The sequence below is a fragment of the Oncorhynchus nerka genome, linkage group LG4, assembly GCF_034236695.1.
Source record: "Oncorhynchus nerka isolate Pitt River linkage group LG4, Oner_Uvic_2.0, whole genome shotgun sequence".
NCBI lineage: Eukaryota > Metazoa > Chordata > Actinopteri > Salmoniformes > Salmonidae > Oncorhynchus > Oncorhynchus nerka.
The window spans coordinates 81,477,792-81,599,687 of record NC_088399.1 but is presented as its reverse complement, the minus strand read 5'-3'; the positions used below and the strand labels follow the sequence as shown (position 1 = coordinate 81,599,687).

Here is a 121,896-nt window from a genome sequence, read left to right as displayed (position 1 = left end):
AATTGGCAATTACAACCAATAAACTGGTTCTACAATGTAAAAGGCCATTTCCACATCCATTGGTACATCAGTCTTTATCAGACTTAATGATTATTAATGGTATTTCAATACCAGGCATAGATGGAACAATCGTTTCCTCTTATTCAACGTTATGACTCCAAAGTGTGAAGTGCAGGCCACACAGCCTATTTCTATGCACACTCTACCCTATTAAGCACAACCAGAATGACAGACATAGGACACAGACGCACGGAACTCCGACATAACCCAGAAAATGTGAACAAAGGAAACCATACATTTAATTAAATTAACAGAACTTCTACCGCATGAGTCTTGTGAACGTTCATGTGTGCAATAAACATCGCGCCCACTCAGCATGTGAGAAATGGTTGGCTAAATGAAACTGTATCGTAGGCCTATGAAACAGAAATGTCTGCAATTGCACACTTCCCATCATGGATTTACAAATGGTGAAAACAATCCATGATGGGATTGTGCAAGTGCAGATGTCAGGAAAATGGAGAATAGGGATGTAACCAAAAGTATCGCTGTCCGTGTCTCTTTATATTTCTCACCCCTTCTTTCACTTGATTCCTTCCTGTCCCGATCCTGGACTCCCCAGTGGAGGTTGCAGATAAAGCAGTCAGAATCATCACCATGCTCCCCTCCAGTCCCAACGTCATAGAGGTCTATACTGGACCCAACTGCATCCTCAAGTAAGCAGCTCCCCCTCTCTGGTCCTCCTCCCAGAACTATATATGTAAAGAAACTGGTGTAGAAACAGACCTGATCCCCTATAACACACCTGATCCCCCTATAATAGACCTGATCCCCTATAACACACCTGATCCCCCTATAATAGACCTGATCCCCTATAACACACCTGATCCCCCTATAATAGACCTGATCCCCTATAACACACCTGATCCCCGAAAACAGACCTGATCCCCCTATAACACACCTGATCCCCTATAACAGACCTGATCCCCCTATAATAGACCTGATCCCCCTATAATAGACCTGATCCCCTATAACAGACCTGATCCCCCTATAATAGACCTGATCCCCCATAATAGACCTGATCCCCCTATAATAGACCTGATCCCCTATAACAGACCTGATCCCCTATAACAGACCTGATCCCCTATAACACACCTGATCCCCTATAATATATCTGATCGCCTATAATAGACCTGATCCCCCTATAATATACCTGATCCCCCTATAATAGACCTGATCCCCTATAACAGACCTGATCCCCTATAACAGACCTGATCCCCCTATAATAGACCTGATCCCCCTATAATAGACCTGATCCCCTATAACAGACCTGATCCCCTATAATAGACCTGATCCCCTATAATAGACCTGATCCCCCTATAATAGACCTGATCCCCCTATAATAGACCTGATCCCCTATAACAGACCTGATCCCCTATAACACACCTGATCCCCTATAATAGATCTGATCGCCTATAATAGACCTGATCCCCTATAATAGACCTGATCCCCTATAACAGACCTGATCCCCTATAATAGACCTGATCCCCTATAATAGACCTGATCCCCTATAACAGACCTGATCCCGTATAATAGACCTGATCCCCTATAATATATCTGATCGCCTATAATAGACCTGATCCCCTATAATAGACCTGATCCCCTATAACAGACCTGATCCTCTATAACAGACCTGATCCCCTATAATAGACCTGATCCCCTATAATAGACCTGATCCCCTATAACTGGCCTGTCCCTTATAAGTGGCCTGTCCACTATAACTGGCCTATCCACTATAACAGGCCTGTCCACTATAACTGGCCTATCCACTATAACTGGCCTATCCCCTATAACTGGCCTATCCCCTATAACTGGCCTATCCACTATAACTGGACTGTCCACTATAAAGGCCTGTCCCATATAACTGGCCTATCCACTATAACTGGCCTGTCCACTATAACTGGCCTATCCATTATAACTGGCCTGTCCACTATAAAGGCCTGTCCCATATAACTGGCCTGTCCACTATAACTGGCCTATCCACTATAACTGGCCTATCCAATATAACTGGCCTATCCACTATAACTGGCCTGTCCACTATATATGGCCTATCCACTATAACTGGCCTATCCACTATAACTGGCCTTTCCACTATAACTGGCCTATCCATTATAACTGGCCTATCCACTATATATGGCATATCCACTATAACTGGCCTTTCCACTATAACTGGCCTATCCACTATAACTGGCCTATCCACTATAACTGGCCTGTCCCCTATAACTGGCCTATCCATTATAACTGGCCTATCCACTATAACTGGCCTATCCACTATAACTGGCCCATCCATTATAACTGGCCTGTCCCCTATAACTGGCCTATCCACTATAACTGGCCTGTCCCCTATAACTGGCCTATCCATTATAACTGGCCTATCCATTATAACTGGCCTGTCCCCTATAACTGGCCTATCCATTATAACTGGCCTGCCCCTATAACTGGCCTATCCATTATAACTGGCCTGTCCTCTATAACTGGCCTATCCATTATAACTGGCCTGTCCCCTATAACTGGCCTATCCATTATAACTGGCCTATCCACTATAACTGGCCTATCCATTATAACTGGCCTGTCCCCTATAACTGGCCTATCCATTATAACTGGCCTGTCCCCTATAACTGGCCTATCCATTATAACTGGCCTATCCACTATAACTGGCCTATCCACTATAACTGGCCTATCCATTATAACTGGCCTGTCCCCTATAACTGGCCTATCCACTATAACTGGCCTGTCCCCTATAACTGGCCTATCCACTATAACTGGCCTATCCATTATAACTGGCCTGTCCCCTATAACTGGCCTATCCATTATAACTGGCCTGTCCCCTATAACTGGCCTATCCATTATAACTGGCCTGTCCCCTATAACTGGCCTGTCCCCTATAACTGGCCTATCCATTATAACTGGCCTATCCATTATAACTGGCCTGTCCCCTATAACTGGCCTATCCATTATAACTGGCCTATCCACTATAACTGGTGTTTGCAAATCTGAAGGAATCAGATTGGTGTAAGCCTCATTGGAAGGCTAGGTAGAGGTCATGGTCTCTGGACTTAGTTAACCCCCAAAAGTCAATGTCTGCGCCCCTGTTGAAATCTAATTAGCATAATAAAAAATATCCCCATTAAAAATCCATCAATTTAAATAAGAGATATCAGATTTTTGCATTGGATGCGTCTCAATCCACTGCATCCTCCTATGTCGCACTTCCTCATCTGAGGTGAAAGGTGACAGAACTAGAGCGGTGTTTTTCAGACCATGAGACATCCTGAAAATCTGTCTTTTCACAAAACCGTCTGTAGCGTCTGAACAGTTTGACCTACGAACTACCAGGTCCCCTCTATGGAAAGATGACTCTCCTGAACATGTGTTTTTTTAGGACGCCCACAGGCCTCACAAGACTTGTTTGAAGGTCCCCGGTACCGTCTGAAGGTCCCCGGTACCAGTTGAAAATAAATGAATCGAAGTATATATGGAGACTCTTTAGTCCCAAAAAGAAGTGGTTAAATCAGGTGGGTCAGATCAGGATCCTATTCTCTTGGAAGGAAACCGAAGAAAACGAGCCGAAACTGGGGAAGAACTACATGAACTTGTCCAATAATAAGAAACGCTACGTTTTGCTACAGTGTGCCCTAATGAATATGACCCTGATATGAAAAGGTCCAGTAAAGGTAGCTAGTTCAAGTCAGTTGTTTCTGATGCGGTAGTTCCTCCGTCCCTTCTAGCATGGCCAGACAGTGACCACTCTTTTTAGTCAGCGTAGAGCAGGATAGCCAGCCCATTAAGTAGGTTTTATTGTTGTTTTGACCGGATCTTAAAGGCAAGGCAAGGTTAACATTTTAAGTCGTCATTATGTTAGTCTTGTCTGATGTCTCCTTGACAGTGCACAGGACAGCGTTCTCCTTAATGGCTTGAGCCTCAATGGAGAATCCCGTGTCAGTGTTTTTCATGTTGATGGAGCCATAATGGCGGGTATCCCATGTCGGTGCCTTTCATTTAGATAAAGAGCCATAAAGAGGAGAGAAACTGGCCCCACAGGGAGTGAGAGGGGAAGAGGGGAGTTAAGATGGGAGGGAGACACGTAGCTGTAAAACTCTCCCTCTCACCTCGGCCAGACCAACTGGACACACACACACACACACACACACACACGCAGACAGACACTGGTTCACGTTTCTGCAGATACACTTTTTGACGATCCTCAACAGCTCACAGCGTGGTCGTATGCTTGCCAGCACTCATTTTCTCACACACATTCCTTACATACAACACACACCCTCTGTCTGTTTACAGGCCGGCGTCTGTGCAGTGTAGACAGCCTGTATTTAGTGTGTGTCGTCCTGTGTGAAGAACCCTATTCTAAGGACTCTTTACTGAGCCTGCACACACACAAACACAGGTACAGTATTTCCACACGTCCTTTCTGGGCTCTTAGCTAAGCCTGGTTTACTGCTCTGGAATGGCATATGATTTATCTCCCCCCCAACCCACACACACATACACACATGTTCGGACACAAACATACACACACTTTTCCGCCCACTATCTAAAGCTCATACATGCACACATACTAACATAACTGGCCTGGCCTCTAACCCCTTGCTAAGGATGAAAGTGGCCCATCGCTGATAAGCTGAACTTGGGGAGGAGAAGACTAGGAGAGAGGCCAGGAGGAGGAGGCGGAGTAGAAGATAGAAAGAGAGATGTCAGGAGGAGGAGGGAGAAGGGAAGAGAGAGAGATAGGAGGGGGAGGAGAAGAGAGAGAGATAGGGCTCAGGAGGAGGAGGATGAGGATGAGAAGAGAGAGAGAGATAGGGGTCAGGAGGAGGGAGAGGAGAAGAGAGAGAGTTGGGGGTCAGGAGGAGGGGGAGGAGAAGAGTGAGAGATATGGGTCAGGAGGAGGAGGAGGAGGGGATGAGAAGAGAGAGATAGGGGTCAGGAGGAGGAGGAAGAGAATAGAGAAATAGGGGTCAGGAGGAAGGGGAGGAGAAGCGAGAGATAGGGGTCATGAGGAGGGGAGGAGAAGAGAGACAGATAGGGGTCAGGAGGAAGGGGAGGAGAAGAGAGAGATGGGGGTCATGAGGAGGGGGAGGAGAAGAGAGAGATAGGGGTCATGAGGAGGGGAGGAGAAGAGAGAGAGATAGGGGTCAGGAGGAGGGGGAGGAGAAGAGAGAGAGATAGGGATCAGGAGGAGGAGGAGAATAGAGAAATAGGGGTCAGGAGGAGGGGGAGAGAAGAGAGAGAGATAGGGGTCAGGAGGAGGGGGAGGAGAAGAGAGAGAGATAGGGGTCAGGAGGAGGAGAAGAGAGAAATAGGGGTCGGGAGGAGAAGAGAGAAATAGGGGTCAGGAGGAGCGGGGAGAGAAGAGAGAGATAGGGATCAGGAGGGGGAAGAGAAGAGAAAGAGATGGGGGTCAGGAAGAGAGAGGGAGGGGGAGGAGAAGAGAGGTCAGGAGGGAGGAGGTGGAGGAGAAGAGAGATATCAGGAGGAGGAGGTGAAGGTTAAGAGAGAGATGTCAGGAGATGGAGATAGAAGAGAAGAGAGAGGTCAGGAGATGGAGGTAGAAGAGAATATAGAGAGGTCAGGAGATGGAGGTAGAAGAGAAGATAGAGAGGTCAGGAGATGGAGGTAGAAGAGAAGATAGAGAGGTCAGGAGATGGAGGGAGAAGAGAAAATAGAGAGGTCAGGAGATGGAAGGAGAAGAGAATATAGAGAGGTCAGGAGATGGAGGTAGAAGAAAAATATAGAGAGGTCAGGAGATGGAGAGAGAAGAGAAGAGAGGTGTCAGGAGATGGAGAGAGACGAGAGAGAAGTCAGGAGATGGAGAGAGAAGAGAATATAGAGAGGTCAGGAGATGGAGGGAGAAGAGAATATAGAGAAGTCAGGAGATGGAAGGAGAAGAGAGGTAGAAGAGAATATAGAGAGGTCAGGAGATGGAGGGAGAAGAGAATATAGAGAAGTCAGGAGATGGAGAGAGAAGAGAATATAGAGAGGTCAGGAGATGGAAGGAGAAGAGAATATAGAGAGGTCAGGAGATGGAAGGAGAAGAGAGGTAGAAGAGAATATAGAGAGGTCGGGAGATGGAGAGAGAAGAGAATATAGAGAGGTCAGGAGATGGAGGTAGAAGAGAATATAGAGAGGTCAGGAGATGGAGGTAGAAGAGAAGATAGAGAGGTCAGGAGATGGAGGTAGAAGATAATATAGAGAGGTCAGGAGATGGAGGTAGAAGAGAAGACCGAGAGGTCAGGAGATGGAGGTAGAAGATAATATAGAGAGGTCAGGAGATGGAGGTAGAAGAGAAGATAGAGAGGTCAGGAGATGGAGGTAGAAGATAATATAGAGAGGTCAGGACATGGAGAGAGAAGAGAAGAGAGGTGTCAGGAGATGGAGAGAGAAGAGAATATAGAGAGGTCAGGACATGGAGAGAGAAGAGAAGAGAGGTGTCAGGAGATGGAGAGAGAAGAGAGAGAAGTCAGGAGATGGAGAGAGAAGAGAATATAGAGAGGTCAGGAGATGGAGGTAGAAGAGAATATAGAGAGGTCAGGAGATGGAGGTAGAAGAGAAGATAGAGAGGTCAGGAGATGGAGGTAGAAGATAATATAGAGAGGTCAGGAGATGGAGGTAGAAGAGAAGATCGAGAGGTCAGGAGATGGAGGAAGACGAGAATATAGAGAGGTCAGGAGATGGAGGAAGACGAGAATATAGAGAGGTCAGGAGATGGAGGGAGAAGAGAAGATAGAGATGTCAGGAGATGGAGGAAGAAGAGAAGATAGAGAGGTCAGGAGATGGAGGAAGAAGAGAAGAGAGAGATGTCAGGAGATGGAGGGAGAAGAGAAGAGAGAGATGTCAGGAGATGGAGAGAGAATAGAAAAGAGAAGTCAGGAGAGGGAGGGTAAACTACAGGTCACCTCCCAGACGTTCCAGTGTGTGTTGTGTCTCTCTCTGGTAGAGTGGGGGAGGGGATTCCACATGCTGCGTTTGTCCAGGAGGTGGCACTGTACCCCAATAGGGAGCCATAGAGAGCCATGTGTATGATTGTAGTGTGGCTGTGTGTCATAGAGAGAGACAGTCACTTCTTGTGATCTCAAGATATCAGATCCAGATATTAAAACAGTCACACATACACACACATACTTAAGGTGTTTTTGACTGGTGGTCCCACCATAATCTATATTGTGAAGTCGCCACTGCACACAGGCACACACAGGCACACACACAGACATACACACAGGTACACACACAGACACAGTGATATGCATTGACCCCTGACACACTCCTGTTTGTGTTAATGCTTATGATATCTGAGATGGTAGCTATGCTATGTAAAGCACTTTCTCACACACACACACACACACATTTTCAGTCACTTCATACACTCATGCACCCTCACAGACAGCATAACGTTTCCTTTGTTTTTTCATTTAGATTTTATTTAGATTCAAAATGAACCCTATCTGGTCTGAGTGCTGAGTGAGGTAGTGTGTTTTTTAAAGTTGTGTGTGTGTGGTTCCCACCTCGAGTGCGTCACCAGGGGTTTGGCAGTCACCCGAAGGGTGTAAGACCATGAATAATAACCTTGTTAAAAACAACAATAATGTCCTTTCTTTCTCTCTTTCTCTCTTTGTCGGTCGTGCTCTTACTGACCAGTTGTCTGGCCTAGCCCTGCCCGGCTGTGTCCTGGCACACACACACACACACACACACACACGGACACTGAAATACACACACGCACTTTCGCTCTCACAAACACACACACTTCCACCACTGTCTGGTGTTGTTAAAAGTGTCCACATGCAAACTAGACCCACAACAAAACAGGCTCTGACGTTACAGGCTCGGTCTATTGGCATGGCGATGGCAGAAATGGGAGCAGTGGCTAACGAGCGGCGAGGTCATTAGCGGTAATTACCCAGCATGCCTGTGTCTCTCGCCTGCTCGCGGTGGGCTGCCACATCGCTAACGGACGGCGACTTTAAAAGGCTTTAAAAACGTTTCATTGTTTTCCCAACGCTGGGAACTGCACACACTATCAGTGGTCAGGGGGGAGAGAGAGTGTGTTTGTGTGTTGCTTACGCGACTGCACTGCACTAACATTGGTGCAACCGTGGGAGCTTAATGTGTTTGTGTACTGTGTGTCTCAGACAGTGCAGGTTTGCTGTGTGACCTGTGTGTGAAACCTCTACCATGTAGCCCATTGCATTCTGCATCAGGCCACAGGCAAATCACCACAGCTAGCCATGGTCCAATTAAGACAGTGGCAAAAATAAATCATATTAAGAACCTTACAGAGGTCTAGGGAATGAGAGTGGGAGAGAGAGGCCTACTGGGCATCATAGTCGTGGGTAGTTGGCTGGGCCTGCTGTCAGTGATGACTAACTAACCAGCACTGGTCTTACTATATTAGCATAACAAGCCCTTCACTAGGGGGACCAGGGGGACAGGGAGAGGCTGATTAGGAGGGTAGAGAGGGGGAGGGAAGGAGGTAGGGCAGTCAGGGATGAGGGAGGATAGGGGGTGAGAGGAGGGGCGGAAGGGGGTGGGGGTCTGGACTCCAGATGGAAGCAGACCCACAGCAGCTGGGGGACTGGCTCTTTCAACATAGTGTGTGTGTGTGTGTGTGTGTGTGTGTGTGTGTGTGTGTGTGTGTGTGTGTGTGTGTGTGTGTGTGTGTGTGTGTGTGTGTGTGTGTGTGTGTCTTTCTCTGTGGGTGTGTAAGCCTATCTGTCAGCTGGTGTATGTGCCAGTCTTACTATAAAGCTCTGTCCATCAAATTCCCCTAAACCTCACCCTGTATGTCACTCATCTTAAGAACATTTGCAGCGTTTGTGTAGCTCCTCTGTATCACGGCTGTTAATTAGAGATCATTATCAGTCGACCTCAAACTTAATGGGTCTGCTTTGGACCAGAGGGATTGATTCAGGAAGGATCTCGCTCTCTCCTCTTCCTCCACCTTTCCCTCTCTCCTCTTCCTCCACCTTTCCCTCTCTCCTCTGTCTCCTGCCATTGACCACTTTCCCCTCATGGAATAGAGCAGGCACTGATGATGATGAGAATGATGAGGTCAGGTCAATGAAGAAGCACTGTGAAGAGAAAGACTGCTGTTGCATGTGTTTCAGCATCATTCTCTCAGACGTTCTCCCTCTGTGCTTCAGTCTCTCATCGTGTGTGTTTGTGTTTTCTCATGACATCTGTGCGTGTCAGTGTGGGGTGGTTCTCAGGCTTGCGCTCGTTAACGCAGCAGATAAAGACTCTGTTTTTAACATGAAGGACTAGCATTAGCGACTTTGGCAGATAAACTGTTGAAAGTGCTGATTTTTTATGTGTGTGATTTGGGTTAGCACTCTCTCCCTCTTCTCTCCCCATTTTAGTTAGTTACTTGATATCCGCAGAGTATTTTTACGGAGGTTGTTTTTATTTTTATTTGTTTATATCTCCTATTGGGTCTAGTTATATCACATGAGGCCTCACCGAAGGCCTGTCAACAGTCTGTCTCCATGGGGTTTGGGGAGGGGGTAATGTGAAGAAGCCTCACTGACAAACATTATCAAATCGTTTAGAACTCTGCGAGAAATGTTTCCACTAGAGCTTTATCTCCCATGATTACAACAAAGATCGCTTATCAATCCTGTTAGATTTCCTGTTTTGTTCAGCTAGTCAGTTTCTCTCAATAATTAAATAAGGAGTCATCCATTAGGCTTATGTCAGAATGCTGAGATCCAAGATACTCTGTATATACCAAAGTATGTGGACACCCCTTCACATTAGTGGATTCGGCTATTTCAGCCCCACCCGTTGCTGACAGATGTATAAAATCGAGCACACAGCCATGCAGTTTACATAGACAAACATTAGCAGTAGAATGGCCTTACTGAAGACCTCAGTGACTTTCAAATTAAATCAGAGGAAATCAAACTTTATTTGCCACTTGCGCTGAGTACAACAGCTTTAAACCTTACCGTGAAATGCTTACTTACAAGCCCTTAACCAACAATGCAGTTCAAGAAATAGTTAAGAAATTAAGAAAATACAGTTGAAGTCTGAAGTTTATATACACTTAGCACCCCCACAACATGATGCTGCTACCCCCATGCTTCACAGTATGGTGTTCTTCAGCTTGCAAGCTTCCCCCTTTTTCCTCCAAACATAACAATGGTCATTTTGGCCAAAAAGTTATATTTTTGTTTCATCAGACCAGAGGACATTTCTCCAAAAGTCCGAACTTTGTCCACATGTGCATTTGCAAACCATAGTCTGGCTTTTTTTATGGCGGGTTTGGAGCAGTGGCTTCTTCCTTGCTGGGCGGCCTTTCAGGTTATGTCGATATAGGACTCGTTTTACTGTGGATATAGATACTTTTGTACCTGTTTCTTTCAGCATCTTCACAGGGTCCTTTGCTGGTATTCTGGGATTGATTTGCACTTTTCGCACCAAAGTACGTTCATCTCTAGGAGACAGAACGCGTCTCCTTCCTGAGCGGTATGACGGCTGCGTGGTCCCATGGTGTTTATACTTGTGTAATATTGTTTGTACAGATGAACGTGGTACCTTCAGGCATTTGGAAATTGCTCCCAAGGATGAACCAGACTTGTGGAGGTCTACCAATTTTTTTCTGACGTCTTGGCTGATTACTTTTGATTTTCCCATGATGTCAAGCAAAGAGGCACTGAGTTTGAAGGTAGGCCTTGAAATACATCTACAGGTACACCTCCAATTGACTCAAATGATGTCAATTACAAGCTTCTAAAGCCATGACATCATTTTCGGGAATTTTCCAAGCTGTTTAAAGGCACAGTCAACTAGTGTATGTATGTATGTAAAGTGTATGTAAACTTCTGGCCCACTGGAATTGTGATACAGTGAATTATAAGTGAAATAATCTGTCTGTAAACAATTGTTGGAAAAATGACTTGCAGAAAGTAGATGTCCCAACCAACTTGCCAAATCTATAGTTTGTTAACAAGACATTTGTGGAGTGGTTGAAAAAGCGTTTTAATGACCCTAAGTGTATGTAAACGTCCGACTTCAGCTGTATATACAGGGGGTACCGGTACCGAGTCAATGTGCAGGGGTAGAGGTTAGTCGAGGTCATTTGTACATGTAGGTAGGGGTAAAGTGACTATGCATAGATAATAAACAGTGAGTAGCAGCAATGTAAAAACAAATAGGAGGAGGTTAATGTAAATTGTCTAGGTGGTCATTTGATTAATTGTTCAGCAGTCTTACGTCTTGGAGGTAGAAGCTGTTAAGGAGCCTTTTGGTCCTAGACTTGGCACTCTGGTACCACTTGCCATGCATGCGGTAGCAGAGAGAACAGTCATTGACTTGGGTGACTGGAGTCTTTAACATTTTTTGGGGCCTTCCTCTGACACCGCCTAGTTTATAGGTACTGGATGGCAGGAAGCTTGGCCCTAGTGATGTACCCTCTGTAGCACCTTACGGTCAGATGCCAAGCAGTTGCCATACCAGGCGGTGATACAACTGGTCAGGATGCTCTCGATGGTGCAGCTGTAGAACTTGATAGTTCATTGATGATGTGGACACCAAGGAATTTGAAACTCTCGACCCGCTCCACTACAGCCCCATCGATGTTAATGTTAATGGGGGCCTGTTCGGCCCGACTTTTCATGTAGTCCACGATCAGCTCTTTTGTCTTGCTCACATTGAGGGGAAGGGTGGTTGTCCTGGCACCACACTGCCAGGTCTCTGACCTCCCTATAGGCCGTATCGTCATTGTCGGTGATCAGGCCTACCACTGTTATGTCGTCAGCAAACTTAATGATGGTGTTGGAGTCGTGTTTGGCCATACAGTCATGGGTGAACAGGGAGTACAGGAGGGGACTAAGCACACACTCCAAAGGAGCCCCAGTATTGAGGATCAGCGTGGCAGACGTGTTGTTGCCTACCCTTACCACCTGGGGTCGGCACGTCAGGAAGTCCAGGATCCAGTTGCAGAGGGAGGTGTTTAGTCCCAGGGTCCTTAGCTGAGCTGTAGTCAGTGAATAGCATTCTCACATAGGTGACGTTAGGTGACGGCCGGCCGCCCAACAACCTGCCCGCTTGACCCTATCCCCTCCTCTCTTCTCCAGACCATTTCCAGAGACCTTCTCCCTTACCTCACCTCGCTCATCAACTCATCCCTGACCGCTGGCTACGTCCCTTCCGTCTTCAAGAGAGCGAGAGTTGCACCCCTTCTGAAAAAACCTACACTCGATCCCTCCGATGTCAACAACTACAGACCAGTATCCCTTCTTTCTTTTCTCTCCAAAACTCTTGAACGTGCCGTCCTTGGCCAGCTCTCCCGCTATCTCTCTCAGAATGACCTTCTTGATCCAAATCAGTCAGGTTTCAAGACTAGTCATTCAACTGAGACTGCTCTTCTCTGTATCACGGAGGCGCTCCGCACTGCTAAAGCTAACTCTCTCTCCTCTGCTCTCATCCTTCTAGACCTATCGGCTGCCTTCGATACTGTAAACCATCAGATCCTCCTCTCCACCCTCTCCGAGTTGGGCATCTCCGGCGCGGCCCACGCTTGGATTGCGTCCTACCTGACAGGTCGCTCCTACCAGGTGGCGTGGCGAGAATCTGTCTCCTCACCACGTGCTCTCACCACTGGTGTCCCCAGGGCTCTGTTCTAGGCCCTCTCCTATTCTCGCTATACACCAAGTCACTTGGCTCTGTCATAACCTCACATGGTCTCTCCTATCATTGCTATGCAGACGACACACAATTAATCTTCTCCTTTCCCCCTTCTGATGACCAGGTGGCGAATCGCATCTCTGCATGTCTGGCAGACATATCAGTGTGGATGACAGATCACCACCTCAAGCTGAACCTCGGCAAGACGGAGCTGCTCTTCCTCCCGGGGAAGGACTGCCCGTTCCATGATCTCGCCATCACGGTTGACAACTCCATTGTGTCCTCCTCCCAGAGCGCTAAGAACCTTGGCGTGATCCTGGACAACACCCTGTCGTTCTCAACTAACATCAAGGCGGTGGCCCGTTCCTGTAGGTTCATGCTCTACAACATCCGCAGAGTACGACCCTGCCTCACACAGGAAGCGGCGCAGGTCCTAATCCAGGCACTTGTCATCTCCCGTCTGGATTACTGCAACTCGCTGTTGGCTGGGCTCCCTGCCTGTGCCATTAAACCCCTACAACTCATCCAGAACGCTGCAGCCCGTCTGGTGTTCAACCTTCCCAAGTTCTCTCACGTCACCCCGCTCCTCCGCTCTCTCCACTGGCTTCCAGTTGAAGCTCGCATCCGCTACAAGACCATGGTGCTTGCCTATGGAGCTGTGAGGGGAACGGCACCTCAGTACCTTCAGGCTCTGATCAGGCCCTACACCCAAACAAGGACACTGCGTTCATCCACCTCTGGCCTGCTCGCCTCCCTACCACTGAGGAAGTACAGTTCCCGCTCAGCCCAGTCAAAACTGTTCGCTGCTCTGGCCCCCCAATGGTGGAACAAACTCCCTCACGACGCCAGGACAGCGGAGTCAATCACCACCTTCCGGAGACACCTGAAACCCCACCTCTTTAAGGAATACCTAGGATAGGATAAAGTAATCCTTCTCACCCCCCCCCCCCCTTAAAAGATTTAGATGCACTATTGTAAAGTGGCTGTTCCACTGGATGTCATAAGGTGAATGCACCAATTTGTAAGTCGCTCTGGATAAGAGCGTCTGCTAAATGACTTAAATGTAAATGTGTTCCTTTTGTCCAGGGCAGTGTGGATTGAGATTGCATCATCTGTGGATCTGTTGGGGTGGTATGCAAATTGGAGTGTGTCTAGGGTATCCGGGATGATGCTGTTGATCTGAGTCATAACCAGCCTTTCAAAGCACTTCATGGTTACTGACATGAGTGCTACAGGGTGGTAATCATTTAGGCAGGTTACCTTCGCTTCATTGGGCACAGGGACTATGGTGATCTGCTTGAAACATGTCAGTATTACAGACTCGGTTAGAGAGACGTTGAAAATGTCAGTGAAGACACTTGCCAGTTGGTCCACGCATGCTTTGATTACACATCCTGGTAATCTGTCTCGTCTCACCCCGCTGCTTTGTGAATGTTGACCTGTTTAACGGTCTTGCTCACATTGGCTACCGAGAGCATTATCACACAGTCTTCTGGAACAGCTGGTGCTCTCATGCATGCTTCAGTGTTTGCCTCGAAGCGAGCAGAAAAGGCATTTAGCTTGTCTGGTAGGCTCACGTCACTGGGCAGCTTGCGGCTAGGTTTTCCTTTGTAGTCCGTAATAGTTTTCAAGCCATGCCACATATGATGAGCATCAAAGCCGGGGTAGTAGGATTCAATCTTAGTCCTGTATTGACGCTCTGCCTGTTTGATGGTTCGTCTGAGGGCGTACAGGGATTTCTTATAAGCAACCGGATTAGTGTCCCGCTCCTTGAAAGCAGCGGCTTTAGCCTTTAGCTCAGTGTGGATGTTGCCTGTAATCCATGCCTTCTGGTTGGGATATGAAAGTACAGTCACTGTGGGGACGACATCGTCGGTGCACTTATTGATGATGCCGATGACTGAGGTGGTATACTCCTCAATGCCATTGGATGAATCCCAGAACATATTCTCGTCTGTGCTCACAGACAGTTCTGTAGCGTAGCATCTGCGTCGTCTGACCACTTCCGTATTGAGCGAGTCACTGGTACTTCCTGCTTTTTGCTTGTAAGCAGAAATCAGGAGGATAGAATTATGGTCAGATTTGCCAAATGGAGGGCGGGGGAGAGCTTTGTATGCATCTCTGTGTTTGGAGTAAAGGTGGTCTAGGGTTTTTTTTTCTTCCTCTGGTTGCACATGCTGGTAGAAATGAGGTAAAACAGATTTAAATTTGCCTGTGTTAAAGTCCCCAGCCACTAGGAGTGCCGCTTCTGGATGATAATTTTCTTGTTTTCTTGTTTTTCTTGAGTGCCGTTTTAGTGCCAGCATCGGTATGTGGTGGTAAATAGACAGCTACGAATAATATAGATGAGAACTCTCTTGGTAGATAGTGTGGTCCACAGCTTATCATATGGTACTCTACCTCAGGCGAGCAATACCTCAAAACTTCTTTAATATTAGACATTGCACACCAGTAGTTATTGACAAATAGACACACACACCCGGCCCTCGTTTTACCAGACGTAGCTTCTCTGTCCTGCCAATGCATGGAAAATTCCGCCAGCTCTATCTTATCCCTGTCGTTGTTCAGCCACGACTCGGTGAACATAAGATATTACAGTTTTTAATGTCCCGCTGGTAGGATAGTCTTGATCATATACCATCCATTTTGTTTTCCAGTGATTGCACATTGGCCAATTGAACGGATGGTGGTGGAGGTTTACTCACTCGCCTACAAATTCTCAGAAGGTAGCCCGACCTTCGCCCGTTTTTTCTCTGTCTTTTCTTCACGCAAATGACAGGGATTTGGGCCCGTTCCCGAGACAGCTGTATATCCTTCGCGTCAGACTTGTTAAAGAAAAATCTTTGTCCATTTCGAGGTGAGTTATCGCTGTTCAGATGTCCAGAAGTTATTTTCGGTCATAAGAGACGGTAGCAATAACATTATCTACAAAATAAGTAGAACAAGAAGTTACAAACACTAACAAAATATAACAGTTGGTTAGGAGACCGTAAAACGGCAGCCATCTCTTCTAGGCACCATCATAGGATGCCACCTTTCCAACAAGTCAATTTGTAAAATTTCTGCCCTGCTAGAGCTGCCCCGGTCAACTGTAAGTGCTGTTTTGGAAACGTCTTGGAGCTACACCGGCTTAGCCAGGAAGTGGTAGGCCACACAAGCTCACAGAACGGGACCGCCAAGTGCTGAAGTCGCGCAGCACGTAAAAATCGTCTGTCCTTGATTGCAACACTCACTACCGTATGCTACAGCATACAATGATGTTGTAGGCGCTTCTGTGCTTCCAACTTTGTGGCAACAGTTTGGGCAAGGCCCTTTCCTGTTTCAACGTGACAATGCCCCCATGCACAAAGTGAGGTCTATAGAGAAATGGTTTGAAAGAACGTGACTGGCTTGCACAGAGCCCTGATCTCAACCTCATCGAAAACCTTTGGGATTAATTGGAACACCAACTGCGAGCCAGGCCTAATCGCCCAAAATCAGTGCCTGACCTCACTAATGCTCTTGTGGCTGAATGGAAGAAAGTCCCTGCAGCAATGTTCCAACATCTAGTGGAAAGCCTTCCCAGAAGAGTGGAGGCTGTTATAGTAGCTAAGGGGGCACCAGCTCCATATTAATGCCCATGATTTTGGAATGAGATGTTCGACAAGCAGGTGTCCACATACTTCTGGTCATGTAATGTACCTGCAGGGCCCGAGTTCCCTCTTCAAGTTTGTGAGCTCTGGTAGAAATCAGCCACGGGCCGTATGTATCAGGCGTCTGATAGTAAGAGTGCTGATCTAGGATCAGATCCTCCCCCGTCCATAGAATATCATTCATTGTGATCTAAAAGGTAAACTGATCCTTAACTGATCTTAAACTGATCCTAAATCACTCTTACTCTGAGACTCTTGTTACACATGGCCCCATGTCCTAATGCTGTCGGTAGTGCTATAGGAGTGTCCTGTAAAGGGGATTCTACAGAAACACGCTCAAATGTGTCATTCACTTATAATGCGTGGGAACAGCCACCGCATGTGTGTGTGTTTGTACAACCTCATACTCAGACATGTAGTTTAATTGAACCCTACCACCAATAAAAGTGCCTACTGCTTTACACGGCCTCGTAACCCTGTGGATATTGCCTCAGAAGCCCGGGCTGACGTCTCCACCACGGCCAAGTTTGGGATCCGCACCTGTCCCTGATGCTACACACACACACACACACACACACACACACACACACACACACACACACACACACACACACACACACACACAGACAGACAGACTGCTTCAAAAAGGGCTCCAGTTTAAAAGGCTATAAGACTAATGAATCGCTTCAGTTAATTATTTGTCTGTAATGAAACAAGAGCAAATTAATTCAGCTCTCGTTAGAACATGACAGAAACCAGAGTTCACTCTGATCTTCTTCCCCCTTCTCACCCCAGCTCACCCTCTCTCTTTGACGGAGAGGAGACAAGGAAAGGAAGCCTCTTTAAGCCTCCCAGTCATTGAATCTACCTCCCACCATGTTGGACTAGGAGTGGCTTTGGCTGTACCCTCTCTCTAACGGTCATTAATATCAACGCCAGCTCAACGTGGTCTAACCGTGGTTGTACCGTGGTCAGGCTGGTTCGACAGGGCCTCCGGGTTTAATGTTGGCCAGCAATGACTTGTCCCTGGAGCAGGATTAGAGGGACTCTTGTCTGCTTTTTCCCAAGGGAATTGTTTCTCAGAGAATAGAGGCTCAGCTATCCTGGTCTCGGTCTCTATTTACCATTCTCTCTCTCTCTCCCTTTCTCTCTCTCTCTCTCTCTCTCTCTCTCTCTCTCTCTCTCTCTCTCTCTCTCTCTCTCACATTCCCCTTTTTTCTCTCTCTCTCTTTCCCCTTCTCTCCCTCTCTCTCTCTCTTTCCCCTTCTCTCTCTCTCTCTTTCCCCTTCTCTCCCTCTCTCTCTCTCTCTCTTTCCCCTTCTCTCCCCCTCTCTCTCTCTCTCTCTCTCTCACGTTCCCCTTTTTCTCTCTCTCTCTCCCGCTTTCCCCTTCTCTCCCTCTCTCGCTCTCTTTCCCCTTCTCTTTCTCTCTCTCTCTCTTTTCTCTCTCTCTCTCTCTCTCTCTCTCTTTGCCCTTCTCTCTCTCTCTTTCCCCTTCTCTCCCTCTCTCTCTCTCTCTCTCCCCTTCTCTCCCTCTCTCTCTCTTTCCCCATCTCCCTCTCTCTCTTTCCCCTTCTCTCCCTCTCTCTCTCTCTCTCTTTCCCCTTCTCTCCCTCTCTCTCTCTTTCCCCTTCTCTCCCTCTCTCTCTCTCTCTTTCCCTTCTCTCCCTCTCTCTCTCTTTCCCCATCTCCCTCTCTCTCTTTCCCTTTCTCTCCCTCTCTCTTTCCCCTTCTCTCTCTCTCTCTTTCCCCTTCTCTCTCTCTCTCTCTCTCACGTTCCCCTTTTTCTCTCTCTCTCTCTCCCCCTCTCTCCCCTTTCCCCTTCTCTCCCTCTCTCTTTCCCCTTCTCTCCCTCCCTCCCTCCCTCTCTCTCTCTCTCTCTCTCTCTCTCTCTTTCCCCTTCTCTCCCTCTCTCTCTCTCTTTTCCCCCTTCTCCCCCTCTCTCTCTCTCTCTCTTTCTCCTTCTCCCCTCTCTCTTTCTCTCCCTCTCTCTTTCCCCATCTCCGTCTCTCTCTTTCCCCTTCTCTCCCTCTCTCTCCCTCTCTCTCTTTTCCCCATCTCCCTCTCTCTCTTTCCCTTTCTCTCCCTCTCTCTTTCCCCATCTCCCTCTCTCTCTTTCCCCTTCTCTCCCTCTCTCTCTCTTTCCCCATCTCCCTCTCTCTCTTTCCCTTTCTCTCCCTCTCTCTTTCCCCTTCTCTCTCTCTTTCCCTTTCTCTCCCTCTCTCTTTCCCCTTCTCTCTCACTCTTTCCCTTTCTCTCCCTCTCTCCCTTTCCCTTTCTCTCCCTCTCTCTTTCCCCTTCTCTCTCACTCTTTCCCTTTATCTCTCTCAATTCAATTCAATTCAATTCAATTCAATTTGTTTTATTGGCATGACGTAACAATGTAAATATTGCCAAAGCTTATTTTGGATATTTACAATATGAAAATAATGAGAATCAAAATTGTCAACGGGACAACAGTAACAACAATAACCAAGTGTCAAAATAACCATACAATGAACAATAACAATAAGCATACAGTAGAGTACGTGCAGGTTAATTGGTCTGTCAGACACTGTCCCTCATCTTATGGCAGGCAGCAATGTAGTGCGCTGCCAACCCACAGCTCTCTGCGTCCTCCCCCAACAGGACAGGTGGCCTACTCTCATCAGAGAGGTCTTTGAAACCTTGAATAAAGGTTTCAAATTTGGGGAAATGACACTCTCTAATTGTTTTATATTTTTGACATTTTGTCAGGAAATGCAGCTCCGTCTCAGGTTCTGCTGTTGTGCAGTGGTTGCACAGCCTTTCCTCTACAGGGAGCCAGGTTTTCCTGTGTCTACTCTTCTCAATGGCAAGGCTATGCTCACTGAGCCTGTACTTTGTAAAAGTTTTTCTAAGGTTTTGATCAGTAACCATGGTCAAATATTTAGCCCTCTATATCCCGCTTTCCCTTTCTCTCTCTCTTTCTCTCTCTCTTTCCCTTTATCTCTCTCTTTCCCTTTACCTCTCTCCCTCTCTCTTTCCCTTTATCTCTCCCTCTCTCTCTCTCTCTCTCTTTCTCTCGCTCCCTCTCTCTCTCCCTCTTTCTCTCTCTCTTTCCTGAGTCTCTACCTCCCTCCTAGTCCCTCACTATAGACCTGAGTCTCTACCTCCCTCCTAGTCCCTCACTATAGACCTGCGTCTCTACCTCCCTCCTAGTCCCTCACTATAGACCTGAGTCTCTACCTCCCTCCTAGTCCCTCACTATAGACCTGAGTCTCTACCTCCCTCCTAGTCCCTCACTATAGACCTGAGTCTCTACCTCCCTCCTAGTCCCTCACTATAGACCTGAGTCTCTACCTCCCTCCTAGTCCCTCACTATAGACCTGAGTATCCAGGTCTCTACCTCTTCCTAACGGCCTGTCTCTCTCCCCCTCAGTTTCTCCCCCTCAGTTTGTCAAACTTTTTCTCTCTCTGGGTATATCCCCTTCAGCTAGCCGTAGGGGGCGATGTGTTGCAAGTCTGTGTTAACGATGCAGGAGTGTCATTCCCCTGTGGGATGGATGGGACAGACTGGAACAGGCAGCGTTCCCAATGCTCCCACAGCTTCATTAGGATTCCTGTTTAATCCGTCTATGACGGGACTGACCGGGCCACGGGACACCCCTCAACACACACACACATTTTCAAGAACACACACTCTCTCTCTCTGTTATGCTAATGATGTGTTCTTCTTCCTGCACCGGCGAGCTTTCATCTCTCCTCTGTCACTGCTTATAGAAATCCACTACAGATCAGAGGAGCTTATTATGGGTGATTAGTTCTGAGAGAGGGAGAGGGAGGGGAGGTAAACAAGCAGTGCAGAGAGAGAAAGTATTCACTCTCCATCTCTCTCTCACTTAGTTTCTTTCTCTCACTCTTTCATTGCTCATCCCTCTCTCTTCACCTTCTCTCCCCCTCCTCCCCCTGTCTAGAGATGTGTATTGATCAGCATGTTGACTGTGATATCAATAATCTCGTCTTTAGTGATCCTGTCCCCAGTCATCTCCCACTAATGAACCAGTGGAAATGTGCAATGCTGCCTGGCTTTGGTTCTGTCAGCATTATATAGGCCTTATTAGTGTGAATGTTGATGGTTGTATGTATGGTGATTGGGATTCAGAAAATCTCTCTCTCCATTATTCTCTTGATCACTCAATCTCTCTATCGCCCTCTTTTCTTCTAAAATAGAGCCTGTGAAGAGTGTATGTTGAGTGTGTGTATTGTTGAGTGTGTGTATTGTTGAGTGTGTGTATTGTGGTCCATTGACAGCTGCTGCATTATGGACTGGGTTTATTATGTGGCCTAACGGACGAGCCCTCCCTGTTTCAAAACACACACACACTCAGACAGCTAATTATCAGTGCGCAGAGGGTAGGAAGAGCGGGATTGTTAGGGTAATGCATACCATTACTCAATGGACAACAGCAACATACAGTACAGTCAACTCACAGTGTACCTCAGCTACTCTTTTGTTTCTCCCCTCCTTCCCTCTCTCCTCCTTTCTCCACCTCCCCCATCTCTCCCCATCTCCTTTTCCTCTCTCCTCCTTTCTCCACCTCCCCATCTCTCCCCATCTCCTTTTCCTCTCTCCTCCTTTCTCCACCTCCCCATCTCTCCCCATCTCCTTTTCCTCTCTCTTCCTTTCTCCACCTCCCCATCTCTCCCCATCTCCTTTTCCTCTCTCTTCCTTTCTCCACCTCCCCATCTCTCCCCATCTCCTTTTCCTCTCTCTTCCTTTCTCCACCTCCCCATCTCTCCCCATCTCCTTTTCCTCTCTCTTCCTTTCTCCACCTCCCCATCTCTCCCCATCTCCTTTTCCTCTCTCTTCCTTTCTCCACCTCCCCATCTCTCCCCATCTCCTTTTCCTCTCTCCTCCTTTCTCCACCTCCCCCATCTCTCCCCATCTCCTTTTCCTCTCTCTTCCTTTCTCCACCTCCCCATCTCTCCCCATCTCCTTTTCCTCTCTCCTCCTTTCTCCACCTCCCCATCTCTCCCCATCTCATTTTCATCTCTCCTCCTTTCTCCACCTTCCCCATCTCTCCCCATCTCCTTTTCCTCTCTCCTCCTTTCTCCACCTCCCCATCTCATTTTCCTCTCTCCTCCTTTCTCCACCTCCCCATCTCTCCCCATCTCCTTTTCCTCTCTCCTCCTTTCTCCACCTCCCCCATCTCTCCCCATCTCATTTTCCTCTCTCCTCCTTTCTCCCACCTCCCCCATCTCTCCCCATCTCCTTTTCCTTCCTCTCTCCTCCTTTCTCCACCTCCCCATCTCTCCCCATCTCCTTTTCCTCTCTCCTCCTTTCTCCACCTCCCCATCTCTCCCCATCTCCTTTTCCTCTCTCTTCCTTTCTCCACCTCCCCATCTCTCCCCATCTCCTTTTCCTCTCTCCTCCTTTCTCCACCTCCCCCATCTCTCCCCATCTCCTTTTCCTCTCTCCTCCTTTCTCCACCTCCCCATCTCTCCCCATCTCCTTTTCCTCTCTCCTCCTTTCTCCACCTCCCCCATCTCTCCCCATCTCCTTTTCCTCTCTCCTCCTTTCTCCACCTCCCCATCTCTCCCCATCTCCTTTTCCTCTCTCCTCCTTTCTCCACCTCCCCCATCTCTCCCCATCTCCTTTTCCTCTCTCCTCCTTTCTCCACCTCCCCCATCTCTCCCCATCTCCTTTTCCTCTCTCTTCCTTTCTCCACCTCCCCATCTCTCCCCATCTCCTTTTCCTCTCTCCTCCTTTCTCCACCTCCCCATCTCTCCTCTCCCCTTCTGCTATCTCCTCCTCTCTCCTCTACTCCCTCTCTCCTCTCCTCCTCTCTCCTCTTCTCTCCCCCTACTCCCTCTCTCCTCTACTCCCTCTCTTTCCTCTCTCCCCTACTCCCTCTCTCCTCTCCTCCTCTTTTCTCTACTCCCTGTCTCCTCCTCTCTCCTCTACTCCTCTCTCCTCCTCTCTCCTCTACTCCCTCTCTCCTCTCCTCCTCTTTCCTCTACTCCCTCTCTCTTCCTCTCTCCTCTACTCCCTCTCTCCTCTACTCCCTCTCTCCTCCTCTCTCCTCTACTCCCTCTCTCCTCCTCTCTCCTCTCCTCCTCTCTCCTCTACTCCCTCTCTCCTCTACTCCCTGTCTCCTCCTCTCTCCTCTACTCCCTCTCTCCTCCTCTCTCCTCTCCTCCTCTCTCCCTCTACTCCCTCTCTCCTCTACTCCCTGTCTCCTCCTCTCTCTCCTCTCCTCCCTCTCTCCTCCTCTCTCCTCTCCTCCTCTCTCCTCTACTTCCTCTCTCCTCTACTTCCTCTCTCCTCTACTCCCTGTCTCCTCCTCTCTCCTCTACTCCCTCTCTCCTCCTCTCTCTCCTCTCATCCTCTCTCCTCTACTCCCTCTCTCCTCCTCTCTCTCTACTCCCTCTCTCCTCTACTCCCTCTCTCCTCCTCTCTCATCTCCTCCTCTCTCCTCTACTCCCTCTCTCCTCCTCTCTCATCTCCTCCTCTCTCCTCTACTCCCTCTCTCCTCCTCTCTCCTCTCCTCCTCTCTCCTCTACTCCCTCTCTCCTCCTCTCTCCTCTCCTCCTCTCTCTCTACTCCCTCTCTCCTCTACTCCCTGTCTCCTCCTCTCTCCTCTACTCCCTCTCTCCTCCTCTCTCCTCTCCTCCTCTCTCCTCTACTCCCTCTCTCCTCTACTCCCTCTCTCCTCCTCTCTCCTCTCCTCCCTCTCTCCTCCTCTCTCCTCTCCTCCTCTCTCCTCTACTTCCTCTCTCCTCTACTCCCTGTCTCCTCCTCTCTCTCCTCTACTCCCTCTCTCCTCCTCTCTCCTCTCATCCTCTCTCCCTCTACTCCCTCTCTCTCCTCTCTCCTCTACTCCCTCTCTCCTCCTTTCTCCACCTCCCCATCTCTCCCCATCTCCTTTTCCTCTCTCCTCCTTTCTCCACCTCCCCATCTCTCCCCATCTCCTTTTCCTCTCTCTTCCTTTCTCCACCTCCCCATCTCTCCCCATCTCCTTTTCCTCTCTCCTCCTTTCTCCACCTCCCCATCTCTCCTCTCCCCCTTCTGCTATCTCCTCCTCTCTCCTCTACTCCCTCTCTCCTCTCCTCCTCTCTCCTCTTCTCTCCCCTACTCCCTCTCTCCTCTACTCCCTCTCTCCTCCTCTCTCCCCTACTCCCTCTCTCCTCTCCTCCTCTTTTCTCTACTCCCTGTCTCCTCCTCTCTCCTCTACTCCCTCTCTCCTCCTCTCTCCTCTACTCCCTCTCTCCTCTCCTCCTCTTTCCTCTACTCCCTCTCTCTTCCTCTCTCCTCTACTCCCTCTCTCCTCTACTCCCTCTCTCCTCCTCTCTCCTCTACTCCCTCTCTCCTCCTCTCTCCTCTCCTCCTCTCTCTCTACTCCCTCTCTCCTCTACTCCCTGTCTCCTCCTCTCTCCTCTACTCCTCTCTCCTCCTCTCTCCTCTCCTCCTCTCTCCTCTACTCCCTCTCTCCTCTACTCCCTGTCTCCTCCTCTCTCCTCTCCTCCCTCTCTCCTCCTCTCTCCTCTCCTCCTCTCTCCTCTACTTCCTCTCTCCTCTACTCCCTGTCTCCTCCTCTCTCCTCTACTCCCTCTCTCCTCCTCTCCTCTCATCCTCTCTCCTCTACTCCCTCTCTCCTCCTCTCTCCTCTACTCCCTCTCTCCTCTACTCCCTCTCTCCTCCTCTCTCATCTCCTCCTCTCTCCTCTACTCCCTCTCTCCTCCTCTCTCATCTCCTCCTCTCTCCTCTACTCCCTCTCTCCTCCTCTCTCCTCTCCTCCTCTCTCCTCTACTCCCTCTCTCCTCCTCTCTCCTCTCCTCCTCTCTCCTCTACTCCCTCTCTCCTCTACTCCCTGTCTCCTCCTCTCTCCTCTACTCCCTCTCTCCTCCTCTCTCCTCTACTCCCTCTCTCCTCTACTCCCTCTCTCCTCCTCTCTCCTCTCCTCCCTCTCTCCTCCTCTCTCCTCTCCTCCTCTCTCCTCTACTTCCTCTCTCCCTCTACTCCCTGTCTCCTCCTCTCTCCTCTACTCCCTCTCTCCTCCTCTCTCCTCTCATCCTCTCTCCTCTACTCCCTCTCTCCTCCTCTCCCTCTACTCCCTCTCTCCTCCTCTCTCATCTCCTCCTCTCTCCTCTACTCCCTCTCTCCTCCTCTCTCTCTCTCCTCCTCTCTCTCTACTACCTGTCTCCTCCTCTCTCCTCTCCTCCCCCCCAATCCCTCTCTCCTCTCTCCTCTACTCCCTCTCTCCTCTACTCCCTCTCTCCTCCTCCTCCTGGTTGTGTGGTTTCAGCTCTTTTCTCTCCCTCCTAATTCCTCTTTAATTATTAACACCAACATTATTAGGCCTTTCATTAGAGCAACAAAGCACCCTGAAGACTGATCACATACACACACACACACACACACACACACACACACACACACACACACACACACACACAACCTCAGACTTCATCAAGCACACTCATACACACCACCTACCCTCATAGACTCCATCAAACAAACACACACACTTCCAATTATTAAGACACTCTAAATACACACAACTCTTACAGTGTTGTTAAGATGTATTGCTCTTTATGTGGTTGTGGAGTGGCCTTATTGCACTGTTACCAAGCACAACACAGCCTGTTCTATGGATTTAACCCTACGTTTCTAAATATCTAGATAGGTAAAGCACTCACAACTATACTATCAGCAGCATACAGTATGAAGAAGTTGTGCTCTTTGAATACTTACAGGTAACAACAATGTGTGTGTGTGTGTGTATGTGTTTAGTGGTTAATCAATGGTACGTTAAGGGGCCGGGCCGTGGCAGATGAGATTTGGGAGCGAGGGTTCCGCCTCCGTTTTAACTGTTTTATTTCTGTGTTAATCTGACATGTTTCTGGCCATCTATCTGTGTCATCAGGACCCGTCGGGGGGCGGAGAGGTCCTTGACAAAACACGGAACGCTCCTTAAGCCATCAGGCACTGGGGGGATGGGGGAGTGAGTGTGTGTGTGTGTGTGTGTGAGGCCTAATTGAACATGATAAAGTGTAAAGTTAATTACCCCTCACGGCTGTCACTGATACTCTCAGGGGGGGGCTCGGGCACAGCTGTCGGCTTTGGGGTGTGTGTGACAGAGTTGTGTGAGTGAGTGAAGAAGAAAGAGGAGAGTGGGGTGGGGAGGCGAGGGGACAATGGGACCCCTCCCATGGGGGTCGTGTGGAGGATGATGGGAACAATCGGCTTTTAAAGACGCCCCCTGTCCCTCTGGTGTGCCTCTCCTTAACACTCCTGTTCCATCACAACACATGCAACAACCCTATCCCAGGTCATGCCAGATTGTCTCTACACATAAAGTGGTTAACTGATGCTGAGCTCCTTAGATCAAATAAAATAATCTGGCTGCTATTAAGAGTCTTCTTGTACTATGAGAGAGCTTTCTGGCAGCAATTCGTGTTACCCTTAATGAGACTGACATGATGTAGCGTTTTTTTTTGGGATGGGCCCTCACTGGTGAACCTAGCGTCTTGTCCAGGGGATATATTTGTAGGCTACAGAGACTGGAAAAAGGCTCTTGCCCCAATGGGTTGTTCCGGCTCGGACAAGACTTACTTCTTCACTGGTAAACCATCTAGCAATGTGTCTGTGAGCCTGTCAACCACTTACCCTGTTTAGCAAGGCTTCATCAGGTATAATCAACCACAAACCCTGTTTAGCAAGCCTTCATCAGGTACAGTCAACCACTAACCCTCTTTAGCAAGCCTTCATCAGGTATAATCAACCACAAACCCTGTTTAGCAAGCCTTCATCAGGTACAGTCAACCACAAACCCTCTTTAGCAAGCCTTCATCAGGTATAGTCAACCACTAACCCTCTTTAGCAAGCCTTCATCAGGTACAGTCAACCACAAACCCTCTTTAGCAAGCCTTCATCAGGTACAGTCAACCACTAACCCTCTTTAGCAAGCCTTCATCAGGTATAATCAACCACAAACCCTGTTTAGCAAGCCTTCATCAGGTATAGTCAACCACTAACCCTCTTCAGCAAGCCTTCATCAGGTATAATCAACCACAAACCCTGTTTAGCAAGCCTTCATCAGGTATAGTCAACCACTAACCCTGTTTAGCAAGCCTTCATCAGGTATAGTCAACCAATAACCCTCTTTAGCAAGCCTTCATCAGGTACAGTCAACCACTAACCATGTTTAGCAAGCCTTCATCGGGTATAATCAACCACAAACCCTGTTTAGCAAGCCTTCATCAGGTACAGTCAACCACTAACCCTGTTTAGCAAGCCTTCATCAGGTACAGTCAACCACTAACCCTGTTTAGCAAGCCTTCATCAGGTACAGTCAACCACTAACCCTGTTTAGCAAGCCTTCATCAGGTACAGTCAACCACTAACCCTGTTCAGCAAGCCTTCATCAGGTACAGTCAACCACTAACCCTGTTTAGCAAGCCTTCATCAGGTACAGTCAACCACTAACCCTGTTTAGCAAGCCTTCATCAGGTACAGTCAACCACTAACCCTGTTTAGCAAGCCTTCATCAGGCACAGTCAACCACTAACCCTGTTTAGCAAGCCTTCATCAGGTACAGTCAACCACTAACCCTGTTTAGCAAGCCTTCATCAGGTACAGTCAACCACTAACCCTGTTCAGCAAGCCTTCATCAGGTACAGTCAACCACTAACCCTGTTTAGCAAGCCTTCATCAGGTACAGTCAACCACTAACCCTGTTTAGCAAGCCTTCATCAGGTACAGTCAACCACTAACCCTGTTCAGCAAGCCTTCATCAGGTACAGTCAACCACTAACCCTGTTTAGCAAGCCTTCATCAGGTACAGTCAACCACTAACCCTGTTTAGCAAGCCTTCATCAGGTACAGTCAACCACTAACCCTGTTTAGCAAGCCTTCATCAGGTACAGTCAACCACTAACCCTGTTCAGCAAGCCTTCATCAGGTACAGTCAACCACTAACCCTGTTTAGCAAGCCTTCATCAGGTATAGTCAACCACAAACCCTGTTTAGCAAGCCTTCATCAGGTACAGTCAACCACTAACCCTGTTTAGCAAGCCTTCATCGGGTATAGTCAACCACTAACCCTCTTTAGCAAGCCTTCATCAGGTATAATCAACAACTAGCCCTCTTCAGCAAGCCTTCATCAGGTATAGTCAACCACTAACCCTGTTTAGCAAGCCTTCATCAGGTACAGTCAACCACTAACCCTGTTTAGCAAGCCTTCATCGGGTATAATCAACCACAAACCCTGTTTAGCAAGCCTTCATCAGGTACAGTCAACCACTAACCCTGTTTAGCAAGCCTTCATCAGGTACAGTCAACCACTAACCCTGTTTAGCAAGCCTTCATCGGGTATAATCAACCACAAACCCTGTTTAGCAAGCCTTCATCAGGTACAGTCAACCACTAACCCTGTTTAGCAAGCCTTCATCAGGTACAGTCAACCACTAACCCTGTGTAGCAAGCCTTCATCGGGTATAGTCAACCACGAACCCTCTTTAGCAAGCCTTCATCAGGTATAATCAACCACAAACCCTGTTTAGCAAGCCTTCATCAGGTATAGTCAACCACTAACCCTCTTCAGCAAGCCTTCATCAGGTATAATCAACCACAAACCCTGTTTAGCAAGCCTTCATCAGGTATAGTCAACCACTAACCCTGTTTAGCAAGCCTTCATCAGGTATAGTCAACCACTAACCCTCTTTAGCAAGCCTTCATCAGGTACAGTCAACCACTAACCATGTTTAGCAAGCCTTCATCGGGTATAATCAACCACAAACCCTGTTTAGCAAGCCTTCATCAGGTACAGTCAACCACTAACCCTGTTTAGCAAGCCTTCATCAGGTATAATCAACCACTAACCCTGTTTAGCAAGCCTTCATCAGGTATAGTCAACCACTAACCCTGTTTAGCAAGCCTTCATCAGGTACAGTCAACCACTAACCCTGTTTAGCAAGCCTTCATCAGGTACAGTCAACCACTAACCCTGTTCAGCAAGCCTTCATCAGGTACAGTCAACCACTAACCCTGTTTAGCAAGCCTTCATCAGGTACAGTCAACCACTAACCCTGTTTAGCAAGCCTTCATCAGGTACAGTCAACCACTAACCCTGTTTAGCAAGCCTTCATCAGGCACAGTCAACCACTAACCCTGTTTAGCAAGCCTTCATCAGGTACAGTCAACCACTAACCCTGTTTAGCAAGCCTTCATCAGGTACAGTCAACCACTAACCCTGTTCAGCAAGCCTTCATCAGGTACAGTCAACCACTAACCCTGTTTAGCAAGCCTTCATCAGGTACAGTCAACCACTAACCCTGTTTAGCAAGCCTTCATCAGGTACAGTCAACCACTAACCCTGTTCAGCAAGCCTTCATCAGGTACAGTCAACCACTAACCCTGTTTAGCAAGCCTTCATCAGGTACAGTCAACCACTAACCCTGTTTAGCAAGCCTTCATCAGGTACAGTCAACCACTAACCCTGTTTAGCAAGCCTTCATCAGGTACAGTCAACCACTAACCCTGTTCAGCAAGCCTTCATCAGGTACAGTCAACCACTAACCCTGTTTAGCAAGCCTTCATCAGGTATAGTCAACCACAAACCCTGTTTAGCAAGCCTTCATCAGGTACAGTCAACCACTAACCCTGTTTAGCAAGCCTTCATCGGGTATAGTCAACCACTAACCCTCTTTAGCAAGCCTTCATCAGGTATAATCAACCACTAGCCCTCTTCAGCAAGCCTTCATCAGGTATAGTCAACCACTAACCCTGTTTAGCAAGCCTTCATCAGGTACAGTCAACCACTAACCCTGTTTAGCAAGCCTTCATCGGGTATAATCAACCACAAACCCTGTTTAGCAAGCCTTCATCAGGTACAGTCAACCACTAACCCTGTTTAGCAAGCCTTCATCAGGTACAGTCAACCACTAACCCTGTTTAGCAAGCCTTCATCGGGTATAATCAACCACAAACCCTGTTTAGCAAGCCTTCATCAGGTACAGTCAACCACTAACCCTGTTTAGCAAGCCTTCATCAGGTACAGTCAACCACTAACCCTGTGTAGCAAGCCTTCATCGGGTATAGTCAACCACTAACCCTCTTTAGCAAGCCTTCATCAGGTATAATCAACCACAAACCCTGTTTAGCAAGCCTTCATCAGGTATAGTCAACCACTAACCCTCTTCAGCAAGCCTTCATCAGGTATAATCAACCACAAACCCTGTTTAGCAAGCCTTCATCAGGTATAGTCAACCACTAACCCTGTTTAGCAAGCCTTCATCAGGTATAGTCAACCACTAACCCTCTTTAGCAAGCCTTCATCAGGTACAGTCAACCACTAACCATGTTTAGCAAGCCTTCATCGGGTATAATCAACCACAAACCCTGTTTAGCAAGCCTTCATCAGGTACAGTCAACCACTAACCCTGTTTAGCAAGCCTTCATCAGGTATAATCAACCACTAACCCTGTTTAGCAAGCCTTCATCAGGTATAGTCAACCACTAACCCTGTTTAGCAAGCCTTCATCAGGTACAGTCAACCACTAACCCTGTTTAGCAAGCCTTCATCAGGTACAGTCAACCACTAACCCTGTTTAGCAAGCCTTCATCAGGTACAGTCAACCACTAACCCTGTTTAGCAAGCCTTCATCAGGTATAGTCAACCACTAACCCTGTTTAGCAAGCCTTCATCAGGTATAGTCAACCACTAACCCTGTTCAGCAAGCCTTCATCAGGTACAGTCAACCACTAACCCTGTTTAGCAAGCCTTCATCAGGTACAGTCAACCACTAACCCTGTTTAGCAAGCCTTCATCAGGTACAGTCAACCACTAACCCTGTTTAGCAAGCCTTCATCAGGCACAGTCAACCACTAACCCTGTTTAGCAAGCCTTCATCAGGTACAGTCAACCACTAACCCTGTTCAGCAAGCCTTCATCAGGTACAGTCAACCACTAACCCTGTTTAGTAAGCCTTCATCAGGTACAGTCAACCACTAACCCTGTTTAGCAAGCCTTCATCAGGTACAGTCAACCACTAACCCTGTTCAGCAAGCCTTCATCAGGTACAGTCAACCACTAACCCTGTTTAGCAAGCCTTCATCAGGTACAGTCAACCACTAACCCTGTTTAGCAAGCCTTCATCAGGTACAGTCAACCACTAACCCTGTTTAGCAAGCCTTCATCAGGTATAATCAACCACTAACCCTCTTTAGCAAGCCTTCATCAGGTATAGTCAACCACTAACCCTCTTTAGCAAGCCTTCATCAGGAACAGTCAACCACTAACCCTGTTTAGCAAGCCTTCATTAGGTACAGTCAACCACTAACCCTGTTTAGCAAGCCTTCATCGGGTATAATCAACCACAAACCCTGTTTAGCAAGCCTTCATCAGGTACAGTCAACCACTAACCCTGTTTAGCAAGCCTTCATCAGGTACAGTCAACCACTAACCCTGTTTAGCAAGCCTTCATCGGGTATAATCAACCACAAACCCTGTTTAGCAAGCCTTCATCAGGTACAGTCAACCACTAACCCTGTTTAGCAAGCCTTCATCAGGTACAGTCAACCACTAACCCTGTGTAGCAAGCCTTCATCGGGTATAGTCAACCACTAACCCTCTTTAGCAAGCCTTCATCAGGTATAATCAACCACTAACCCTCTTCAGCAAGCCTTCATCAGGTATAGTCAACCACTAACCCTGTTTAGCAAGCCTTCATCAGGTACAGTCAACCACTAACCCTGTTTAGCAAGCCTTCATCAGGTACAGTCAACCACTAACCCTGTTCAGCAAGCCTTCATCAGGTACAGTCAACCACTAACCCTGTTTAGCAAGCCTTCATCAGGTATAGTCAACCACAAACCCTGTTTAGCAAGCCTTCATCAGGTACAGTCAACCACTAACCCTGTTTAGCAAGCCTTCATCGGGTATAGTCAACCACTAACCCTCTTTAGCAAGCCTTCATCAGGTATAATCAACCACTAACCCTCTTCAGCAAGCCTTCATCAGGTATAGTCAACCACTAACCCTGTTTAGCAAGCCTTCATCAGGTACAGTCAACCACTAACCCTGTTTAGCAAGCCTTCATCAGGTACAGTCAACCACTAACCCTGTTCAGCAAGCCTTCATCAGGTACAGTCAACCACTAACCCTGTTTAGCAAGCCTTCATCAGGTATAGTCAACCACAAACCCTGTTCAGCAAGCCTTCATCTCAGTTCCACTTCCTTTCGCCATGAATAGGTTTATTGTCTTTTTAAAGAGCATTTTGGTCTTGAACCTGACCTGGAAGTGTGCTGTTTTGAGGTTTCTTTTGCATTGTGTTTGGAGAGTATTAAGGCCTACAGTGTATGGGAATAAGGAGACAGCTGTGCCATATACTGTAGATTGCAAAATAGTTGGGAAGAGATTTTAGATGTACCGATTCCATGGCACACGGTTTACGAACTGATACACAAAACAATGCTGGCTTCAAAATATTTTTCTGTATAAATTATTATGCAATATTCTTTCAACCAATAGAATGTTATAAACCCATCCCCCCAAAAAACGTCCCTTTTTCAGGACCCTGTCTTTCAAAGATAATTCATAAAAATCCAAATAACTTCACAGATCTTCATTGTAAAGAGTTTAAACACTGTTTCCCATGCTTGTTCAATGAACCATAAACAATTAATGAACATGCACCTGTGGAATGGTCGTTAAGGCACTAAGGTCACAGTTATGAAAACTTAGGACACTAAAGAGGCCTTTCTACTGACTCTGAAAAACACCAAAAGAAAGATGCCCAGGGTCCCTGCTCATCTGCGTGAACGTGCCTTAGGCATGCTTCAAGGAGGCATGAGGACCGCAGATGTGGCCAGGGAAATAAATTGCAATGTCCGTACTTTGAGACGCCTAAGACAGCGCTACAGGGAGACAGGATGGACAGCTGATTGTCCTCGCAGTGGCAGACCACATGTAACAACACCTGCACAGGATTGGTGCATCTGAACATCACACCTGCGGGACAGGTACAGGATTGCAACAACAAATGAATGTCAGAGTTACACCAGGAATTTACAATCCCACCATCAGTGCTCAGACTGTCCGCAATAGGCCGAGAGAGGCTGGACTGATGGCTTGTAGGCCTGTTGTAAGGCAGGTGGACCAGACCGGACTGGAAAAAAAGTGCTCTTCACTGACGAGTCCTGGTTTTGTCTCACCAGGGGTGATGGTCGGATCCGCGTATATCGTTGAAGGAATGAGCATTCCACCGAGGCCTGTACTCTGGAGCGGGATCGATTTGGAGGTGGAGGGACCGTCATGGTCTGGGGCGGTGTGTCACAGCATCATCGGACTGAGCTTGTTGTCATTGCAGGCAATCTCAACGCTGTGTGTTACAGGGAAGACATCCTCCCTCATGTGTTACCCTTCCTGCAGGCTCATCCTGATATTGACCCACCAGCATGACAATGCCACCAGCCATACTGCCTGTTCTGTGTGTGATTTTCTGCAAGACAGGAATGTCAGCGTTCTGCCATGGCCAGCGAAGAGCCCGGATCTCAATCACATTAAGCACTTATGGGAGCTGTTGGATCGGAGAGTAAGGGCTAGGGCCATTCCCCCCAGAAATGTCCGGGACTTGCAGGTGCCTTGGTGGAAGAGTGGGGTAACATCACAGCAAGAACTGGCAAATCTGGTGCCATCCATGAGGAGATGCACTGCAGTACTTAATGCAGCTGGTGGCCACACCAGATACTGACTGTTACTTTTGATTTTGACCCTCCCTTTGTTCAGGGACACATTATCCCAGTTCAGGTTAATCACATGTCTGTGGAACTTGTTCAGTTTATGTCTTAGTTGTTGAATCTTGTTATGTTCATACAAATATTTACACATGTTACATTTGCTGAAAATAAACGCAATTGACAGTGAGAGGATGTTTATTTTTTGCTGAGTATATATAAGGGGGATACAGCCATCCCAGCTCTGCAGATTTTGCTGCGAAGATGGTGTCACACCTTGATCTGTTTCACCTGTCTTTGTGTTTGTCTCCACGCCCCTCCAGGTGTCGCCCGTCTTCCCCATTATCCCCTGTGTATTTATACCTGTGTTCTCTGCCTGTCTGTTGCCAGTCAGTTTTGTTCCGTCAAGCCAGCGTTTTCCCCTCTGCTCCTGTCTCTCCATTGTTCCTGTTTCCTAGTTTTCCCCTCTGCTCCTGTCTCTCCATTGTTCCTGTTTCCTAGTTTTCCCCTCTGCTCCTGTCTCTCCATTGTTCCTGTTTCCTAGTTTTCCCCTCTGCTCCTGTCTCTCCATTGTTCCTGTTTCCTAGTTTTCCCCTCTGCTCCTGTCTCTCCATTGTTCCTGTTTCCTAGTTTTCCCCTCTGCTCCTGTCTCTCCATTGTTCCTGTTTCCTAGTTTTCCCGGTGTTGACCATTCTGCCTGCCCCTGACCCTGAGCCTGCAGTCCTGTACCTTCGCCCCACCTATCTGGATTACTGACCTCTGACTGCCCTGATCCTGAGCCTGCCTGCAGTCCTGTACCTTTGCCCCACCTATCTGGATTACTGACCTCTGACTGCCCTGATCCTGAGCCTGCCTGCAGGCCTGTACCTTTGCCCCACCTATCTGGATTACTGACCTCTGACTGCCCTGATCCTGAGCCTGCCTGCAGTCCTGTACCTTTGCCCCACCTATCTGGATTACTGACCTCTGCCTATCCAGGACCTGCTTTTTCCTGGCCCTGTTCGATTAATAAACTGTTGTTACTTCGACGTTCTCTGCATCTGGGTTTTACCTGAAACGTGGTACTGTCCATATGTAGGTTGTTTTTGGTCGCAGGTTCAAGAATGGCTGAATAATTGCAACATTTACCCGGAGCTAACTCTGCAAATAGCACTGCTGAGTGACTTTAAAAAGTCATAGTCAATCGATCAATAATGTAATAATACTCTTAGCAAAAATGTTTAGTTTAATTTACAATCAGTAGAATCTATGAGAATAGACAGGTTCAGAACTTTTGTGAAACAGCACAGTTTCAAAATATATGGCAAATAGAAATCCAAACTGGATGGTGTTCAGAGATATATGGGAGGGGTTGAGGGTAGCTGATGGATGGGACTGGATGGTGTTCAGAGATAGATGGGAGGGGTTGAGGGTAGCTGATGGATGGGACTGGATGGTGTTCAGAGATAGATGGGAGGGGTTGAGGGTAGCTGATGGATGGGACTGGATGGTGTTCAGAGATAGATGGGAGGGGTTGAGGGTAGCTGATGGATGGGACTGGATGGTGTTCAGAGATAGATGGGAGGGGTTGAGGGTAGCTGATGGATGGGACTGGATGGTGTTCAGAGATAGATGGGAGGGGTTGAGGGTAGCTGATGGATGGGACTGGATGGTGTTCAGAGATAGATGGGAGGGGTTGAGGGTAGCTGATGGATGGGACTGGATGGTGTTCAGAGATAGATGGGAGGGGTTGAGGGTAGCTGATGGATGGGACTGGATGGTGTTCAGAGATAGATGGGAGGGGTTGAGTGGAGCTGAAGGCTGGGACTGGATGGTGTTCAGAGATAGATGGGAGGGGTTGAGGTTAGCTGATGGATGGGACTGGATGGTGTTCAGAGATAGATGGGAGGGGTTGAGTGGCGCTGAAGGCTGGGAATGGATGGTGTTCAGAGATAGATGGGAGGGGTTGAGGGTAGCTGATGGATGGGACTGGATGGTGTTCAGAGATAGATGGGAGGGGTTGAGTGGAGCTGAAGGCTGGGACTGGATGGTGTCAGAGATAGATGGGAGGGGTTGAGGGTAGCTGATGGATGGGACTGGATGGTGTTCAGGGATAGATGGGAGGGGTTGAGTGGAGCTGAAGGCTGGGACTGGATGGTGTTCAGAGATAGATGGGAGGGGTTGAGTGGAGCTGAAGGCTGGGACTGGATGGTGTTCAGAGATAGATGGGAGGGGTTGAGGGTAGCTGATGGATGGGACTGGATGGTGTTCAGAGATAGATGGGAGGGGTTGAGTGGAGCTGAAGGCTGGGACTGGATGGTGTCAGAGATAGATGGGAGGGGTTGAGGGTAGCTGATGGATGGGACTGGATGGTGTTCAGAGATAGATGGGAGGGGTTGAGTGGAGCTGAAGGCTGGGACTGGATGGTGTCAGAGATAGATGGGAGGGGTTGAGGGTAGCTGATGGATGGGACTGGATGGTGTTCAGAGATAGATGGGAGGGGTTGAGTGGAGCTGAAGGCTGGGACTGGATGGTGTTCAGAGATAGATGGGAGGGGTTGAGTGGAGCTGAAGGCTGGGACTGGATGGTGTTCAGAGATAGATGGGAGGGGTTGAGGGGAGCTGAAGGCTGGGACTGGATGGTGTTCAGAGATAGATATAGATAGGAGGGGTTGAAGGTAGCTGAAGGCTGGGACTGGATGGTGTTCAGAGATAGATGGGAGGGCTTGGAGGTAGCTGATGGATGGGACTGGATGGTGTTCAGAGATAGATGGGAGCGGTTGAAGGTAGCTGAAGGCTGGGACTGGATGGTGTTCAGAGATAGATGGCAGGGGTTGGAGGTAGCTGATGGATGGGACTGGATGGTGTTCAGAGATAGATGGGAGGGGTTGGAGGTAGCTGATGGATGGGACTGGATGGTGTTCAGAGATAGATGGGAGGGGTTGAGGGTAGCTGATGGATGGGACTAAAAACAAACAAAAGATAAATATTGTGAAATATACTGTGTCCGTAAAATATGTACAGTTTAAGTCGGAAGTTTACATACACTTAGGTTGGAGTCATTAAAACTCATTTTTCAACTACTCCACAAATTTCTTGTTAACTAACTATAGTTTTGGCAAGTTGGTTAGGACATTTACTTTGTCTCACCACTCCCAGCCCTGAGACTAAGCTGCTTACCAATTACATATCCCACCACTCCCAGCCCTGAGACTAAGCTGCTTACCAATTACATATCCCACCACTCCCAGCCCTGAGACTAAGCTGCTTACCAATTACATATCCCACCACTCCCAGCCCTGAGACTAAGCTGCTTACCAATTACATATCCCACCACTCCCAGCCCTGAGACTAAGCTGCTTACCAATTACATATCCCACCACTCCCAGCCCTGAGACTAAGCTGCTTACCAATTACATATCCCACCACTCCCAGCCATGAGACTAAGCTGCTTACCAATTACATATCCCACCACTCCCAGCCCTGAGACTAAGCTGCTTACCAATTACATATCTCACCACTCCCAGCCCTGAGACTAAGCTGCTTACCAATTACATATCCCACCACTCCCAGCCCTGAGACTAAGCTGCTTACCAATTACATATCCCACCACTCCCAGCCCTGAGACTAAGCTGCTTACCAATTACATATCTCACCACTCCCAGCCCTGAGACTAAGCTGCTTACCAATTACATATCCCACCACTCCCAGCCCTGAGACTAAGCTGCTTACCAATTACATATCTCACCACTCCCAGCCCTGAGACTAAGCTGCTTACCAATTACATATCTCACCACTCCCAGCCCTGAGACTAAGCTGCTTACCAATTACATATCTCACCACTCCCAGCCCTGAGACTAAGCTGCTTACCAAGTACATATCTCACCACTCCCAGCCCTGAGACTAAGCTGCTTACCAATTACATATCTCACCACGCCCAGCCCTGAGACTAAGCTGCTTACCAATTACATATCTCACCACTCCCAGCCCTGAGACTAAGCTGCTTACCAAGTACATATCTCACCACTCCCAGCCCTGAGACTAAGCTGCTTACCAAGTACATATCTCACCACTCCCAGCCCTGAGACTAAGCTGCTTACCAAGTACATATCTCACCACTCCCAGCCCTGAGACTAAGCTGCTTACCAAGTACATATCTCACCACTCCCAGCCCTGAGACTAAGCTGCTTACCAAGTACATATCTCACCACTCCCAGCCCTGAGACTAAGCTGCTTACCAAGTACATATCCCACCACTCCCAGCCCTGAGACTAAGCTGCTTACCAATTACATATCCCACCACTCTCAGCCCTGAGACTAAGCTGCTTACCAATTACATATCTCACCACTCCCAGCCCTGAGACTAAGCTGCTTACCAATTACATATCCCACCACTCCCAGCCCTGAGACTAAGCTGCTTACCAATTACATATCCCACCACTCCCAGCCCTGAGACTAAGCTGCTTACCAATTACATATCCCACCACTCCCAGCCCTGAGACTAAGCTGCTTACCAATTACATATCCCACCACTCCCAGCCCTGAGACTAAGCTGCTTACCAATTACATATCCCACCACTCCCAGCCCTGAGACTAAGCTGCTTACCAATTACATATCTCACCACTCCCAGCCCTGAGACTAAGCTGCTTACCAATTACATATCCCACCACTCCCAGCCCTGAGACTAAGCTGCTTACCAATTACATATCCCACCACTCCCAGCCCTGAGACTAAGCTGCTTACCAATTACATATCTCACCACTCCCAGCCCTGAGACTAAGCTGCTTACCAATTACATATCCCACCACTCCCAGCCCTGAGACTAAGCTGCTTACCAATTACATATCTCACCACTCCCAGCCCTGAGACTAAGCTGCTTACCAATTACATATCTCACCACTCCCAGCCCTGAGACTAAGCTGCTTACCAAGTACATATCTCACCACTCCCAGCCCTGAGACTAAGCTGCTTACCAATTACATATCCCACCACTCCCAGCCCTGAGACTAAGCTGCTTACCAATTACATATCTCACCACTCCCAGTCCTGATGCTGCCTCAGTCGATAAGACTATAAAACTACAATTACTTAAAGAAGAAATTAAAGAATGTGTCTTTCTTTCACTTTCACAAACATAAATGGAATAAAATGATTAGTATAAGTCAAAAAATGTATCAGTTTCACTTAAAGTCAAAAGGTTTGACACCTATGCCGCACAAAATTCAAGTCAGTTGGGAACAGGTTGTTGGTGTCCCAATACCTTGGCGTCAGGTCTATGAACTGCCATATAAAACAACAATTGACACATCAATACATTTGTTTCAATTTAAGCTATTATATAAAATACAAAAAGAAAGCTCACTATATGGGGCATTGAACAGTCAGACTCTGTTACAAGGAAACAGAATCAATAGAACATAGTTTCTGGTGCTGTCCATCGGTGGCTCGCTTTTGGAGTCAGGTCCAGGAATGGTCGTTATGTCATAATATCTGGGTTCAGATGGACCTGCAACCTGTATTACGGAATCTGAAAAACAACCAGTCAATGTGAAATATCATTATACTCTTGGGTAGAGTATTTATTTTTAGGCCAATATCGGTAGAAATGTTAGAAATAGGGAGGTTCAGGACCCTTGTAAGACATCACAGTACAATGGAGGGATGTATTGCACAAGGAAATAGCTCAACTGTATTATACTGGGAAAGATGGGTTAATCTGTGAACATCTGCGTGTTGGAGTTAAGATCAGAATGAATGGTGGATTGTCCGCTGTGGGTGAAAATCCAGCACATGCAGAAAGAGAAAAAGTGATAACGAGGAGTATTTGTAGAATTAGTTAACTACATGTACTGTATATGTGAGCAAAAATAGCTGTAAGTAGTAGAAGACGTCTTGTTGTCCGTTAGTTTACTCCAATCAGGGGAGGGGTAGTAGGGTTGGGGGAACATGTAGTGATGCAAACAAGTATTAGAACCCAAAATCTATCTGCAATATTAAAGCTGATCTGCAACTACCACCCCCTGACAAGCAACGTTTGAATAATGCCACCCTCTTGTGTCTTTGGGTCAGTGACTCTTATCACATAGTGACATTTGCCTCTGGTGCAGTGTCTACGTGCAATGTGGGTTTGTGTGCGTGTGCTTGCCTGCGTGTTTGTGGGTGGGTGCGTGTCTGCGTGCGTGCTGTGTCCGTGAGTGTGTGCCTGGGTGTGTGTAAGTGTGTGTGTCCTTAGTGCAGCTGATTTATCTGCGTGGAGACGGAGGGGGAAAACTGTCACGGGCAGACGGACATAAATCCACCCCACTAGGCCTCTGAAATATTGAGGCATTATGAGAGATTCACACTCCAACACAGATTCACACACACACACACACATATACATATACATATACATATACATACACATACACATACACATATACATATACAAACACATACACACACACACACACACACATACACAGACGCAGACACACACAATACATATACACATACATAGACACACACACACACACATACACATATACATATACATACACACACACATATACATATACATATACATATACATACACAGACGCAGAGTACAAACGTACACACACACACACACACACACATATACATATACATATACATATACATATACATACATAGACGCAGACACACACACACATATACATATACATATACATATACATATACATACATAGACGCAGACACACACACACATATACATATACATATACATATACATATACATATACATACATAGACGCAGACACACACACACATATACATATACATATACATATACATATACATATACATATACATATACATATACATATACACACACATATACATATACATATACATATACATATACATATACATATACATATACATATACATACATAGAGCAGTGTTTTGCTTTTATGCATTAAGCAGTGCTGCACAGTCGCTGCAAATTTTTGTAAATATGATTATTATTATTTATTTTGTAGGGGGGGGGTAAAACATTTTAAGTGTAAACTTAGATTACTAAAACCAGACATAGAATATGTAGAGATAATGACTCAATATATTTTTTAATAAAATCATCTTTGAGAACTAATCACCAAAATAAAAACTAGTCGGTCAGGGAGAATCTGAAACTCCCAAAATGTCATGGCATGGGGCCCCCATTGATTTAGTTCTAATGTTTGAGTCACTCAGATAGCATAAGAACAAGGCATACGCCATGACAAAATGTGGAGAATTGCAGGAAACTCGCTTTAAAACAGATTATTATCTCAGCTCCATGGCAAAATGTGTAGAATTGCAATAAATTTGCTTTGTAAAATGTTCTCTCTGTGGCCAATAGGCCTCTAAAACCGCAACCTTGGCCACTCCCCTAACCCCCAACCCCAATGCTGCTGAAAAACAGGATTAGGGAAACACTGTAGTGTACACACATATTTAGAGACGAGAGATCAACAGAGATTTATACACCACTCTGTGCTACACAGTTATGTGCACATACACATACAGTGTGTTTAAACCATTTCCTATCTTTCTAACAGTGGCTGGTTCATCTATGGAGAGTCTATGTCCATCTCTGGAGCTTTATTAGGGGGGTTGACAAAGACTGTCATCGTTTAGAGAGGAGACAGCCATAAATCTCCTATGCTGCATTGTAGCCTGGCCGTGGAACGGAACAAGAACACACACGCTCGGAGCCAATTTACAGGAAAACAGCAATAACATTTTATCATGCCGGAGTAGGGCCTGATAGAGCTGCCCTTTCCAATACCTGTCCCCACATATACACACACACACACGCACATGCTGCCTGTACCGTCCACACGGCTAATTTGTTGATTTCAGATGGAAGGCTGGGCCGTCTCTAGCATGACGTTCCCTTAGAGCAGAGAATGGCCCCGAATGACAATTATAACCACACACACACACTCTCTCTAGGGCTGGGCGATATGGCCTAAAAATAATATATATATTTTTTTTAACTTATGGTCAATTCACGAAATGTATATATTTCTTCACGTTTTCTCTTAATAAGCTTGGTTGCACAATTTAAAGGGCAATACTCTTCATTTCTAACCATCAGAAGAATATAATGAATTCACGGCTTGTAAAATGATACCTAAGCTAAATATAAGCCTTCCATAACCATTTTCTCAAAAATGATTTTACCTGCTTTTTTTCCCAATATTCACTGATCTGGCCTCCATGTCTGAAAATGGCCTGTTTGTTAGAAATGTAACCAGGACCATGCACAATGCATATCCACTAATAATGACCAACTTGTAGCAGGCTTCTAGAACATTAATCCAGCTCTGAACTCCTGGAGCACAAGCGTACCTGCTAGTGAGTAGCCAACCAGTCTTTATATTTCAAGTCTAGCCAACGTGAATCCATTTGCTTGCTAAAAAAAAGGTAGAACAGTTGAACTGTTATGAACACACCCCCCTGTCCGTCTCCAACTGTTTGAACAATTGAATGTTTTATTTTTTATTGAAGCTTTATTTAACTAGGCAAGTCGGTTAAGAACAAATTCTTATTTTCAATGACAGCCTAGGAAGAGTGGGTTAACTGCCTTGTTCAGGGGCGGAACGACAGATTTGTACCTTGTCAGCTCGGGGATTCAACATGTATTACATGTTGTAAACAACAGCCTGTTCACTTTGTTTGGGTGTAGAAATCAAGTGCCTACCTGCATAAGAAGATGACTCTTTCTCAGAAAGAGAACGAGTTGCCAATTCCTAATATAAATGCTTATTTTACTGACTAGAAAGCTAGCACATAGATCTGTAGCTATAATGCTGCTAGTGGTACTGCAAATCCGCACTTGGCAAACTGAGAATTCATTTTCCAAAATCATGTTTATTGATACTCCTGTTTTAGTGGGGTCTGCTCTGTTCTACATTTTGGGATTTTAGACATAAAATGGAATTGTTAGGAGGGGAATTGAGCAATTTATGTTATCTCAAATGCAAATAGCGAATTGAAACTGCTTGTTATCAGACAGAAAGAAGTGAGCTTTTATCTTTGTTGCTTTGAGTAGCAAGGAGAGAAGCTTGGTGTCTGTATGAGGGGGAGGTGCACACAGCACAGTACAGAAGGAGGAGGGGCTTGGTGTCTGTATGAGGGGGAGGTGCACATTAGCACAGTACAGAAGGAGGAGGGGCTTGGTGTCTGTATGAGGGGGAGGTGCACACAGCACAGTACAGAAGGAAGAGGGGCTTGGTGTCTGTATGAGGGGGAGGTGCACATAGCACAGTACAGAAGGAGGAGGGGCTTGGTGTCTGTGTGAGTGGGGAGGTGCACAGTGCACACAGCACAGTACAGAAGGAGGAGGGGCTTGGTGTCTGTATGAGGGGGAAGGTGCACAGTGCACACAGCACAGTACAGAAGGAGGGGCTTGGTGCCTGTATGAGGGGGAGGGGCTTGGTGTCTGTATGAGGGGGAGGTGCACAGTGCACACAGACAGTACAGAAGGAGGAGGGGCTTGGTGTCTGTATGAGGGGGAGGTGCATAGTGCACTGCACAGTACAGAAGGAGGAGGGGCTTGGTGTCTGTATGAGGGGGAGGTGCACAGTGCACAGTACAGAAGGAGGAGGGGCTTTGTGTCTGTATGAGGGGGAGGTGTACAGTGCACAGTACAGATGGAGGAGGGGCTTTGTGTCTGTATGAGGGGGAGGTGCACAGTGCACACAGCACAGTACAGAAGGAGACAAAACCAAAAATGCATAAAATACATGAAAACGAAAACCTTAATTCTTGTGATACAGGCATTTGGAACATCGCACTAAAACATAAAGTAGAATAAATTGAATGATTTCAATATATCGCCCCGCCCTAACTCTCCCTAACTCTCCCTAACTCTCCCTAACTCTCCCTAACTCTCCCTAACCCCCTCTCTCTCTCTCTCTGTTTATTTTATTCTATCAGTTTTTCTCCTCCCTATGTTTACCTTTCTCTCTTTCATACATTTTTTTCAACATATTTTCTCCCCATTTCTTTCTCTGTCCTTCTCTCTCTCCATCCCCCACACCCTCTCCCTGGTCTGTCTCTTCTCAGGCTCCTCTCTCCTTTCAGTCTGTCTGAGGCGCAGGTCTGCTTTTAATGATGCTCCTGAAGAGAGGAGAGGATGACTCAGAGAGGGGTGTAGAGGGAGGGATAGAGAGGGAGGGAGAGAGGGGAGAGGGGGGAGGGATAAGGACTTTGGAGCTTACGCTTCACCTCACAGACCTGCATACATGCATAAATATATATACAGTCACAGACACACACACACTCCCTCTCTGGTTGTAGTGGATTGGATTGAGAGCATATGTTCCAGTGATAGATTAAATTCAGGTGATAAACTTTCTTGTTACCTCTTAAATGGTGTGTGTGTCTGTAAGTGTGTGTAGGCGTTGTGTTTGTAAATGTGCTTGTTACCTCTTTAATGGAATAATACATGTTGAGCACGCTTCCTCTCCTGTGGTTTAGAGAAAGAATTAAAGCTAATCGTAATGAAACAGAAAGTTAATATCCCTCTAAATTAACTCCACCTGCTACACATCACACAACAGCAGTCCGTCCCTTACTCCCTGTCCCATCCTGTGTCCCTTACTCCCTGTCCCTTTCCCTGTCCCATCCTGTGTCCCTTACTCCCTGTCCCTTTCTCCCTGTCCCTTCTCCCTGTCCCATCCTGTGTCCCTTACTCCCTGTCCCATCCTGTGTCCCTTACTCCCTGTCCCTTTTCCCTGTCCCATCCTGTGTCCCTTACTCCCTGTCCCTTTTCCCTGTCCCATCCTGTGTCCCTTACTCCCTGTCCTTTTCTCTGTCCCATCCTGTGTCCCTTACTCCCTGTCCCTTTTCCCTGTCCCATCCTGTGTCCCTTACTCCCTGTCCCTTTCTCTGTGTCCCTTACTCCCTGTCCCATCCTGTGTCCCTTACTCCCTGTCCCTTTCTCCCTGTCCTTTACTCCCTGTCCTTTACTCCCTGTCCTTTACTCCCTGTCCCTTTCTCCCTGTCCTTTACTCCCTGTCCCTTACTCCCTGTCCCTTTCTCCCTTTTTCCCCTGTCCCATCCCGTGTCCCTTACTCCCTGTCCCTTTTCCCTGTCCCATCCTGTGTCCCTTACTCCCTGTCCCTTTTCCCTGTCCCATCCTGTGTCCCTTACTCCCTGTCCCTTTTCCCTGTCCCATCCTGTGTCCCTTACTCCCTGTCCCTTTTCCCTGTCCCATCCTGTGTCCCTTACTCCCTGTCCCTTTTCCCTGTCCCATCCTGTGTCCCTTACTCCCTGTCCCTTTCTCTGTGTCCCTTACTCCCTGTTCCTTACTCCCTGTCCCTTTCTCTGTCCCATCCTGTGTCCCTTACTCCCTGTCCCTTTTCCCTGTCCCTTCCTGTGTCCCTTACCCCCTGTCCCTTTTCCCTGTCCCATCCTGTGTCCCTTACTCCCTGTCCCTTTTCCCTGTCCCATCCTGTGTCCCTTACTCCCTGTCCCTTTTCCCTGTCCCATCCTGTGTCCCTTACTCCCTGTCCCTTTTCCCTGTCCCATCCTGTGTCCCTTACTCCCTGTCCCTTTCTCTGTGTCCCTTACTCCCTGTTCCTTACTCCCTGTCCCTTTCTCCCTGTCCCTTTCTCCCTGTCCTTTACTCCCTGTCCCTTACTCCCTGTCCCTTTCTCCCTTTCCCCCTGTCCCTTTTCCCTGTCCCATCCTGTGTCCCTTACTCCCTGTCCCTTTCTCCCTGTCCCTTTCCCCCTGTCCCTTTCTCCCTGTCCCTTTCTCCCTGTCCTTTTCCCCCTGTCCCTTTCTCTCTGTCCCTTTCTCCCTGTCCTTTACTCCCTGTCCCTTTCGCACTGTCCCTTTCCCCCTGTCCCTTTCTCCCTGTCCCTTTCCCCCTGTCCCTTTGTCCCTCCCCCTGTCCCTTTCTCCCTGTCCCTTTCCCCCTGTCCCTTTCCCCCTGTCCCTTTCTCCCTGTCCCTTTCCCCCTGTCCCTTTCTCCCTGTACCTTTCCCCCTGTCCCTTTCGCACTGTCCCTTTCCCCCTGTCCCTTTCTCCCTGTCCTTTCCCCTGTCCCTTTTCCTGTCCCTTTCCCCTGTCCCTTTCTCCTCCCTTTCCCCCTGTCCCTTTTCCCCTGTCCCTTTTCCCTGTCCCTTTCACCCTGTCCCTTTCCTCTGTCCCTTTCACCCTGTCCCTTTCTCTGTGTCCCTTACTCCCTGTTCCTTACTCCCTGTCCCTTTCTCCCTGTCCCTTACTCCCTGTCCCTTTCTCCCTTTCCCCCTGTCCCTTTTCCCTGTCCCATCCTGTGTCCCTTACTCCCTGTCCCTTTCTCCCTGTCCCTTTCCCCTAGTCCCTTTCGCACTGTCCATTTCCCCCTGTCCCTTTCTCCCTGTCCCTTTCCCCCTGTCCCTTTCTCCCTGTCCCTTTCCCCATGTCCCTTTCTCCCTGTCCCTTTCCCCCTGTCCCTTTCCCCTGTCCCTTTCTCCTGTCCCTTTCCCCTGTACCTTTCTCCCTGTCCCTTTCCCCTGTCCCTTTCGCACTGTCCCTTTCCCCCTGTCCCTTTCCCCCTGTCCTTTCTTACACTGTCCCTTTCCCCTGTCCCTTTCTCCCTGTCCCTTTCCCCCTGTCCCTTTCCCCTGTCCCTTTCGCACTGTCCTTTCCCCCTGTCCCTTTCGCACTGTCCCTTTCCCCTGTCCCTTTCTCCCTGTCCCTTTCCCCTGTCCCTTTCGCACTGTCCCTTTCCCCCTGTCCCTTTCTCCCTGTCCCTTTCCCCTGTCCCTTTCCCCCTGTCCCTTTCCCCCTGTCCCTTTCGCACTGTCCCTTTCTCCCTGTCCCTTTCTCCCTGTCCCTTTCTCCCTGTTCCTTTCGCACTGTCCCTTTCACCCTGTCCCTTTCACCCTGTCCCTTTCACCCTGTCCCTTTCTCTCTGTCCCTTTCTCCCTGTCCCTTTCCCCCTGTCCCTTTCTCCCTGTCCCTTTCTCCCTGTCCTTTACTCCCTGTCCCTTACTCCCTGTCCCTTACTCCCTGTCCCTTTCTCCCTGTCCCTTTTCCCCTGTCCCTTTTCCCTGTCCCTTTCTCTGTGTCCCTTACTCCCTGTCCCATCCTGTGTCCCTTACTCCCTGTCCCTTTCTCCCTGTCCTTTACTCCCTGTCCTTTACTCCCTGTCCTTTACTCCCTGTCCCTTTCTCCCTGTCCTTTACTCCCTGTCCCTTACTCCCTGTCCCTTTCTCCCTTTTTCCCCTGTCCCTTTTCCCTGTCCCATCCCCTGTCCCTTTCCCTGTCCCATCCTGTGTCCCTTACTCCCTGTCCCTTTTCCCTGTCCCATCCTGTGTCCCTTACTCCCTGTCCCTTTTCCCTGTCCCATCCTGTGTCCCTTACTCCCTGTCCCTTTTCCCTGTCCCATCCTGTGTCCCTTACTCCCTGTCCCTTTTCCCTGTCCCATCCTGTGTCCCTTACTCCCTGTCCCTTTTCCCTGTCCCATCCTGTGTCCCTTACTCCCTGTCCCTTTCTCTGTGTCCCTTACTCCCTGTTCCTTACTCCCTGTCCCTTTCTCTGTCCCATCCTGTGTCCCTTACTCCCTGTCCCTTTTCCCTGTCCCTTCCTGTGTCCCTTACCCCCTGTCCCTTCCCCCATGTCCCTTTTCCCCCTGTCCCTTTCCCTCTTTCCCTTTTCTCCCCTGTCCCTCTCCCCCTGTCCCTTTCCTGCTCTGTTTTGGACTTAACCAGTCTGTTTTGCTAGCACAGACTGGAATATGTTCCGGGGTTCATCCAATGGAATTGAGGAGTACACCACGTCTGTCATTGGCTTCATCAATAAGTGCATCGATGACATTGTCCCCACAATGACCGTACGTACATACCCCAACCAGAAGCCATGGATTACAGGCAGCATCCGAACTGAGCTAAAGGCTAGAGGGACTCTAACCCGGAAGCTTGTAAGAAATCCTGCTATGCTCTCTTACGAACCATCAAACAGGAAAAGTGTCAGTACAGGATTGAATCGTACTACACCGGCTCTGACGCTTGTCGGATGTGGCAGGGCTTGCAAACTATTACAGACTACAAAGGGAAGCACAGCTGAGAGCTGCCCAGTGACACAAGCCTACCAGACGAGCTAAACTACTTCTATGCTCGTTTCGAGGTAAATAACACTGAAACATGCATGAGAGCACCTGCTGTTCCAGACGACTGTGTGATCACGCTCACCGCAGCCGATGTGAGTAAGACCTTTAAACAGGTCAACATTTACAAGGCCACAGGGCCAGACGTATTATCAGGATGTGTACTGCGAGCATGTGCTGACCAACTGGCAAGTATCTTCACTGACATGTTCAACCTCTCCCTGACTGAGTCTGGAACACCAACATGTTTTAAGCAGACCACCATAGAGCCTGTGCCCAAGAACACTAAGGTAACCTGCCTAAATGACTACCGACCCGTAGCACTCACGTCTGTAGCCATGAAGTGCTTTGAAAGATTGGTTATGGCTCACATCAACACCATTATCCCAGAAACCCTAGACCCACTCCAAGTTGCATAACACCCCAACAGATCCACAGAGCACAGGGCACTCCACACTTCCCTTTCCCACCTGGACAAAAATAATACCTATGTGAAAATGCTATTCGTTGACTACAGCTCAGTGTTCAACAGCATAGTGCCCTCAAAGCTCATCAATAAGCTAAGGACCCTGGGACTAAACACTCCCTCTGCAACTGGATCCTGGACTTCCCTGACAGGCCAAAAGGTGGTAAGTTATAGGTAAAAATACACGTATACAGCTGATCTCAACACTGGGCCCCTCAGGGTTGCATGGTCAGCCCCTCCTGTACTCCTGTTCACTCATGACTGCACGGCCAGGCACGACTCCAACACCATCATTAAATTTGCCGATGACACAACAGTGGTAGGCCTGACTGGTTGCAACGAGACAGCCTAGGAAGGAGGTCAGAGTCCTGGGTGATGCAGGACAACAACCTCTCCCTCTATGTGGTCAACAAAAAGGAGATGATTGTGGACTACAGGAAAAAGAGGAACGAGCATGCCACCATTTTCAAAACAAACAAACCTGCAGTTTGAGCAGGTTGAGAGGTTCGAGTTCCAGGTGTTCACATCACCAACAAACTAACATGGTCCACACACCAAGACAGCCATGAGGCACGACAAAACCTATTCCCCCTCAGGAGGCTGAAAAGATTTGGCATGGGTCCTCAGTTCTTCAAAAGGTTCTACAGCTGCACCATCGAGAGCATCCTGACTGTTTACATCACTGCCTGGTATGGCAACTGCTTGGCCTCCAACCGCAAGACACTACAGAGGGTAATGCGAATGGCCAAGTATATCACTGGGGCTAAGCTGGGTAGCCATTTGGACCTCTATGTTCAGGCTTATGGCTTGTCAGAGGAAGGCCCTAAAATTTAAAGACTCCAGCCACCTTAGTCATAGACTGCTCTCTGCTACCGCACTGAGTGCTACTGGAGCAGCAGTCTATGACTAAGGTGGCTGGAGCTTCTACCCACAAGCCATAAGACTCCTGAACATCTAGTCAAATGGTCTGGAGGCTATTTACATTGCCCTCCCCCTTCCCCTCTCCACACCACTGCCACTCTCTATTGTCATCTATTCATAGTCACTTTAATAACTCTACCTACATGTACTGTCACGACTTCCGCCGAAGTCGTTGCCTCTCCTTGTTCGGGTGGCGTTCGGCGGTCGACGTCACCGGTCTTCTAGCCATCACCGCTCCACCTTTCATTTTCCATTTGTTTTGTCTTGTTGTCCTCCACCTGGTTCACATTCCCCCATCAGACTAAATGTATATTACCCTCTGATTCCCCCCCTGTCTGTGTGTCAATTGTTCTTTGTGTAGGGTGTTATGCTACAGGCTGGCTCGCGCCAGGTTTGTTTCAAACCTAGGTTTGTTTGTTTTGTTTAATCCAGTTCATGTTACCGTGGTTGTGCTTTGTGCTGCCTCTCCTGTGCCTTTGGGCCAAGGTGTATATTAATGTTCTCCTGTTATCACCCATCTCTGCTCTCCTGCGCCTGACTTCCCGGCAACCAGTCACTCACCCCGTTACATGTACATACTACCTCATCTAACTGGAACCCCCCTGTATATATTGTTATTTTTTACAGCTGCTCTTTAATAACTTGTTACTTTTATCTCTTTTTGTTATCTGTATTTTTTTGAATCTGCACTGTTGGTTAGGGGCTCGTATGTGCCGAATAAAATTTTATTTTATTTACTAGCTTTTTCCCTCTCTCTCTTTCAATTTCTCTCTCTCTCTCCCCCTTTCAGTTTCTCTCTCTCCCTCCCCCTTTCAGTTTATCTCTCTCTCTCTCCCCATTTCTCCCTCTTTCAGTTTATCTCTCTCTCCCCCCATTTCTCCCTCTTTCAGTTTATCCCTCTCTCTCCCCATTTTCTATCACTTTCAGTTTCTCTCTCTCCCTCCCCCTTTCAGTTTATCTCTCTCTCTCTCCCATTTCTCCCTCTTTCAGTTTATCCCTCTCTCTCCCCATTTCTCCCTCTTTCAGTTTCTCTCTCTCCCTCCCTTTCAGTTTATCTCTCTCTCTCTCCCCATTTCTCCTCTTTTCAGTTTATCCCTCTCTTCCCCCTTTCAGTTTATCTCTCTCCCCCCATTTCTCCCTCTTTCAGTTTCTCTCTCTCCCTCCCCTTTCAGTTTATCTCTCTCTCTCTCCCCATTTCTCCCTCTTTCAGTTTATCTCTCTCTCCCCCATTTCTCCCTCTTTCAGTTTATCTCTCTCTCTCCCCATTTCTCCCTCTTTCAGTTTATCTCTCTCTCTCCCCATTTCTCCCTCTTTCAGTTTCTCTCTCTCCCTCCCCCTTTCAGTTTATCTCTCTCTCCCCATTTCTCCCTCTTTCAGTTTCTCTCTCTGCTTCTGTCTCCTTTGTATATTTCCCTTTCTCTGTCAGCTGTTTCTCCATCAGCTGTGATGGGGTTGCTGTGTGTGTTTGTGTATCCATGTCAATCCTGTTGAAGTGTGACATGTCCTATTCTCCACACAAATTAACTGCATCGCTAAAGAACAACGCTGGCGCTAATGCTAATAACCACGACTGTGATAGAAAAGGGAGGAGGTTCATGACTAATAACCACGACTGTGATAGAAAAGGGAGGAGGCTCATGACTAATAACCACGACTGTGATAGAAAAGGGAGGAGGCTCACTGTGATAGAAAAGGGAGGAGGCTCATGACTAATAACCATGACTGTGATAGAAAAGGGAGGAGGCTCATGACTAATAACCACGACTGTGATAGAAAAGGGAGGAGGCTCATGACTAATAACCACGACTGTGATAGAAAAGGGAGGAGGCTCATGACTAATAACCATGACTGTGAATAAAAAAGGGAGGGAGGCTCATGACTAATAACCAACACTGTGATAGAAAAGGCTCAGACTGTGATAGAAAAAGGGAGGCTCATGACTAATAACCACGACTGTGATAGAAAAGGGAGGAGGCTCATGACTAATAACCACGACTGTGATAGAAAAGGGAGGAGGCTCATGACTAATAACCACGACTGTGATAGAAAAGGGAGGAGGCTCATGACTAATAACCACGACTGTGATAGAAAAGGGAGGGAGGCTCATGACTAATAACCACGACTGTGATAGAAAAGGGAGGAGGCTCATGACTAATAACCACGACTGTGATAGAAAAGGGAGGAGGCTCATGACTAATAACCACGACTGTGATAGAAAAGGGAGGATAGAAAAGGGAGGGAGGATCATGACTAATATCCGTGATAGGCTGTGGTGTGTGTGTGTGTATGAGTGCGTGTGTGCATGTGTGCGTGTGTGCGTGCGTGTGTGTGTGCGTGTGTGCGTGCGTGTGTGTCAGCTTTGTGTCAGCAGTGTATCTGGCCGCTGTAACAATTGATGTGAGCCCGGACGTGCTTTATTGTAGCGCAGTCAGTAACCTTTTTCAGCTGCTGACCCAGAACACAGGCACTGGGTGGGCGGTGTGCGTGAGGATGTCAAACATGTACCCCTGAGTCCTTAGACAGGGAGGTGACAGCTAGGGCAGGAGGGAATGAGAGGAGGTCCTCTAGGGCAGGAGGGAATGAGAGGAGGAGGTCCTCTAGGGCAGGATGGAATGAGAGGAGGAGGTCCTCTAGGGCAGGAGGGAATGAGAGGAGGAGGTCCTCTATGGCAGGATGGAATGAGAGGAGGAGGTGTCGGCTAGGGAAGGATGGAATGAGAGGAGGAGGTCCTCTAGGGCAGGAGGGAATGAGAGGAGGAGGTCCTCTAGGGCAGGATGGAATGAGAGGAGGAGGTCCTCTAGGGCAGGAGGGAATGAGAGGAGGAGGTCCTCTAGGGCAGGAGGGAATGAGAGGAGGAGGTCCTCTAGGGCAGGATGGAATGAGAGGAGGTGTCGGCTAGGGCAGGATGGAATGAGAGGAGGTCCTCTAGGGCAGGAGGGAATGAGAGGAGGAGGTCCTCTAGGGCAGGAGGGAATGAGAGGAGGAGGTCCTCTAGGGCAGGATGGAATGAGAGGAGGAGGTCCTCTAGGGCAGGAGGGAATGAGAGGAGGAGGTCCTCTAGGGCAGGATGGAATGAGAGGAGGAGGTGTCGGCTAGGGCAGGATGGAATGAGAGGATTAGGTGTCGGCTAGGGCAGGATGGAATGAGAGGAGGAGGTGTCGGCTAGGGCAGGATGGAATGAGAGGAGGAGGTGTCGGCTAGGGCAGGATGGAATGAGAGGAGGAGGTGTCGGCTAGGGCAGGATGGAATGAGAGGAGGAGGTGTCGGCTGGGGCAGGATGGAATGAGAGGAGGAGGTGTCGGCTGGGGCAGGATGAAATGAGAGGAGGAGGTGTCGGCTGGGGCAGGATGGAGCGAGGGAATGAGAGGAGGAGGTGTCGGCTGGGGCAGGATGGAATGAGAGGAGGAGGTGTCGGCTAGGGCAGGATGGAATGAGAAGAGGAGGTGTCGGCTAGGGCAGGATGGAATGAGAGGAGGAGGTGTCGGCTAGGGCAGGATGGAATGAGAGGAGGAGGTGTCGGGTAGGGCAGGATGGAGCGAGGGAATGAGAGGAGGAGGTGTCGGCTAGAGCAGGATGGAATGAGAGGAGGAGGTGTCGGCTGGGGCAGGATGGAATGAGAGGAGGTGGTGTCGGCTAGGGCAGGATGGAATGAGAGGAGGAGGTGTCGGCTAGGGCAGGATGGAGCGAGGGAACTAGAGGAGGAGGTGTCGGCTAGGGCAGGATGGAATGAGAGGAGGAGGTGTCGGCTAGGGCAGGATGGAATGAGATGGAATGAGAGTAGGAGGTGTCGGGTAGGGCAGGATGGAGCGAGGGAATGAGAGGAGGAGGTGTCGGCTAGGGCAGGATGGAATGAGAGGAGGAGGTCCTCTAGGGCAGGATGGAATGAGAGGAGGAGGTCCTCTAGGGCAGGATGGAATGAGAGTAGGAGGTCCTCTAGGGCAGGAGGGAATGAGAGGAGGAGGTGTCGGCTAGGGCAGGATGGAATGAGAGGAGGAGGTCCTCTAGGGCAGGAGGGAATGAGAGGAGGAGGTCCTCTAGGGCATGAGGGAATGAGAGGAGGAGGTCCTCTAGGGCAGGATGGAATGAGAGGGGGAGGTGTCGGCTAGGGCAGGATGGAATGAGAGGAGGAGGTGTCGGCTAGGGCAGGATGGAATGAGAGGAGGAGGTGTCGGCTAGGGCAGGATGGAATGAGAGGAGGAGGTGTCGGCTAGGGCAGGATGGAATGAGAGGAGGAGGTGTCGGCTAGGGCAGGATGGAATGAGAGGAGGAGGTGTCGGCTGGGGCAGGATGGAATGAGAGGAGGAGGTGTCGGCTGGGGCAGGATGAAATGAGAGGAGGAGGTGTCGGCTGGGGCAGGATGGAGCGAGGGAATGAGAGGAGGAGGTGTCGGCTGGGGCAGGATGGAATGAGAGGAGGAGGTGTCGGCTAGGGCAGGATGGAATGAGAAGAGGAGGTGTCGGCTAGGGCAGGATGGAATGAGAGGAGGAGGTGTCGGCTAGGGCAGGATGGAATGAGAGGAGGAGGTGTCGGGTAGGGCAGGATGGAGCGAGGGAATGAGAGGAGGAGGTGTCGGCTAGGGCAGGATGGAATGAGAGGAGGAGGTGTCGGCTAGGGCAGGATGGAATGAGAGGAGGAGGTGTCGGCTGGAATGGCAGGATGGAATGAGAGGAGGTGGTGTCGGCTAGGGCAGGATGGAATGAGAGGAGGAGGTGTCGGCTAGGGCAGGATGGAGCTAGAGGAGGAGGTGTCGGCTAGGGCAGGATGGAATGAGAGGAGGAGGTGTCGGCTAGGGCAGGATGGAATGGAGGATGAGGATGGAATGGAGGAGGTGTCGGGTAGGGCAGGATGGAGCGAGGGAATGAGAGGAGGAGGTGTCGGCTAGGGCAGGATGGAATGAGAGGAGGAGGTCCTCTAGGGCAGGATGGAATGAGAGGAGGAGGTCCTCTAGGGCAGGATGGAATGAGAGGAGGAGGTCCTCTAGGGCAGGAGGGAATGAGAGGAGGAGGTGTCGGCTAGGGCAGGATGGAATGAGAGGAGGAGGTCCTCTAGGGCAGGAGGGAATGAGAGGAGGAGGTCCTCTAGGGCAGGATGGAATGAGAGGAGGAGGTCCTCTAGGGCAGGAGGGAATGAGAGGAGGAGGTGTCGGCTAGGGCAGGATGGAATGAGAGGAGGAGGTCCTCTAGGGCAGGAGGGAATGAGAGGAGGAGGTGTCGGCTAGGGCAGGATGGAATGAGAGGAGGAGGTCCTCTAGGGCAGGAGGGAATGAGAGGAGGAGGTCCTCTAGGGCAGGAGGGAATGAGAGGAGGAAGTCCTCTAGGGCAGGATGGAATGAGAGGAGGAGGTGTCGGCTAGGGCAGGATGGAATGAGAGGAGGAGGTGTCGGCTAGGGCAGGATGGAATGAGAGGAGGAGGTGTCGGCTAGGGCAGGATGGAATGAGAGGAGGAGGTGTCGGCTAGGGCAGGATGGAATGAGAGGAGGAGGTGTCGGCTGGGGCAGGATGGAATGAGAGGAGGAGGTGTCGGCTGGGGCAGGATGAAATGAGAGGAGGAGGTGTCGGCTGGGGCAGGATGGAGCGAGGGAATGAGAGGAGGAGGTGTCGGCTTGGGCAGGATGGAATGAGAGGAGGAGGTGTCGGCTGGGGCAGGATGGAATGAGAGGAGGTGGTGTCGGCTAGGGAAGGATGGAATGAGAGGAGGAGGTGTCGGCTAGGGCAGGATGGAGCGAGGGAACTAGAGGAGGAGGTGTCGGCTAGGGCAGGATGGAATGAGAGGAGGAGGTGTCGGCTAGGGCAGGATGGAATGAGAGGAGGAGGTGTCGGCTAGGGCAGGATGGAATGAGAGGAGGAGGTGTCGGGTAGGGCAGGATGGAGCGAGGGAATGAGAGGAGGAGGTGTCGGCTAGGGCAGGATGGAATGAGAGGAGGAGGTCCTCTAGGGCAGGATGGAATGAGAGGAGGAGGTCCTCTAGGGCAGGATGGAATGAGAGAAGGAGGTCCTCTAGGGCAGGAGGGAATGAGAGGAGGAGGTGTCGGCTAGGGCAGGATGGAATGAGAGGAGGAGGTCCTCTAGGGCAGGATGGAATGAGAGGAGGAGGTCCTCTAGGGCAGGAGGGAATGAGAGGAGGAGGTGTCGGCTAGGGCAGGATGGAATGAGAGGAGGAGGTCCTCTAGGGCAGGAGGGAATGAGAGGAGGAGGTGTCGGCTAGGGCAGGATGGAATGAGAGGAGGAGGTCCTCTAGGGCAGGAGGGAATGAGAGGAGGAGGTCCTCTAGGGCAGGATGGAATGAGAGGAGGAGGTCCTCTAGGGCAGGAGGGAATGAGAGGAGGAGGTCCTCTAGGGCAGGATGGAATGAGAGGAGGAGGTCCTCTAGGGCAGGAGGGAATGAGAGGAGGAGGTGTCGGCTGGGGCAGGATGGAATGAGAGGAGGAGGTGTCGGCTAGGGCAGGATGGAATGAGAGGAGGAGGTGTCGGCTAGGGCAGGATGGAATGAGAGGAGGAGGTGTCGGCTAGGGCAGGATGGAATGAGAGGAGGAGGTGTCGGGTAGGGCAGGATGGAGCGAGGGAATGAGAGGAGGAGGTGTCGGCTAGGGCAGGATGGAATGAGAGGAGGAGGTGTTGGCTGGGGCAGGATGGAATGAGAGGAGGTGGTGTCGGCTAGGGCAGGATGGAATGAGAGGAGGAGGTGTCGGCTGGGGCAGGATGGAGCGGAACTGGAGGAGGAGGTGTTGGCTAGGGCAGGATGGAATGAGAGGAGGAGGTGTCGGCTAGGGCAGGATGGAATGAGAGGAGGAGGTGTCGGGTAGGGCAGGATGGAATGAGAGGAGGAGGTGTCGGCTAGGGCAGGATGGAATGAGAGGAGGAGGTGTCGGCTGGGGCAGGATGGAATTAGAGGAGGAGGTGTCGGCTGGGGCAGGATGGAATTAGAGGAGGAGGTGTCGGCTGGGGCAGGATGGAATGAGAGGAGGAGGTGTCAGCTGGGGCAGGATGGAGCGAGGGAATGAGAGGAGGAGGTGTCGGCTGGGGCAGGATGGAGCGAGGGAATGAGAGGAGGAGGAGGAGTGAAGGAGTGTGGCAACAGGATAATATACAGACAAAAACTGAAAAAGCCACCATGAGTGAGACATACATAAAAAACAAACAAACACACACACGCATTGTCACGTATCCCACATTTCCAAAACACACTGTAAAAACCAGGGAGAGATAGAGAAAAATATGTGAAAATTGAGAAAAAAATGTTACTGTAAAATATATTGAGAGAAAGAAAGAGATGGAGAGGGAGAATAAATGTAAGTCCCAGTCTTAATTAGTTAGTAGACAGCCAATAAAAGCTCTGGCAGTAATGGTAGAATGAGAGCCAGGTGGAAGGAGGGAGGACTAGGAGGCCAGGAAGACCATATTCTGTCCTTAAGTAGCCAGGATGTTTTAATAGTCATATTGAGAGCAGAATAGAGTTATGGTCCTGTAAGCTATGCTGGGGTGAGACGGACAGGTCTTGATGTGGCCAACTTTACACTGTCTTTAAAACTGTTACAACACAACGACTAGCACTATGCACCAGACACACAGACAGACGACTAGCACTACGCACCAGACACACAGACAGTCGACTAGCATTACACACCAGACACACAGGCAGACGACTAGCACTATGCACCAGACACACAGATAGACGACTAGCACTACGCACCAGACACACAGACAGACGACTAGCACGATGCACCAGACACACAGACAGACGACTAGCACTACGCACCAGACACACAGACAGACGACTAGCACTACGCACCAGACACACAGACAGACGACTAGCACTACGCACCAGACACACAGACAGACGACTAGCACCACGCACCAGACACACAGACAGACGACTAGCACTATGCACCAGACACACAGACAGACGACTAGCACTATGCACCAGACACACAGACAGACGACTAGCACTACGCACCAGACACACAGATAGACGACTAGCACTACGCACCAGACACACAGACAGACGACTAGCACTACGCACCAGACACACAGACAGACGACTAGCACTACGCACCAGACACACAGACAGACGACTAGCACTACGCACCAGACACACAGACAGACGACTAGCACTACGCACCAGACACACAGACAGACGACTAGCACCACGCACCAGACACACAGACAGACGACTAGCACTATGCACCAGACACACAGACAGACGACTAGCACTATGCACCAGACACACAGACAGACGACTAGCACTATGCACCAGACACACAGACAACTGGTACTATGCACCAGACACACAGACAGTCGACAGAGTACACCCACTCTCAAGGCTTAGGCCCTAGCAGTCACCTTTTCACTTTCTTTCCCCTTCTGTTATATTTCTGTAATATGGAGGTGTGTTGGTTAACCTGATGATGTCACGCATAGTACTGATATTACTGATGTCTTACATAGTACTCACTCAGTCACCTGGCGTTCTACACTCTCACACAGATGTCCTGTAGTTATTGGTCCTTCTTTCTAGTACTCTCTTCATCCCTTGCCTCTGGAGGCAGATTGCTGTTGAATGGGACGGGGGAAGGGGTCATGCGTGTGTGTGGACATTTGTGTGTGTCAGCAAGGTTTATGGCCCCATGTGCCCTTTAACCACTTTTCTTCTATGATGGAGAGATGATGAAGTACAGGAGGGATAAACGTCAATACTGCATTAGGCAATATTACCCAGTCCTCCACCTAACCAGCCATTAACACTGAGAGATGGAGAAGAGAGAGACAGGACCTTGGGTTTAACATAGCTCACCAGCTCTCTCTCTCTTTCTATCACGATAAAGACGTGATGTTCTTTACACAGTGTGCCACTGTCTACTCTCTGTTTAGGGCCAAATAGCATTCTAGTTTGCTCTGTTTATTTGTTAATTATTTCCAATGTGTCAAGTAATTATCTTTATATTTTCTCATGATTTGGTTGGGTCTAATTGTGTTGTTGTCCTTTACCTCTCTCTATCTCTACATCTCTCTCTACCTCTACCTATCACTTCATTGGCATGGGAAACATGTGTTAACATTTTATTTTTTTTACCTTTATTTAACTAGGCAACTCAGTTAAGAACAAATTCTTATTTTCAATGACGGCCTAGGAACAGTGGGTTAACTGCCTGTTCAGGGGCAGAACAACAGATTTGTACCTTGTCAGCTCGGGGGTTTGAACTTGCAACCTTCCGGTTACTAGTCCAACACTCTAATCACTAGGCTACCTGCCGCCCCTACATTGCCAAAGCAAGGGAAGTAGATAATATACAAAAGTGAAATAAACAATCAAATGAACAGTAAACATTCCACTCACAGAAGTTCCAAAAGAATAAAGACATACAAATGTTGTGTTATGTACAGTTGAAGTTGGACGTTTACATACACTTAGGTTGGAGTCATTAAAACTTGTTTTTCAACCACTCCACAAATGTCTTGTTAACAATCTATAATTTTGGCAAGTCGGTTAGGACATCTACTTTGTGGAGTTACACTAAGTTGACTGTGCCTTTAAACAGCTTGGAAAATTCCAGAAAATTATGTAATGGCTTTAGAAGCTTCTGATAGGCTAATTTACATAATTTGAGTCAACTGGAGGTGTACCTGTGAATGTATTTCAAGCCCTACCTTCAAACTCAGTGCCTCTTTGCTTGACATCATGAATCAAAAGAAATCAGCCAAGACTTCAGAAAAAAATTGTAGACCTCCACAAGTCTAGTTCATCCTTGGGAGCAATTTCCAAATGCCTGAAGGTACCACATTCATCTGTACAAGCAATAGTACGCAAGTATAAACACCATGGGACCATGCAGCCGTCATACCGCTCAGGAAGGAGATGCGTTCTGTCTCCTAGAGATGAACGTACTTTGGTGCGAGAAGTGCGAATCAATCCCAGAACAACAGCAAAGGACCTTGTGAAGATGCTGGAGGAAACCGGTACAAAAGTATCTATATCCACAGTAAAACGAGTCCTAGATCGACATAACCTGAAAGGCCGCTCAGCAAGTAAGAAGCCACTGCTCCAAAACCGCCATAAAAAAGCCAGACTACGGTCTGCAACTGCACATGGGGACAAAGATCGTACTTTTTGGAGAAATGTCCTCTGGTCTGATGAAACAAAAATACAACTGTTAGGCCATAATGACCATCGTTATGTTTGGAGGAAAAAGGGGGAGGCTTGCAAGCCGAAGAACACCATCCCAACCGTGAAGCACAGGGGTGACAGCATCATGTTGTGGGGGTGCTTTGCTGCAGGAGGGACTGGTGCACTTCACAAAATAGATGGCTTCATGAGGGAGGAAAATTATGTGGATATATCGAAACATCAGTCAGGAAGTTACAGCTTGGTCACAAATGGGTCTTCCAAATGAACAATGACCCCAAGCCGTCTTCCAAAGTTGTGGCAAAATAGCTTAAGGACAACAAAGTCAAGGTATTGGAGTGGCCATCACAAAGCCCTGTCCTATTGAAATTTTTGGGCAGAACTGAAAAAGCATGTGCGAGCAAGGAGGCCTACAAACCTGACTCAGTTACACCAGCTCTGTCAGGAGGAATGGGCCAAAATTCGCCCAACTTATTGTGGGAAGCTTGTGGAAGGCTACCTGAAAGGTTTGACCCAAGTTAAACCATTTTAAAGGCAATGCTACCAAATACTAATTGAGTGTATGTAAACTTCTGACCCACTGGGAATGTGATGAAAAAGTAAAAACTGAAATAAATCACTCTCTACTATTATTCTGACATTTCACATTCTTAAAATAAAGTGGTGATCGTAACTGACCGGGAAGACAGGGAATTTTTACTAGGATTCAATGTCAGGGATTGTGACAAACTGAGTTTAAATGTATTTGGCTAAGGTGTATGTAAACTTCCGACTTCAACTGTTTCGCTACCTCCCTTTTTCGATACCTCTATCGCTTCTTCTCTCTAGCTTTCTCTACCTCTCTCTGTCTCTATCTACACCTGTCTATTTTTCCCTACCATTCTCTTACCTCTCTAGTCTTTCACACCTCCCTCACCTTTACTTCTCTCTCTCTCCATCTTTTCCCTCCCTTTCTCTTCAACTAACCTCTCCTCTGTTCCAGGTTGGGTCTGGACCCTAAACTGCTGGCCCAGATCCTGAACATGTCATCAGGCAGGTGTTGGTCCAGTGACTCGTATAACCCAGTACCAGGTGTCATGGAGGGAGTCCTCTCTGATAACAACTACCAGAGATGCTTTGGGACCACGCTCATGGCCAAGGTCTCTCCTTCTTTCTCTCTCAAGTTTGTTTAGCTTACTTCTCTTTATTTTAATCTCTCTTTTCATCTCACTCTTCCCTTCTGAACTCTCTCTCTCTTACTTGTTTACTGTGGTTGTGTGTATCTGCAGCCACATTCCCCACCCCAGTACCCCCAGCCACATCCCCCACCCCAGTACCCTCAGCCACATCCCCCACCCCGGTACCCCCAGCCACATGCCCCACCCCAGTACCCCCAGCCACATCCCCCACCCCAGTACCCCCAGCCACATCCCCCACCCCATTACCCTCAGCCACATCCCCCACCCCAGTACCCCCAGCCACATCCCCCACCCCAGTACCCAAGCTACTCCCCCAGTACCCTCAGCCACATCCCCCACCCCAGTACCCCCAGCCACATTCCCCACCCCAGTACCCCCAGCCACATCCCCCACCCCAGTACCCCCAGCCACATCCCCCAGTAACCCCCAGCCACATCCCCTACCCCAGTACCCCAGCCACATCCCCCACCCCATTACCCTCAACCACATCCCCCACCCCAGTACCACCAGCCACATACCCCACCCCAGTACCCTCAGCCACATCCCCTACCCCAGTACCCCAGCCACATCCCCACCCCAGTACCCCCAGCCACATCCCCCACCCCAGTACCCTCAGCCACATCCCCCACCCCAGTACCCTCAGCCACATCCCCCACCCCAGTACCCCAGCCACACTGCTACTCCCCCAGTACCCCAGCCACACTGCTACTCCCCCAGTACCCCCAGCCACACTGCTACTCCCCAGTACCCCCAGCCACACTGCTACTCCCCAGTACCCCCAGCCACATCCTCCACCCCAGTACCCCCAGCCACACTCCTACTCCCCAGTACCCCAGCCACACTCCTACTCCCCAGTACCCCAGCCACACTGCTGCTCCCCCAGTACCCCCAGCCACACTCCTACTCCCCCAGTACCCCCAGCCACACTGCTGCTCCCCCAGTACCCCCAGCCACACTGCTGCTCCCAGTACCCCCAGCCACACTGCTGCTCCCCCAGTACCCCCAGCCACACTCCTACTCCCCAGTACCCCCAGCCACACTCCTACTCCCCCAGTACCCCAGCCACACTCCTACTCCCCCAGTACCCCCAGCCACACTGCTGCTCCCCAGTACCCCCAGCCACACTCCTACTCCCCAGTACCCCCAGCCACACTGCTGCTCCCCAGTACCCCCAGCCACACTGCTGCTCCTCCAGTACCCCAGCCACACTCCTACTCCCCAGTACCCCCAGCCACACTGCTGCTCCCCCAGTACTCCCAGCCACATCCCCACTCCCCCAGTACCCCCAGCCACATCCCCCACCCCAGTACCCCAGCTACTCCCCCAGTATCCCCAGCCACATCCCCCACCCCAGTACCCCAGCTACTCCCCAGTACCCCCAGCCACACTCCTACTCTCCCAGTACCCCCAGCGACATCCCCCATCCCAGTACTCCCAGCTACATCCCCCATCCCAGTACTCCCAGCTACATCCCCCACCCCAGTACCCCAGCTACTCCCCCAGTACCCCCAGCTACACTCCCACTCCCCCAGTACCCCAGATACACTCCTACTCCCCCAGTACCCCCAGCCACACCTTTACTCCCCCAGTACCCCCAGCCCCATCCCTACTCCCCCAGTACCCTCAGCCACACCCTACTCCCCCAGTACCCTCAGCCACACCCCTACTCCCCCAGTACCCTCAGCCACACCTTTACTCCCCAGTACCCCCAGTACCCCCAGCCCCATCCCTACTCCCCCAGTACCCTCAGCCACACCCCTACTCCCCAGTACCCTCAGCCACACCTTTACTCCCCCAGTACCCCCAGCCCCATCCCTACTCCCCCAGTACCCTCAGCCACACCCCTACTCCCCCAGTACCCTCAGCCACACATTTACTCCCCCAGTACCCTCAGCCACAACCCTACTCCACCAGTACCCCCAGCCACACCCCTAATCCCCCAGTACCTACAACTCTAAACTGATCTTGGATCAGTGTCTAAGTTCATTTTACTCTCCCTCTGTCCCACCTTGGCTGAGGAGAGGGTGGGTATCAGATGGGCCCGAGAAATTGAATATAGAATTTAACAGCTGATCCAGGGTCAGGTATGATTTCATCCCCCTAATGATTAAGGTTAGGACTGGGGGTAGATGCTTGGGTCCTAGATCTGTGGTTAGAAGACCCCATGGAGCTCAAGACAAATTGTTTTTCCAGCCCACTTTACGACCGATGATCCTGCCTCTGTCAGAAACAAGCAAAAATGCAGCAGGAGTCCTCAATGGTTTAGTCTGGGTGAACGACGATAGATATATTTGAGCAGCAGGAGTCCTCCATGGTTTAGTCTGGGTGAACGACGATAGATATATTTGAGCAGCAGGAGTCCTCCATGGTTTAGTCTGGGTGAACGACGATAGATATATTTGAGCAGCAGGAGTCCTCCATGGTTTAGTCTGGGTGAACGACGATAGATATATTTGAGCAGCAGGAGTCCTCCATGGTTTAGTCTGGGTGAACGACGATAGATATATTTGAGCAGCAGGAGTCCTCCATGGTTTAGTCTGGGTGAACGACGATAGATATATTTGAGCAGCAGGAGTCCTCCATGGTTTAGTCTGGGTGAACGACGATAGATATATTTGAGAGACTGACAACGTCCCACCTGTTCAGCAGTAGCCTGATTTAATTATGATGATGACCTTGAAGACCCCATAGAGCTCAAGACAATTCGGGAAGGGCATACCACTGCCTTCTGTCTCACAGATACACGTGACCGTTCTAAGATTTGGGAGAAGGGGTGTGTGGTAGAAGTGATTCACTAATGTAGACCTCCTTCCGTTATTTGTTCATTCACTGTCCATCCATTTATTCACTTTTTATAGCTGTTAGTAGAACCTCTCTCTGTCTTTCTCTCCCGGTCTGGGTCTTTCTCTCTCGTTCTCTCTCTGTCTGTCTGTTAGTAGAACACCTCTCTGTCTTTCTCTCCCGGTCTCAGGCTTTCTCTCTCGGTCTCTGTCTGTCTGTTAGTAGAACACCTCTCTGTCTTTCTCTCCCGGTCTCTGTCTGTCTGTTAGTAGAACACCTCTCTGTCTTTCTGTTAGTAGAACACCTCTCTGTCTTTCTCTCCCGGTCTCTGTCTGTCTGTTAGTAGAACACCTCTCTGTCTTTCTCTCCCGGTCTCTGTCTGTCTGTTAGTAGAACACCTCTCTGTCTTTCTCTCCCGGTCTCTGTCTGTCTGTTAGTAGAACACCTCTCTGTCTTTCTGTTAGTAGAACACCTCTCTGTCTTTCTGTTAGTAGAACACCTCTCTGTCTTTCTCTCTCGGTCTCTGTCTGTCTGTTAGTAGAACACCTCTCTGTCTTTCTCTCCCGGTCTCGGTCTTTCTCTCTCGGTCTCTGTCTGTCTGTTAGTAGAACACCTCTCTGTCTTTCTCTCCCGGTCTCTGTCTGTCTGTTAGTAGAACACCTCTCTGTCTGTCTGTTAGTAGAGCACCTCTCTGTCTTTCTCTCTCGGTCTCTGTCTGTCTGTTAGTAGAACACCTCTCTGTCTTTCTCTCTCGGTCTCTGTCTGTCTGTTAGTAGAACACCTCTCTGTCTTTCTCTCCCGGTCTCGGTCTTTCTCTCTCGGTCTCTGTCTGTCTGTTAGTAGAACACCTCTCTGTCTTTCTCTCCCGGTCTCGGTCTTTCTCTCTCGGTCTCTGTATGTCTGTTAGTAGAACACCTCTCTGTCTTTCTCTCTCGGTCTCTGTCTGTCTGTTAGTAGAACACCTCTCTATCTTTCTCTCTCGGTCTCTGTCTGTCTGTTAGTAGAACACCTCTCTGTCTTTCTCTCCCGGTCTCTGTCTGTCTGTTAGTAGAACACCTCTCTGTCTTTCTCTCTCGGTCTCTGTCTGTCTGTTAGTAGAACACCTCTCTGTCTTTCTCTCTCGGTCTCTGTCTGTCTGTTAGTAGAACACCTCTCTGTCTTTCTCTCTCGGTCTCTGTCTGTCTGTTAGTAGAACACCTCTCTGTCTTTCTCTCCCGGTCTCGGTCTTTCTCTCTCGGTCTCTGTCTGTCTGTTAGTAGACACCTCTCTGTCTTTCTCTCCCGGTCTCTGTCTGTCTGTTAGTAGAACACCTCTCTGTCTTTCTCTCTCGGTCTCTGTCTGTCTGTTAGTAGAACACCTCTCTGTCTTTCTCTCCCGGTCTCTGTCTGTCTGTTAGTAGAACACCTCTCTGTCTTTCTCTCTCGGTCTCTGTCTGTCTGTTAGTAGAACACCTCTCTGTCTTTCTCTCTCGGTCTCTGTCTGTCTGTTAGTAGAACACCTCTCTGTCTTTCTCTCCCGGTCTCGGTCTTTCTCTCTCGGTCTCTGTCTGTCTGTTAGTAGAACACCTCTCTGTCTTTCTCTCTCGGTCTGTCTGTCTGTTAGTAGAACACCTCTCTGTCTTTCTCCGTCTGTTAGTAGAACACCTCTCTGTCTGTCTGTTAGTAGAACACCTCTCTTTCTTTCTCTCTCGGTCTCTGTCTGTCTGTTAGTAGAACACCTCTCTGTCTTTCTCTCTCGGTCTCTGTCTGTCTGTTAGTAGAACACCTCTCTGTCTTTCTCTCTCGGTCTCTGTCTGTCTGTTAGTAGAACACCTCTCTATCTTTCTCTCCCGGTCTCTGTCTGTCTGTTAGTAGAACACCTCTCTGTCTTTCTCTCTCGGTCTCTGTCTGTCTGTTAGTAGAACACCTCTCTGTCTTTCTCTCCCGGTCTCGGTTTTTCTCTCTCGGTCTCTGTATGTCTGTTAGTAGAACACCTCTTTCTGTCTTTCTCTCTCTTTCTCTCTCTCTGTCTGTCTGTTAGTAGAACACCTCTCTGTCTTTCTCTCCCGGTCTCTGTCTGTCTGTTAGTAGAACACCTCTCTGTCTGTCTGTTAGTAGAACACCTCTCTTTCTTTCTCTCTCGGTCTCTGTCTGTCTGTTAGTAGAACACCTCTCTGTCTTTCTCTCTCGGTCTCTGTCTGTCTGTTAGTAGAACACCTCTCTGTCTTTCTCTCTCGGTCTCTGTCTGTCTGTTAGTAGAACACCTCTCTATCTTTCTCTCTCGGTCTCTGTCTGTCTGTTAGTAGAACACCTCTCTGTCTTTCTCTCCCGGTCTCTGTCTGTCTGTTAGTAGAACACCTCTCTGTCTTTCTCTCTCGGTCTCTGTCTGTCTGTTAGTAGAACACCTCTCTGTCTTTCTCTCTCGGTCTCTGTCTGTCTTTTAGTAGAACACCTCTCTGTCTTTCTCTCCCGGTCTCGGTCTTTCTCTCTCGGTCTCTGTCTGTCTGTTAGTAGAACACCTCTCTGTCTTTCTCTCCCGGTCTCGGTCTTTCTCTCTCGGTCTCTGTATGTCTGTTAGTAGAACACCTCTCTGTCTTTCTCTCTCGGTCTCTGTCTGTCTGTTAGTAGAACACCTCTCTATCTTTCTCTCTCGGTCTCTGTCTGTCTGTTAGTAGAACACCTCTCTGTCTTTCTCTCCCGGTCTCTGTCTTTCTGTTAGTAGAACACGTCTCTGTCTTTCTCTCTCGGTCTCTGTCTGTCTGTTAGTAGAACACCTCTCTGTCTTTCTCTCTCGGTCTCTGTCTGTCTGTTAGTAGAACACCTCTCTGTCTTTCTCTCTCGGTCTCTGTCTGTCTGTTAGTAGAACACCTCTCTGTCTTTCTCTCTCGGTCTCTGTCTGTCTGTTAGTAGAACACCTCTCTGTCTTTCTCTCCCGGTCTCTGTCTGTCTGTTAGTAGAACACCTCTCTGTCTTTCTCTCTCGGTCTCTGTCTGTCTGTTAGTAGAACACCTCTCTGTCTTTCTCTCTCGGTCTCTGTCTGTCTGTTAGTAGAACACCTCTCTGTATTTCTCTCCCGGTCTCGGTCTTTCTCTCTCGGTCTCTGTATGTCTGTTAGTAGAACACCTCTCTGTCTTTTCTCTCGGTCTCTGTCTGTCTGTTAGTAGAACACCTCTCTATCTATCTCTCTCGGTCTCTGTCTGTCTGTTAGTAGAACACCTCTCTGTCTTTCTCTCCCGGTCTCTGTCTGTCTGTTAGTAGAACACCTCTCTGTCTGTCTGTTAGTAGAACACCTCTCTTTCTTTCTCTCTCGGTCTCTGTCTGTCTGTTAGTAGAACACCTCTCTGTCTTTCTCTCTCGGTCTCTGTCTGTCTGTTAGTAGAACACCTCTCTGTCTTTCTCTCTCGGTCTCTGTCTGTCTGTTAGTAGAACACCTCTCTGTCTTTCTCTCTCGGTCTCTGTCTGTCTGTTAGTAGAACACCTCTCTGTCTTTCTCTCTCGGTCTCTGTCTGTCTGTTAGTAGAACACCTCTCTGTCTTTCTCTCTCGGTCTCTGTCTGTCTGTTAGTAGAACACCTCTCTATCTTTCTCTCTCGGTCTCTGTCTGTCTGTTAGTAGAACACCTCTCTGTCTTTCTCTCCCGGTCTCTGTCTGTCTGTTAGTAGAACACCTCTCTGTCTTTCTCTCTCGGTCTCTGTCTGTCTGTTAGTAGAACACCTCTCTGTCTTTCTCTCCCGGTCTCTGTCTGTCTGTTAGTAGAACACCTCTCTGTCTTTTTCTCCCGGTCTCTGTCTGTCTGTTAGTAGAGCACCTCTCTGTCTTTCTCTCTCGGTCTCTGTCTGTCTGTTAGTAGAACACCTCTCTGTCTTTCTCTCCCGGTCTCGGTCTCTGTATGTCTGTTAGTAGAACACCTCTCTGTCTTTCTCTCTCGGTCTCTGTCTGTCTGTTAGTAGAACACCTCTCTATCTTTCTCTCTCGGTCTCTGTCTGTCTGTTATTAGAACACCTCTCTGTCTTTCTCTCTCGGTCTCTGTCTGTCTGTTAGTAGAACACCTCTCTGTCTTTCTCTCTCGGTCTCTGTCTGTCTTTTAGTAGAACACCTCTCTATCTTTCTCTCTCGGTCTCTGTCTGTCTGTTAGTAGAACACCTCTCTGTCTTTCTCTCCGGTCTCTGTCTGTCTGTTAGTAGAACACCTCTCTGTCTGTCTCTCTCGGTCTCTGTCTGTCTGTTAGTAGAACACCTCTCTGTCTTTCTCTCTCGGTCTCTGTCTGTCTGTTAGTAGAACACCTCTCTGTCTTTCTCTCTCGGTCTCTGTCTGTCTGTTAGTAGAACACCTCTCTGTCTTTCTCTCTGTCTTTCTCTCTCGGTCTCTGTCTGTCTGTTAGTAGAACACCTCTTTGTCTTTCTCTCTCGGTCTCTGTCTGTCTGTTAGTAGAACACCTCTCTGTCTTTCTCTCTCGGTCTCTGTCTGTCTGTTAGTAGAACACCTCTCTGTCTTTCTCTCTCGGTCTCTGTCTGTCTGTTAGTAGAACACCTCTCTGTCTTTCTCTCTCGGTCTCTGTCTGTCTGTTAGTAGAACACCTCTCTGTCTTTCTCTCTCGGTCTCTGTCTGTCTGTTAGTAGAACACCTCTCTGTCTTTCTCTCCGGTCTCTGTCTGTCTGTTAGTAGAACACCTCTCTGTCTTTCTCTCTCGGTCTCTGTCTGTCTGTTAGTAGAACACCTCTCTGTCTTTCTCTCCCGGTCTCTGTCTGTCTGTTAGTAGAACACCTCTCTGTCTTTCTCTCCCGGTCTCTGTCTGTCTGTTAGTAGAACACCTCTCTGTCTTTCTCTCTCGGTCTCTGTCTGTCTGTTAGTAGAACACCTCTCTGTCTTTCTCTCCCGGTCTCGGTCTTTCTCTCTCGGTCTCTGTCTGTCTGTTAGTAGAACACCTCTCTGTCTTTCTCTCTCGGTCTCTGTCTGTCTGTTAGTAGAACACCTCTCTATCTTTCTCTCTCGGTCTCTGTCTGTCTGTTAGTAGAACACCTCTCTGTCTTTCTCTCTCGGTCTCTGTCTGTCTGTTAGTAGAACACCTCTCTGTCTTTCTCTCTCGGTCTCTGTCTGTCTGTTAGTAGAACACCTCTCTATCTTTCTCTCTCGGTCTCTGTCTGTCTGTTAGTAGAACACCTCTCTGTCTTTCTCTCCCGGTCTCTGTCTGTCTGTTAGTAGAACACCTCTCTGTCTGTCTGTCTCTGTCTGTCTGTTAGTAGAACACCTCTCTGTCTTTCTCTCTCGGTCTCTGTCTGTCTGTTAGTAGAACACCTCTCTATCTTTCTCTCTCGGTCTCTGTCTGTCTGTTAGTAGAACACCTCTCTGTCTTTCTCTCCCGGTCTCTGTCTGTCTGTTAGTAGAACACCTCTCTGACTTTCTCTCTCGGTCTCTGTCTGTCTGTTAGTAGAACACCTCTCTGTCTTTCTCTCCCGGTCTCTGTCTGTCTGTTAGTAGAACACCTCTCTGTCTTTCTCTCCCGGTCTCTGTCTGTCTGTTAGTAGAACACCTCTCTGTCTTTCTCTCCCGGTCTCTGTCTGTCTGTTAGTAGAACACCTCTCTGTCTTTCTCTCTCGGTCTCTGTCTGTCTGTTATTAGAACACCTCTCGGTCTTTCTCTCTCAGTCTCTGTCTGTCTGTTAGTAGAACACCTCTCTGTCTTTCTCTCTCGGTCTCTGTCTGTCTGTTAGTAGAACACCTCTCTGTCTTTCTCTCTCAGTCTCTGTCTGTCTGTTAGTAGAACACCTCTCTGTCTTTCTCTCCCGGTCTCTGTCTGTCTGTTAGTAGAACACCTCTCTGTCTGTCTGTTAGTAGAACACCTCTCTTTCTTTCTCTCTCGGTCTCTGTCTGTCTGTTAGTAGAACACCTCTCTGTCTTTCTCTCTCGGTCTCTGTCTGTCTGTTAGTAGAACACCTCTCTGTCTTTCTCTCTCGGTCTCTGTCTGTCTGTTAGTAGAACACCTCTCTGTCTTTCTCTCTCGGTCTCTGTCTGTCTGTTAGTAGAACACCTCTCTGTCTTTCTCTCTCGGTCTCTGTCTGTCTGTTAGTAGAACACCTCTCTGTCTTTCTCTCTCGGTCTCTGTCTGTCTGTTAGTAGAACACCTCTCTGTCTTTCTCTCCCGGTCTCGGTCTCTCTCTGTCTGTTAGTAGAACACCTCTCTGTCTTTCTCTCTCGGTCTCTGTCTGTCTGTTAGTAGAACACCTTTCTATCTTTCTCTCTCGGTCTCTGTCTGTCTGTTAGTAGAACACCTCTCTGTCTTTCTCTCCCGGTCTCTGTCTGTCTGTTAGTAGAACACCTCTCTGTCTGTCTGTTAGTAGAACACCTCTCTTTCTTTCTCTCTCGGTCTCTGTCTGTCTGTTAGTAGAACACCTCTCTGTCTTTCTCTCTCGGTCTCTGTCTGTCTGTTAGTAGAACACCTCTCTGTCTTTCTCTCTCGGTCTCTGTCTGTCTGTTAGTAGAACACCTCTCTATCTTTCTCTCTCGGTCTCTGTCTGTCTGTTAGTAGAACACCTCTCTGTCTTTCTCTCCCGGTCTCTGTCTGTCTGTTAGTAGAACACCTCTCTGTCTTTCTCTCTCGGTCTCTGTCTGTCTGTTAGTAGAACACCTCTCTGTCTTTCTCTCTCGGTCTCTGTCTGTCTGTTAGTAGAACACCTCTCTGTCTTTCTCTCTCGGTCTCTGTCTGTCTGTTAGTAGAACACCTCTCTGTCTTTCTCTCTCGGTCTCTGTCTGTCTGTTAGTAGAACACCTCTCTGTCTTTCTCTCTCGGTCTCTGTCTGTCTGTTAGTAGAACACCTCTCTGTCTTTCTCTCTCGGTCTCTGTCTGTCTGTTAGTAGAACACCTCTCTGTCTTTCTCTCCCGGTCTCGGTCTTTCTCTCTGTCTGTCTGTTAGTAGAACACCTCTCTGTCTTTCTCTCCCGGTCTCGGTCTTTCTCTCTCGGTCTCTGTATGTCTGTTAGTAGAACACCTCTCTGTCTTTCTCTCTCGGTCTCTGTCTGTCTGTTAGTAGAACACCTCTCTATCTTTCTCTCTCGGTCTCTGTCTGTCTGTTAGTAGAACACCTCTCTGTCTTTCTCTCCCGGTCTCTGTCTGTCTGTTAGTAGAACACCTCTCTGTCTTTCTCTCCCGGTCTCTGTCTGTCTGTTAGTAGAACACCTCTCTGTCTTTCTGTTAGTAGAACACGTCTCTGTCTTTCTCTCTCGGTCTCTGTCTGTCTGTTAGTAGAACACCTCTCTGTCTTTCTCTCTCGGTCTCTGTCTGTCTGTTAGTAGAACACCTCTCTGTCTTTCTCTCTCGGTCTCTGTCTGTCTGTTAGTAGAACACCTCTCTGTCTTTCTCTCTCGGTCTCTGTCTGTCTGTTAGTAGAACACCTCTCTGTCTTTCTCTCTGGTCTCTGTCTGTCTGTTAGTAGAACACCTCTCTGTCTTTCTCTCTCGGTCTCTGTCTGTCTGTTAGTAGAACACCTCTCTGTCTTTCTCTCTCGGTCTCTGTCTGTCTGTTAGTAGAACACCTCTCTGTCTTTCTCTCCCGGTCTCGGTCTTTCTCTCTCGGTCTCTGTCTGTCTGTTAGTAGAACACCTCTCTGTCTTTCTCTCTCGGTCTCTGTCTGTCTGTTAGTAGAACACCTCTCTGTCTTTCTCTCCCGGTCTCTGTCTGTCTGTTAGTAGAACACCTCTCTGTCTTTCTCTCTCGGTCTCTGTCTGTCTGTTAGTAGAACACCTCTCTGTCTTTCTCTCTCGGTCTCTGTCTGTCTGTTAGTAGAACACCTCTCTGTCTTTCTCTCTCGGTCTCTGTCTGTCTGTTAGTAGAACACCTCTCTTTCTTTCTCTCTCGGTCTCTGTCTGTCTGTTAGTAGAACACCTCTCTGTCTTTCTCTCTCGGTCTCTGTCTGTCTGTTAGTAGAACACCTCTCTGTCTTTCTCTCTCGGTCTCTGTCTGTCTGTTAGTAGAACACCTCTCTATCTTTCTCTCTCGGTCTCTGTCTGTCTGTTAGTAGAACACCTCTCTGTCTTTCTCTCTCGGTCTCTGTCTGTCTGTTAGTAGAACACCTCTCTGTCTTTCTCTCTCGGTCTCTGTCTGTCTGTTAGTAGAACACCTCTCTGTCTTTTCTCTCCCGGTCTCTGTCTGTCTGTTAGTAGAGCACCTCTCTGTCTTTCTCTCTCGGTCTCTGTCTGTCTGTTAGTAGAACACCTCTCTGTCTTTCTCTCTCGGTCTCTGTCTGTCTGTTAGTAGAACACCTCTCTGTCTTTCTCTCCCGGTCTCGGTCTTTCTCTCCTCTCTGTCTGTCTGTTAGTAGAACACCTCTCTGTCTTTCTCTCTCGGTCTCTGTCTGTCTGTTAGTAGAACACCTCTCTATCTTTCTCTCTCGGTCTCTGTCTGTCTGTTAGTAGAACACCTCTCTGTCTTTCTCTCTCGGTCTCTGTCTGTCTGTTAGTAGAACACCTCTCTGTCTTTCTCTCTCGGTCTCTGTCTGTCTGTTAGTAGAACACCTCTCTGTCTTTCTCTCTCGGTCTCTGTCTGTCTGTTAGTAGAACACCTCTCTGTCTTTCTCTCCCGGTCTCTGTCTCTGTCTGTTAGTAGAACACCTCTCTGTCTTTCTGTTGTTAGTAGAACACCTCTCTGTCTTTCTCTCTCGGTCTCTGTCTGTCTGTTAGTAGAACACCTCTCTGTCTTTCTCTCTCGGTCTCTGTCTGTCTGTTAGTAGAACACCTCTCTGTCTTTCTCTCCCGGTCTCTGTCTGTCTGTTAGTAGAGCACCTCTCTGTCTTTCTCTCTCGGTCTCTGTCTGTCTGTTAGTAGAACACCTCTCTGTCTTTCTCTCTCGGTCTCTGTCTGTCTGTTAGTAGAAAACCTCTCTGTCTTTCTCTCCCGGTCTCGGTCTTTCTCTCTCGGTCTCTGTATGTCTGTTAGTAGAACACCTCTCTGTCTTTCTCTCTCGGTCTCTGTCTGTCTGTTAGTAGAACACCTCTCTATCTTTCTCTCTCGGTCTCTGTCTGTCTGTTAGTAGAACACCTCTCTGTCTTTCTCTCTCGGTCTCTGTCTGTCTGTTAGTAGAACACCTCTCTGTCTTTCTCTCTCGGTCTCTGTCTGTCTGTTAGTAGAACACCTCTCTATCTTTCTCTCTCGGTCTCTGTCTGTCTGTTAGTAGAACACCTCTCTGTCTTTCTCTCTCGGTCTCTGTCTGTCTGTTAGTAGAACACCTCTCTATCTTTCTCTCTCGGTCTCTGTCTGTCTGTTATTAGAACACCTCTCTGTCTTTCTCTCTCGGTCTCTGTCTGTCTGTTAGTAGAACACCTCTCTGTCTTTCTCTCTCGGTCTCTGTCTGTCTTTTAGTAGAACACCTCTCTATCTTTCTCTCTCGGTCTCTGTCTGTCTGTTAGTAGAACACCTCTCTGTCTTTCTCTCCCGGTCTCTGTCTGTCTGTTAGTAGAACACTTCTCTGTCTGTCTGTTAGTAGAACACCTCTCTGTCTTTCTGTTAGTAGAACACCTCTCTGTCTTTCTCTCTCGGTCTCTGTCTGTCTGTTAGTAGAACACCTCTCTGTCTTTCTCTCCCGGTCTCTGTCTGTCTGTTAGTAGAACACCTCTCTGTCTTTTTCTCCCGGTCTCTGTCTGTCTGTTAGGAGAGCACCTCTCTGTCTTTCTCTCTCGGTCTCTGTCTGTCTGTTAGTAGAACACCTCTCTGTCTTTCTCTCTCGGTCTCTGTCTGTCTGTTAGTAGAAAACCTCTCTGTCTTTCTCTCTCGGTCTCTGTCTCTGTCTGTTAGTAGAACACCTCTCTGTCTTTCTCTCTCGGTCTCTGTCTGTCTGTTAGTAGAACACCTCTCTGTCTTTCTCTCTCGGTCTCTGTCTGTCTGTTAGTAGAACACCTCTCTGTCTTTCTCTCTCGGTCTCTGTCTGTCTGTTAGTAGAACACCTCTCTGTCTTTCTCTCTCGGTCTCTGTCTGTCTGTTAGTAGAACACCTCTCTGTCTTTCTCTCTCGGTCTCTGTCTGTCTGTTAGTAGAACACCTCTCTGTCTTTCTCTCCCGGTCTCTGTCTGTCTCTGTCTGTCTGTCTGTTAGTAGAACACCTCTCTGTCTTTCTCTCTCGGTCTCTGTCTGTCTGTTAGTAGAACACCTCTCTGTCTTTCTCTCTCGGTCTCTGTCTGTCTGTTAGTAGAACACCTCTCTGTCTTTCTCTCTCGGTCTCTGTCTGTCTGTTAGTAGAACACCTCTCTTTCTCTCTCGTCTGTCTGTTAGTAGAACACCTCTCTGTCTTTCTCTCTCGGTCTCTGTCTGTCTGTCTGTTAGTAGAACACCTCTCTGTCTTTCTCTCTCGGTCTCTGTCTGTCTGTTAGTAGAACACCTCTCTGTCTTTCTCTCTCTCTGTCTGTCTGTTAGTCTCTCTGTCTTTCTCTCTCGGTCTCTGTCTGTCTGTTAGTAGAACACCTCTCTGTCTTTCTCTCCCGGTCTCTTCTTTCTCTCTCGGTCTCTGTCTGTCTGTTAGTAGAACACCTCTCTGTCTTTCTCTCTCGGTCTCTGTCTGTCTGTTAGTAGAACACCTCTCTATCTTTCTCTCTCGGTCTCTGTCTGTCTGTTAGTAGAACACCTCTCTGTCTTTCTCTCTCGGTCTCTGTCTGTCTGTTAGTAGAACACCTCTCTGTCTTTCTCTCTCGGTCTCTGTCTGTCTGTTAGTAGAACACCTCTCTATCTTTCTCTCTCGGTCTCTGTCTGTCTGTTAGTAGAACACCTCTCTGTCTTTCTCTCTCTCTGTCTGTCTCTGTCTCTGTCTGTCTGTCTGTTAGTAGAACACCTCTCTGTCTTTCTCTCTCGGTCTCTGTCTGTCTGTTAGTAGAACACCTCTCTGTCTTTTCTCCCGGTCTCTGTCTGTCTGTTAGAACACCTCTCTGTCTTTCTCTCTCGGTCTCTGTCTGTCTGTTAGTAGAACACCTCTCTGTCTTTCTCTCTCGGTCTCTGTCTGTCTGTTAGTAGAACACCTCTCTGTCTTTCTTCCCGGTCTCTCTTTCTCTCTCTCTCTGTCTGTCTGTTAGTAGAACACCTCTCTGTCTTTCTCTCTCGGTCTCTGTCTGTCTGTTAGTAGAACACCTCTCTGTCTTTCTCTCTCGGTCTCTGTCTGTCTGTTAGTAGAACACCTCTCTGTCTTTCTCTCTCGGTCTCTGTCTGTCTGTTAGTAGAACACCTCTCTGTCTTTCTCTCTCGGTCTCTGTCTGTCTGTTAGTAGAACACCTCTCTGTCTTTCTCTCTCGGTCTCTGTCTGTCTGTTAGTAGAACACCTCTCTGTCTTTCTCTCTCGGTCTCTGTCTGTCTGTTAGTAGAACACCTCTCTGTCTGTCTGTTCTCTGTCTGTCTGTTAGTAGAACACCTCTCTGTCTTTCTCTCTCGGTCTCTGTCTGTCTGTTAGTAGAACACCTCTCTGTCTTTCTCTCTCGGTCTCTGTCTGTCTGTTAGTAGAACACCTCTCTGTCTTTCTCTCTCGGTCTCTGTCTGTCTGTTAGTAGAACACCTCTCTGTCTTTCTCTCTCGGTCTCTGTCTGTCTGTTAGTAGAACACCTCTCTGTCTTTCTCTCTCGGTCTCTGTCTGTCTGTTAGTAGAACACCTCTCTGTCTTTCTCTCTCGGTCTCTGTCTGTCTGTTAGTAGAACACCTCTCTGTCTTTCTTTCTCTCTCGGTCTCTGTCTGTCTGTTAGTAGAACACCTCTCTGTCTTTCTCTCTCGGTCTCTGTCTGTCTGTTAGTAGAACACCTCTCTGTCTTTCTCTCTCGGTCTCTGTCTGTCTGTTAGTAGAACACCTCTCTGTCTTTCTCTCTCGGTCTCTGTCTGTCTGTTAGTAGAACACCTCTCTGTCTTTCTCTCTCGGTCTCTGTCTGTCTGTTAGTAGAACACCTCTCTGTCTTTCTCTCTCGGTCTCTGTCTGTCTGTTAGTAGAACACCTCTCTGTCTTTCTCTCCGGTCTCTGTCTGTCTGTTAGTAGAACACCTCTCTGTCTTTCTCTCTCGGTCTCTGTCTGTCTGTTAGTAGAACACCTCTCTGTCTTTCTCTCTCGGTCTCTGTCTGTCTGTTAGTAGAACACCTCTCTGTCTTTCTCTCTCGGTCTCTGTCTGTCTGTTAGTAGAACACCTCTCTGTCTTTCTCTCTCGGTCTCTGTCTGTCTGTTAGTAGAACACCTCTCTGTCTGTCTGTTAGTAGAACACCTCTCTGTCTTTCTCTCTCGGTCTCTGTCTGTCTGTTAGTAGAACACCTCTCTATCTTTCTCTCTCGGTCTCTGTCTGTCTGTTAGTAGAACACCTCTCTGTCTTTCTCTCCCGGTCTCTGTCTGTCTGTTAGTAGAACACCTCTCTGTCTTTCTCTCTGGTCTCTGTCTGTCTGTTAGTAGAACACCTCTCTGTCTTTCTCTCCCGGTCTCTGTCTGTCTGTTAGTAGAACACCTCTCTGTCTTTCTCTCTCGGTCTCTGTCTGTCTGTTAGTAGAACACCTCTCTGTCTTTCTCTCTCGGTCTCTGTCTGTCTGTTAGTAGAACACCTCTCTGTCTTTCTCTCTCGGTCTCTGTCTGTCTGTTAGTAGAACACCTCTCTGTCTTTCTCTCTCAGTCTCTGTCTGTCTGTTAGTAGAACACCTCTCTGTCTTTCTCTCTCGGTCTCTGTCTGTCTGTTAGTAGAACACCTCTCTGTCTTTCTCTCTCAGTCTCTGTCTGTCTGTTAGTAGAACACCTCTCTGTCTTTCTCTCTCTGTCTGTCTGTTAGTAGAACTCTCTGTCTGTCTGTTAGTAGAACACCTCTCTGTCTTTCTCTCTCGGTCTCTGTCTGTCTGTTAGTAGAACACCTCTCTGTCTTTCTCTCTCGGTCTCTGTCTGTCTGTTAGTAGAACACCTCTCTGTCTTTCTCTCTCGGTCTCTGTCTGTCTGTTAGTAGAACACCTCTCTGTCTGTCTGTTAGTAGAACACCTCTCTGTCTTTCTCTCTCGGTCTCTGTCTGTCTGTCTGTTAGTAGAACACCTCTCTATCTTTCTCTCTCGGTCTCTGTCTGTCTGTTAGTAGAACACCTCTCTGTCTTTCTCTCTCGGTCTCTGTCTGTCTGTTAGTAGAACACCTCTCTGTCTTTCTCTCTCGGTCTCTGTCTGTCTGTTAGTAGAACACCTCTCTGTCTTTCTCTCTCGGTCTCTGTCTGTCTGTTAGTAGAACACCTCTCTGTCTTTCTCTCTCGGTCTCTGTCTGTCTGTTAGTAGAACACCTCTCTGTCTTTCTCTCCCGGTCTCTGTCTGTCTGTTAGTAGAACACCTCTCTGTCTTTCTCTCTCGGTCTCTGTCTGTCTGTTATTAGAACACCTCTCGGTCTTTCTCTCTCAGTCTCTGTCTGTCTGTTAGTAGAACACCTCTCTGTCTTTCTCTCTCGGTCTCTGTCTGTCTGTTAGTAGAACACCTCTCTGTCTTTCTCTCTCAGTCTCTGTCTGTCTGTTAGTAGAACACCTCTCTGTCTTTCTCTCCCGGTCTCTGTCTGTCTGTTAGTGTCTGTCTGTTAGTAGAACACCTCTCTTTCTTTCTCTCTCGGTCTCTGTCTGTCTGTTAGTAGAACACCTCTCTGTCTTTCTCTCTCGGTCTCTGTCTGTCTGTTAGTAGAACACCTCTCTATCTTTCTCTCTCGGTCTCTGTCTGTCTGTTAGTAGAACACCTCTCTGTCTTTCTCTCTCGGTCTCTGTCTGTCTGTTAGTAGAACACCTCTCTGTCTTTCTCTCTCGGTCTCTGTCTGTCTGTTAGTAGAACACCTCTCTGTCTTTCTCTCTCGGTCTCTGTCTGTCTGTTAGTAGAACACCTCTCTGTCTTTCTCTCTCGGTCTCTGTCTGTCTGTTAGTAGAACACCTCTCTGTCTTTCTCTCTCGGTCTCTGTCTGTCTGTTAGTAGAACACCTCTCTGTCTTTCTCTCTCTCGGTCTCTGTCTGTCTGTTAGTAGAACACCTCTCTGTCTTTCTCTCTCGGTCTCTGTCTGTCTGTTAGTAGAACACCTCTCTGTCTTTCTCTCTCGGTCTCTGTCTGTCTGTTAGTAGAACACCTCTCTGTCTTTCTCTCTCGGTCTCTGTCTGTCTGTTAGTAGAACACCTCTCTGTCTTTCTCTCTCGGTCTCTGTCTGTCTGTTAGTAGAACACCTCTCTGTCTTTCTCTCTCGGTCTCTGTCTGTCTGTTAGTAGAACACCTCTCTGTCTTTCTCTCTCGGTCTCTGTCTGTCTGTTAGTAGAACACCTCTCTGTCTGTCTGTTAGTAGAACACCTCTCTGTCTTTCTGTTAGTAGAACACCTCTCTGTCTTTCTCTCTCGGTCTCTGTCTGTCTGTTAGTAGAACACCTCTCTGTCTTTCTCTCCCGGTCTCTGTCTGTCTGTTAGTAGAACACCTCTCTGTCTTTCTCTCTCGGTCTCTGTCTGTCTGTTAGTAGAACACCTCTCTGTCTTTCTCTCTCGGTCTCTGTCTGTCTGTTAGTAGAACACCTCTCTGTCTTTCTCTCTCGGTCTCTGTCTGTCTGTTAGTAGAACACCTCTCTGTCTTTCTCTCTCGGTCTCTGTCTGTCTGTTAGTAGAACACCTCTCTGTCTTTCTCTCCCGGTCTCGGTCTTTCTCTCTCGGTCTCTGTATGTCTGTTAGTAGAACACCTCTCTGTCTTTCTCTCTCGGTCTCTGTCTGTCTGTTAGTAGAACACCTCTCTATCTTTCTCTCTCGGTCTCTGTCTGTCTGTTAGTAGAACACCTCTCTGTCTTTCTCTCTCGGTCTCTGTCTGTCTGTTAGTAGAACACCTCTCTGTCTTTCTCTCTCGGTCTCTGTCTGTCTTTTAGTAGAACACCTCTCTATCTTTCTCTCTCGGTCTCTGTCTGTCTGTTAGTAGAACACCTCTCTGTCTTTCTCTCCCGGTCTCTGTCTGTCTGTTAGTAGAACACCTCTCTGTCTGTCTGTTAGTAGAACACCTCTCTGTCTTTCTGTTAGTAGAACACCTCTCTGTCTTTCTCTCTCGGTCTCTGTCTGTCTGTTAGTAGAACACCTCTCTATCTTTCTCTCTCGGTCTCTGTCTGTCTGTTAGTAGAACACCTCTCTGTCTTTCTCTCTCGGTCTCTGTATGTCTGTTAGTAGAACACCTCTCTGTCTGTCTGTTAGTAGAACACCTCTCTGTCTTTCTCTCTCGGTCTCTGTCTGTCTGTTAGTAGAACACCTCTCTATCTTTCTCTCTCGGTCTCTGTCTGTCTGTTAGTAGAACACCTCTCTGTCTTTCTCTCCCGGTCTCTGTCTGTCTGTTAGTAGAACACCTCTCTGTCTTTCTCTCTCGGTCTCTGTCTGTCTGTTAGTAGAACACCTCTCTGTCTTTCTCTCTCGGTCTCTGTCTGTCTGTTAGTAGAACACCTCTCTGTCTTTCTCTCTCGGTCTCTGTCTGTCTGTTAGTAGAACACCTCTCTGTCTTTCTCTCCCGGTCTCTGTCTGTCTGTTAGTAGAACACCTCTCTGTCTTTCTCTCTCGGTCTCTGTCTGTCTGTTAGTAGAACACCTCTCTGTCTTTCTCTCTCGGTCTCTGTCTGTCTGTTAGTAGAACACCTCTCTGTCTTTCTCTCTCGGTCTCTGTCTGTCTGTTAGTAGAACACCTCTCTGTCTTTCTCTCTCGGTCTCTGTCTGTCTGTTAGTAGAACACCTCTCTGTCTTTCTCTCCCGGTCTCTGTCTGTCTGTTAGTAGTCTCTGTCTGTCTGTTAGTAGAACACCTCTCTGTCTTTCTCTCTCGGTCTCTGTCTGTCTGTTAGTAGAACACCTCTCTGTCTTTCTCTCTCGGTCTCTGTCTGTCTGTTAGTAGAACACCTCTCTGTCTTTCTCTCTCGGTCTCTGTCTGTCTGTTAGTAGAACACCTCTCTGTCTTTCTCTCTCGGTCTCTGTCTGTCTGTTAGTAGAACACCTCTCTGTCTTTCTCTCTCGGTCTCTGTCTGTCTGTTAGTAGAACACCTCTCTGTCTTTCTCTCTCGGTCTCTGTCTGTCTGTTAGTAGAACACCTCTCTGTCTTTCTCTCTCGGTCTCTGTCTGTCTGTTAGTAGAACACCTCTCTGTCTTTCTCTCTCGGTCTCTGTCTGTCTGTTAGTAGAACACCTCTCTGTCTTTCTCTCTCGGTCTCTGTCTGTCTGTTAGTAGAACACCTCTCTGTCTTTCTCTCTCGGTCTCTGTCTGTCTGTTAGTAGAACACCTCTCTGTCTTTCTCTCTCGGTCTCTGTCTGTCTGTTAGTAGAACACCTCTCTATCTTTCTCTCTCGGTCTCTGTCTGTCTGTTAGTAGAACACCTCTCTGTCTTTCTCTCTCGGTCTCTGTCTGTCTGTTAGTAGAACACCTCTCTGTCTTTCTCTCTCGGTCTCTGTCTGTCTGTTAGTAGAACACCTCTCTGTCTTTCTCTCTCGGTCTCTGTCTGTCTGTTAGTAGAACACCTCTCTGTCTTTCTCTCTCGGTCTCTGTCTGTCTGTTAGTAGAACACCTCTCTGTCTTTCTCTCCCGGTCTCTGTCTGTCTGTTAGTAGAACACCTCTCTGTCTTTCTCTCTCGGTCTCTGTCTGTCTGTTAGTAGAACACCTCTCTGTCTTTCTCTCCGGTCTCTGTCTGTCTGTTAGTAGAACACCTCTCTGTCTTTCTCTCTCGGTCTCTGTCTGTCTGTTAGTAGAACACCTCTCTGTCTTTCTCTCTCGGTCTCTGTCTGTCTGTTAGTAGAACACCTCTCTGTCTTTCTCTCTCTCGGTCTTTCTCTCTCGGTCTCTGTCTGTCTGTTAGTAGAACACCTCTCTGTCTTTCTCTCTCGGTCTCTGTCTGTCTGTTAGTAGAACACCTCTCTGTCTTTCTCTCTCGGTCTCTGTCTGTCTGTTAGTAGAACACCTCTCTGTCTTTCTCTCTCGGTCTCTGTCTGTCTGTTAGTAGAACACCTCTCTGTCTTTCTCTCTCGGTCTCTGTCTGTCTGTTAGTAGAACACCTCTCTGTCTTTCTCTCTCGGTCTCTGTCTGTCTGTTAGTAGAACACCTCTTTCTGTCTTTCTCTCTCGGTCTCTGTCTGTCTGTTAGTAGAACACCTCTCTGTCTGTCTCTCTAGTAGTCTCTGTCTGTCTGTTAGTAGAACACCTCTCTGTCTTTCTCTCTCGGTCTCTGTCTGTCTGTTAGTAGAACACCTCTCTATCTTTCTCTCTCGGTCTCTGTCTGTCTGTTAGTAGAACACCTCTCTGTCTTTCTCTCCCGGTCTCTGTCTGTCTGTTAGTAGAACACCTCTCTGTCTGTCTGTTAGTAGAACACCTCTCTGTCTTTCTCTCTCGGTCTCTGTCTGTCTGTTAGTAGAACACCTCTCTATCTTTCTCTCTCGGTCTCTGTCTGTCTGTTAGTAGAACACCTCTCTGTCTTTCTCTCTCGGTCTCTGTCTGTCTGTTAGTAGAACACCTCTCTGTCTTTCTCTCTCGGTCTCTGTCTGTCTGTTAGTAGAACACCTCTCTGTCTTTCTCTCCCGGTCTCTGTCTGTCTGTTAGTAGAACACCTCTCTGTCTTTCTCTCCCGGTCTCTGTCTGTCTGTTAGTAGAACACCTCTCTGTCTTTCTCTCTCGGTCTCTGTCTGTCTGTTAGTAGAACACCTCTCTGTCTTTCTCTCTCGGTCTCTGTCTGTCTGTTAGTAGAACACCTCTCTGTCTTTCTCTCTCGTCTCTGTCTGTCTGTTAGTAGAACACCTCTCTGTCTTTCTCTCTCGGTCTCTGTCTGTCTGTTAGTAGAACACCTCTCTGTCTTTCTCTCTCGTCTCTGTCTGTCTGTTAGTAGAACACCTCTCTGTCTTTCTCTCCCGGTCTCTGTCTGTCTGTTAGTAGAACACCTCTCTGTCTGTCTGTTAGTAGAACACCTCTCTTTCTTTCTCTCTCGGTCTCTGTCTGTCTGTTAGTAGAACACCTCTCTGTCTTTCTCTCTCGGTCTCTGTCTGTCTGTTAGTAGAACACCTCTCTGTCTTTCTCTCTCGGTCTCTGTCTGTCTGTTAGTAGAACACCTCTCTGTCTTTCTCTCTCGGTCTCTGTCTGTCTGTTAGTAGAACACCTCTCTGTCTTTCTCTCTCGGTCTCTGTCTGTCTGTTAGTAGAACACCTCTCTGTCTTTCTCTCCCGGTCTCGGTCTTTCTGTCTGTCTGTCTGTTAGTAGAACACCTCTCTGTCTTTCTCTCTCGGTCTCTGTCTGTCTGTTAGTAGAACACCTCTCTGTCTTTCTCTCCCGGTCTCGGTCTTTCTGTCTGTCTGTTAGTAGAACACCTCTCTGTCTTTCTCTCTCGGTCTCTGTCTGTCTGTTAGTAGAACACCTCTCTATCTTTCTCTCTCGGTCTCTGTCTGTCTGTTAGTAGAACACCTCTCTGTCTTTCTCTCCCGGTCTCTGTCTGTCTGTTAGTAGAACACCTCTCTGTCTGTCTGTTAGTAGAACACCTCTCTCTCTCTCGGTCTCTGTCTGTCTGTTAGTAGAACACCTCTCTGTCTTTCTCTCTCGGTCTCTGTCTGTCTGTTAGTAGAACACCTCTCTGTCTTTCTCTCTCGGTCTCTGTCTGTCTGTTAGTAGAACACCTCTCTATCTTTCTCTCTCGGTCTCTGTCTGTCTGTTAGTAGAACACCTCTCTGTCTTTCTCTCCTGGTCTCTGTCTGTCTGTTAGTAGAACACCTCTCTGTCTGTCTGTTAGTAGAACACCTCTCTGTCTTTCTCTCCCGGTCTCTGTCTGTCTGTTAGTAGAACACCTCTCTGTCTTTCTGTTAGTAGAACACCTCTCTGTCTTTCTCTCTCGGTCTCTGTCTGTCTGTTAGTAGAACACCTCTCTGTCTTTCTCTCTCGGTCTCTGTCTGTCTGTTAGTAGAACACCTCTCTGTCTTTCTCTCTCGGTCTCTGTCTGTCTGTTAGTAGAACACCTCTCTGTCTTTCTCTCCCGGTCTCTGTCTGTCTGTTAGTAGAACACCTCTCTGTCTTTCTCTCTCGGTCTCTGTCTGTCTGTTAGTAGAACACCTCTCTGTCTTTCTCTCTCGGTCTCTGTCTGTCTGTTAGTAGAACACCTCTCTGTCTTTCTCTCTCGGTCTCTGTCTGTCTGTTAGTAGAACACCTCTCTGTCTTTCTCTCTCGGTCTCTGTCTGTCTGTTAGTAGAACACCTCTCTGTCTTTCTCTCTCGGTCTCTGTCTGTCTGTTAGTAGAACACCTCTCTGTCTTTCTCTCTCGGTCTCTGTCTGTCTGTTAGTAGAACACCTCTCTGTCTTTCTCTCTCGGTCTCTGTCTGTCTGTTAGTAGAACACCTCTCTGTCTTTCTCTCTCTCTGTCTTTCTGTCTGTCTGTTAGTTAGAACACCTCTCTGTCTTTCTCTCTCGGTCTCTGTCTGTCTGTTAGTAGAACACCTCTCTATCTTTCTCTCTCGGTCTCTGTCTGTCTGTTAGTAGAACACCTCTCTGTCTTTCTCTCCCGGTCTCTGTCTGTCTGTTAGTAGAACACCTCTCTGTCTGTCTGTTAGTAGAACACCTCTCTGTCTTTCTCTCTCGGTCTCTGTCTGTCTGTTAGTAGAACACCTCTCTGTCTTTCTCTCTCGGTCTCTGTCTGTCTGTTAGTAGAACACCTCTCTGTCTTTCTCTCTCGGTCTCTGTCTGTCTGTTAGTAGAACACCTCTCTGTCTTTCTCTCTCGGTCTCTGTCTGTCTGTTAGTAGAACACCTCTCTGTCTTTCTCTCCCGGTCTCTGTCTGTCTGTTAGTAGAACACCTCTCTGTCTTTCTCTCTCGGTCTCTGTCTGTCTGTTAGTAGAACACCTCTCTGTCTTTCTCTCTCGGTCTCTGTCTGTCTGTTAGTAGAACACCTCTCTGTCTTTCTCTCTCGGTCTCTGTCTGTCTGTTAGTAGAACACCTCTCTGTCTTTCTCTCTCGGTCTCTGTCTGTCTGTTAGTAGAACACCTCTCTGTCTTTCTCTCTCGGTCTCTGTCTGTCTGTTAGTAGAACACCTCTCTGTCTTTCTCTCTCGGTCTCTGTCTGTCTGTTAGTAGAACACCTCTCTGTCTTTCTCTCTCGGTCTCTGTCTGTCTGTTAGTAGAACACCTCTCTGTCTTTCTCTCCCGGTCTCGGTCTTTCTCTCTCGGTCTCTGTCTGTTAGTAGAACACCTCTCTGTCTTTCTCTCTCGGTCTCTGTCTGTCTGTTAGTAGAACACCTCTCTGTCTTTCTCTCCCGGTCTCGGTCTTTCTCTCTCGGTCTCTGTCTGTCTGTTAGTAGAACACCTCTCTGTCTTTCTCTCCCGGTCTCGGTCTTTCTCTCTCGGTCTCTGTCTGTCTGTTAGTAGAACACCTCTCTGTCTTTCTCTCTCGGTCTCTGTATGTCTGTTAGTAGAACACCTCTCTGTCTGTCTGTTAGTAGAACACCTCTCTGTCTTTCTCTCTCGGTCTCTGTCTGTCTGTCTGTTAGTAGAACACCTCTCTATCTTTCTCTCTCGGTCTCTGTCTGTCTGTTAGTAGAACACCTCTCTGTCTTTCTCTCCCGGTCTCTGTCTGTCTGTTAGTAGAACACCTCTCTGTCTTTCTCTCTCGGTCTCTGTCTGTCTGTTAGTAGAACACCTCTCTGTCTTTCTCTCCCGGTCTCTGTCTGTCTGTTAGTAGAACACCTCTCTGTCTTTCTCTCCCGGTCTCTGTCTGTCTGTTAGTAGAACACCTCTCTGTCTTTCTCTCCCGGTCTCTGTCTGTCTGTTAGTAGAACACCTCTCTGTCTTTCTCTCTCGGTCTCTGTCTGTCTGTTATTAGAACACCTCTCGGTCTTTCTCTCTCAGTCTCTGTCTGTCTGTTAGTAGAACACCTCTCTGTCTTTCTCTCTCGGTCTCTGTCTGTCTGTTAGTAGAACACCTCTCTGTCTTTCTCTCTCGGTCTCTGTCTGTCTGTTAGTAGAACACCTCTCTGTCTTTCTCTCCCGGTCTCTGTCTGTCTGTTAGTAGAACACCTCTCTGTCTGTCTGTTAGTAGAACACCTCTCTTTCTTTCTCTCTCGGTCTCTGTCTGTCTGTTAGTAGAACACCTCTCTGTCTTTCTCTCTCGGTCTCTGTCTGTCTGTTAGTAGAACACCTCTCTGTCTTTCTCTCTCGGTCTCTGTCTGTCTGTTAGTAGAACACCTCTCTGTCTTTCTCTCTCGGTCTCTGTCTGTCTGTTAGTAGAACACCTCTCTGTCTTTCTCTCCCGGTCTCTGTCTGTCTGTTAGTAGAACACCTCTCTGTCTTTCTCTCTCTGGTCTCTGTCTGTCTGTTAGTAGAACACCTCTCTGTCTTTCTCTCTCGGTCTCTGTCTGTCTGTTAGTAGAACACCTCTCTGTCTTTCTCTCTCGGTCTCTGTCTGTCTGTTAGTAGAACACCTCTCTGTCTTTCTCTCTCGGTCTCTGTCTGTCTGTTAGTAGAACACCTCTCTGTCTTTCTCTCTCGGTCTCTGTCTGTCTGTTAGTAGAACACCTCTCTGTCTTTCTCTCCCGGTCTCTGTCTGTCTGTTAGTAGAACACCTCTCTGTCTTTCTCTCTCGGTCTCTGTCTGTCTGTTAGTAGAACACCTCTCTGTCTTTCTCTCTCGGTCTCTGTCTGTCTGTTAGTAGAACACCTCTCTGTCTTTCTCTCTCGGTCTCTGTCTGTCTGTTAGTAGAACACCTCTCTGTCTTTCTCTCTCGGTCTCTGTCTGTCTGTTAGTAGAACACCTCTCTGTCTTTCTCTCTCGGTCTCTGTCTGTCTGTTAGTAGAACACCTCTCTGTCTTTCTCTCTCTCGGTCTCTGTCTGTCTGTTAGTAGAACACCTCTCTGTCTTTCTGTTAGTAGAACACCTCTCTGTCTTTCTCTCTCGTCTCTGTCTGTCTGTTAGTAGAACACCTCTCTGTCTTTCTCTCTCGGTCTCTGTCTGTCTGTTAGTAGAACACCTCTCTATCTTTCTCTCTCGGTCTCTGTCTGTCTGTTAGTAGAACACCTCTCTGTCTTTCTCTCCCGGTCTCTGTCTGTCTGTTAGTAGAACACCTCTCTGTCTGTCTGTTAGTAGAACACCTCTCTGTCTTTCTCTCTCGGTCTCTGTCTGTCTGTTAGTAGAACACCTCTCTGTCTTTCTCTCTCGGTCTCTGTCTGTCTGTTAGTAGAACACCTCTCTGTCTTTCTCTCTCGGTCTCTGTCTGTCTGTTAGTAGAACACCTCTCTATCTTTCTCTCTCGGTCTCTGTCTGTCTGTTAGTAGAACACCTCTCTGTCTTTCTCTCCCGGTCTCTGTCTGTCTGTTAGTAGAACACCTCTCTGTCTTTCTCTCTCTCGGTCTCTGTCTGTCTGTTAGTAGAACACCTCTCTGTCTTTCTCTCTCGGTCTCTGTCTGTCTGTTAGTAGAACACCTCTCTGTCTTTCTCTCTCGGTCTCTGTCTGTCTGTTAGTAGAACACCTCTCTGTCTTTCTCTCTCGGTCTCTGTCTGTCTGTTAGTAGAACACCTCTCTGTCTTTCTCTCTCGGTCTCTGTCTGTCTGTTAGTAGAACACCTCTCTGTCTTTCTCTCTCGGTCTCTGTCTGTCTGTTAGTAGAACACCTCTCTGTCTTTCTCTCTCGGTCTCTGTCTGTCTGTTAGTAGAACACCTCTCTGTCTTTCTCTCTCGGTCTCTGTCTGTCTGTCTGTTAGTAGAACACCTCTCTATCTTTCTCTCTCGGTCTCTGTCTGTCTGTTAGTAGAACACCTCTCTGTCTTTCTCTCTCGGTCTCTGTCTGTCTGTTAGTAGAACACCTCTCTGTCTTTCTCTCTCGGTCTCTGTCTGTCTGTTAGTAGAACACCTCTCTGTCTTTCTCTCCCGGTCTCTGTCTGTCTGTTAGTAGAACACCTCTCTGTCTTTCTGTTAGTAGAACACCTCTCTGTCTTTCTCTCTCGGTCTCTGTCTGTCTGTTAGTAGAACACCTCTCTGTCTTTCTCTCTCGGTCTCTGTCTGTCTGTTAGTAGAACACCTCTCTGTCTTTCTCTCTCGGTCTCTGTCTGTCTGTTAGTAGAACACCTCTCTGTCTTTCTCTCCCGGTCTCTGTCTGTCTGTTAGTAGGTCTCTGTCTGTCTGTTAGTAGAACACCTCTCTGTCTTTCTCTCTCGGTCTCTGTCTGTCTGTTAGTAGAACACCTCTCTGTCTTTCTCTCTCTCGGTCTCTGTCTGTCTGTTAGTAGAACACCTCTCTGTCTTTCTCTCTCGGTCTCTGTCTGTCTGTTAGTAGAACACCTCTCTATCTTTCTCTCTCGGTCTCTGTCTGTCTGTTAGTAGAACACCTCTCTGTCTTTCTCTCTCGGTCTCTGTCTGTCTGTTAGTAGAACACCTCTCTGTCTTTCTCTCTCGGTCTCTGTCTGTCTGTTAGTAGAACACCTCTCTGTCTTTCTCTCCCGGTCTCTGTCTGTCTGTTAGTAGAACACCTCTCTGTCTTTCTCTCTCGGTCTCTGTCTGTCTGTTAGTAGAACACCTCTCTGTCTTTCTCTCTCGGTCTCTGTCTGTCTGTTAGTAGAACACCTCTCTGTCTTTCTCTCTCGGTCTCTGTCTGTCTGTTAGTAGAACACCTCTCTGTCTTTCTCTCTCGGTCTCTGTCTGTCTGTTAGTAGAACACCTCTCTGTCTTTCTCTCCCGGTCTCGGTCTTTCTCTCTCGGTCTCTGTCTGTCTGTTAGTAGAACACCTCTCTGTCTTTCTCTCTCCGGTCTCTGTCTGTCTGTTAGTAGAACACCTCTCTGTCTTTCTCTCTCGGTCTCTGTCTGTCTGTTAGTAGAACACCTCTCTGTCTTTCTCTCTCGGTCTCTGTCTGTCTGTCACCTCTCTGTCTTTCTGTTAGTAGAACACCTCTCTGTCTTTCTCTCTCGGTCTCTGTCTGTCTGTTAGTAGAACACCTCTCTGTCTTTCTCTCTCGGTCTCTGTCTGTCTGTTAGTAGAACACCTCTCTGTCTTTCTCTCTCGGTCTCTGTCTGTCTGTTAGTAGAACACCTCTCTGTCTTTCTCTCTTTCGGTCTCTGTCTGTCTGTTAGTAGAACACCTCTCTGTCTTTCTCTCTCGGTCTCTGTCTGTCTGTTAGTAGAACACCTCTGTCTGTTAGTAGAACACCTCTCTCTGTCTTTCTCTCGGTCTCTGTCTGTCTGTTAGTAGAACACCTCTCTGTCTTTCTCTCTCGGTCTCTGTCTGTCTGTTAGTAGAACACCTCTCTGTCTTTCTCTCTCGGTCTCTGTCTGTCTGTTAGTAGAACACCTCTCTGTCTTTCTCTCTCGGTCTCTGTCTGTCTGTTAGTAGAACACCTCTCTGTCTTTCTCTCTCGGTCTCTGTCTGTCTGTTAGTAGAACACCTCTCTGTCTGTCTGTTCTCTCGGTCTCTGTCTGTCTGTTAGTAGAACACCTCTCTGTCTTTCTCTCTCGGTCTCTGTCTGTCTGTTAGTAGAACACCTCTCTGTCTTTCTCTCTCGGTCTCTGTCTGTCTGTTAGTAGAACACCTCTCTGTCTTTCTCTCTCGGTCTCTGTCTGTCTGTTAGTAGAACACCTCTCTGTCTTTCTCTCTCGGTCTCTGTCTGTCTGTTAGTAGAACACCTCTCTGTCTTTCTCTCTCGGTCTCTGTCTGTCTGTTAGTAGAACACCTCTCTGTCTTTCTCTCTCGGTCTCTGTCTGTCTGTTAGTAGAACACCTCTCTGTCTTTCTCTCTCGGTCTCTGTCTGTCTGTTAGTAGAACACCTCTCTGTCTTTCTCTCTCGGTCTCTGTCTGTCTGTTAGTAGAACACCTCTCTGTCTTTCTCTCTCGGTCTCTGTCTGTCTGTTAGTAGAACACCTCTCTGTCTTTCTCTCTCGGTCTCTGTCTGTCTGTTAGTAGAACACCTCTCTGTCTGTCTGTTAGTAGAACACCTCTCTGTCTTTCTCTCTCGGTCTCTGTCTGTCTGTTAGTAGAACACCTCTCTGTCTTTCTCTCTCGGTCTCTGTCTGTCTGTTAGTAGAACACCTCTCTGTCTTTCTCTCTCGGTCTCTGTCTGTCTGTTAGTAGAACACCTCTCTGTCTGTCTGTCTAGTAGAACACCTCTCTGTCTTTCTCTCTCGGTCTCTGTCTGTCTGTTAGTAGAACACCTCTCTCTTTCTCTCTCGGTCTCTGTCTGTCTGTTAGTAGAACACCTCTCTGTCTTTCTCTCTCGGTCTCTGTCTGTCTGTTAGTAGAACACCTCTCTGTCTTTCTCTCTCGGTCTCTGTCTGTCTGTTAGTAGAACACCTCTCTGTCTTTCTCTCTCGGTCTCTGTCTGTCTGTTAGTAGAACACCTGTCTCTGTCTTTCTCCTGGTCTCTGTCTGTCTGTTAGTAGAACACCTCTCTGTCTTTCTCTCCCGGTCTCTCTCTGTCTCTCTCGGTCTCTGTCTGTCTGTTAGTAGAACACCTCTCTGTCTTTCTCTCTCGGTCTCTGTCTGTCTGTTAGTAGAACACCTCTCTGTCTTTCTCTCTCGGTCTCTGTCTGTCTGTTAGTAGAACACCTCTCTGTCTTTCTCTCTCGGTCTCTGTCTGTCTGTTAGTAGAACACCTCTCTGTCTTTCTCTCTGGTCTCTGTCTGTCTGTTAGTAGAACACCTCTCTGTCTTTCTCTCTCGGTCTCTGTCTGTCTGTTAGTAGAACACCTCTCTGTCTTTCTCTCCCGGTCTCTGTCTGTCTGTTAGTAGAACACCTCTCTGTCTTTCTCTGTCTCTGTCTGTCTGTTAGTAGAACACCTCTCTGTCTTTCTCTCTCGGTCTCTGTCTGTCTGTTAGTAGAACACCTCTCTATCTTTCTCTCTCGGTCTCTGTCTGTCTGTTAGTAGAACACCTCTCTGTCTTTCTCTCCCGGTCTCTGTCTGTCTGTTAGTAGAACACCTCTCTGTCTGTCTGTTAGTAGAACACCTCTCTGTCTTTCTCTCTCGGTCTCTGTCTGTCTGTTAGTAGAACACCTCTCTGTCTTTCTGTTAGTCTCACCTCTCTGTCTTTCTCTCTCGGTCTCTGTCTGTCTGTTAGTAGAACACCTCTCTGTCTTTCTCTCTCGGTCTCTGTCTGTCTGTTAGTAGAACACCTCTCTGTCTTTCTCTCCCGGTCTCGGTCTTTCTCTCTCGTCTGTCTGTTAGTAGAACACCTCTCTGTCTTTCTCTCTCGGTCTCTGTCTGTCTGTTAGTAGAACACCTCTCTATCTTTCTCTCTCGGTCTCTGTCTGTCTGTTAGTAGAACACCTCTCTGTCTTTCTCTCTCGGTCTCTGTCTGTCTGTTAGTAGAACACCTCTCTGTCTTTCTCTCTCGGTCTCTGTCTGTCTGTTAGTAGAACACCTCTCTGTCTTTCTCTCTCGGTCTCTGTCTGTCTGTTAGTAGAACACCTCTCTGTCTTTCTCTCCCGGTCTCTGTCTGTCTGTTAGTAGAACACCTCTCTGTCTTTAGTAGAACACCTCTCTGTCTGTCTTCTGTTAGTAGAACACCTCTCTGTCTTTCTCTCTCGGTCTCTGTCTGTCTGTTAGTAGAACACCTCTCTGTCTTTCTCTCTCGGTCTCTGTCTGTCTGTTAGTAGAACACCTCTCTGTCTTTCTCTCTCGGTCTCTGTATGTCTCTCTCTGTCTGTCTGTTAGTAGAACACCTCTCTGTCTTTCTCTCTCGGTCTCTGTCTGTTAGTAGAACACCTCTCTGTCTAGTAGAACACCTCTCTGTCTTTCTCTCTCGGTCTCTGTCTGTCTGTTAGTAGAACACCTCTCTGTCTTTCTCTCTCCGGTCTCTGTCTGTCTGTTAGTAGAACACCTCTCTGTCTTTCTCTCTCGGTCTCTGTCTGTCTGTTAGTAGAACACCTCTCTGTCTTTCTCTCTCGGTCTCTGTCTGTCTGTTAGTAGAACACCTCTCTGTCTTTCTCTCCCGGTCTCTGTCTGTCTGTTAGTAGAACACCTCTCTGTCTTTCTCTCTCGGTCTCTGTCTGTCTGTTAGTAGAACACCTCTCTGTCTTTCTCTCTCGGTCTCTGTCTGTCTGTTAGTAGAACACCTCTCTGTCTTTCTCTCCCGGTCTCTGTCTGTCTGTTAGTAGAACACCTCTCTGTCTGTCTGTTAGTAGAACACCTCTCTGTCTTTCTGTTAGTAGAACACCTCTCTGTCTTTCTCTCTCGGTCTCTGTCTGTCTGTTAGTAGAACACCTCTCTGTCTTTCTCTCTCGGTCTCTGTCTGTCTGTTAGTAGAACACCTCTCTGTCTTTCTCTCTCGGTCTCTGTCTGTCTGTTAGTAGAACACCTCTCTGTCTTTCTCTCTCGGTCTCTGTCTGTCTGTTAGTAGAACACCTCTCTGTCTTTCTCTCTCGGTCTCTGTCTGTCTGTCTGTTAGTAGAACACCTCTCTGTCTTTCTCTCCCGGTCTCTGTCTGTCTGTTAGTAGAACACCTCTCTGTCTGTCTGTTAGTAGAACACCTCTCTGTCTTTCTCTCTCGGTCTCTGTCTGTCTGTTAGTAGAACACCTCTCTGTCTTTCTCTCTCGGTCTCTGTCTGTCTGTTAGTAGAACACCTCTCTGTCTTTCTCTCTCGGTCTCTGTCTGTCTGTTAGTAGAACACCTCTCTGTCTTTCTCTCTCGGTCTCTGTCTGTCTGTTAGTAGAACACCTCTCTGTCTTTCTCTCTCGGTCTCTGTCTGTCTGTTAGTAGAACACCTCTCTGTCTTTCTCTCTCTCGGTCTCTGTCTGTCTGTTAGTAGAACACCTCTCTGTCTTTCTCTCTCGGTCTCTGTCTGTCTGTTAGTAGAACACCTCTCTGTCTTTCTCTCTCGGTCTCTGTCTGTCTGTTAGTAGAACACCTCTCTGTCTTTCTCTCTCGGTCTCTGTCTGTCTGTTAGTAGAACACCTCTCTGTCTTTCTCTCTCGGTCTCTGTCTGTCTGTTAGTAGAACACCTCTCTGTCTTTCTCTCCCGGTCTCTGTCTGTCTGTTAGTAGAACACCTCTCTGTCTCTTTCTCTCTCTCGGTCTCTGTCTGTCTGTTAGTAGAACACCTCTCTGTCTTTCTCTCTCGTCTCTGTCTGTCTGTTAGTAGAACACCTCTCTTTCTCTCTCGGTCTCTGTCTGTCTGTTAGTAGAACACCTCTCTGTCTTTCTCTCTCGGTCTCTGTCTGTCTGTTAGTAGAACACCTCTCTGTCTTTCTCTCTCGGTCTCTGTCTGTCTGTTAGTAGAACACCTCTCTGTCTTTCTCTCTCGGTCTCTGTCTGTCTGTTAGTAGAACACCTCTCTGTCTTTCTCTCCCGGTCTCTGTCTGTCTGTTAGTAGAACACCTCTCTGTCTTTCTGTCTCGGTCTCTGTCTGTCTGTTAGTAGAACACCTCTCTGTCTTTCTCTCTCGGTCTCTGTCTGTCTGTTAGTAGAACACCTCTCTGTCTTTCTCTCCCGGTCTCTGTCTGTCTGTTAGTAGAACACCTCTCTGTCTTTCTCTCTCGGTCTCTGTATGTCTGTTAGTAGAACACCTCTCTGTCTGTCTGTTAGTAGAACACCTCTCTCTCTTTCTCTCTCGGTCTCTGTCTGTCTGTTAGTAGAACACCTCTCTGTCTTCTCTTAGTAGAACACCTCTCTGTCTCTGTCTGTCTGTTAGTAGAACACCTCTCTGTCTTTCTCTCTCGGTCTCTGTCTGTCTGTTAGTAGAACACCTCTCTGTCTTTCTCTCCCGGTCTCTGTCTGTCTGTTAGTAGAACACCTCTCTGTCTTTCTCTCTCGGTCTCTGTCTGTCTGTTAGTAGAACACCTCTCTGTCTTTCTCTCTCGGTCTCTGTCTGTCTGTTAGTAGAACACCTCTCTGTCTTTCTCTCTCGGTCTCTGTCTGTCTGTTAGTAGAACACCTCTCTGTCTTTCTGTCTCTGTCTGTCTGTTAGTAGAACACCTCTCTGTCTTTCTCTCTCGGTCTCTGTCTGTCTGTTAGTAGAACACCTCTCTGTCTTTCTCTCTCGGTCTCTGTCTGTCTGTTAGTAGAACACCTCTCTGTCTGTCTTCTCTCCCTCTCTCTGTCTGTCTGTTAGTAGAACACCTCTCTGTCTTTCTCTCTCGGTCTCTGTCTGTCTGTTAGTAGAACACCTCTCTGTCTTTCTCTTTCTGTCTCTCACCTCTCTGTCTCTGTCTGTCTGTCTGTTAGTAGAACACCTCTCTGTCTTTCTCTCTCGGTCTCTGTCTGTCTGTTAGTAGAACACCTCTCTGTCTGTCTGTTAGTCTTCTTTCTCTCTCGGTCTCTGTCTGTCTGTTAGTAGAACACCTCTCTGTCTTTCTCTCCCGGTCTCTGTCTGTCTGTTAGTAGAACACCTCTCTGTCTTTCTCTCTCGGTCTCTGTCTGTCTGTTAGTAGAACACCTCTCTGTCTTTCTCTCTCGGTCTCTGTCTGTCTGTTAGTAGAACACCTCTCTGTCTTTCTCTCTCGGTCTCTGTCTGTCTGTTAGTAGAACACCTCTGTCTTTCTCTCTCGGTCTCTGTCTGTCTGTTAGTAGAACACCTCTCTGTCTTTCTCTCCCGGTCTCTGTCTGTCTGTTAGTAGAACACCTCTCTGTCTTTCTCTCTGGTCTCTGTCTGTCTGTTAGTAGAACACCTCTCTGTCTTTCTGTCTGTAGAACACCTCTCTGTCTGTCTGTTAGTAGAACACCTCTCTGTCTTTTTCTCTCTCGGTCTCTGTCTGTCTGTTAGTAGAACACCTCTCTGTCTTTCTCTCTCGGTCTCTGTCTGTCTGTTAGTAGAACACCTCTCTGTCTTTCTCTCTCGGTCTCTGTCTGTCTGTTAGTAGAACACCTCTCTGTCTTTCTCTCTCTCGGTCTCTGTCTGTCTGTTAGTAGAACACCTCTCTGTCTTTCTCTCTCGGTCTCTGTCTGTCTGTTAGTAGAACACCTCTCTGTCTTTCTCTCTCCCGGTCTCTGTCTGTCTGTTAGTAGAACACCTCTCTCTGTCTTTAGTAGAACTCCTCTCTGTCTTTCTCTCTCGGTCTCTGTCTGTCTGTTAGTAGAACACCTCTCTGTCTTTCTCTCTCGGTCTCTGTCTGTCTGTTAGTAGAACACCTCTCTGTCTTTCTCTCTCGGTCTCTGTCTGTCTGTTAGTAGAACACCTCTCTGTCTTTCTCTCTCGGTCTCTGTCTGTCTGTTAGTAGAACACCTCTCTGTCTTTCTCTCTCGGTCTCTGTCTGTCTGTTAGTAGAACACCTCTCTGTCTTTCTCTCTCGGTCTCTGTCTGTCTGTTAGTAGAACACCTCTCTGTCTTTCTCTCTCGGTCTCTGTCTGTCTGTTAGTAGAACACCTCTCTGTCTTTCTCTCCCGGTCTCTGTCTGTCTGTTAGTAGAACACCTCTCTGTCTGTCTGTTAGTAGAACACCTCTCTGTCTTTCTGTTAGTAGAACACCTCTCTGTCTTTCTCTCTCGGTCTCTGTCTGTCTGTTAGTAGAACACCTCTCTATCTTTCTCTCTCGGTCTCTGTCTGTCTGTTAGTAGAACACCTCTCTGTCTTTCTCTCTCGGTCTCTGTATGTCTGTTAGTAGAACACCTCTCTGTCTGTCTGTTAGTAGAACACCTCTCTGTCTTTCTCTCTCGGTCTCTGTATGTCTGTTAGTAGAACACCTCTCTGTCTGTCTGTTAGTAGAACACCTCTCTATCTTTCTCTCTCGTCTGTCTGTTAGTAGAACACCTCTCTCTTTCTCTTCTCTGGTCTCTGTCTGTCTGTTGTTAGTAGAACACCTCTCTGTCTTTCTCTCTCGGTCTCTGTCTGTCTGTTAGTAGAACACCTCTCTGTCTTTCTCTCTCGGTCTCTGTCTGTCTGTTAGTAGAACACCTCTCTGTCTTTCTCTTCCGGTCTCTGTCTGTCTGTTAGTAGAACACCTCTCTGTCTTTCTCTCTCGGTCTCTGTCTGTCTGTTAGTAGAACACCTCTCTGTCTTTCTCTCCCGGTCTCTGTCTGTCTGTTAGTAGAACACCTCTCTGTCTTTCTCTCTCCGTCTCTGTCTGTCTGTTAGTAGAACACCTCTCTGTCTTTCTCTCACCTCTCTGTCTGTCTGTTAGTAGAACACCTCTCTGTCTGTCTTTCTCCTCGGTCTCTGTCTGTCTGTTAGTAGAACACCTCTCTGTCTTTCTCTCTCGGTCTCTGTCTGTCTGTTAGTAGAACACCTCTCTGTCTTTCTCTCTCGGTCTCTGTCTGTCTGTTAGTAGAACACCTCTCTGTCTTTCTCTCTCGGGTCTCTGTCTGTCTGTTAGTAGAACACCTCTCTGTCTTTCTCTCTCGGTCTCTGTCTGTCTGTTAGTAGAACACCTCTCTGTCTTTCTCTCTCGGTCTCTGTCTGTCTGTTAGTAGAACACCTCTCTGTCTGTCTGTTAGTAGAACACCTCTCTTTCTTTCTCTCTCGGTCTCTGTCTGTCTGTTAGTAGAACACCTCTCTGTCTTTCTCTCTCGGTCTCTGTCTGTCTGTTAGTAGAACACCTCTCTGTCTTTCTCTCTCGGTCTCTGTCTGTCTGTTAGTAGAACACCTCTCTGTCTTTCTCTCTCGGTCTCTGTCTGTCTGTTAGTAGAACACCTCTCTGTCTTTCTCTCTCGGTCTCTGTCTGTCTGTTAGTAGAACACCTCTCTGTCTTTCTCTCTTTCTCTCGGTCTCTGTCTGTCTGTTAGTAGAACACCTCTCTGTCTTTCTCTCTCGGTCTCTGTCTGTCTGTTAGTAGAACACCTCTCTATCTTTCTCTCTCGGTCTCTGTCTGTCTGTTAGTAGAACACCTCTCTGTCTTTCTCTCCCGGTCTCTGTCTGTCTGTTAGTAGAACACCTCTCTGTCTGTCTGTTAGTAGAACACCTCTCTCTTTCTCTCTCTGTCTCTGTCTGTCTGTTAGTAGAACACCTCTCTGTCTTTCTCTCTCGGTCTCTGTCTGTCTGTTAGTAGAACACCTCTCTGTCTTTCTCTCTCGGTCTCTGTCTGTCTGTTAGTAGAACACCTCTCTGTCTTTCTCTCTCGGTCTCTGTCTGTCTGTTAGTAGAACACCTCTCTGTCTTTCTCTCTCGGTCTCTGTCTGTCTGTTAGTAGAACACCTCTCTGTCTTTCTCTCTCGGTCTCTGTCTGTCTGTTAGTAGAACACCTCTCTGTCTTTCTCTCCCGGTCTCTGTCTGTCTGTTAGTAGAACACCTCTCTGTCTTTCTCTTAGGTCTCTGTCTGTCTGTTAGTAGAACACCTCTCTGTCTTTCTCTCTCGGTCTCTGTCTGTCTGTTAGTAGAACACCTCTCTATCTTTCTCTCTCGGTCTCTGTCTGTCTGTTAGTAGAACACCTCTCTGTCTTTCTCTCTCGGTCTCTGTATGTCTGTTAGTAGAACACCTCTCTGTCTGTCTGTTAGTAGAACACCTCTCTGTCTTTCTCTCTCGGTCTCTGTATGTCTGTTAGTAGAACACCTCTCTGTCTGTCTGTTAGTAGAACACCTCTCTATCTTTCTCTCTCGGTCTCTGTCTGTCTGTTAGTAGAACACCTCTCTGTCTTTCTCTTCCGGTCTCTGTCTGTCTGTTAGTAGAACACCTCTCTGTCTTTCTCTCTCGGTCTCTGTCTGTCTGTTAGTAGAACACCTCTCTGTCTTTCTCTCTCGGTCTCTGTCTGTCTGTTAGTAGAACACCTCTCTGTCTTTCTCTCCCGGTCTCTGTCTGTCTGTTAGTAGAACACCTCTCTGTCTTTCTCTCCCGGTCTCTGTCTGTCTGTTAGTAGAACACCTCTCTGTCTTTCTCTCCCGGTCTCTGTCTGTCTGTTAGTAGAACACCTCTCTGTCTTTCTCTCCCGGTCTCTGTCTGTCTGTTAGTAGAACACCTCTCTGTCTTTCTCTGTTAGTAGAACACCTCTGTCTGTCTGTTAGTAGAACACCTCTCTGTCTGTCTTTCTCTCTCGGTCTCTGTCTGTCTGTTAGTAGAACACCTCTCTGTCTTTCTCTCTCGGTCTCTGTCTGTCTGTTAGTAGAACACCTCTCTGTCTTTCTCTCTCGGTCTCTGTCTGTCTGTTAGTAGAACACCTCTCTGTCTTTCTCTCTCGGTCTCTGTCTGTCTGTTAGTAGAACACCTCTCTGTCTTTCTCTCTCGGTCTCTGTCTGTCTGTTAGTAGAACACCTCTCTGTCTTTCTTTCTCTGTCTGTCTGTTAGTAGAACACCTCTCTGTCTGTCTGTTAGTAGAACACCTCTCTTTCTTTCTCTCTCGGTCTCTGTCTGTCTGTTAGTAGAACACCTCTCTGTCTTTCTCTCTCGGTCTCTGTCTGTCTGTTAGTAGAACACCTCTCTGTCTTTCTCTCTCGGTCTCTGTCTGTCTGTTAGTAGAACACCTCTCTGTCTTTCTCTCTCGGTCTCTGTCTGTCTGTTAGTAGAACACCTCTCTGTCTTTCTCTCTCGGTCTCTGTCTGTCTGTTAGTAGAACACCTCTCTGTCTTTCTCTCCCGGTCTCGGTCTCTGTCTGTCTCTGTTAGTAGAACACCTCTCTGTCTTTCTCTCTCGGTCTCTGTCTGTCTGTTAGTAGAACACCTCTCTGTCTTTCTCTCTCGGTCTCTGTCTGTCTGTTAGTAGAACACCTCTCTGTCTTTCTCTCTCGGTCTCTGTCTGTCTGTTAGTAGAACACCTCTCTGTCTGTCTTTAGTAGAACACCTCTCTTTCTCTCTCGGTCTCTGTCTGTCTGTTAGTAGAACACCTCTCTGTCTTTCTCTCTCGGTCTCTGTCTGTCTGTTAGTAGAACACCTCTCTGTCTTTCTCTCGGTCTCTGTCTGTCTGTTAGTAGAATCTCTCTGTCTGTCTGTTAGTAGAACACCTCTCTGTCTTTCTCTCTCGGTCTCTGTCTGTCTGTTAGTAGAACACCTCTCTGTCTTTCTCTCTCGGTCTCTGTCTGTCTGTTAGTAGAACACCTCTCTGTCTTTCTCTCTCGGTCTCTGTCTGTCTGTTAGTAGAACACCTCTCTGTCTTTCTCTCTCGGTCTCTGTCTGTCTGTTAGTAGAACACCTCTCTGTCTTTCTCTCTCGGTCTCTGTCTGTCTGTTAGTAGAACACCTCTCTGTCTTTCTCTCTCTCGGTCTCTGTCTGTCTGTTAGTAGAACACCTCTCTGTCTTTCTCTCTCCGGTCTCTGTCTGTCTGTTAGTAGAACACCTCTCTGTCTTTCTCTCTCCTCTCTGTCTGTCTGTTAGTAGAACACCTCTCTGTCTTTCTCTCTCGGTCTCTGTCTGTCTGTTAGTAGAACACCTCTCTGTCTTTCTCTCTCGGTCTCTGTCTGTCTGTTAGTAGAACACCTCTCTGTCTTTCTCTCTCGGTCTCTGTCTGTCTGTTAGTAGAACACCTCTCTGTCTTTCTCTCTCGGTCTCTGTCTGTCTGTTAGTAGAACACCTCTCTGTCTTTCTGTCTCTGTCTGTCTGTTAGTAGACACTCTCTATCTTTCTCTCTCGGTCTCTGTCTGTCTGTTAGTAGAACACCTCTCTGTCTTTCTCTCTCGGTCTCTGTCTGTCTGTTAGTAGAACACCTCTCTGTCTTTCTCTCTCGGTCTCTGTCTGTCTGTTAGTAGAACACCTCTCTGTCTTTCTCTCTCCGGTCTCTGTCTGTCTGTTAGTAGAACACCTCTCTGTCTTTCTCTCCCGGTCTCTGTCTGTCTGTTAGTAGAACACCTCTCTGTCTTTCTCTCCCGGTCTCTGTCTGTCTGTTAGTAGAACACCTCTCTGTCTTTCTCTCTCGGTCTCTGTCTGTCTGTTAGTAGAACACCTCTCTGTCTTTCTCTCCCGGTCTCTGTCTGTCTGTTAGTAGAACACCTCTCTGTCTTTCTCTCTAGGTCTCTGTCTGTCTGTTAGTAGAACACCTCTCTGTCTTTCTCTCTCGGTCTCTGTCTGTCTGTTAGTAGAACACCTCTCTGTCTTTCTCTCTCGGTCTCTGTCTGTCTGTTAGTAGAACACCTCTCTGTCTTTCTCTCTCGGTCTCTGTCTGTCTGTTAGTAGAACACCTCTCTGTCTTTCTCTCTCGGTCTCTGTCTGTCTGTTAGTAGAACACCTCTCTGTCTTTCTCTCTCGGTCTCTGTCTGTCTGTTAGTAGAACACCTCTCTGTCTTTCTCTCCCGGTCTCTGTCTGTCTGTTAGTAGAACACCTCTCTGTCTGTCTGTTAGTAGAACACCTCTCTTTCTTTCTCTCTCGGTCTCTGTCTGTCTGTTAGTAGAACACCTCTCTGTCTTTCTCTCTCGGTCTCTGTCTGTCTGTTAGTAGAACACCTCTCTGTCTTTCTCTCTCGGTCTCTGTCTGTCTGTTAGTAGAACACCTCTCTGTCTTTCTCTCTCGGTCTCTGTCTGTCTGTTAGTAGAACACCTCTCTGTCTTTCTCTCTCGGTCTCTGTCTGTCTGTTAGTAGAACACCTCTCTGTCTTTCTCTCTCGGTCTCTGTCTGTCTGTTAGTAGAACACCTCTCTGTCTTTCTCTCTCGGTCTCTGTCTGTCTGTTAGTAGAACACCTCTCTGTCTTTCTCTCCCGGTCTCTGTCTGTCTGTTAGTAGAACACCTCTCTGTCTGTCTCACCTCTGTCTGTCTGTTAGTAGAACACCTCTCTGTCTTTCTCTCTCGGTCTCTGTCTGTCTGTTAGTAGAACACCTCTCTATCTTTCTCTCTCGGTCTCTGTCTGTCTGTTAGTAGAACACCTCTCTGTCTTTCTCTCTCGGTCTCTGTATGTCTGTTAGTAGAACACCTCTCTGTCTGTCTGTTAGTAGAACACCTCTCTGTCTTTCTCTCTCGGTCTCTGTATGTCTGTTAGTAGAACACCTCTCTGTCTGTCTGTTATCTTTCTTTCTCTCTCGGTCTCTGTCTGTCTGTTAGTAGAACACCTCTCTGTCTTTCTCTCCGGTCTCTGTCTGTCTGTTAGTAGAACACCTCTCTGTCTTTCTCTCTCGGTCTCTGTCTGTCTGTTAGTAGAACACCTCTCTATCTTTCTCTCTCGGTCTCTGTCTGTCTGTTAGTAGAACACCTCTCTGTCTTTCTCTCCCGGTCTCTGTCTGTCTGTTAGTAGAACACCTCTCTGTCTTTCTCTCCCGGTCTCTGTCTGTCTGTTAGTAGAACACCTCTCTGTCTTTCTCTCCCGGTCTCTGTCTGTCTGTTAGTAGAACACCTCTCTGTCTTTCTCTCCCGGTCTCTGTCTGTCTGTTAGTAGAACACCTCTCTGTCTCTCTCTCTCGTAGAACACCTCTCTGTCTGTCTGTTAGTAGAACACCTCTCTGTCTGTCTTTCTTTCTCGGTCTCTGTCTGTCTGTTAGTAGAACACCTCTCTGTCTTTCTCTCTCGGTCTCTGTCTGTCTGTTATTAGAACACCTCTCGGTCTTTCTCTCTCAGTCTCTGTCTGTCTGTTAGTAGAACACCTCTCTGTCTTTCTCTCTCGGTCTCTGTCTGTCTGTTAGTAGAACACCTCTCTGTCTTTCTCTCTCGGTCTCTGTCTGTCTGTTAGTAGAACACCTCTCTGTCTTTCTCTCCCGGTCTCTGTCTGTCTGTTAGTAGAACACCTCTCTGTCTGTCTGTTAGTCACCTTTCTTTCTCTCTCTCGGTCTCTGTCTGTCTGTTAGTAGAACACCTCTCTGTCTTTCTCTCTCGGTCTCTGTCTGTCTGTTAGTAGAACACCTCTCTGTCTTTCTCTCTCGGTCTCTGTCTGTCTGTTAGTAGAACACCTCTCTGTCTTTCTCTCTCGGTCTCTGTCTGTCTGTTAGTAGAACACCTCTCTGTCTTTCTCTCTCGGTCTCTGTCTGTCTGTTAGTAGAACACCTCTCTGTCTTTCTCTCCGGTCTCGGTCTTTCTCTCTCGGTCTCTGTATGTCTGTTAGTAGAACACCTCTCTGTCTTTCTCTCTCGGTCTCTGTCTGTCTGTTAGTAGAACACCTCTCTGTCTTTCTCTCTCGGTCTCTGTCTGTCTGTTAGTAGAACACCTCTCTGTCTTTCTCTCTCGGTCTCTGTCTGTCTGTTAGTAGAACACCTCTCTGTCTGTCTGTCTAGTAGAACACCTCTCTTTCTTTCTCTCTCGGTCTCTGTCTGTCTGTTAGTAGAACACCTCTCTGTCTTTCTCTCTCGGTCTCTGTCTGTCTGTTAGTAGAACACCTCTCTGTCTTTCTCTCTCGGTCTCTGTCTGTCTGTTAGTAGAACACCTCTCTCTGTCTTTCTCTCTCGGTCTCTGTCTGTCTGTTAGTAGAACACCTCTCTGTCTTTCTCTCTCGGTCTCTGTCTGTCTGTTAGTAGAACACCTCTCTGTCTTTCTCTCTCGGTCTCTGTCTGTCTGTTAGTAGAACACCTCTCTGTCTTTCTCTCTCGGTCTCTGTCTGTCTGTTAGTAGAACACCTCTCTGTCTTTCTCTCTCGGTCTCTGTCTGTCTGTTAGTAGAACACCTCTCTGTCTTTCTCTCTCGGTCTCTGTCTGTCTGTTAGTAGAACACCTCTCTGTCTTTCTCTCTCGGTCTCTGTCTGTCTGTTAGTAGAACACCTCTCTGTCTTTCTCTTAGTCGGTCTCTGTCTGTCTGTTAGTAGAACACCTCTCTGTCTTTCTCTCTCGGTCTCTGTCTGTCTGTTAGTAGAACACCTCTCTGTCTTTCTCTCTCGGTCTCTGTCTGTCTGTTAGTAGAACACCTCTCTGTCTTTCTCTCTCGGTCTCTGTCTGTCTGTTAGTAGAACACCTCTCTGTCTTTCTCTCTCGGTCTCTGTCTGTCTGTTAGTAGAACACCTCTCTGTCTTTCTCTCTCGGTCTCTGTCTGTCTGTTAGTAGAACACCTCTCTGTCTTTCTCTCCCGGTCTCTGTCTGTCTGTTAGTAGAACACCTCTCTGTCTGTCTGTTAGTAGAACACCTCTCTGTCTTTCTCTCTCGGTCTCTGTCTGTCTGTTAGTAGAACACCTCTCTGTCTTTCTCTCTCGGTCTCTGTCTGTCTGTTAGTAGAACACCTCTCTGTCTTTCTCTCTCGGTCTCTGTCTGTCTGTTAGTAGAACACCTCTCTGTCTTTCTCTCTCGGTCTCTGTCTGTCTGTTAGTAGAACACCTCTCTGTCTTTCTCTCTCGGTCTCTGTCTGTCTGTTAGTAGAACACCTCTCTGTCTTTCTCTCCCTGTCTCTGGTCTCTCTCTGTCTGTCTGTTAGTAGAACACCTCTCTGTCTTTCTCTCTCGGTCTCTGTCTGTCTGTTAGTAGAACACCTCTCTATCTTTCTCTCTCGGTCTCTGTCTGTCTGTTAGTAGAACACCTCTCTGTCTTTCTCTCCCGGTCTCTGTCTGTCTGTTAGTAGAACACCTCTCTGTCTGTCTGTTAGTAGAACACCTCTCTTTCTTTCTCTCTCGGTCTCTGTCTGTCTGTTAGTAGAACACCTCTCTGTCTTTCTCTCTCGGTCTCTGTCTGTCTGTTAGTAGAACACCTCTCTGTCTTTCTCTCTCGGTCTCTGTCTGTCTGTTAGTAGAACACCTCTCTGTCTTTCTCTCTCGGTCTCTGTCTGTCTGTTAGTAGAACACCTCTCTGTCTTTCTCTCTGGTCTCTGTCTGTCTGTTAGTAGAACACCTCTCTGTCTGTCTGTTAGTAGAACACCTCTCTGTCTTTCTCTCCCGGTCTCTGTCTGTCTGTTAGTAGAACACCTCTCTGTCTTTCTGTTAGTAGAACACCTCTCTGTCTTTCTCTCTCGGTCTCTGTCTGTCTGTTAGTAGAACACCTCTCTGTCTTTCTCTCTCGGTCTCTGTCTGTCTGTTAGTAGAACACCTCTCTGTCTTTCTCTCGGTCTCTGTCTGTCTGTTAGTAGAACACCTCTCTGTCTTTCTCTCCGGTCTCTGTCTGTCTGTTAGTAGAACACCTCTCTGTCTTTCTCTCTCGGTCTCTGTCTGTCTGTTAGTAGAACACCTCTCTGTCTTTCTCTCTCGGTCTCTGTCTGTCTGTTAGTAGAACACCTCTCTGTCTTTCTCTCTCGGTCTCTGTCTGTCTGTTAGTAGAACACCTCTCTGTCTTTCTCTCTCGGTCTCTGTATGTCTGTTAGTAGAACACCTCTCTGTCTGTCTGTTAGTAGAACACCTCTCTATCTTTCTCTCTCGGTCTCTGTCTGTCTGTTAGTAGAACACCTCTCTGTCTTTCTCTTCCGGTCTCTGTCTGTCTGTTAGTAGAACACCTCTCTGTCTTTCTCTCTCGGTCTCTGTCTGTCTGTTAGTAGAACACCTCTCTGTCTTTCTCTCTCGGTCTCTGTCTGTCTGTTAGTAGAACACCTCTCTGTCTTTCTCTCCCGGTCTCTGTCTGTCTGTTAGTAGAACACCTCTCTGTCTTTCTCTCCCGGTCTCTGTCTGTCTGTTAGTAGAACACCTCTCTGTCTTTCTCTCCCGGTCTCTGTCTGTCTGTTAGTAGAACACCTCTCTGTCTTTCTCTCCCGGTCTCTGTCTGTCTGTTAGTAGAACACCTCTCTGTCTCTCTGTTAGTAGAACACCTCTCTGTCTGTCTGTTAGTAGAACACCTCTCTGTCTGTCTTTCTTTCTCGGTCTCTGTCTGTCTGTTAGTAGAACACCTCTCTGTCTTTCTCTCTCGGTCTCTGTCTGTCTGTTATAGAACACCTCTCTGTCTTTCTCTCTCAGTCTCTGTCTGTCTGTTAGTAGAACACCTCTCTGTCTTTCTCTCTCGGGCTCTGTCTGTCTGTTAGTAGAACACCTCTCTGTCTTTCTCTCTCGGTCTCTGTCTGTCTGTTAGTAGAACACCTCTCTGTCTTTCTCTCCCGGTCTCTGTCTGTCTGTTAGTAGAACACTTTCTCTCTCTCTGTCTGTCTGTTAGTAGAACACCTCTCTGTCTTTCTCTCTCGGTCTCTGTCTGTCTGTTAGTAGAACACCTCTCTGTCTTTCTCTCTCGGTCTCTGTCTGTCTGTTAGTAGAACACCTCTCTGTCTTTCTCTCTCGGTCTCTGTCTGTCTGTTAGTAGAACACCTCTCTGTCTTTCTCTCTCGGTCTCTGTCTGTCTGTTAGTAGAACACCTCTCTGTCTTTCTCTCTCGGTCTCTGTCTGTCTGTTAGTAGAACACCTCTGTCTGTCTGTTAGTAGAACACCTCTCTGTCTTTCTCTCTCGGTCTCTGTCTGTCTGTTAGTAGAACACCTCTCTGTCTTTCTCTCTCGGTCTCTGTCTGTCTGTTAGTAGAACACCTCTCTGTCTTTCTCTCGTCTTTTTCTCTCTCGGTCTCTGTCTGTCTGTTAGTAGAACACCTCTCTGTCTTTCTCTCTCGGTCTCTGTCTGTCTGTTAGTAGAACACCTCTCTATCTTTCTCTCTCGGTCTCTGTCTGTCTGTTAGTAGAACACCTCTCTGTCTTTCTCTCTCGGTCTCTGTCTGTCTGTTAGTAGAACACCTCTCTGTCTGTCTGTTAGTAGAACACCTCTCTGTCTTTCTCTCTCGGTCTCTGTCTGTCTGTTAGTAGAACACCTCTCTGTCTTTCTCTCTCGGTCTCTGTCTGTCTGTTAGTAGAACACCTCTCTGTCTTTCTCTCTCGGTCTCTGTCTGTCTGTTAGTAGAACACCTCTCTGTCTTTCTCTCTCGGTCTCTGTCTGTCTGTTAGTAGAACACCTCTCTGTCTTTCTCTCTCGGTCTCTGTCTGTCTGTTAGTAGAACACCTCTCTGTCTTTCTCTCCCGGTCTCTGTCTGTCTGTTAGTAGAACACCTCTCTGTCTTTCTCTCTCGGTCTCTGTCTGTCTGTTAGTAGAACACCTCTCTGTCTTTCTCTCCCGGTCTCTGTCTGTCTGTTAGTAGAACACCTCTCTGTCTTTCTCTCCCGGTCTCTGTCTGTCTGTTAGTAGAACACCTCTCTGTCTTTCTCTCCCGGTCTCTGTCTGTCTGTTAGTAGAACACCTCTCTGTCTCTCTGTTAGTAGAACACCTCTCTGTCTGTCTGTTAGTAGAACACCTCTCTGTCTGTCTTTCTTTCTCGGTCTCTGTCTGTCTGTTAGTAGAACACCTCTCTGTCTTTCTCTCTCGGTCTCTGTCTGTCTGTTATTAGAACACCTCTCGGTCTTTCTCTCTCAGTCTCTGTCTGTCTGTTAGTAGAACACCTCTCTGTCTTTCTCTATCGGGCTCTGTCTGTCTGTTAGTAGAACACCTCTCTGTCTTTCTCTCTCGGTCTCTGTCTGTCTGTTAGTAGAACACCTCTCTGTCTTTCTCTCCCGGTCTCTGTCTGTCTGTTAGTAGAACACCTCTCTGTCTGTCTGTTAGTAGAACACCTCTCTTTCTTTCTCTCTCGGTCTCTGTCTGTCTGTTAGTAGAACACCTCTCTGTCTTTCTCTCTCGGTCTCTGTCTGTCTGTTAGTAGAACACCTCTCTGTCTTTCTCTCTCGGTCTCTGTCTGTCTGTTAGTAGAACACCTCTCTGTCTTTCTCTCTCGGTCTCTGTCTGTCTGTTAGTAGAACACCTCTCTGTCTTTCTCTCTCGGTCTCTGTCTGTCTGTTAGTAGAACACCTCTCTGTCTTTCTTCCCGGTCTCTCTTTCTCTCTCGGTCTCTGTCTGTCTGTTAGTAGAACACCTCTCTGTCTTTCTCTCTCGGTCTCTGTCTGTCTGTTAGTAGAACACCTCTCTGTCTTTCTCTCTCGGTCTCTGTCTGTCTGTTAGTAGAACACCTCTCTGTCTTTCTCTCCCGGTCTCTGTCTGTCTGTTAGTAGAACACCTCTCTGTCTGTCTGTTAGTAGAACACCTCTCTTTCTTTCTCTCTCGGTCTCTGTCTGTCTGTTAGTTAGAACACCTCTCTGTCTTTCTCTCTCGGTCTCTGTCTGTCTGTTAGTAGAACACCTCTCTGTCTTTCTCTCTCGGTCTCTGTCTGTCTGTTAGTAGAACACCTCTCTGTCTTTCTCTCTCGGTCTCTGTCTGTCTGTTAGTAGAACACCTCTCTGTCTTTCTCTCCCGGTCTCTGTCTGTCTGTTAGTAGAACTCTGTCTGTCTGTTAGTAGAACACCTCTCTGTCTTTCTCTCTCGGTCTCTGTCTGTCTGTTAGTAGAACACCTCTCTTTCTCTCTCGTCTGTCTGTCTGTTAGTAGAACACCTCTCTGTCTTTCTCTCTCGTCTCTGTCTGTCTGTTAGTAGAACACCTCTCTGTCTTTCTCTCTCGGTCTCTGTCTGTCTGTTAGTAGAACACCTCTCTGTCTTTCTCTCTCGGTCTCTGTCTGTCTGTTAGTAGAACACCTCTGTCTGTCTTTCTCTCTCCGGTCTCTGTCTGTCTGTTAGTAGAACACCTCTCTGTCTTTCTCTCTCGGTCTCTGTCTGTCTGTTAGTAGAACACCTCTCTGTCTTTCTGTTCTGTCTGTCTGTTAGTAGAACACCTCTCTGTCTTTCTCTCTCGGTCTCTGTCTGTCTGTTAGTAGAACACCTCTCTGTCTTTCTCTCTCGGTCTCTGTCTGTCTGTTAGTAGAACACCTCTCTGTCTTTCTCTCTCGGTCTCTGTCTGTCTGTTAGTAGAACACCTCTCTGTCTTTCTCTCTCGGTCTCTGTCTGTCTGTTAGTAGAACACCTCTCTGTCTTTCTCTCTCGGTCTCTGTCTGTCTGTTAGTAGAACACCTCTCTGTCTTTCTCTCTCGGTCTCTGTCTGTCTGTTAGTAGAACACCTCTCTGTCTTTCTCTCTCGGTCTCTGTCTGTCTGTTAGTAGAACACCTCTCTGTCTTTCTCTCCCGGTCTCTGTCTGTCTGTTAGTAGAACACCTCTCTGTCTTTCTCTCCCGGTCTGTCTGTTAGAACACCTCTCTGTCTGTCTGTTAGTAGAACACCTCTCTGTCTTTCTCTCTCGGTCTCTGTCTGTCTGTTAGTAGAACACCTCTCTGTCTTTCTCTCTCGGTCTCTGTCTGTCTGTTAGTAGAACACCTCTCTGTCTTTCTCTCTCGGTCTCTGTCTGTCTGTTAGTAGAACACCTCTCTGTCTTTCTCTCTCGGTCTCTGTCTGTCTGTTAGTAGAACACCTCTCTGTCTTTCTCTCTCTCGTCTCTGTCTGTCTGTTAGTAGAACACCTCTCTGTCTTTCTCTCTCGGTCTCTGTCTGTCTGTTAGTAGAACACCTCTCTGTCTGTCTCTGTCTGTCTGTTAGTAGACACCTCTCTGTCTTTCTCTCTCGGTCTCTGTCTGTCTGTTAGTAGAACACCTCTCTGTCTTTCTCTCTCGGTCTCTGTCTGTCTGTTAGTAGAACACCTCTCTGTCTTTCTCTCTCTCGGTCTCTGTCTGTCTGTTAGTAGAACACCTCTCTGTCTTTCTCTCTCGGTCTCTGTCTGTCTGTTAGTAGAACACCTCTCTGTCTTTCTCTCCCGGTCTCTGTCTGTCTGTTAGTAGAACACCTCTCTGTCTTTCTCTCTCTCTGTCTGTCTGTTAGTAGAACACCTCTCTGTCTTTCTCTCTCGGTCTCTGTCTGTCTGTTAGTAGAACACCTCTCTGTCTTTCTCTCCCGGTCTCTGTCTGTCTGTTAGTAGAACACCTCTCTGTCTCTCTGTTAGTCTCTCTCTGGTCTCTGTCTGTCTGTTAGTAGAACACCTCTCTGTCTTTCTCTCTCGGTCTCTGTCTGTCTGTTAGTAGAACACCTCTCTGTCTTTCTCTCTCGGTCTCTGTCTGTCTGTTAGTAGAACACCTCTCTGTCTTTCTCTCTCGGTCTCTGTCTGTCTGTTAGTAGAACACCTCTCTGTCTTTCTCTCTCGGTCTCTGTCTGTCTGTTAGTAGAACACCTCTCTGTCTTTCTCTCTCGGTCTCTGTCTGTCTGTTAGTAGAACACCTCTCTGTCTTTCTCTCCCGGTCTCTGTCTGTCTGTTAGTAGAACACCTCTCTGTCTGTCTGTTAGTAGAACACCTCTCTGTCTTTCTCTCTCGGTCTCTGTCTGTCTGTTAGTAGAACACCTCTCTGTCTTTTTCTCTCTCGGTCTCTGTCTGTCTGTTAGTAGAACACCTCTCTGTCTTTCTCTCTCGGTCTCTGTCTGTCTGTTAGTAGAACACCTCTCTGTCTTTCTCTCTCGGTCTCTGTCTGTCTGTTAGTAGAACACCTCTCTGTCTTTCTCTCTCGGTCTCTGTCTGTCTGTTAGTAGAACACCTCTCTGTCTTTCTCTCCCGGTCTGTCGGTCTTTCTCTCTCTTTCTCTGTCTCTGTCTGTTAGTAGAACACCTCTCTGTCTTTCTCTCTCGGTCTCTGTCTGTCTGTTAGTAGAACACCTCTCTGTCTTTCTCTCTCGGTCTCTGTCTGTCTGTTAGTAGAACACCTCTCTGTCTTTCTCTCTCGGTCTCTGTCTGTCTGTTAGTAGAACACCTCTCTGTCTGTCTGTTAGTAGAACACCTCTGTCTTTCTCTCTCTCTCTGGTCTCTGTCTGTCTGTTAGTAGAACACCTCTCTGTCTTTCTCTCTCGGTCTCTGTCTGTCTGTTAGTAGAACACCTCTCTGTCTGTCTCTGTTAGTAGAACACCTCTCTGTCTTTCTCTCTCGGTCTCTGTCTGTCTGTTAGTAGAACACCTCTCTGTCTTTCTCTCTCTCGGTCTCTGTCTGTCTGTTAGTAGAACACCTCTCTGTCTTTCTCTCTCTGGTCTCTGTCTGTCTGTTAGTAGAACACCTCTCTGTCTTTCTCTCTCGGTCTCTGTCTGTCTGTTAGTAGAACACCTCTCTGTCTTTCTCTCCCGGTCTCTGTCTGTCTGTTAGTAGAACACCTCTCTGTCTTTCTCTCCCGGTCTCTGTCTGTCTGTTAGTAGAACACCTCTCTGTCTTTCTCTCCCGGTCTCTGTCTGTCTGTTAGTAGAACACCTCTCTGTCTTTCTCTCCCGGTCTCTGTCTGTCTGTTAGTAGAACACCTCTCTGTCTGTCTGTTAGTAGAACACCTCTCTGTCTGTCTGTTAGTAGAACACCTCTCTGTCTGTCTTTCTTTCTCGGTCTCTGTCTGTCTGTTAGTAGAACACCTCTCTGTCTTTCTCTCTCGGTCTCTGTCTGTCTGTTATTAGAACACCTCTCGGTCTTTCTCTCTCAGTCTCTGTCTGTCTGTTAGTAGAACACCTCTCTGTCTTTCTCTCTCGGTCTCTGTCTGTCTGTTAGTAGAACACCTCTCTGTCTTTCTCTCTCGGTCTCTGTCTGTCTGTTAGTAGAACACCTCTCTGTCTTTCTCTCCCGGTCTCTGTCTGTCTGTTAGTAGAACACCTCTCTGTCTGTCTGTTAGTAGAACACCTCTCTTTCTTTCTCTCTCGGTCTCTGTCTGTCTGTTAGTAGAACACCTCTCTGTCTTTCTCTCTCGGTCTCTGTCTGTCTGTTAGTAGAACACCTCTCTGTCTTTCTCTCTCGGTCTCTGTCTGTCTGTTAGTAGAACACCTCTCTGTCTTTCTCTCTCGGTCTCTGTCTGTCTGTTAGTAGAACACCTCTCTGTCTTTCTCTCTCGGTCTCTGTCTGTCTGTTAGTAGAACACCTCTCTGTCTTTCTCTCCCGGTCTCGGTCTTTCTCTCTCGGTCTCTGTATGTCTGTTAGTAGAACACCTCTCTGTCTTTCTCTCTCGGTCTCTGTCTGTCTGTTAGTAGAACACCTCTCTATCTTTCTCTCTCGGTCTCTGTCTGTCTGTTAGTAGAACACCTCTCTGTCTTTCTCTCCCGGTCTCTGTCTGTCTGTTAGTAGAACACCTCTCTGTCTGTCTGTTAGTAGAACACCTCTCTTTCTTTCTCTCTCGGTCTCTGTCTGTCTGTTAGTAGAACACCTCTCTGTCTTTCTCTCTCGGTCTCTGTCTGTCTGTTAGTAGAACACCTCTCTGTCTTTCTCTCTCGGTCTCTGTCTGTCTGTTAGTAGAACACCTCTCTATCTTTCTCTCTCGGTCTCTGTCTGTCTGTTAGTAGAACACCTCTCTGTCTTTCTCTCTCGTCTCTGTCTGTCTGTTAGTAGAACACCTCTCTGTCTGTCTGTTAGTAGAACACCTCTGTCTGTCTGTTCTCTCCCTCTCTGTCTGTCTGTTAGTAGAACACCTCTCTGTCTTTCTGTTAGTAGAACACCTCTCTGTCTTTCTCTCTCGGTCTCTGTCTGTCTGTTAGTAGAACACCTCTCTGTCTTTCTCTCTCGGTCTCTGTCTGTCTGTTAGTAGAACACCTCTCTGTCTTTCTCTCTCGGTCTCTGTCTGTCTGTTAGTAGAACACCTCTCTGTCTTTCTCTCCCGGTCTCTGTCTGTCTGTTAGTAGAACACCTCTCTGTCTTTTTCTCCCGGTCTCTGTCTGTCTGTTAGTAGAGCACCTCTCTGTCTTTCTCTCTCGGTCTCTGTCTGTCTGTTAGTAGAACACCTCTCTGTCTTTCTCTCTCGGTCTCTGTCTGTCTGTTAGTAGAACACCTCTCTGTCTTTCTCTCTCGGTCTCTGTCTGTCTGTTAGTAGAACACCTCTCTGTCTTTCTCTCTCGGTCTCTGTCTGTCTGTTAGTAGAACACCTCTCTGTCTTTCTCTCTCGGTCTCTGTCTGTCTGTTAGTAGAACACCTCTCTGTCTTTCTCTCTCGGTCTCTGTCTGTCTGTTAGTAGAACACCTCTCTGTCTTTCTCTCCCGGTCTCGGTCTTTCTCTCTCGGTCTCTGTCTGTCTGTTAGTAGAACACCTCTCTGTCTTTCTCTCCCGGTCTCGGTCTTTCTCTCTCGGTCTCTGTCTGTCTGTTAGTAGAACACCTCTCTGTCTTTCTCTCTCGGTCTCTGTCTGTCTGTTAGTAGAACACCTCTCTATCTTTCTCTCTCGGTCTCTGTCTGTCTGTTAGTAGAACACCTCTCTGTCTTTCTCTCCCGGTCTCTGTCTGTCTGTTAGTAGAACACCTCTCTGTCTTTCTCTCCCGGTCTCTGTCTGTCTGTTAGGTCTCTGTCTGTCTGTTAGTAGAACACCTCTCTGTCTTTCTTAGAACACCTCTCTGTCTTTCTCTCTCTGTCTGTCTGTTAGTAGAACACCTCTCTGTCTGTCTGTCTGTTAGTAGAACACCTCTCTGTCTTTCTCTCTCGGTCTCTGTCTGTCTGTTAGTAGAACACCTCTCTGTCTTTCTCTCTCGGTCTCTGTCTGTCTGTTAGTAGAACACCTCTCTGTCTGTCTTTCTCTCTCTCTGGTCTCTGTCTGTCTGTTGTTAGTAGAACACCTCTCTGTCTTTCTCTCTCGGTCTCTGTCTGTCTGTTAGTAGAACACCTCTCTGTCTTTCTCTCTCGGTCTCTGTCTGTCTGTTAGTAGAACACCTCTCTGTCTTTCTCTCCCGGTCTCTGTCTGTCTGTTAGTAGAACACCTCTCTGTCTTTCTCTCTCGGTCTCTGTCTGTCTGTTAGTAGAACACCTCTCTGTCTTTCTCTCTCGGTCTCTGTCTGTCTGTTAGTAACACCTCTCTGTCTTTCTCTCTCGGTCTCTGTCTGTCTGTTAGTAGAACACCTCTCTGTCTTTCTCTCTCGGTCTCTGTCTGTCTGTTAGTAGAACACCTCTCTGTCTTTCTCTCTTTCTCTCTCGGTCTCTGTCTGTCTGTTAGTAGAACACCTCTCTGTCTTTCTCTCCTGGTCTCTGTCTGTCTGTTAGTAGAACACCTCTCTGTCTGTCTGTTAGTAGAACACCTCTCTGTCTTTCTCTCTCCGGTCTCTGTCTGTCTGTTAGTAGAACACCTCTCTGTCTTTCTCTCTCTCTGTCTGTCTGTTAGTAGAACACCTCTCTGTCTTTCTCTCTCGGTCTCTGTCTGTCTGTTAGTAGAACACCTCTCTGTCTTTCTCTCTCGGTCTCTGTCTGTCTGTTAGTAGAACACCTCTCTGTCTTTCTCTCTCGGTCTCTGTCTGTCTGTTAGTAGAACACCTCTCTCTTTCTCTCTCGGTCTCTGTCTGTCTGTTAGTAGAACACCTCTCTGTCTTTCTCTCTCGGTCTCTGTCTGTCTGTTAGTAGAACACCTCTCTGTCTTTCTCTCTCGGTCTCTGTCTGTCTGTTAGTAGAACACCTCTCTGTCTTTCTCTCTCTCGGTCTCTGTCTGTCTGTTAGTAGAACACCTCTCTGTCTTTCTCTCTCGGTCTCTGTCTGTCTGTTAGTAGAACACCTCTCTGTCTTTCTCTCCCTGTCTGTCTGGTCTTTGTCTCTCTCGGTCTCTGTCTGTCTGTTAGTAGAACACCTCTCTGTCTTTCTCTCCCGGTCTCTCTTTCTCTGTCTCTGTATGTCTGTTAGTAGAACACCTCTCTGTCTTTCTCTCTCGGTCTCTGTCTGTCTGTTAGTAGAACACCTCTCTGTCTTTCTCTCTCGGTCTCTGTCTGTCTGTTAGTAGAACACCTCTCTGTCTTTCTCTCCCGGTCTCTGTCTGTCTGTTAGTAGAACACCTCTCTGTCTTTCTCTCCCGGTCTCTGTCTGTCTGTTAGTAGAACACCTCTCTGTCTTTCTGTTAGTAGAACACCTCTCTGTCTTTCTCTCTCGGTCTCTGTCTGTCTGTTAGTAGAACACCTCTCTGTCTTTCTCTCTCGGTCTCTGTCTGTCTGTTAGTAGAACACCTCTCTGTCTTTCTCTCCCGGTCTCGGTCTTTCTCTCTCGGTCTCTGTCTGTCTGTTAGTAGAACACCTCTGTGTCTTTCTCTCCCGGTCTCGGTCTTTCTCTCTCGGTCTCTGTATGTCTGTTAGTAGAACACCTCTCTGTCTTTCTCTCTCGGTCTCTGTCTGTCTGTTAGTAGAACACCTCTCTATCTTTCTCTCTCGGTCTCTGTCTGTCTGTTAGTAGAACACCTCTCTGTCTTTCTCTCTCGGTCTCTGTCTGTCTGTTAGTAGAACACCTCTCTGTCTTTCTCTCTCGGTCTCTGTCTGTCTGTTAGTAGAACACCTCTCTATCTTTCTCTCTCGGTCTCTGTCTGTCTGTTAGTAGAACACCTCTCTGTCTTTCTCTCCGGGTCTCTGTCTGTCTGTTAGTAGAACCTCTCTCTGTCTGTCTGTTAGTAGAACACCTCTCTGTCTTTCTCTCCCGGTCTCTGTCTGTCTGTTAGTAGAACACCTCTCTGTCTTTCTGTTAGTAGAACACCTCTCTGTCTTTCTCTCTCGGTCTCTGTCTGTCTGTTAGTAGAACACCTCTCTGTCTTTCTCTCTCGGTCTCTGTCTGTCTGTTAGTAGAACACCTCTCTGTCTTTCTCTCTCGGTCTCTGTCTGTCTGTTAGTAGAACACCTCTCTGTCTTTCTCTCTCGGTCTCTGTCTGTCTGTTAGTAGAACACCTCTCTGTCTTTCTCTCTCGGTCTCTGTCTGTCTGTTAGTAGAACACCTCTCTGTCTTTCTCTCCCGGTCTCTGTCTGTCTGTTAGTAGAACACCTCTCTATCTTTCTCTCTCGGTCTCTGTCTGTCTGTTAGTAGAACACCTCTCTGTCTGTCTGTTAGTAGAACACCTCTCTGTCTTTCTCTCTCGGTCTCTGTCTGTCTGTTAGTAGAACACCTCTCTGTCTTTCTCTCCCGGTCTCTGTCTGTCTGTTAGTAGAACACCTCTCTGTCTGTCTGTTAGTAGAACACCTCTCTTTCTTTCTCTCTCGGTCTCTGTCTGTCTGTTAGTAGAACACCTCTCTGTCTTTCTCTCTCGGTCTCTGTCTGTCTGTTAGTAGAACACCTCTCTGTCTTTCTCTCTCGGTCTCTGTCTGTCTGTTAGTAGAACACCTCTCTGTCTTTCTCTCTCGGTCACTGTCTGTCTGTTAGTAGAACACCTCTCTGTCTTTCTCTCTCGGTCTCTGTCTGTCTGTTAGTAGAACACCTCTCTGTCTTTCTCTCCCGGTCTCGGTCTTTCTCTCTCGGTCTCTGTATGTCTGTTAGTAGAACACCTCTCTGTCTTTCTCTCTCGGTCTCTGTCTGTCTGTTAGTAGAACACCTCTCTATCTTTCTCTCTCGGTCTCTGTCTGTCTGTTAGTAGAACACCTCTCTGTCTTTCTCTCCCGGTCTCTGTCTGTCTGTTAGTAGAACACCTCTCTGTCTGTCTGTTAGTAGAACACCTCTCTTTCTTTCTCTCTCGGTCTCTGTCTGTCTGTTAGTAGAACACCTCTCTGTCTTTCTCTCTCGGTCTCTGTCTGTCTGTTAGTAGAACACCTCTCTGTCTTTCTCTCTCGGTCTCTGTCTGTCTGTTAGTAGAACACCTCTCTGTCTTTCTCTCCTGGTCTCTGTCTGTCTGTTAGTAGAACACCTCTCTGTCTGTCTGTTAGTAGAACACCTCTCTGTCTTTCTCTCCCGGTCTCTGTCTGTCTGTTAGTAGAACACCTCTCTGTCTTTCTGTTAGTAGAACACCTCTCTGTCTTTCTCTCTCGGTCTCTGTCTGTCTGTTAGTAGAACACCTCTCTGTCTTTCTCTCTCGGTCTCTGTCTGTCTGTTAGTAGAACACCTCTCTGTCTTTCTCTCTCGGTCTCTGTCTGTCTGTTAGTAGAACACCTCTCTGTCTTTCTCTCCCGGTCTCTGTCTGTCTGTTAGTAGAACACCTCTCTGTCTTTTTCTCCCGGTCTCTGTCTGTCTGTTAGTAGAGCACCTCTCTGTCTTTCTCTCTCGGTCTCTGTCTGTCTGTTAGTAGAACACCTCTCTGTCTTTCTCTCTCGGTCTCTGTCTGTCTGTTAGTAGAACACCTCTCTGTCTTTCTCTCTCGGTCTCTGTCTGTCTGTTAGTAGAACACCTCTCTGTCTTTCTCTCTCGGTCTCTGTCTGTCTGTTAGTAGAACACCTCTCTGTCTTTCTCTCTCGGTCTCTGTCTGTCTGTTAGTAGAACACCTCTCTGTCTTTCTCTCCCGGTCTCTGTCTGTCTGTTAGTAGAACACCTCTCTGTCTTTCTCTCTCGGTCTCTGTCTGTCTGTTAGTAGAACACCTCTCTGTCTTTCTCTCCCGGTCTCTGTCTGTCTGTCTCTGTCTTTCTGTTAGTAGAACACCTCTCTGTCTTTCTCTCTCGGTCTCTGTCTGTCTGTTAGTAGAACACCTCTCTGTCTTTCTCTCTCGGTCTCTGTCTGTCTGTTAGTAGAACACCTCTCTGTCTTTCTCTCCCGGTCTCGGTCTTTCTCTCTCGGTCTCTGTCTGTCTGTTAGTAGAACACCTCTGTGTCTTTCTCTCCCGGTCTCGGTCTTTCTCTCTCGGTCTCTGTATGTCTGTTAGTAGAACACCTCTCTGTCTTTCTCTCTCGGTCTCTGTCTGTCTGTTAGTAGAACACCTCTCTATCTTTCTCTCTCGGTCTCTGTCTGTCTGTTAGTAGAACACCTCTCTGTCTTTCTCTCTCGGTCTCTGTCTGTCTGTTAGTAGAACACCTCTCTGTCTTTCTCTCTCGGTCTCTGTCTGTCTGTTAGTAGAACACCTCTCTGTCTTTCTCTCTCGGTCTCTGTCTGTCTGTTAGTAGAACACCTCTCTGTCTTTCTCTCCGGGTCTCTGTCTGTCTGTTAGTAGAACTCTCTCTGTCTGTCTGTTAGTAGAACACCTCTCTGTCTTTCTCTCCCGGTCTCTGTCTGTCTGTTAGTAGAACACCTCTCTGTCTTTCTGTTAGTAGAACACCTCTCTGTCTTTCTCTCTCGGTCTCTGTCTGTCTGTTAGTAGAACACCTCTCTGTCTTTCTCTCTCGGTCTCTGTCTGTCTGTTAGTAGAACACCTCTCTGTCTTTCTCTCTCGGTCTCTGTCTGTCTGTTAGTAGAACACCTCTCTGTCTTTCTCTCTCGGTCTCTGTCTGTCTGTTAGTAGAACACCTCTCTGTCTTTCTCTCTCGGTCTCTGTCTGTCTGTTAGTAGAACACCTCTCTGTCTTTCTCTCCCGGTCTCTGTCTGTCTGTTAGTAGAACACCTCTCTATCTTTCTCTCTCGGTCTCTGTCTGTCTGTTAGTAGAACACCTCTCTGTCTGTCTGTTAGTAGAACACCTCTCTGTCTTTCTCTCTCGGTCTCTGTCTGTCTGTTAGTAGAACACCTCTCTGTCTTTCTCTCCCGGTCTCTGTCTGTCTGTTAGTAGAACACCTCTCTGTCTGTCTGTTAGTAGAACACCTCTCTTTCTTTCTCTCTCGGTCTCTGTCTGTCTGTTAGTAGAACACCTCTCTGTCTTTCTCTCTCGGTCTCTGTCTGTCTGTTAGTAGAACACCTCTCTGTCTTTCTCTCTCGGTCTCTGTCTGTCTGTTAGTAGAACACCTCTCTGTCTTTCTCTCTCGGTCACTGTCTGTCTGTTAGTAGAACACCTCTCTGTCTTTCTCTCTCGGTCTCTGTCTGTCTGTTAGTAGAACACCTCTCTGTCTTTCTCTCCCGGTCTCGGTCTTTCTCTCTCGGTCTCTGTATGTCTGTTAGTAGAACACCTCTCTGTCTTTCTCTCTCGGTCTCTGTCTGTCTGTTAGTAGAACACCTCTCTATCTTTCTCTCTCGGTCTCTGTCTGTCTGTTAGTAGAACACCTCTCTGTCTTTCTCTCCCGGTCTCTGTCTGTCTGTTAGTAGAACACCTCTCTGTCTGTCTGTTAGTAGAACACCTCTCTTTCTTTCTCTCTCGGTCTCTGTCTGTCTGTTAGTAGAACACCTCTCTGTCTTTCTCTCTCGGTCTCTGTCTGTCTGTTAGTAGAACACCTCTCTGTCTTTCTCTCTCGGTCTCTGTCTGTCTGTTAGTAGAACACCTCTCTGTCTTTCTCTCTCTGGTCTCTGTCTGTCTGTTAGTAGAACACCTCTCTGTCTGTCTGTTAGTAGAACACCTCTCTGTCTTTCTCTCCCGGTCTCTGTCTGTCTGTTAGTAGAACACCTCTCTGTCTTTCTGTTAGTAGAACACCTCTCTGTCTTTCTCTCTCGGTCTCTGTCTGTCTGTTAGTAGAACACCTCTCTGTCTTTCTCTCTCGGTCTCTGTCTGTCTGTTAGTAGAACACCTCTCTGTCTTTCTCTCTCGGTCTCTGTCTGTCTGTTAGTAGAACACCTCTCTGTCTTTCTCTCCCGGTCTCTGTCTGTCTGTTAGTAGAACACCTCTCTGTCTTTTTCTCCCGGTCTCTGTCTGTCTGTTAGTAGAGCACCTCTCTGTCTTTCTCTCTCGGTCTCTGTCTGTCTGTTAGTAGAACACCTCTCTGTCTTTCTCTCGGTCTCTGTCTGTCTGTTAGTAGAACACCTCTCTGTCTTTCTCTCTCGGTCTCTGTCTGTCTGTTAGTAGAACACCTCTCTGTCTTTCTCTCTCGGTCTCTGTCTGTCTGTTAGTAGAACACCTCTCTGTCTTTCTCTCCCGGTCTCTGTCTGTCTGTTAGTCTGTCTGTCTGTTAGTAGAACACCTCTCTGTCTTTCTCTCTCGGTCTCTGTCTGTCTGTTAGTAGAACACCTCTCTGTCTTTCTCTCTCTCTGTCTGTCTCTCTCTGTCTGTCTGTTAGTAGAACACCTCTCTGTCTTTCTCTCCCGGTCTCTGTCTGTCTGTTAGTAGAACTTCTGTCTTTCTCTCTCGGTCTCTGTCTGTCTGTTAGTAGAACACCTCTCTGTCTTTCTCTCCCGGTCTCGGTCTTTCTCTCTCGGTCTCTGTCTGTTAGTAGAACACCTCTCTGTCTTTCTCTCTCGGTCTCTGTCTGTCTGTTAGTAGAACACCTCTCTATCTTTCTCTCTCGGTCTCTGTCTGTCTGTTAGTAGAACACCTCTCTGTCTTTCTCTCTCGGTCTCTGTCTGTCTGTTAGTAGAACACCTCTCTGTCTTTCTCTCTCGGTCTCTGTCTGTCTGTTAGTAGAACACCTCTCTGTCTTTCTCTCTCGGTCTCTGTCTGTCTGTTAGTAGAACACCTCTCTGTCTTTCTCTCTCGGTCTCTGTCTGTCTGTTAGTAGAACACCTCTCTGTCTTTCTCTCTCGGTCTCTGTCTGTCTGTTAGTAGAACACCTCTCTGTCTGTCTGTTAGTAGAACACCTCTCTGTCTTTCTCTCCCGGTCTCTGTCTGTCTGTTAGTAGAACACCTCTCTGTCTGTCTGTTAGTAGAACACCTCTCTTTCTTTCTCTCTCGGTCTCTGTCTGTCTGTTAGTAGAACACCTCTCTGTCTTTCTCTCTCGGTCTCTGTCTGTCTGTTAGTAGAACACCTCTCTGTCTTTCTCTCTCGGTCTCTGTCTGTCTGTTAGTAGAACACCTCTCTGTCTTTCTCTCCTGGTCTCTGTCTGTCTGTTAGTAGAACACCTCTCTGTCTTTCTCTCTCGTCTGTTAGTAGAACACCTCTCTGTCTTTCTCTCCCGGTCTCTGTCTGTCTGTTAGTAGAACACCTCTCTGTCTTTCTGTTAGTAGAACACCTCTCTGTCTTTCTCTCTCGGTCTCTGTCTGTCTGTTAGTAGAACACCTCTCTGTCTTTCTCTCTCGGTCTCTGTCTGTCTGTTAGTAGAACACCTCTCTGTCTTTCTCTCTCTCGGTCTCTGTCTGTCTGTTAGTAGAACACCTCTCTGTCTTTCTCTCCCGGTCTCTGTCTGTCTGTTAGTAGAACACCTCTCTGTCTTTCTCTCTCGGTCTCTGTCTGTCTGTTAGTAGAACACCTCTCTCTTTCTCTCTCGTCTCTGTCTGTCTGTTAGTAGAACACCTCTCTGTCTGTCTGTTAGTAGAACACCTGTCTGTCTGTTCTCTCTCGGTCTCTGTCTGTCTGTTAGTAGAACACCTCTCTGTCTTTCTCTCTCTCTCTGTCTGTCTGTTAGTAGAACACCTCTCTGTCTTTCTCTCCCGGTCTCTGTCTGTCTGTTAGTAGAACACCTCTCTGTCTTTCTCTCTCGTTCTGTCTGTCTGTTAGTAGAACACCTCTCTGTCTTTCTCTCTCGGTCTCTGTCTGTCTGTTAGTAGAACACCTCTCTGTCTTTCTCTCTCGGTCTCTGTCTGTCTGTTAGTAGAACACCTCTCTGTCTTTCTCTCCCGGTCTCTGTCTGTCTGTTAGTAGAACACCTCTCTGTCTTTCTCTCCGGTCTCTGTCTGTCTGTTAGTAGAACACCTCTCTGTCTTTCTCTCTCGGTCTCTGTCTGTCTGTTAGTAGAACACCTCTCTGTCTTTCTCTCTCGGTCTCTGTCTGTCTGTTAGTAGAACACCTCTCTGTCTTTCTCTCTCTCTCTGTCTGTTAGTCTCTGTCTGTCTGTTAGTAGAACACCTCTCTGTCTTTCTCTCTCGGTCTCTGTCTGTCTGTTAGTAGAACACCTCTCTGTCTTTCTCTCTCGGTCTCTGTCTGTCTGTTAGTAGAACACCTCTCTGTCTTTCTCTCTCGGTCTCTGTCTGTCTGTTAGTAGAACACCTCTCTGTCTTTCTCTCCCGGTCTCTGTCTGTCTGTTAGTAGAACACCTCTCTGTCTTTCTGTTAGTAGAACACCTCTCTGTCTTTCTCTCTCGGTCTCTGTCTGTCTGTTAGTAGAACACCTCTCTGTCTTTCTCTCTCGGTCTCTGTCTGTCTGTTAGTAGAACACCTCTCTGTCTTTCTCTCCCGGTCTCTGTTAGTAGAACACCTCTCTGTCTTTCTCTCGGTCTCTGTCTGTCTGTTAGTAGAACACCTCTGTGTCTTTCTCTCTCTGTCTGTCTCGAACACTTTCTGTCTCTCGGTCTCTGTCTGTCTGTTAGTAGAACACCTCTCTGTCTTTCTCTCTCGGTCTCTGTCTGTCTGTTAGTAGAACACCTCTCTGTCTTTCTCTCTCGGTCTCTGTCTGTCTGTTAGTAGAACACCTCTCTGTCTTTCTCTCTCGGTCTCTGTCTGTCTGTTAGTAGAACACCTCTCTGTCTTTCTCTCTCGGTCTCTGTCTGTCTGTTAGTAGAACACCTCTCTGTCTTTCTCTCTCGGTCTCTGTCTGTCTGTTAGTAGAACACCTCTCTGTCTTTCTCTCCGGTCTCTGTCTGTCTGTTAGTAGAACCTCTCTCTGTCTGTCTGTTAGTAGAACACCTCTCTGTCTTTCTCTCCCGGTCTCTGTCTGTCTGTTAGTAGAACACCTCTCTGTCTTTCTGTTAGTGTTAGAACACCTCTCTCTTCTTTCTCTCTCGGTCTCTGTCTGTCTGTTAGTAGAACACCTCTCTGTCTTTCTCTCTCGGTCTCTGTCTGTCTGTTAGTAGAACACCTCTCTGTCTTTCTCTCTCGGTCTCTGTCTGTCTGTTAGTAGAACACCTCTCTGTCTTTCTCTCTCGGTCTCTGTCTGTCTGTTAGTAGAACACCTCTCTGTCTTTCTCTCTCGGTCTCTGTCTGTCTGTTAGTAGAACACCTCTCTGTCTTTCTCTCCCGGTCTCTGTCTGTCTGTTAGTAGAACACCTCTCTGTTAGTAGAACACCTCTCTGTCTTTCTCTCTCGGTCTCTGTCTGTCTGTTAGTAGAACACCTCTCTGTCTGTCTGTTAGTAGAACACCTCTCTGTCTTTCTCTCTCGGTCTCTGTCTGTCTGTTAGTAGAACACCTCTCTGTCTTTCTCTCTCGGTCTCTGTCTGTCTGTTAGTAGAACACCTCTTTCTCTGTCTGTCTGTTAGTAGAACACCTCTCTGTCTTTCTCTCTCGGTCTCTGTCTGTCTGTTAGTAGAACACCTCTCTGTCTTTCTCTCTCGGTCTCTGTCTGTCTGTTAGTAGAACACCTCTCTGTCTTTCTCTCTCGGTCTCTGTCTGTCTGTTAGTAGAACACCTCTCTGTCTTTCTCTCTCGGTCTCTGTCTGTCTGTTAGTAGAACACCTCTCTGTCTTTCTCTCTCGGTCTCTGTCTGTCTGTTAGTAGAACACCTCTCTGTCTTCTCTCTCTCGGTCTCTCTGTCTGTTAGTAGAACACCTCTCTGTCTGTCTTTCTCTCTCGGTCTCTGTCTGTCTGTTAGTAGAACACCTCTCTGTCTTTCTCTCTCGGTCTCTGTCTGTCTGTTAGTAGAACACCTCTCTATCTTTCTCTCTCGGTCTCTGTCTGTCTGTTAGTAGAACACCTCTCTGTCTTTCTCTCTCGGTCTCTGTCTGTCTGTTAGTAGAACACCTCTCTGTCTTTCTCTCTCCCGTCTCTGTCTGTCTGTTAGTAGAACACCTCTCTGTCTTTCTCTCTCGGTCTCTGTCTGTCTGTTAGTAGAACACCTCTCTGTCTTTCTCTCCCGGTCTCTGTCTGTCTGTTAGTAGAACACCTCTCTGTCTTTCTCTCTCGGTCTCTGTCTGTCTGTTAGTAGAACACCTCTCTGTCTTTCTCTCCCGGTCTCTGTCTGTCTGTTAGTAGAACACCTCTCTGTCTGTCTGTTAGTAGAACACCTCTCTGTCTTTCTGTTAGTAGAACACCTCTCTGTCTTTCTCTCTCGGTCTCTGTTAGTAGAACACCTCTCTGTCTTTCTCTCTCAGGTCTCTGTCTGTCTGTTAGTAGAACACCTCTCTGTCTTTCTCTCTCGGTCTCTGTCTGTCTGTTAGTAGAACACCTCTCTGTCTTTCTCTCTCGGTCTCTGTCTGTCTGTTAGTAGAACACCTCTCTGTCTTTCTCTCCCGGTCTCTGTCTGTCTGTTAGTAGAACACCTCTCTGTCTTTCTCTCCCGGTCTCTGTCTGTCTGTTAGTAGAACACCTCTCTGTCTTTCTCTCTCGGTCTCTGTCTGTCTGTTAGTAGAACACCTCTCTGTCTTTTCTCTCCCGGTCTCTGTCTGTCTGTTAGTAGAACACCTCTCTGTCTTTCTCTCTCGGTCTCTGTCTGTCTGTTAGTCTCTCTGTCTCTCTCTCGTCTCTGTCTGTCTGTTAGTAGAACACCTCTCTGTCTTTCTCTCTCGGTCTCTGTCTGTCTGTTAGTAGAACACCTCTCTGTCTTTCTCTCTCGGTCTCTGTCTGTCTGTTAGTAGAACCACCTCTCTGTCTTTCTCTCTCCCGGTCTCTGTCTGTCTGTTAGTAGAACACCTCTCTGTCTTTCTCTCCCGGTCTCTGTCTGTCTGTTAGTAGAACACCTCTCTGTCTTTCTCTCGGTCTCTGTCTGTCTGTTAGTAGAACACCTCTCTGTCTTTCTCTCTCGGTCTCTGTCTGTCTGTTAGTAGAACACCTCTCTGTCTTTCTCTCTCGGTCTCTGTCTGTCTGTTAGTAGAACACCTCTCTGTCTTTCTCTCTCCTCTGTCTGTCGGTAGAACACCTCTGTCTTTCTCTCTCGGTCTCTGTCTGTCTGTTAGTAGAACACCTCTCTGTCTTTCTCTCCGGTCTCTGTCTGTCTGTTAGTAGAACTTTGTCTTTCTCTCTCGGTCTCTGTCTGTCTGTTAGTAGAACACCTCTCTGTCTTTCTCTCTCGGTCTCTGTCTGTCTGTTAGTAGAACACCTCTCTATCTTTCTCTCTCGGTCTCTGTCTGTCTGTTAGTAGAACACCTCTCTGTCTTTCTCTCTCGGTCTCTGTCTGTCTGTTAGTAGAACACCTCTCTGTCTTTCTCTCTCGGTCTCTGTCTGTCTGTTAGTAGAACACCTCTCTGTCTTTCTCTCTCGGTCTCTGTCTGTCTGTTAGTAGAACACCTCTCTGTCTTTCTCTCCGGTCTCTGTCTGTCTGTTAGTAGAACACCTCTCTGTCTGTCTGTTGTTAGAACACCTCTCTGTCTTTCTCTTTCTCTCTCTCGGTCTCTGTCTGTCTGTTAGTAGAACACCTCTCTGTCTTTCTGTTAGTAGAACACCTCTCTGTCTTTCTCTCTCGGTCTCTGTCTGTCTGTTAGTAGAACACCTCTCTGTCTTTCTCTCTCGGTCTCTGTCTGTCTGTTAGTAGAACACCTCTCTGTCTTTCTCTCTCGGTCTCTGTCTGTCTGTTAGTAGAACACCTCTCTGTCTTTCTCTCTCGGTCTCTGTCTGTCTGTTAGTAGAACACCTCTCTGTCTTTCTCTCTCGGTCTCTGTCTGTCTGTTAGTAGAACACCTCTCTGTCTTTCTCTCCCGGTCTCTGTCTGTCTGTTAGTAGAACACCTCTCTGTCTTTCTCTCTCGGTCTCTGTCTGTCTGTTAGTAGAACACCTCTCTGTCTGTCTGTCTGTTAGTAGAACACCTCTCTGTCTTTCTCTCTCGGTCTCTGTCTGTCTGTTAGTAGAACACCTCTCTGTCTTTCTCTCCGGTCTCTGTCTGTCTGTTAGTAGAACACCTCTCTGTCTGTCTGTTAGTAGAACACCTCTCTGTCTTTCTCTCTCGGTCTCTGTCTGTCTGTTAGTAGAACACCTCTCTGTCTTTCTCTCTCGGTCTCTGTCTGTCTGTTAGTAGAACACCTCTCTGTCTTTCTCTCTCGGTCTCTGTCTGTCTGTTAGTAGAACACCTCTCTGTCTTTCTCTCTCGGTCTCTGTCTGTCTGTTAGTAGAACACCTCTCTGTCTTTCTCTCTCGGTCTCTGTCTGTCTGTTAGTAGAACACCTCTCTGTCTTTCTCTCCTCTGTCTGTCTGTTAGTCACCTTCTGTCTTTCTCTCGGTCTCTGTCTGTCTGTTAGTAGAACACCTCTCTGTCTTTCTCTCTCGGTCTCTGTCTGTCTGTTAGTAGAACACCTCTCTGTCTTTCTCTCTCGGTCTCTGTCTGTCTGTTAGTAGAACACCTCTCTGTCTTTCTCTCCGGTCTCTGTCTGTCTGTTAGTAGAACACCTCTCTGTCTGTCTGTTAGTAGAACACCTCTCTGTCTTTCTCTCTCGGTCTCTGTCTGTCTGTTAGTAGAACACCTCTCTGTCTTTCTCTCTCGG

The 121,896-nt window shown here is 47.9% G+C and overlaps 1 protein-coding gene across 1 annotated transcript; it reads left to right on the top strand.

Annotated features, from left to right (window-relative positions):
- Positions 1 to 657: 657 nt before the first annotated feature.
- LOC135571539 (uncharacterized) lies at positions 658 to 61,761 on the top strand. Its single transcript, XM_065018143.1, has 4 exons — positions 658 to 716; positions 59,608 to 59,787; positions 59,894 to 61,334; positions 61,393 to 61,761. Exons 1-4 carry the CDS (start codon positions 658 to 660, stop codon positions 61,759 to 61,761), a joined length of 2,049 nt encoding a protein of 682 aa, XP_064874215.1.
- Positions 61,762 to 121,896: the final 60,135 nt, after the last annotated feature.

Bases quoted from the DNA above. Each gene is read 5' to 3' on its own strand.
- LOC135571539 (XM_065018143.1), top strand. From the start codon at position 658: ATGCTCCCCTCCAGTCCCAACGTCATAGAGGTCTATACTGGACCCAAC. The intron at 717-59,607 runs GTAAGCAGCTCC...CCTCTGTTCCAG, and splicing joins GGACCCAACTGCATCCTCAA to GTTGGGTCTGGACCCTAAAC. The intron at 59,788-59,893 runs GTTTGTTTAGCT...GTGTATCTGCAG, and splicing joins TCTCCTTCTTTCTCTCTCAA to CCACATTCCCCACCCCAGTA.